Source organism: Grampus griseus, assembly GCF_964374135.1.
Source record: "Grampus griseus genome assembly, chromosome: 3".
Lineage (NCBI taxonomy): Eukaryota > Metazoa > Chordata > Mammalia > Artiodactyla > Delphinidae > Grampus > Grampus griseus.
Window position 1 is genome coordinate 132285911 of NC_139019.1, and position 144179 is coordinate 132430089.

General features: G+C 45.4%; 3 protein-coding genes across 8 annotated transcripts in view; 2 read left to right on the plus strand and 1 right to left on the minus strand.

Annotated features, from left to right (window-relative positions):
* Positions 1 to 5677: 5677 nt before the first annotated feature.
* CYFIP2 (cytoplasmic FMR1 interacting protein 2) lies at positions 5678 to 119884 on the plus strand (the record flags this gene model as incomplete). 5 transcript variants are annotated; one of them, XM_082651299.1, is made up of 31 exons in its annotated part: positions 5678 to 5794; positions 7563 to 7652; positions 13412 to 13489; positions 15240 to 15341; positions 17518 to 17699; positions 19543 to 19639; positions 20930 to 21058; positions 23590 to 23694; positions 25826 to 25917; positions 27747 to 27864; positions 30281 to 30400; positions 30926 to 31051; positions 39631 to 39797; positions 40557 to 40704; positions 42956 to 43030; positions 43939 to 44092; positions 45236 to 45392; positions 45913 to 46009; positions 49186 to 49262; positions 52012 to 52120; positions 59410 to 59529; positions 66146 to 66345; positions 67212 to 67299; positions 80345 to 80488; positions 82023 to 82113; positions 82942 to 83072; positions 106624 to 106696; positions 107152 to 107246; positions 112757 to 112995; positions 114548 to 114695; positions 116945 to 119884. In XM_082651299.1, the coding sequence occupies 31 exons, from the start codon at positions 5678 to 5680 to the stop codon at positions 117110 to 117112; spliced, it is 3837 nt and encodes a 1278-aa protein (XP_082507425.1). In that variant the 3' UTR covers positions 117113 to 119884. The 5 variants fall into 5 exon arrangements, with proteins under 5 accessions (XP_082507425.1, XP_082507426.1, XP_082507428.1 ...); XM_082651300.1 differs by lacking the exon at positions 42956 to 43030; XM_082651302.1 differs by lacking the exons at positions 15240 to 15341; positions 42956 to 43030.
* On the minus strand, positions 69559 to 70242 carry FNDC9 (fibronectin type III domain containing 9; the record flags this gene model as incomplete). Its single annotated transcript, XM_082650838.1, has 1 exon — positions 69559 to 70242. One exon carries the CDS (start codon positions 70240 to 70242, stop codon positions 69559 to 69561), a length of 684 nt encoding a protein of 227 aa, XP_082506964.1.
* A 19879-nt stretch (positions 119885 to 139763) lies between the features above and the next one.
* NIPAL4 (NIPA like domain containing 4) overlaps positions 139764 to 144179 on the plus strand; it is a gene marked incomplete at both ends in the record, with an annotated part of 12603 nt that continues 8187 nt past the window's right edge. Inside the window, 2 exons of one of the 2 annotated variants that reach the window (XM_082651353.1) lie at positions 139764 to 140016; positions 143158 to 143397. In XM_082651353.1, coding sequence (XP_082507479.1) covers positions 139764 to 140016; positions 143158 to 143397 — 493 coding nt within the window. The remainder of the gene's footprint in view (positions 140017 to 143157; positions 143398 to 144179) is intronic. The other variant, XM_082651354.1, reaches the window with a different exon arrangement.

Consider the following 144179-nt stretch of genomic DNA (forward strand, 5'->3'; position numbering starts at 1 on the left):
ATTTATTTGTTTTAGTTGCTTTCTAGCTGGAGAGATTTACAGACAAGGAGAATATTTCTTGGGCTCTCATGAAACCCAAAGGTGACAGTTACCTAATCTTTAGGCTTGACAGAGTCTTACTCCTCAGAGGAAGGAAAAGGCAGCCAAGTTGGAAAAAAAAAGAAAGTAAAGTGCTTGGTACCTTTCAAAAAGGTACAAAAGTGGTGCAGTCTAGAAGAAAGGGCTTAGAATTGGGAGTCGAGATATCCCATTTCTGCCCTAACTCAGTCACTAGTAGTGACCATGTGACCGTGAATGAACGTTTTCATTTCTTAGCAACAGTGTGTCCTCCCTAGAAAAGCAGCAAACATAACACCTGTCCCCTCGAACCTGCAAGGGTGTTATGATTGAGGAAATCAAAATGAAAGATCTGTAGAGTTAAGAATTAGTGTAATATTTCTGATGCCTTGCTTTTGTGTAGGAGAGTTGTTGCAATGTTTAATTCATCCATTCGCTCTCTTAAAAAGAGGCCATCCGACTAGCTAATATTTCCCGAGTGCTTGCTGTGTGCCTGCTGTTGGGCTGAGCATTTCACGTGCTGTAATGTTATATAATCCTCATAATAAATCACTGAGGGCAGGGACTATTATTAATCATCGCCCTTTTACAGATAAGGAAACGGAGGCTCAGAGAGGTTAAGGAACATACTTATGGTTATGCAGCTAGGAAGTAACAGATGGTGGATATGAACACAGAACTCGAGCTTACCCACCATACTTAGCCTAGTTTTCCATGTCATTAAACCTTCTGACTTTTTTCGTTTTTCTTCCAGAAAGTCAGTCAGAAAATAACAATGCAGATCTTTTGCTTAGAGAATAGCAACCTGCATTCCCAAAGCCAGGCTCTCTTAGTGCCCATCCTGCGTCTGTGAGGCCCCTTGCTTCTTGTTCAGGATCTGTCAGTCATCTCAGTGGGGGCGTGGAGGGGTGGAGGGGTGGAGGGGTGGAGGGGTGGAGGGGGTCGGGCACGGGGCCTACAGGACCTTCTCAGAAGCAGATTGCCCGATAGCCCGGTGTTATTACTACTCGGTGAAACCAGGCCCCTGAGTTTCCGTTTGTTATGAAGATGCTGAATTTAAATCTGCCTTGAATGCCCCACATTGCAGGTTGCAGCTGTGTCTGGTAAATTGTGCTCCCAGAACAGTGTTAGTTTTTTTAATATTTTATTAATTTCTCTTGCAAAGTGACAAAATGACCACGTGGTGGTAGACTCAATATTAAGAATTCTCCTCCTTTGGAAGATTGCATAACAGGCAGGACATTTGCGCTGGAAAAGAAGTACTTCTTTTCATGTATACCTCAGATAAAATTTCCGGAATGTTTTTTCTTTCTGACTGATGTGGAGTTGGCAGTGACTTCTAGCACTTGGGCTAAAAATGTCTGATTTCCTTCTCCCTTAGGCAGTGAATGATCTACAAAGAAACAGAGAAATCCATTAGAGAAGCTGTATTTGTAATGGAAATAAAGACTTCTAATTTATTGGCTCTGTAGGTCGTTCGCTTATTGATTCTGATCAAGGGAAGGACGGGAGTATTATTGTGTTAAAGGGGAAAATCTTAAGGGTTATTCTGGTAAATGAGTATTTTAGAATCTGAGAAGCTTAGAAGAAACCCAGGTTATAGGAGGAAGGAGAAGGTAAAGATCATAAGTAGGAGTCAGGGAAGATGAAGGAAGGGAAGACAGATTAGAACTGGGATTGTATACATTGAGCTGGGAGTTTTTATGGAACATTTCTGACATATTTAAAATTGGAGGGACTTCCCTGGAGGTTCAGTGGTTAAGACTCCGAGCTTCCATTGCAGGGGGCCCAGGTTCAAGCCCTGGTCAGGGAACTAAGATCCCACATGCTGCGTGGCATGGCCAAAGATAAAAGTAACATAAAATTGGATAAAAAATTATCATAAATCTCTGTGTGTAAGCATCACACAGGATTGATTTTTTTTTTTTTTTTTTTTTGCGGTACGCGGGCCTCTCACTGTTGTGGCCTCTCCCGTTGCGGATCACAGGCTCCGGACGCGCAGGCTCAGCGGCCATGGCTCACGGGCCCAGCCGCTCCGCGGCACGTGGGATCCTCCTGGACCGGGGCACGAACCCGTGTCCCCTGCATCAGCAGGCGGACTCTCAACCACTGCGCCACCAGGGAAGCCCAACAGTTATTAACTTTGGCTGATTTTGTCTCATTTATTTCTCACTCTTCCCCCATCTAATATGATTTGGAAGCAAACCCCTGTATCCTTTTATCCATATTTTAGTAGGTATTTGTCGAAGATAAGGACTATTTTAAAATATAACATCAATATTGTTGTCACATCTAAAAAATAGTAACAGTTTCCTTAATATTGTCAAATATTGAGTCAGTAACTAGCCAGAGAAATTTTCCTGTTTTCTCATATATGTTACAATTTCATCTTTATGGTGGTTTGTTTGAAATAAGATCCAAATGAAGTAAAACCATGTGATAGTCTAAGTCTCTTATCATCTATAACTTCCCCCTCCATCTCTTTTTTTTTTCCCTTGCACTTTATTTGTTAAAGATACTCAGCCATTTGTCCAGCAGACTTTCCCATAGATTGTATTTTACTGAGTACCTCACCGTGGTATGTTTTAACATGTTCTGTCCTCTATATTTCCTGTCAGATTGTATCAAAGGCTTGATTAGATTAAGATATTTTGTTTTGAGTTCAGCACTCTTTGTAAGGTGATGGTGTGTTTTTCCATCAGGAGGCACATAATATCTGGTTGTCCCTCATGTAGTGATGTTAGCAGCAGTTGGTGATCAGTGCCTACATCCATTTGTTCACTAGGGGTTGGAAGCTAGGGATATTTTAATTCTGTGAATATTTCTGGGGGAAAAAAAGAAATACCTTTATAAAGAGAAGCATCTCTCTCTCCTGCAATTCATTTATCCAGTTGTACAGTTGGTATAGGAAAGACTGGTTCAATGTTTGCTTCTTTCCTTTTATTTATTGATTTTCAACGTAAAAGTTGGTTCACAGGCATCCTCCAGCAGTAACAAAGGCATAAAACCAAGTTTTTGTTAAGTGTCTTTACGATCTCATGGATTCACATATATTTGATATTGTTTCAAGTCCCTTGAGTTGTGCTAACTGGTGCTCAGATCACCCCATCTTTGGCCAATGGAGGCTGCTTCAATTTGGCCCTTGGGTCCCTTTGACACAGCCCTGGTAGTCATAGATAAAGAGTCGCTTCTAGGCCTTTTTTTTTTTTAATTTTATTTATTTATTTTTAACATCTTTATTGGAGTATAATTGCTTTACAATGGTGTGTTAGTTTCTGCTCTAACACACATACACATACACACGTTCCCATATCTCTTCCCTCTTGCGTCTCAGATATACACATACACACGTTCCCATATCTCTTCCCTCTTGCGTCTCCCTCCCTCCTCCAGGCCTTTCAAACCTAGGTTCCAAGCCCAGCTCCAGCACTTGCCAGCCCTTGACCTTGTAAAGTGACCTAAATTCTGAGCTTCTGTTTGCTCATCTGTAAAATGGGAATAATCATAGTACTTACCTTTATAAGGTTGATGCAAGATTAAAATAGCTGAGTGCTTGGCAGAGTGACACAGAGTAATGGCTTTAAAATGTTAGGTTTATTATTATTTGAATTAACGAAGAGAATTATTAGGGCTTTGGAGCTTACAGATCATTATGCCCTGGACAGTCATTAACCCTTCCTGCAAAATGGACTTAACATTAATGTACTAAAGAAGACAATCTTTTCTGTGGATTGGCAAATGGTTTTGCTGTAGAACTGAATGCCACACTTAGAATTCAGGGCAGAGAAGAGAGCAGAGGAAGCAGCATAGGTGTGGAGAGGGCCTGAAACCACCTCCGTGAGGCCAGGCACCTGCAGAGGGCAGAGGAGGCAGTCACCTCTGAGCCCCCGCCCCGCCCCCCCCCCCCCCCCCCCCCCGTGCCCTCATTGGATGTGGCCTTCACTGTTGCCATAGCGTGTGACAGGGAGGTGAGTTGAGAACTCAGTGAAGTGTGAAGCGGTAGTCAGCAGCTCAGCCCCATCTGCCCTCCCAGCCGGGCCTAAAGGAGACACAGGGGCAGCCTGCGTGGGGTGCACTCTGCAACTGTGTCAGCCCTTCACAGCCTGGGCCCAGCTCTGCCGTCGCTGGTCCTTTTCTGCCCTGGCCTCTGACACACTTCCTAATGAGCGAGGCAAATTCTCTGACACTCTGAGACTCCAGCCCTGAAGCAGGTCTCAGGCTTCCCTGGGGTTAGGGACGGGGAGGGAGGGAGGGCGCTCTCCGGAGCACAGGCAGCCTTCTCCGTGTTTCCTCATTCGAATATGCTGAAGGGTTAGAAGTTGCTGCACTCCTTATTATTATGTTAGTAACCTTTTTTTAAAACTCAGTTTTCAGATTTTTGTTCACCTGGTCTACTGTTTGTTTTGTTTTGCTGTTTTTTGCTTCATTTATTTCTGTTTCTGTAATTAGTAATCCCTGCATTCTCATTTTTGGGGGTTGATTTTTATCCTTTTTTAGGTTTTTGAGTGGAAAATTCAGTTCATTTAATTCTGCTTTCTTACTTCCTATGAAATGCATTCAGTTCTAAATATTTTACAATTTCTATTTGAATTCCTCTTCAGCTATGAATAACCTAGCAGTATGTTTTTTACAAATTTTCATAGATACGGAGTTTTTTCTTTGCTATAATTTACATTATTGATTTCTAAGTTTATTGCACTGTAGTCAGTGAATGTGACTTCTAGAAGGTCATATTTAGGGGAACTTGTGAGAACTTGTTTTATGCTCTAAATCATGATTTTTAATTAATGTTTCACGTATGCCTTAAAAAATGAGTATTCTGTTTGCTGAGTGCTGAGTTCTTAAAATAGCAGTTAGCTCCTGTTAGGTAGGTGCTGTTTAGAACCTCTTCAGCTTCACTGCCTGGCAAAGTTCTCATCACACCCGCTGTAGTCTGCCAGGGCCTGAGACACAAAAATGTCCATTTTGGGCTGATTTGTTTGGTGTGGCTCACAAAACATACCATATGTCCAGGCCAAGGAAGACAGTGACTCTAATGTTTTTGCAAATAAGGTTAAATTTGCTGGAGTCTGAATTCTTTGACTCCCAGCTTAATTTCACACTCTGGTTTCAAGCTGATAATCTTTGGCTCTCTCAATCATGGATGTTTGTGTTATGCAATAATTTAAGAGTGGAACTGATAAATATCTTCTTGAATAACAAAAACTGGAGGCTGACTTTGGCCCGTGTTCTAGCGTCAAGCATAATTTGAGGTCCTTTGCTCCTGGTCACTGTGGTTGTATGAGTGTCAACATAACTTCTCTGAGCCTTGTTTTTCCATCAGTTATGTGGATATGAGACCACCTGCCATCAGAAGGTTGTGGTGAGGCTCAGTCAAGGCAATAGACATAAAAAAGTACTTCGTAAACTGTACAGAGATCCTCAGATGTCAGGCACGGGTTGAGGGCACCATGGGAAGAAGTAGCAAGTGGAAGCAGTCTCGGTGTGTGTTTCTTAACTCCCTGGGTTCTCTGGAAGGAGCCTGGACAGGGTGAGCTTGGGAGAAGTGTTTGAAGGCCCCTGAAACTCTCCGTTTCCTTCTCTTCCATCCCCCCCAGTGCGGACAACAGAAACTGCCGCCATGACCACCCACGTCACCCTGGAAGATGCCCTGTCCAACGTGGACCTGCTGGAAGAGCTGCCCCTCCCTGACCAGCAGCCATGCATCGAACCCCCGCCTTCCTCCATCATGTACCAGGTTAAGTCCTCCCAGAGCACCAGGGCCAGATGGTGGGGGGTGGGATCAGGAATTCTGGGGATCCCCTGAGAGGGTTTGCCCTGAAGGCAGAGGGAAGTGGGATGCCTGCATCTAGAAGGTGAAAGGCCGTCAGCTGATGGAGTCCCTGCTGCGCTGGTGGAGCTGAGTGTAAGCAATAGATAAGCTAGTAAATGTACACCAGGGCTGTTTCTCTTCCCTCGGGGAAGGCTTGTTGATCCGTTCTGACCCCAAATACCTTCCCGGCTGTTCTTGCTGCAGCACCAACCAAGGTTTTGGCAGCTCTGACCTCATGAATTAAATATCGCAATTTAGAAACCCCTAGAGCCTGCCTGGGTAATTACTTTTCCTTCATGTATGTGACAAGAGGTCTTCAACTCCCCACAGCTGATAATGACTCTGGGAAGCCAGTCACAGTTGTTTTTTTTTGCCTGAGAGGCAAGCTTGTGACAAACCGTGATCGGATTGCTCAAAACCGAGATCCCACCTGGGCGTGGTGGGAAGGGCATCCGTGCAGCTGTAGTCATCCCTGCAAATAGACCCTGTCTGGGTGTGCTGGGCAAGTATACCATGTTATGAAAGAATTAGTTAATTGGAAATTTTTAGCTTTTTAGCTGTATTTGACCTTTTGAAAGTTCTTGGACTGCTAAATGAGACCGAATATAAGCGCATAGTCTATTTTAAATTTCATTCAATGGCTAGATTTATTACGCACATGCCTGAAGGTTCAACTCATCCACTTGGTTTATTCACATTTTCTAACCCAGATTAAATTTTAATTATGTAAATATCTTTTTTATTATTAGCAATGCAGCAAAGTATTTATAACAAATAAAAATTTCCCTGTAACTGTGTCTATATATATACACATATATATACCCACACACCTTTTTACCACGTATATATATAATTTTTTTTTTTTTTAACCAAAAGAGAATGATACTGTATTATGTTGCTCTATGATTTGGCTTTTTTAACTTAAAATTTATTATGGGTATTTTTCCTGACAGTACTGCTCTGCTACCACACTGTATTTAACCACCACATAGTACTTATAAGATGAGCCCATTGTATGGATATACTATTATTTATTTAGCTTTTTGCTGTTAATGGATATTTGGATGGCTTCCAGTATTTTTATTAAAAGAAAATACTGCGGTTATTATTCTTGTACAGATGCATCTGCACCCTCAGGCAAGTATTTTTGCAACTGCTGGATCAAAGCAGTGTACCTCTTCACCTTTTGTTTTAATATCTTCATCTTTCAAAAAATTTTTTTTACACAATTTTTAAAGTTATTACAAAATATTGGCTACATTCCCAGTGTTGTACAGTACAACCTTGAGCCTACTTTACATCCACTAGTTTGTACCTCCCTTTGCCCACCACTGGTAACCGCTAGTTTTTCCTCTATATCTGTGAGTCTGCTTCTTTCTGAAAAAAAAAAAAAAAAAAAACACGTCTTCACTTTTAAGAGCTATTTAGGCTTGTCTGGTTTAAGCCTTTACTTCCGAGGCTCCCTGGGTAAACCTGATGACCCATGGGAAGCAGATGCAGGCCCTGGCTGTAGCCAGCTCCTGCCCAGTGGGATTCAGGGTGGGATTTCTTGGCGGAAGATGAGAGGGTGATGTGGGGATAGATTTCCACAGGGAACTCGGGCATTTGTTGGCAGCAGTTTACTCCCTGGACACCCAGCCACCTTGAACCTGTTTTCCAACCACCAAGTATTCCTGTTCTCTAATTCCTGCAGGCTAACTTTGACACAAACTTCGAGGACAGGAATGCGTTTGTCACAGGCATTGCAAGGTACATTGAGCAGGCTACAGTCCACTCCAGCATGGTAAGTCTCTGTGACCTTCAGGGACAGACGTGCCCCCTGCTGGTGGGGGCGGGGCTGTGGGCAGCTTCTCTGGCCAGGGGCATGTGCTCAGCTGTTCCAAGAACACTCTGCCTCAGATCCATCTCCTCAAGCCCATCCTCATGCCCCACCCATCCCCTCCCAGCGCCTGGAGGCACACTGTTCCTATCTTCCAGCCTTGCAGATCCTGCTCACCTTTGGGGCGGAACTCTATTCCCACTGTTCACTTCCCTGAGCTTCTCTAGCTTTGGGGGTTAACAGTTGATTAGATCCTGCCTTTTTTTATGCTTTATAGATAGATTACTGGCTGTGTGGAATTTTGGCCCTTGACCAAAGCACAAAGTTTCTCAAAAAAGGTTTGGAGTAACACATTACTGGTGGCCTAAATCATTCACAAAGGGGGACCCGTTGTTTGATGGGTCTTGGTCTGACCCATCTGTGAGGGTACGCTTCCTTCTTGGGCTTTCATTGATTTCATCCTCATGCATCGCTGACATTTAAAGAATTCCAAATTTCTCATTCACTGGTTCTGCCTGTGGCTCAGTGGACCTTTCTCACTATATCAGCGATAGCCTGAAGCCTGTCTCACCACACCCTGCCCATTCATTCAATAAATGTTGTGTACCTGGTACCTGGAGAGACCCTGCTAAATGCTGGAGAGGGGGATATGCAAGGACAGATAGGGCTGGTCTTGGTTCTCAATGAGTCAAGTAGAAATAGACAGGCTTACCATTTATTGAACATTTTATGTGCAGATATTTTAAATGCATTGTCTTAATTAATCCTCACCTCAACCCTTTGAAGAAGGTTCTATTACAATACTCATTTTATGGGTGGGGAAAACTGAGGTCCAGAAAAGTTAAGTAACTTACTCAGGGTCCTGCCACTGACAGATGGCAGAGCTAAACCTAAATCTGTTTGACTACAAAACCTGTGCTCTAGATGGCTCTTTGCAAACAAATAAAAATATACAAAGTTAAAGGTAAAAGGCATGGTGAAAGTTCAAAGTCTTTAAGGGGCCCTGAGAGGCTCAGAGAAAACTTGATGAAGGAAGTGGGTTTTGAGTAGAGGCTTGTATACTGTACATACACACACACATTATAACCACATATTATATATATATATATATACACACACACACATACATATATAATATATGGTTATTATATATACATAATATATATGTTATATATATATATATATATATATATATATATACCATATATAAATGGTACTTTAAACTATATAAGGTTTTCTTATACGTGGTATCATTGGAACCTTATAATAGCCCTGTGACTTGGAAAGAGATCATTATTCCCATTTTAGGGATGAGAAAACTGAGACCTAGAGAAGTTAATAAGCAGGTTGCTCATGATCCCACAATTAGTAAATCACAGGGTTGAACCTAGAATCCAGGACTTAAGATTCCCAGCCCTGATCTCTTTCCACTGACCTCTGCTGTCTCACACAATTAGAATTTTATCTGTCAGGGATGAGATGGAGAGCATCTGGCTGGTGGAAGCAGCATGAGGAAAGGCACAGAGGCAAAAGGCACAGAGACTGCCTGGGTTTGGACTGTGAAGTACATATAGGGAAATTCTTGGTGGTATTTATCAAAAATTAGATAAGCGTCAGTGCATAGAGGCTGTCTTCGTTTGATAGAGCTGCCATAACAAAATACCACAGACTGGGTGGCTTACATAACAAATTTATTTTCTCCCAGTTCTGGAGACAGGAGTCCAGTATCAAGGTGTCAGCAGGGTTGCTTTCTCCTCAGGCCACTCCATGGCTTACAGACGGCCGCCTTCTGGCGATGTCCTCACACGGTCTTTTGTCTGTGCAGGCACATGTTAGGTGTCTCTCTGTGTGTCCAAATTCTGTCAGATTGGATGAGGGTCCTTAATGGCCTCATGTTAACTTAATCATCTCTTTAAAGGCCCTGTCTCCAAATATAGTCACATTCTGAGGTCCTGAGGTTAGGACTTCAACATATGAATTTCGCGGGGGGGACACAAGTCAGCCCATAATAGAGGGCTTTAATTCATTTAATCAAAAATCAGTAGCAATGGGAATTTTTCATTGATGGGAGAAATGTGAACAGAAATACACTTGAGGAATAAGTTTCATTTATCAGTTTTGTGCAGAACAAGTGGTAAGGAGGCATGAGTGAGGCGATAGTTAAAGTTATCTACACTGGAGGCGTCAAGGGCCGGATGAGGGCAATGGTGTGAGGGATGGCTAAGGGGACATGGATACGAGAGGCGCTGGAGGTTGACTCCACCTGGCTTCACAGTGTGCTGGGTGCTGGGGCCCATGGGAGTGACAACGATGCTGACTGAGGTTTCCTGGAAATACCAGGTCAGGGACACCAATAGGGAAGTCAGAGGAAGGGCCGGTTTGCAGGCAGATTATATTCGTTTTCTATGGCTGCTGGAACAGAAGATTATCACAGATTCGGTGACCTAAAACAACACAAAGTTATTTGCTTACCGTTGTTTTGGTCAGAAGCCTGGCATGGGATCTTACAGGGTTAAAATCAAGGTGTGGGCAGGGCTGCATTCGTTTCTGAAGGCTCTAGAGCAGAATCTGTTGCCTTGTTTTTCCAGCTTCTAGAGGCTGCCCCCATTCCTTGACTCAGCCCCCTTGCATCCAGCAGTCACACCACTCCAATCTCTGCTTCCATCCTCACGACTCCTGGTCTGACTCTCTCACCTCCCTCTCACTTATTAGGACCCTTGCCATTACACTGGGTCCACCAGATACCCCAGGATGACCTCCCCATCTCAAGGCTGCTAACTTAATAACATCTGCAAAGTCCCTTTTGCTGTGTAAGGTATTGTTTTCACAGGTTCTGGGGATTAGGATGCAGACATCTTTCTGCAGCCACTATTCTACCAACACAGGGATAGTGTTGATATGGTTTTAGGCAGGGTCTCAGATAGGGTGTACCGATGATGTTCGTGGATAATGCCAAAACTTCACTTCCTCAACAATTTCCTCCTTGTACCTTGCTAAATCTTTCTGTAGAGTAGCTTTATCAGCAGCAAGAGGCTTCATTAGATGTTCATCTTCTTGTATTTCTCCTGCCCACTTTGGGGCAAGGTGAATTTCTCAAAAGGCAGGATAGCCAGAGAAAAGAGGAGTAATTGACCACCGTGTAATTGACCACCTATGAGGAACAGTCAAGGGTTCTTTGCTGGGGGGTGAGATGGGGGCTGAGTGTCCAAATAAGTGCTGAGAGGTACAGTCTGTCACTATCTGAAATTTGATCTGAACTCACATTGGGTTTAAATCCTGAACTTACAGAATCTTATCAAGGTAAAGGACCTGGGAGATCCTTAGTCCTGCAGCTGTCAACCTAGGCTGCACGTTGGAATCACCTGGAGAGCATTAAAAAACACTTATGCCTGGGCCCCTCCCCCAGAGATAACGATTTCGTTCCAGTGGAGCCCAGCCTGGGCATCAGGCGTTTTCAAAGTTGCCCAGGTGACTAACGTGCAGCCAGGACTCAGAACCAGTGATTTAAGCCAACTCTTTGCCTCTAAATGAGAAAACCATGACATTGTGCAGATAAAAGTTGGGTCCAAGCAGAGCCAGGACCAGACCTCAAGTTTCCTGAAGCTCCATCCAACACACCATCCTGACCTCTACATTTCAGGCATGATTATACAACAAATCTGACTGATGGTCAGCTGAACTGTCCACAAGGCAGAGTCCACATCATTCTTGTTCACTGGCCTGTTTTCAGCACGTAGCACCAAGCCAGGGACCCGTGAGCGCTCAGTGAAAGGTTCACTGGATGAGTGAATGGGAATATACCTGCCAGTGGGCAGTTTAGTGCTGATAAGTAGACACCCGTTCCCTATGCATTACTGTCACTTCCCTTTTCTGACACGTGTTCTGAAGCAACGGCAGCAGGAGACCCACAGGCTTGATTCTTGGTTCTCTGTGGTCTCAAGCACAACATGTTACTGATTTAAAGAGTTCTGTAAATTAAGAATTGAATGTGTGACTCGTCAGTGACGTTTGCTGTTGAAAACAAAACTTTAAAAAGTAATAAGCTCCAAATTAAATCTGATCTTGTGCTAGGAAGATATTATGAAATAGATATGATGTGTGGGATAAAAGATAAATCAGTAAAGGTTCATTTTTGTATCTATACAAACATTCACAAAAGAGATGGTCTAGTAATACTCTTTTTATTGTATTTTTTGAGACGTCCTTCATATAACAAAATTCACCACTTAAAGTGTACAATTCAGTGTTTTAATAGCAGATTCACAGTGTTATACAATTATCACTACTATCTAATTTCCATCACCACAAAAAGAAACCCCCAAACCTTTAGCAGTCCCTCCCAGTTCTGCTCTCCCCCAACCGCTAATCTACTTTCTGTTTCTATGGATTTGTCTACTCTGAACAGTTCATCTAAATGGATCATATAATAGGTGGCCTTTTGTGTCTGGCTTCTTTCACTTAGCATAATGTTTTCAAAGTTCGTCCATGTTGTAGCATGGATCAGTACTTCATTCCTTTTTACAGAAGGGTGCTATTCTATTGCATGGCTATACCACATTTTATTTATCCATTCACCCGTTGGGTTGTTTCTGTTTTTTTGACTATTAGAATAATGTTGCTGTGAACAAGTGTGGAAGTTTCTGTGAGCACATATGCTTTCATTTCTCTTGGATACATACCTCAGAGCAGAATTGCTGGGTTATATGGTAACTGTGTGTTTAACTTTTTGAGGAGCTGCCAGACTATCTTTTCCCTAGTAATACTCTTAACTCCCTTTACAGATTACCTAGTGTGTATGTATGTTTGTATTGTATTTAATTCTCATAAAATTCTCTGAGGTTGTTATTTACAACATTATTATTGAACAGATGACTAAATGGAGAATTTTAGGTTAAGTGACTTCCTGAAGGCCAAAGGGCTAAGTGATGAAGCTGGGATTTCAGCCCAGATATTTGGACACTGAGATTAGGGCTCTTTCCAGTGAAGCACTTACTAGGTGAGGTGAGTCATCAGATTTGTTTTTCGTGCTGTTGTTAGTTTTGCCATCTGCTCTGTATTATTTTTAAAAATCTTAATCTTAACCGTCTTCCTGCTTATGAAATAGTAAAGTGGGCTCTTATAAAAGAGCAGACATTGTAGTACCGTGTGATGTGAAAAGCGAAAGCCCCTGTTTATCCATCCCCACAGAGAGCTTACTATTCATAGTTGTGGTATGTATTCCACCAAAATATTTTTCCATACACAATAATATACTTTCATAATTATTACTCTGTGTTTTTTAACCTATCTGCTGTACAAACTGTTTTGCTTATTTTCTTGCTAACTGTTTATCTGGGACAGCTTTTGCTGTTGGAGCTAGTGGATCTGCCCCTCCTTTCTGAGGTAGCCATCTGTCTTTGAAAAATGTGTCCTGCTTGTAGAGCCCTTGAGTGTCTGATGGGGATAAGTTAGGCCATTGCTTCTCAAACTTATTGTGCACCTGGGAGTGTGAGTCCCCTGGGAATTTTATTGAAATGCAGATTCAGATTCCATAGGCCCAGGGAGGGGCCTGAGACTCTGCATTTCTAATAAGCCCCACCCCCCACCCCCACCCCACCGGGTGATGCTGACACTGCTGGTCCATAGACCACACTGTGAGTTGCGACGACTGGGAGTGGGGGGCTGTTGAAAAGTCTTGTGGCGCCGGAGCAGTTTCTCCCTGCTGAGCATGTTGTGCTTTTCAGAATGAAATGCTGGAGGAAGGGCACGAGTACGCGGTCATGCTATACACCTGGCGCAGCTGTTCCCGGGCCATCCCCCAGGTGAGACAGTCCTGCCCCTTCAGGGGGTGCCTCCATCCTGCACCCCACCCCCGTCCAGATTACTGACCTTCTCCAGGGCCTCTTACCCAAGGGGGTGCGCTGAAAACATTCAGAGAGCATCCTGTAAAACTGACACCAGCTTTTAAAAATTGCTCAGTATTATTTTCTTTTGAAAGCAGTATATGCTAACTGTACAACACCCAAACCACCGCAGAAAGGTAGAAAGTAAAAAGCAAGACATCCTCACCCCTCGCTCTACCACCCAAACCCCCCACCTCCCACCAAAGCATAATCACTGTGGACGCTTTGCTGCATATTCATCTGGCTCTCTTTCCTCAAACATCATGAATATTTCTGTGATTATTATTTTGTAAATTATTGTCATTTACAAAAGTGTGTAGTTTCCTATTTATACGGTTCTGCCGCTTGAATTTTTTACACTGTATTCTTTTTTTTTTTTTTTGCGGTACGCGGGCCTCTCACTGTTGTGGCGTCTCCCGTTGCGGAGCACAGGCTCCGGACGCACAGGCTCAGCGGCCATGGCTCACAGGCCCAGCCGCTCCGCAGCACGTGGGATCTTCCCAGACCGGGGCACGAACCCGCGTCCCCTGCATCGGCAGGTGGACTCTCAACCACTGCGCCACCAGGGAAGCCCTACACAGTATTGTTTATCACTGACATTTTTCATGTTGACACACACAGATATTATTTTTACCATTATCATAGTTATCATATTATTCTTAGGTCCCACTGTAACCAAATCAACAGGCCACAGGTGTGTAAACAGAAACCATTCCTCTACCTTGCTCCCAATCCTAACCCCAAGAGCTCACTACTTATTAACAGCTTGGTTTTCGCACCCTTTCAGATTCTCTATACCTGTATTATATATGGATACACAAACACACACACTGTTTTGTGTTTTGTTGAATAAAAACGGGATTAAATTACCCTTCCTGTCCTGCAGCTGTTTCCAGCCATCAGTTTATGGTAGCAATCTTTCCACCTCAGGTCAGAGATGTATCTCATTGCCCCTAACAGTTACATAATGATAGTGTATGAATGCATCATACTTTATCCATTTAATCATCGACTTCTGGATGTTTAGCTAGGTGCTTCCATTTTAAGAATTTCTATACAACAGTGTGAAGAATGTCCTTGTGGTTACTACCCTTTGCTCACTCTCCAGTTTCAGTGACCTGTTAGCAGCCTTGGGTGTGCAGGCTGTGAACACATCTGCCACGGGATTCTGATGTGCTGAAAACCACCAGGCAGAGAAAACGGGCTTCTTAGTGGGCCCAAGTATGGCCAGGGGACTTTGTCCCAAGTGCATCGAGAGCCATGGACAGAACGTTTTTCTCTGCTTAGGATCAGGCAGCGGCCCCCACATAGGAGTAGGGGGTACTGGGGTAGGAGTGGGGCAAAGGCGGCAGGAGGGAGACTTGTGCAGCTCAACGTAGTCGTGTGTACAGCTCATGGGCGGGGCACAGAACAGACTGAAGGGGAGGAGCGTTCTGTTCTGGGGACCAGCTGGTTTCTTTCTTGCAGCCAGTGTCTGGGGAGCAGTTCTGCCCCCATCAGAATGTCAGACAGGGCTACCCCAGCCTCCTCTCACTAGGTAACCATACCACTGATCATCCTAAATGAGGTGCATTCAACAGAGAAAACGGGCCCTGTTAATAAGACAGCAGGTGTGAACCAGGACCACCTGGGCAAACCAGGGTGTGCGAAACCCCCTGTCTCCCCACAGGTGAAATGCAACGAGCAGCCCAACCGAGTGGAGATCTATGAGAAGACAGTGGAGGTCCTGGAGCCGGAGGTCACTAAGCTCATGAAGTTCATGTACTTTCAGGTGAGGGGTCAGGGTGGGTCTGGACCAGGACACCTGAGTAGGTCCCCACGCTTCTAGACACTGGTACTGGATTTCTGTGCCATGTTATTTATTCATTCGGCAAACACTTTGTAGTGCCCCTGACCCACCCTGGGGTGAGCAAGACAGACAAGCCTCTCCCTCCATATAATTCACATTCTAGTGGGCAGACGAATGTGTTCTGGGTGGGAGGAGAGGCTGACAATTAACAATACACAACAAAACAAGTGCTGTGAATGAAATACAATTAAAGAACCTCTGGCATGGAGGGTATCTTCGACATGGATGCAGCTTTAGGGACGGCCTCCACGGAGGTGGTGTTTGAACTGAGATCTGTATGATGTGAAAGAGGCTGGCAGTTGATGATCCAGGGGCAGAGGGTTTCAGGCAGAAGGAACTGCAAAGGCAAAGGCCCTGAAGCCTCAAGGAGCGTGACATGTTTAAGAAGTGGAACGAAGCCAGGGAGGCTGCATAGTGAGCAGGGTAGGCAGGGACCTACTCATACAGGGCACTGCAGGCCAGGGGAAGAACACCTGGATTTTCTTCAAGCACCACGGGAAGCAGCTGGAGATTTCCGGTGACATGATCTGATCGAGGTGTTCTGGCTGCTCTGTGGTTGATGGATGGGAAGTGGGGGGCAGCACAGGTGTCAGGGGCAGGAGGGCAGAAGGGTGGCAGCAGGGAGACCCGTTGGGAAGCCAAGAAGAATGAGCATTTAAGGGAGGAAAAGAGAAAAGACAGCCAAAGCCTCCTCTGAATGAAAGGTAAGAGGGCAAGCTGGTTATTATGCTTATTTGGAAGCCATTCAGGAATGCAGGCTGATGGCTTTAAGACCACCCTCTGCCCGGGTGGGGGTCCTGCCACACACTCTGTGCCCTCCACGTGTATTTATGAGCCTCGTAAGTAGGCCTGCAAGCACTGGCCCAGGGTCTGCCCTGTGCCCAGCTCTGTGCTGGCCTTCTGGGGGAGGGAGATGGGAGCATCTGGGGAAGGTGCAGAGAGAGCCTCGCAGGCAGAGAAGCCCAGGGTTCTGTCTCATTCTGACTGTGTTCTGTTAGTTATTTCAGACCTCTGACAACTTCAGTTTTCTTACCTTGGAAAGAATGCCTATTTCACAGGTTTTCTCTAGGGATAAATAAGGTCTGCTTGTAAAGTGCCCTGTTTGTAGAGCCCTCATTACAGAGCAGGTTTAACAAAGGGCAGCTGCTGTTATTAGCATCATGCACCTGCTCTCGAGGAACCTAAAATCTCTTCGGGAAGGCAGGTTCAAGAGAGAACAGCTACCCCAAAACTAAGTATGTGCTAAACTGAGGGCCTCCTGACAGGAGGTATTTAGAGAAGGGAGGAGCTGAGACAATCTAGAACTGTGCTGTCCAGTAGCCCCATATGGCTATCTACATGAATTAAAGTTAAATAAAATTTAAAATGCAGATCCTCCATTGCACTCGCCTTTTCAAGTATTCAGTATCCGCATATGATGAGTGGCTGTTGTATTGGACAGAGCAGGTATGGAACATTTCCGTCATCCCAGAAAGCTGTGTTAGACTCTGGAAGGAGAAAGCGTGGCTTGATCTGGTCTTTGAAGGCCTCCCTATCTCCTTTCCTTGCTTTATTTTTCCCCATAGCACCTATCACATTCTAATAGAGAGAATTTGTTTATTTTGTTTTCTGTCAGCCATCACTAGAATATAAGCTCCTTCTGGTAGAGACTTTTTCTTCCGTTTTGTTCCCTGCTTTACACCAGGGCCAAGAATGGTGCCTGGCACGTGGAAGATGCTCAGTAAACACCCGTTGATTGGATGAATGGACCTCTTTCTCTGAGCATCCTTCTCACTCTCCATCTCTGCCCCCTTATTGTCTGGTGCCTGCACTGTCCTAGGTCTTGGGATACACACATGAACAAGACAGTGTTTTCCTAGCAAGGGCGTGGTGAATGAATTCATTGGTTTGACTCACTTGGGGGCAGGTTCTGGGCTTCCCTCTAGAAATCAGCTTAGCATTTCAGCACACCTCTGAGAAAGACCTCTGGGCAGATTTGCCTTTCTCTAAATGTCCAGGCTCTGACTAGGGCCCCAGGGGAGGCTCGACCTCACCAGAGAGTGCAGTGAGGCACCCCACCAGGCCGCCGCATCCTGACCCGCTGCCCCTCTGCGTGCAGCGCAAGGCCATCGAACGCTTCTGCAGTGAGGTGAAACGGCTGTGCCACGCTGAGCGGAGGAAAGACTTTGTCTCTGAGGCCTACCTCCTGACCCTGGGCAAGTTCATCAACATGTTCGCAGTCTTGGACGAGCTGAAGAATATGAAGTGCAGCGTCAAGAACGATCACTCTGCCTACAAGAGGTCAGGGCCCCTCCCCCTCCCCCATCTTCCTGGGCCGCTGGCCAGTGGCCAGTGGGAGGAAGAGGACAGAGCCCTCCTAAGAGTCTCCTTCTCGGAACTAAGCTAGCCAGTCCACAGACACAGTGGGGTTGGGGGCCTGCCTCTGTTTCTGCAGTTTAAGGAATAAGGTGCAGAGCTGAGTTTTGGAGAGCTGGGTCTTGGCAGGATTTTCTGTCTCAAGGTGGAATCAAATCCTCATTTGCCCCACCTGTGGAGCAGCAGCATTTTCTGTGTCCCATGCAGTCTGAGCTTATATTGTGATTAATATAATCATCAAATGGTCACAGGAGTCATTCTCTGCAAGGATCAGAAAGCTAGTTCAAACTGCTTATGTAGAAGAAGAAACTGCGTTGGCTCCCAGCACAGAAAAGTCCTGGTCAGCTTGATCCAGGTACTCAGGTGATATTGTTGGTCTGGTTCCCTCTACCTCTCAGCTCAGCTTTCCTCAGTATCAGCTTCATTCTCAGGCAGGCTCATGCCCTGTGTGGCCTCCAGCAGCTGTAAGCGTCCCGCCAGCCAATGTAGCGACCCCAGCTCCTAAGGACGGAAAGAATGCTCCTCCTTGCAAATACTTTTGCAGAAGCCCCAAGGAGGATTGTCATTGCTCCAGCTTGGGTCATGTGCTGATCCCTCCATCAGACGCTGTACTATGTATGTGTATGTTGGGGCGGTGCTGATGGGAGGGGTGCTCGTCCTTGGGGTCAGTTGGAGGTCAGTGTCAGCTCACAAGAAAAAAGGACTGAGGGAGGCGGAGGGGTCCGTCCTCTCCAGAAATTTGGATACAGCCACCCAAAAGTGGGGGAGGGCAGGCGAAAGCAGCCAATGTACTTTGTGTTGGTTGAGGCTCAGATATGCTCCAACGTGTCTGTACACATCTCTTGGGAAGGATTTTCTGTGTCACTGCTGAGGAGGGCCCCCCTCCGGAGCCACATCCTCCCAGGGCTCCATGGCAACTGGAGAAAACAGACAACATACCTCACCGTTTCATCCTCCTGAGTGAATTGAAACCTGGGAGTACCCAGAAGACAGAGCCCCATTCAGAAATGGCAATTTTACAAAGATTCCATAGGCAGCTAGCTCATGGTACAGTATCTTCCCCACAAATTCTCCCCAGATATGGCCAACTACTTCCATCATGGTCACAGCCGACATGCTCTGTGGACCGGCTAGGGTCACGAGCAAGACAGGTGTCTTGTCTGTGTTCCATGGTCCATCGTGACACTGGCTGCATCACCTCCACCTCCAGGTCAGGCTAGAGAAGTCCCAGTGCTGTGGTTTTCTCCCTTTAAGTCCCGCTGTGTTCCCCACACCCATCATCCCTTCACCTGTAATCCCGTCAGGTTAAATAGACTTTGGTTTTCCATACAATGTTTAGAAACATTGAGGTTTTCCTACAAATAACATAATACGCAATGAAAACAAAACATCCTGCTGCCTGCGATTCTTCTCCATGACTTACCGTGCAGTTTCACTGGAGGTCACTGTGAGGCACAGGGATGCCCGTTTCGCTCTGTCCTACCACAAGCTGGTTGACGGGATGCTAGCTGCCCTTAAACTTTCCTGGTCTTTGAGCTCCAGTGCATTCTTGCCTCCTAGTTTCAGATACCCTTATTACAAGGGTGCAGACACCTCCTAATGAAATGACTCCAGAACACGCTCTCCTTTGATGTTAGAGTCACTTGTGATGTTCAGAGCCCCTTAACCTCAGGGACAGTGTATCCGGGTTGGCTGAGAAATGGGGCCCATGAGGCCCGGCTGAGGCCGGCTGTGCTTGAGCGTCCCTCTCTGCAACACCCCGTCCCAGGGCGGCGCAGTTCCTGAGGAAGATGGCGGACCCCCAGTCTATCCAGGAGTCACAGAACCTGTCCATGTTCCTGGCCAACCACAACAGGATCACCCAGGTGATGGCAAACCCATGTTAGTCCTGGCCTGGCATCCCGTGACGCAGGCCAGGGCCTGGAGGTTGGGGCGGGGGGCCCACGAGCAGAGGAGCTCTGTCCAGGTCATCCGTCCCCTTTGCCCTACTCAGGCTTTAAGCTGCAGACTTAAGTCTCCCCTCCCAACCACAGATGGCCCTTTTCACCCTCTCCGGAGTTTGTTCTCTGAAAACCTTCTAGCCAGTGTTCTGCCTCTGCATCGGTGTAGATTGAGAGCTTGGGTTCTGGAGTTAGACCGCCTTGTTTTCTCATCCTAGACGCTCCACTGACCCACTGTGAGGCCTCGGGCAAGGTCTAAGCCTCAGTTTCCTCGACTGTAAAATGGGGCTGTTGTTTTGCCACTCATAGGACAGTGGTGAGAAATAAATGAGATACTATGTAAAAAGCCCTTAACGTGTAGAGCCTGATAGACAGCAAGGACATAAAAAGGCGTAGTCATAGTTGCTGCCGCCGCTTTGCCAGGGTATTCCCACGCAGCTGTGGCTCTCACGCTCTGCCTGACTTAAAATAACCTGTCTTGTGCATCTGTCAATTCAACCTAAACAGGCACCAGCAGGAATGTCAGCAGGACCCAGGCCTGAACTTGAGAGGGGCCTTCAATCTTCAAAGGGTTTCCGGGCTAAAATCTTTCTCAGGGCTTCACTGGGCCTTCCCTGCTCTGTGTTACCTGCAGAAGGCTCCTCAGTGTTGAGGCTTCAGGTTTTTTCCCGGGGACCCAGCCCCACGCCTGAGCCCCATGCACACCCTGCCGTGGGCCAGTGTGTCCCTTTGGAGACAAGGGGCCTGGGGTGGAGACCTCAGGCCTTCTTGTACAGGAAATGTCTTTGTACTGCTGTGTCCTGCCAGGAGGGAGACACCTGCTGGCCCAGCTCTCCTCCACTGGGCTTGGTCTTCCCACCATCATCTGAGAAGACGTCTTGGGCTCAGTCCACACTGTCAAAACTAAGCTGAGATTACCACGGGCCTAGCTGAACTGCTTTCAGCTCAGCCCAATAAAGCACTTTCTAACCATCAGAACTGCCGGGAAATACAATGGAAGGCCCCAAGGGGAGCAGGTCCCTGCCATGGGGGATGTGCAGGAACTCTGACCAACCACTGTGGGCACGTTGAGGAGAGGCTGCAGGCTCCCCTCCACCTGGGGCAGTCAGTGAGGCCGGGCACTGTCCCAGGGCCCAGCGGTGGCCCATCCTGGGTGGTGTGTGTGTGAGGATGCAGGACAGTGGCTAACCGGGTGGGGGGGGCACTGCTGTTTAGTGTCTCCACCAGCAACTGGAAGTGATCCCAGGCTATGAGGAGCTGCTGGCCGACATTGTCAACATCTGTGTGGATTACTACGAGAACAAGATGTATCTGACCCCCAGTGAGAAGCACATGCTCCTCAAGGTACAGCTCCCTTGGTCACACACCCCAGGGCCTGGGCTTGCCCTGTCACCTCCTTCTTATTTAAAATCATTTGTTTTTAATATTTCTTTCTTCTTACTTAAGCACTGATACAGATCTTACTGCATATAGTGTTTTGTAACCTGTTATTTGCCTTGAATATGTCATATACACCTTTCCAGACATCATTAAGGCTCTTTCTACAATGTGATTTTTTTTCTTTTCTTTTCTTTTCTTTTTTCTTTCGGTACGCGGGCCTCTCACTGCTGTGGCCTCTCCCGTTGCGGAGCACAGGCTCCGGACGTGCAGACTCAGCGGCCATGGCTCATGGGCCCAGCTGCTCCGCGGCATGTGGGATCTTCCCGGACCTGGGCACGAACCTGTGTCCCCTGCATCGGCAGGCGGACTCTCAACCACTGTGCCACCAGGGAAGCCAGTACAATGTGATTTTTTAATGGCTGCCAAGTATTCCATTGTATGGGGACATTGTTATTTAACAGATCCCCTGTGGTTGGATATTTGTTTGCTAAACTGCATTGAAACTCTGTAGAACACCTTCGTGTCCATACTCTTGTTAAGCCAGACATCCTGGAGGAGAAAACTGCCAACTCAAGGGGAAGGCAGAATCTTCAAACTTTTGCTGTATTTTGCCAAATGGGTCACATTTGTTTCATCAGTTTACAAGTTTCATTTTTTAATTGCCAAGTAATTTTTATTATTGTAGAAAATCTGGACTATACAGAAAAGCATTAAAAAATTAAATCTCTTACAATCTTTCCATCCAGAGATAACACTTTTAGCATTTTGATGTATATCTTTTTCGTTTTTTCTGTGCTGATATATTTTCATATGTATGTAATTTACATATGCAATTTACATAAATTTTGTGCGCGTGTAATTTTTATCCCACGTCATTAAATGCATTTGGAAGATTATGCAGCCCTTAAATAATGTTATATGGATGAGCTTTAATTCCTTTAGCCATTATTCTATCGTTAGCTGCTTAGATTATTTCTAATTTCCCTCTGACAACAATAGCCCGGAAATGAATAATCTTCTCCATATTCATATGCATCACCCCTTTTGATTCGTTTTTCCCCAGAACCTCCCCTTTCAAAATTCCAACGCTGGTTTGACTTTTTTTTCCTCTCCCTGTCGCCTCCTGCTGTTTCAAGAATCCCAGCCCTGTTGGTGTTCCCTTCTTAACATTTCCATAACATCTCGAAGAAGCTTGCAGGACAGTGTGGCTTTGTGTCTTGTTCACTCTGGCTTGCTCTGCACAGTCAGAAATCCAGAGAAGTCACCCAGAGCTCAGCAGTCTCTCTCACCCCCAGTGCTATGCCTGGGCAATTACCATAGCTCTGCCCAGAACTGCTGCTTCCACTAAGTAGGTTGCTAAACCCCAGTCCACCAAGCATCCTTAGATGCTGCCATCAGATTCTCAGGCCCTTCTTTTCTCTTGCCTGCTTTTAATCCTCCCACGCCTCAGCTTCCCAACCTTCTTCCCTCTCAGTTCTCTGCCTCCTCAACCTGGACTCCTGCACTGCTCGTCTCTGCAGTTTGTTAGTGAACTCAGATGCCACCAGGGAGCGCCTTCTGCCTTAAATGGAAAAGTCTGGTGCACACCCTGCGGAACTGCAAAATGCAAACGCCCATCCTCTAGTCCACTCCCGTAGGTGTCAGACGTGACTTATCCCCAGTCACATAGCAACTGTGTGCTGAGGGAAGCTGCTTTCAACCTAGCTATTCAGGCCTCCTCAGGCTTGCTGTACATTTGACAAAAAGAGCAAAAGAAGCCAGGAAAGTATTATATGGACTGGAATATCAAGAATCAGCCTGTCGACCTGCTTATAGGGCATTGTCAGGCAAAAATGTGGTCTTTTTGTTAATGAAGTCACCAGTGAGATTCCTTGGGAATCTTTGTTGTAGTTTCCTTGGAGAAAGGGGTGAATAGTTTCACATCCATTTACCATCTAGTGAGTATTCGTCAAGTGCCTGCGATGTGCTGGGGCCCAGGGATGCAGCGACAGCACCACTCAGTCCTTTCTCTCAAGAAGGATCTAAGTGCCGACATGTTGTTGTCAGATCCCGGTTCAGATCCTGTCTCTGCAGCTTACTAGCTGTGTGACCTTGGCAAGCTGTCTAACCTCTCTGTGTCTCCAATTCCTCGTCCGTAGAATAAGGTTATTGTGTAGAACTTGACTCATAAGGTTGTTGTGAGAATGAAGGATGACGCCTGCTAAATCCCAAAGCACAGACTCTGGCCCATGGGGGAGGACTCAAGAAGTGGCCGCCATGGTAATATATGAAAGAGTCCTCTGCATTTCTTCACAGAAATCAAATTTCTGGTTGAAAGTAGACCTATGGGTCTCTTCCCCCCCCACCTTTTTTTTTTTTTGAAGACACATGGGTTTTTGTCACACAGTGTGTCACTACAGGGGATGTGAACACAGACACAGATCTGCTTTTTTTGGTTTTTTGAAACTTTTCCAGTGGATGTGACTGGCTTCTGGCTCTGCCTCTTCTCACTCTAGGTCATGGGTTTTGGTCTCTACCTGATGGATGGAAATGTCAGTAACATTTACAAACTGGATGCCAAGAAGAGGATCAACCTCAGCAAAATCGATAAGTTCTTTAAGGTCAGCACCTGGGGCTGGGGTTGGGCAGGGGGCCAAGGGGTGGTCTCTCTGGGGAAAGGAATGAAATGAACCAGCAAGTAGTGGGGCTTGTTGACTGAACTGTAGCTTTAAAGACCCCAAGAGGAGGAGAATAGAATGTTAGGGCCTCCAGCTGCCCTGGGTAGAGGAAGCTACACTATAGAAGGCATGTGCCTGAGTCTCAGGATTCAGCTGGGATTCGGCCGGGAGGCCTTGTGATTCTTTCCGCATACTGCTTTTTCCCTTTTCTGAAATCCCTTGCCATCTAAAGAAAGAGGTGCATCCCAGAAGACAGAGCCCGCTTTAATTTTCAGTATATATTAGAGCCCACAGAAGCAGGAGGAATAAAGACTGGATTTTACATTGATTCACATTCGCAAACGCACAGCCTCTCCTGGCCCACCAGAGGCCCCTCACTCTCCGTGCCTCTGGGCAGAATGCCTCATCAGCGTCCAGCCCACAGTCAGTCCATCCCAGTGCCTCAGAGATTTGATCTTCTGCCCCAAGTCTTTAACAATAAAACCTTGTGGTTTGCCTTTGAGGTTTTCGCAAAGGGGTTTTCTCCTTTGGAAGTGAATTCCATGATGTCGATGTATTCTAGCATCAGGCATTTCAGGCCTGGAGTGGAGCCTCTGAGGTCAGACACGGGAAAACCAGGCTTCAATTAAAAGTGGAATCCCTCAAAGGTGTGGCCAAGCCTGCGTCCCACCGACTCTTGGAGGTTAAGAGGGAAATAAGTCACCAGAAGGCATCCTGTGGCTGGGCTTGGCTTCTTTTTGAAGCTGAAACTTTGACTTTTCTCTGGAACTGCCCGTAGTGAAAACAGAGCTCATCTTGGGAGAACTGGCCAAATCTGCCTCTGCCTTAGATCCGCATGAATGAGATGGGGGTAGAGTGGAAGACCGCAATCTCGCCTCACAAAGACCTGGGTTTTAGTCTCGCTCTGCCATTTCATAGCTGGGTGACTTTGGGAAAGTCACAGAACTTCTCTGAAACTGAGTTCCCTGGCTCGAAAAACAGCAATGCTAAGGGTGTCTACTTTATGGGGTTCCCTTGAGGATTCAGTGGGATCACATAGGTCAGTCAAAGCCCTGGGTTATAATCCCAGCTCCTTAGCTTCTAGGAGTGATTGAAAACAGTCACTTCAGCTGGCAAAGCTTCAGTTTGTCCATCTGTTAAATGGGAATGATACTAGTACTGACCTCACCCAGTTATTCTGTGGATTGAAATACTGTTTTCTGATTTGCTTAATAGACTATTTTTTAGAGCAGTTTTAGGTTCACAGCAAAATTGAGCAGAATGAACAGGGATTTCCCATATACCCCCTGCCTCCACTCATACACAACCTCCCCCATTGTCCAAACTCCCCAGCAGAGGGGTACGTTTGTTATAGTCCATGAACCTACATTGTTGGCACATCATTATCACCCAAAGTCCGTGGTTTGCAGTAGGGGTAACTCTTGGCATTGTGCATTCTGTAAGTTTTGACAAATGTATAATGATCTATATCCACTATTATGGTATCATACAGAATAGTTTCACTGCCCTAGAAACCCTCTGGTTTTGAAGGGCTTGGCACAGTGCCTAGTGCCTAAGAAGCAGACAGAAAATACCAGCCTCCTCGCCATTACTCCTGGTCTTCGGATGGGAATCGTCTGCCCTTTGGTGTTAGGTGTTAAAGGTTTCAATCACTTCCCGTTGTGGAGTTTCTCAAGAAGGTCATGCCCAGCCAGTGGCATCTGGGCACCCACTCGCAGAGCTCAAAGCAGCGAGGATCCTCGAATCCAAGGAAAATTAGAGCAGAAAAGACCCTGCCCTGGGAGGCAGACCATCTGGTCCTCATTCTTCATCTGTTCTGCCTGCTGGGTAACCTTAGACAAGTCACTTTGCCTCTCTGGGCTCAGTTGCTGGAACATAGGGATGGTTGGAGGCACGGGAGGACCTCTACTCTGGCTGGGGCTCTTTGTGGTTCCAGGGTCACATAGTAGCATCTTTGGAAGCAGAAACTGGGGGTCATCCCAGAGGCACACACGGAGGCCTGTCTCCCCCGGCGGAAGGCAGCCACCTGGCCCCTCCCTCCGTGTCTCACGCACTGTATTTGCTTCCTTTGCAGCAGCTGCAGGTGGTGCCCCTTTTCGGCGACATGCAGATAGAGCTGGCCAGATACATTAAGACCAGTGCTCACTATGAAGAGAACAAGTCCAAGTGAGTGCCTGCCGTAATGTCTCTCGGCTCCCCCGAGGATGCCCAGCCCGGGCAGGGGGCTGAGGGGCCACTTCAGCCCCTCCCCCCTCCCCAGAGCCCTGGGCAGGTGGATTCTGTCCAATCACTGGCGCCTGGCAGAGGGGAGCAGTGGATGGTGCTCTGAGCCCTTTTGCACCTGCCCTTTGCTGCCAGGGTTCAAAAGTGCTCAGAGCACAGCCCCGCCCTTTCTCTGTTCCCGTGGTGGCCCACACCGCCTGCAGGGGAAGGGCAGGAGTCCTCCTTCCCCTGCGAAGGGGGAGGAGTGACCAGCCCTCAGTGGTCAGGCAGAGCGAGATGGCCTTGTTCTTCATCACACTGGTTCTCTCTTCAGGTTTTGTGTCCATGCAGTAAGTATGCCGTGGAGGGTATTGTTCCAACGGTTCCAACTGTGAAGCGGGTTGACGACCTCTCCTTATGTTGTTTTATAAACCACCACTCTAGGTGATCTGAGCTAAGATCTGGGGTGTCAGCGCCTCATGGAAGTTGGGGGACATTCGGCTACAGTCTTGGCCACCCCTTTGATCTCTGGCCTTGTTAAGGAGGTTTCTGCCTGCATTTCCATACAGAGTGGAGCCGACCATCCTTTAGTCAGGGGTGAGGGTATTAGGGCCTTAAAAGTATGTAAATAGAGTGTCCTTGAACTCCACCAGCTTTGAGCCACAGCAGGTGAGTCTTGCCAGGGAAAGCCGGTTTAAGTCTTTTCATAACCCGGTGGCTGCTGGTGTACGAGGAGGTCTTTCAGGAAAAGCATGGAGTCCCGAATGCTGAACTCATTTCTTCACTTTTCCCTGCGTGAATTCTCGGCCACCTGAGGTTGGTTGGGAGTGGTGATGTGACCAGGATGGTGGTCAGAGGTTCAAGTGATGGTGTCCCCATCCCTACACAAGGACCTCAAAAGGAAAGTCATGCCAAAGTACAGGCATGAGGAAGTCTGTCACCATTCTGAGTATTCTCTGGAGCGCCCTTTCAGAGCTCCTTTTGAAATAGTAAATTCTCTCTACAACGCATATCTGCTTTGTTTGGTGTCCATGCTAATCTGTCCACTGGGTCACCTGGCACCGGATGGTAGAGGACAGTGAACGGGGTTGTCTTTTTTTCTCTTGGGGAAGGAGAGTGAAGATTCTTATTCATTCATTTCCTCCCCAATTTAGGATGTTCTCCCAAAGATCTCTTTCAAAAAAGTTGAGGAAAGAGTTGAGGAGAAAGAAGAGAGGAAGGGGGAGAAGATGAGAAAGAGAGACTTTCAGAATGGCTGTGGTTTTCCTCTCCATAGAGAGCTTCCGTGTTTCCTCTCCATAGAGAGCTCGCTGTTGAAAAAGAGGCACAATCCCTTTAGTTTTCCCCAGTCCCGCCCATAGGCCCCCTCCAAAGACAGCTTCAACCACAGGACGTAGTGCTGCCGGGGTCAGTAGATAGGTTTGGGAGGTTGCCCACCTTGCTTTTTCTTTGCTTGGATTCCAGTCCTTTGCAGCCCTAGAGAGGCTGCAAGTCCCTCCCCGCTCACGTGACTGGTAAGTACTGTGGACACCCGTTATCTGGAAAAGCATGCGATTGGGTCTTAGAGGAGGCCAGCCCCAAGCAGGAGGAGAAAAGGCTGTTCCGTTCAGCCTGCAGTCCCCACAGCGGGATTTAGCAGGCACTCTTGCTGGTAGCTGGGACACCTCTTGGTCCACCCAGGGGAGCCGGCCACGTTGGCCAAGCACCAGGAGCAACTAGTGAATGGAAGGAGCCTGCCCCACCCAGGTGCCTAAGGCCAGGACCCACTCTGACCCCCCTGATTTTCTGCCCAGGTGGACGTGCACCCAGAGCAGCATCAGCCCGCAGTACAATATCTGCGAGCAGATGGTTCAGATCCGGGATGACCACATCCGCTTTATCTCCGAACTCGCTCGCTACAGCAACAGTGAGGTGAGTTCGCTCTGGCTGCTGGGATGGAGGCCCGTGTGGGCCCAGGGTGGGGAGGGGTGAGGACCGGCCAGAAAAGAGGTGAGATCATGGAGAGTGGAGGAGTAAGGGAATACACACTGGTGGCATGGATTTTAGAGCCAGATGGAACTGGGTGTGATTCTGGTTCTGCTGCTGACCTTCACAAGTTATTCAACGTCCCTGAGCCTCAGTTTCCTCATCTGCAAAATGGAGCTAATAGTATCTGGAAAGGTTCATTGAGAGGATTAAACAATATGATGCATGGAAAATGCATTGTGCCTAGCAACTAGTAACAGCCCAGTAATCGTTAGTCTGTGTATGATCTAAACCATCTCCACCCTGGATGGCAAGAGAAACAAAGTTCTGAACAATCATGGTGATAACACCATCTAAATATTTTTAAACTACAATTATAAATAATCATTGTAATAGGCCAGAAAATACAGTTAGCAGCAAAATAAGGTCATAAAAATCTCCTGTGATGATCCCACTAATTACATTTTTACTGGCACTGGATTTTTCTTTTCTTCCTTTTTTTTTTTGGTAGGGAAGCATGATCGGTGCACAAACCTCAGGAAAAATACAGATAGGCAGAAGGAGGGAAAATCAGTCATGTAAAATCCTTCCACCCAGAACCAACTATGATTAACATTTGGATGTATATATCCTTCTGGATCTCTTTCTGTATAAACGCTTCTAATGAATATATATGTTGGTTTAATAAATATAGGTCTCCAGATTTGAATTCCCTTAGTACCTGGAGCTCCTGGAAGACTCTGCACTACCACGCATGTGCCCACTGGCTCCACCATGTGGCCGATGGCCATAGTTACGCTTTCCAAAACCCAAACTAGGGAAATGTCTTTGATCCAAGGGCATCATATTTGAAATGAGAACAGCCAGATAAATGCAGGTGGTGTGGTCATTAGATGAGTGGCCCACATTCTCAAGAGGGCTTCTGGTGGACATGGACCAGGGTCAAGCCCAAACCTTTGACTTCCTTAACTGTATGTGACAATGAACTGAACATAAGCTAGGGGAATAATTTAAGTGCTGGGGACCCCTTCATTCCTTGTCCAGTTTTGGTATGATCTAAGAATGAGTCTGGCTCAAAGCTATTTTTAGAATTATACAGCTTATACATGTGTATGTACAGACCATTCTCAGTATTCACAGCAGTTATATTCTATAAAGTGGCCGTCAACACTAAATCAGCAAGTACTGAACCATCACTCTTTGAGAAAATACAGGGGTAGGTTCCTGTGAGCTTCCGATCACAGTGTCTCCATCAGCTGGTTTTTAATATATAACCTTATTTTACATGTGCTTCTGCTTAAAGACGCCTTATGTAATATATATTGTTGATTTGTTGGCGTTAAATCACAGCCAACAACACTATAATTCATGCCTGAGCAAAGCTTATCTAAAATACATATTTTCTCCATAATGCCCATCACAGCCTCCTTTCTCATAGGGGCATAGACAGAGCATCAGCCCTGTGCTTGGGGGCCATTTAAAATAATGAAATCACCATTAAAAAGTATAAGAATGAGGAAAATGGGGCACTAAATAGACCAGGAACGGGACACTTGTGTACAGTAGGAGCCGAAACGAGAGCAGAGAGTTGCCTTGTTCAGCCTCAGCTGGGAACATGACTCAAATTTTTTCCCACTCTGCACACGTCTGAATCTGACCATGAAAGCACTGCAAGGATTGATCTTGAGGTTACAGATAAATTTTAGTGAATAGGGAAATTCACAGATACAGAATCCACAAATAATGAGGACTGGCTCTATATGTATATCTATACACATACACATATATACACATATATCTATGCATACGCACAGTATACATACATACAGTATTTCACGGTGGAATATTACATGTTGAAATAGATGTTTATCTTCACCAGTGCTTTTCAGTCCGTGAGTCATTTCTAACTGAGTTGTGAAATCAATTTAGTTGCTTTCTAATTAGCATTTTGTTATGAAATGGAATAAAAAATCAGAGGAAATCTCAAGTATTGAGCATAAAGTTGTTTCGTGAAAACTGTTCATGCCTATATTGAATACCTCTAAGTAGGTACGTGTTCCTGAGTTAGTAGACAGTATGCACTTCCTACTGTATATCGCAGACCCAAAAGTCTGAAAGGTGCTGTGCTGCAGTCAACCAGGGTCGTTGTGAGTGGGCGCCTGGCGTCACACCACCTGAATTTGAACCCTCAATCATTTACAAGGCATGTGGCCTTTAGCAAGGCATTTGTCTGAGCCTCAGTTTATCTGTCAAGGGGTATAATAACAGCACCTCCCTTGCAGTGTTCTTGGGGGAATCAGTGAAATAAGGTAGAAAAGTGCCAGGTGCGTCGACAGTGAGGGTGACAGCTGATGTTCCCCAGGTGGTGACGGGCTCCGGGCTGGACAGCCAGAAGTCGGACGAGGAGTACCGCGAACTCTTTGACCTGGCCCTGCGGGGCCTGCAGCTCTTGTCCAAGTGGAGCGCCCACGTCATGGAGGTGGTAGGTGTCGCAGGGCAGAGGGTCTGCCCCTTCCCGGCCCCCTCCATCCTGAACTCTCTGTTCACTTGGAATCTGTCTGCGCCTGCCTCTCTCTGGCACTCTATTTTTTAAACAGCTTTATCAAGATATAATTCACACACCACACCATTCACCCATTTAAAATGTAAATTTGTTAATTTTTAGTATATTGCCAGTGCCGGGCAGCCGCAGTCAAATTTAGAACATTTTCATCACCTCAAGAAGAACCCGGTACAATCACCCCCTATTCCCTATCCCTGCAGCCCTAAGCAGTCTCCTTCTGTCTCTATGGAGTTCCCTATTTTGGCTGTTTCCTATGAGTAGAATCGTATCATATGTGGTTTTTGTGTCTGGCTTCTTTTACTTCACATGTTCAAGGTCCCTCCATTGTAGCACAGATCAGTACTGCATTGCCTTTTATGACTGATAGTCCGTTGTGTGGACTCACCCAATTTGGTTGATTCATTCACCTGCTGATGGACGCGTGGGTCTCTCCTCTCACCCCAGTACTCCTGGAAGCTCGTTCACCCCACGGACAAGTTCTGCAACAAAGACTGCCCGGGCACGGCCGAGGAGTATGAGCGAGCCACCCGCTACAACTACACCAGTGAGGAGAAGTTTGCCTTCGTCGAGGTGGGTGCTGACTCCCTGCTTCTCCTCACCCCCCCCCACCCCCGAGGCTGCTCCGTGTCAGCAGCCGTAGGGCTTCCTGGAGGGGTGCTGGGCCGGGCGGCAGCCATGGACCTCCTGTGCATGCACTTCCCTGCCCCCTCCTCCCACCCGAATTCATCTCTGCCCCAAGTTGTTCTTTCAGAAGCGGTGAGAAATGCATTCTGTTCTTAGAATCCCAAAGAAAGAGGCACTCCATTAGACCAAACAGCAGGGACAAAACACGTGGCCAAAAGAGATATAACAAATGCCCAGACTGAGGAGTGGTTGGAGAACTTCAGATCGAAACTAAGATGAGGTAGAATGCTGACCAGTCAGGATAGTAAAGATCTAGTAGATTGGTGATGTCTGTTGCTGGTTGAAGTGGGATGTAGACCTTCTCAGGCCAGTCCACATTTTACAGGCTTTCTATGAGGGCAAGCTGATCATCTGTATTCGGATTTTTAACGGGCATACCGTTTGGCACATATATATCTCAGGGAAATAAGCCAACGGTGCCGAGACATATATAACAGACATTTATTGCCGTATTGTTTATAATGCCAAAATATGTGAAACAACTGAAATGTCCTTCAGTACGGACCAGGTAAAATAAATAAAGGTACAGCTATATCATTGAATACTATGCAGCTACTAAAATGGATGTACTGACATGAAAAGATATACACCGTATATTGTTAAGTTAAAAAAGAAACAGGTTAAAGGGCAGCATGTAAAATGATGCCATTTCTACCAAAATTAATATACTTTTGCACATTTGCTCAAAATGGAAGGACATAAGTGTATATGTTTATATATACCAAACCATTAACAGTAGTAATTTCTAAAGGGAGGATTCTACTTCCTGCTTTATAACCTTCTGATTTGGTTTTTTTGTTTGTCTGATTACAAAAAGATATGTCTGTGAGGGTGACGGAGCTCATTCTTGCTGGGTTATGAGTGACAGCTTCCTCTTTCATGACTCTCTGAAACCTAGAAGTCAGAGACCTGGATGCTGCCCCCGGACCCTTCATCTCTCTGAGCCTCAGCCTCTTTATCTATAAGATGGAGCTGATTATCTTTACCCACTTCCATCCCAGCATTATTGTTGAAAATCAGTCATTACCAGAGATAATGATGTAGATGAGCAGTGAAGGCTATAAAGCGTCATACACATTAGGGGTTAGAGTTGCTCTTTAGCTGATCTCCAGGCTGTACTTTAAAGAACTGAGGCTCAGTGGGGTCATTTCAGGCAGGTACGTGTTCCTGAGTTAGTAGACAGTATACAATTCCTACTGTAAATCACAGACCCAAAAGTCTGAAAGGTGCTGTGCTGCAGTCAACCAGGGTCGTTGTGAGTGGGCCCCGGGCGTCACACCACCTGAATTTGAACCCTCGATCTATTACAAGGCATGTGGCCTTTAGGAAGGCACTTGTCTGAGCCTCAGTGTATCTGTCAAGGGGTATAATAACAGCACCTCCCTTGCAGTGTTCTTGGGGGAATCAGTGAAATAAGGTAGAAAAGTGCCAGGTGCGTCGACAGTGAGGGTGACAGCTGATGTTCCCCAGGTGGTGACGGGCTCCAGGCTGCACAGCCAGAAGTCGGATGAGGAGTACCGTGAGTTTAAAATGTAAATTCATTAAGTTTTAGTATATCGCCAGTGCTGGGCAGCTGCAGTCAAATTTAGAACATTTTCATCACCTCAAGAAGAACCCGGTACAGTCACCCCCTATTCCCTATCCCTGCAGCCCTAAGCAGTCTCCTCTGTCTCTATGGAGTTCCCTATTTTGGCTGTTTCCTATAAGGAGAATCGTATCATATGTGGTTTTTGTGTCTGGCTTCTTTTACTTCATGTTTTCAAGGTCCCTCCATTGTAGCACAAATCAGTACTGCATTCCCTTTTTTTTTTTTTTTTTTTTGCGGTACGCGGGCCTCTCACTGCTGTGGCCTTTCCCGTTGCGGAGCACAGGCTCTGGACACGCAGGCTTAGTGGCCATGGCTCACGGGCCCAGCCACTCTGTGGCATGTGGGATCTTCCCGGACCGGGGCACGAACCCGCATCCCCTGCATCGGCAGGCGGACTCGCAACCACTGCGTTACCAGGGAAGCCTGCATTCCCTTTTATGACTGAGTGATAGTCCGTTGCATGGACTCACCCCATTTGGTTGATGTGTTCACCCGCTGATGGTCATGTGGGTCTCTCCTCTCTCCCCAGACAGATTGTAATCACACTTGGCATTGAGCTGAGTGGTCCTGACCTCCTAGCACTTCCATTGCAAATAGTCAGCCTGGAAGACAGTTGCCCAGTCATCACTGGGCGAGAAAGTCCTCCTCAAGCCTATTTATATAAAATGAGACTTTCAGTCAAAGAGGACATACAACTTTGTAAAACTGTTTATACCTTTCTTTCTTTAATAAAAGCAATACGTAGGCACCATAGGTAGTTTAGGAAATGCTCCTCTCAACCCCACTCCTACACTCACCTTCCCACAGTCTCAGAAAATCATCCAACTACAACCACCAGTGGCATTTTCTGTATTTCCTTCTAGTCCTTACTTTACATTGAGAGGTTTTATAATTTTTATTTTGTTAGTAAACCATGTAAAAATAAATTTAAGAAAAGTAATTCTGGGGGGTGCAGTGGTGGTGGTGGGATGAATTGGGAGATTGGGATTGACATATATACACTAATATGTATAAAATAGATAAGTAATAAGAACCTGCTGTATAAAAATAATTAATTAAATTAAATTTTAAAGAAAGAAAGAAAAGTAATTTTACGTGGCATTAAACAACACTAAAACAAGGCAAAAATATTACAGTAACCTGCACCACCTCACTCCTCCCTGAGTCCCAAAATAGGAAACATCTTTTCACCTTGTCAAGCTATTTCTTCTGGTATTTATCTCTGTACTTCCACTAACAGCCTGATGGGCCTGTTCCCTGGTTTTTCAATTTATGGCATTTTCTATTGATTTCGTACTTTGGGAGAAAACAGTTTAGTTCTTTCATCTCTACCTCCCATTTCCACCCCCAATACACCCAATTCCTTTCTCCTATCTTCCCAAAGTGGCAATTTAACACTTTTTGGTTAAATTAACAGTTGCTCTGTATTACTATAACTGAGTAACTGTTCATTGCTGAGTCATGTGGTCTAATATGAATACATCTCTTTTCTGGCACAGCTTTTGCCTTTTTGTTTGATAAGTTTTCTATGATCCAATAAAAAAGGAGCCCTCAAACATACCAGTGTAAAACTTCCTACGAAAGAGCTAATCACAATCATTATTTTATGAATTTTATTACTCTTTTTTTTCCTTGGAGCCATTCCCGCTGAAGCCCCTTTTCCTTCTCTCCAATCTGAACTGATTTGTCTCTAGATCTGTTGTTCAGTTACTGATCTGAGATATCTCATCATCATTACCCTGGGATTCCCTTTGTCCCTCTCCTGTATTGGACCCCAGGGCTGACTCTCTCTTTATATTGGTGGAGTATATCCTCCAAAGCTTTCTAAGAAAGGGATTATGGAGGAAAATATTTCTGAGATCTTGAATATCTGAAAATGTTTTACTTCTAAATTCACTCATAGTGAGTGGCTAGAGAGTTTTAAATTGTAAATAATTTTTTCCCAAAATTTTGAAGGTATTATTCCATTGTTCTCTAGCTTTTAGTGTTGCTGCTGAAAAGTTGGATTCTAGTCTAATCCCTGTTTCCTTGTTATTTTTTCCTCTGTATAATTTTTTAATAATCGCATTATTGAGATATAATTTATATATAAACAAATTCACCCTTTAAAGTGTACACTTATTTTTAGTATATTCAGAGCTGTGAAACCATTACCACTGCCTAATTTTATAACATTTTTGTTATCCCCCCAAAAAAACCCATACCCATTAGTGGTCATTTGCCATTCATCTCTTTCCCCACCAGCCTCTGGCAACCACTAATCTACTTTCTGTCTGCATAGTTTTGCCTCTTCTGGAGATTATATTTAAATGGAGCCATATAATATGTGATCCTTTGTGACTGGCTTCTTTCACTTAGCATGATGTTTTCAGGGTTCATCCATGTTCTAGTATATATCAGTACTTCATTCCTTTATGATTGAATAATATTCCATTGTATGAATATATCATATTTGTTTATATATTCACAAATTTGGGTTGTTTCAACTTTTTGGCTATCATGAATATGCTGATATGTACATTCGTGTACAAGTATTTGTGTGGAAATGTGTTTCATTCTCTTGTGTATATACCTAGAAGCAGAATTACTGGGTCACGTGGTAACTCTACGTTTAAAAATTTGAGGAACTGTGAAAATTGTTTTCCAAAGCAGCTGCACCATTTTACATTTTCACCAGCAGTGTGCGAGAGTTGCAATTTCTTCATATCCTTGTCATCACTTATGGTCTTTTTTATTTTAGCCATCCTAGTTGTGAAGTAGTTTCTCATGGTGGTTTTGACTTGCATATCCCTAATAACTAATGATATTGAGCACCTTTTCATGTGCTTATTGGCTGTCTGCATAGCTTCTTTGGAGAAATGTCTGTTCAGATTCTTTGCCCATTTTATTTTAGGTTATTTGTCTTTTTATTTTTGAAGTATAAGAGTTTTTATATATTCTGTATCAGAAAAAGCTAACTAATTTGCCATGGTTACCAGGAAAATAGGGACTGTTTTCTAAAATGCAGCCACATTTATGAGCCAAAATGAAAAAGAGGAAAAAATTTTATTATGCATCTTGTTTCCCAGAGCTGGTATATTTAAAAATATATCAATATTCAAACACCAAAAGAAAGAGTTTTTATATATTCTGGATACAAGTCCCTTATCAGACATATAATTTGAAAAAATTTTCCTCCATTCCATGGATTGTCTTTTTACTTTCTATATGGTATCCTTTGAAGCACAAAAGTTTTCAATTTTGATGAAGTTCCTTTTATTTTTCCTTTTGTCACTTGTGCTTTTGGTGTCATATCTAAGAAACCATTGCCTAATCCAAGTTCTCAAAGATTTACTCCTATGTTTTCTTCGGAGATTTTTATAGTTTCAATTCTTACATTTAGTTCTTTGGTCATTTTTAGTTAATTTTTGTATATGGTGTGAGTAGGGGTCCAACTTCATTCTTTTGCGTGCAGATGTCCAGTTGTCCCAGCACCAGTTGTTGGAAAGCGTATTCTTTCTCCATTGAATTGTCTTGGTACTCTTGTCAAAAATCAATTGACTGTAAATGTAAGGGTTTATTTCTGGGCTTTCAGATCTCTTTCATTGATCTATATGTCTTTCTATATGCCAATACCATACCATTTTGATTACTGTAACTTTGTAGTAAGTTTTGAAATTAGGAAATGTGAGTCTAACTTTATTCTTTCGTTTTCATCTGTAGAATCTTATAGTCTCATCTCTTTATCACAGTTTTTCTGAAGTTTCACTGTAAGGCATCATGATAAGGGCCTTTTGCATTCATTGTTTGGGACACTAAATAGGCCATTGCAGTGTGGAAATACAAGTTCCGTAGGTCTGGGAAATTTTCTTGAATTTTAATTTTGATAATTTCCTCCTCTCTGTTTTCTCTGTTCTGTCTTTCTGGGTTTTCTATCTGTCAGATGTTGGATGCCCAGGAGTTAGTGTCTAATTTTCCTATCTTTTCTGTCTTATTGCATATCACTTATTTTTGTTCTGCTTTATGGGATATTTCCTTAATTTCAGTTTTCAACTCTGTTAGTATTTTTTATTTTGTCTATAATATTTTAAATGTCCAAAAGCTCCATCTTGTTCTCTGAATGTTTCTTCTTTTTTAATCGCGCCCAACCCTTGTGTCGTGAATGTGCTATCTCCACGAGAATATTATTGTTTTTTTCAATGAGCTTTACTAAGGTATAATTTACATTTGGTAAACTGCATCCATTTAAAGTGTATAATTCACAAAGTTTTGACAGTTGTATATATACCTGTGAAACCAAAAACACAAGATGCAGAACATTTTCATCTCCCTTTAAGACTTCGTATGCCATTTGCAATCCATCCTTCCCTCCATCCTTGGCCCTAAACAATCACACCTTTTGTCACCATAGATTTGTTTTCATTTTCTACAATTTTATTTAAGTGGAATCATATAGTATGTATTTTGTGCGTGTGGCTTTTTCACTCAGCATAATAATTTTGAGATTCATCCACATTGTTTCTTGTATCAATAGTTTGTTTCGTTTCATTGCTGAGTATTTTTCCATTGCGTGGCTATTCTACAATTTGTGTATCTATTTAATTGTTGATAAACATTGGGCCATTTCCAGCTTTTGGCCAATGTAAGCAAAGTTGCTTTAAATATTTGAGTATAAGTGTTTGTGTAGACATAGGTTTTTATTTCTCTTGGAATGGTCATATTGGAGGTGTATGTTTAACTTTTTAAGAAACTGCCAAACAGTTTTCCAAAGTGGGTGTACCGTTTTATATTCCCACCAGTTATATATGAGGGTTCTGTTGCACACACCCTCACAGTGCTGGTGCTGTCAGTCTTATTAATCTTAGCCATTCTAATGGATATTTAGTACATCTCACTGAGGTTTCAATTTGCATTTCCCTGAAGATTAATGATATTGAGCATCTTTTCATGTGCTTATTGGCTATTCATACATCTTCCTTTGTGAAGTGTTGTCTGTTGAAATCTTTTGCCCATTTTTTACAATTAGCTTTCCATCTTCTTACTATTAAATTGTGAGAATCTTTATATATTCTAGATACAAGTCCTTATTCACAAATACGTTGCAAATATTTTTTCTAATTGGTGACTTTGTCTTTTCATTTTTTTGGGGGGGGGGTGCCTTCCAAAGAGCACCTGTTTTTAATTTTGAGGAAGTTCAACTTATTTATTATTCTGTGGTTTGTAATTTTTTGTGTTCTAGCTAAGAAATCTCGGCCTAGCCCAAAGTTGCAAAGATTTTCCCTTAGGTCTAACAGATCTGCATACTCTTCTGTGTTTGGAGTTATTCTGAAAAGTCTTCATTATTTTGTCCTTCCTTTGTCCCTTATTTCCTAGTTTCTTTGCCAGCCAGGAGCCCAGATTCTTTTATGAATTAACATTCCTTTAGAGCTTCTGTCTCATTTCTGCACTATAAAGGTTCTCTTCAGCAAAACCATTAGACTGTTGGTTCTAGTGAAAATTCTTACCTTCTGAACTATTCTCACTATTTCTCCTGCCTCGAATGTTCTATTTCTTCATTTACAGTTTGGAGGAACATAAAGCCTTAGCATCTAAGCTCATTCATTCATTTACTCATTGCTTTTCAAGAAAAATCTCTTGAGGGCCCACCAGGGCCCCGGGCCCCAGGGATGGAGCCTACACAGCATGCCAGGCCTCACCCCTGCAGTGCTTACAGTCTGGTGCAGAGGGAGGAAATCGACCATGTCATGAGGGGTGTGACAAGTGTGGCAGTTGTCAGGAGGCTGATTTGACAAGGCTTTTCCCTCTGAATTCCTTTTTTTTTTTTTAACATCTTTATTGGAGTATAATTGCTTTACGATGGTGAGTTAGTTTCTGCTTTATAACAAAGTGAATCAGCTATACATATACTTATATCCCCATATCTCCTCCCTCTTACATCTCCCTCCCACCCTCCCTATCCCACCCCTCTAGGTGGTCACAAAACACCGAGCTGATCTCCCTCCCCTCTGAATTCTGAGCTAATCTAGAAGTTAGCACTTGAGGCTGACGGGGGCCAAAGGATCAGGTTTGGTAAAGCTGGACCAGAGAATGTGACTTCACTCAAGGCCACACCAGGCTTCCTATTCCTCCCCCATCCCATGAAACTTCCCACTGGGAAACAGGCAAAGCAGCTGCATAAATATACACCTCCCATCCTTGGGATGGAGAGGGGTGATTACCGCAAGGACAAGACAGGCACCCAGAGGAGAGGACACACCCCACAGGCAGACAGATCCCAAGTGAGCGCCAAGGTCAAAGTGACGCTACACGCATCCTAGTTACCTGTTTCCCCACCTCTGCAGACAGATAAGTGAGTTAAGGGGCTAGGGAGGAGGTAAATAGAAGGGCAGAAGCCTTTCCCCACAAGACTTCTATAGGAATCCTATTTTATGGACTCAAGCAGCAACTGGCCAAATCACTTCAAAAGCAAAGATTGTAAAAATTCTATAGAAAGAAGTTCTATTTGATATTGTCTGTGGGTACATGGGATGTGGAGAGACCTCTCAAAGTCAGAGTGCTGCTCAAAACATGGTCCATGGACCAGCTGCCAGTCGTCACCAGTCAGCGGCAAGATGGGGGCCGGTGCCAGAATGAAAGTCAGCTGATGGTGAGGCACACGCGCAGCATGTGGCTGACGTCTCTGCTCTGTAGCAGCGCTTCCTTGATGAGGGAGGCGGAGTGCTGATTTCTCTTCTGGCACACGTTTCCACCCAGCCGTGAACTGACACTCTGAGTAGCACTCGCTGGCCTCGTGCTTCAGGATGTCTCCTCCAGCACCCCCCCGGAGATGTGGTGAGGGTACCGGACAGACGGGTATGCCAAGGCACAGTGAGCCTGACCTCGATCTGTGCCTGGCCAGGTGATCGCCATGATCAAAGGCCTGCAGGTGCTCATGGGCAGGATGGAGAGCGTCTTCAACCAGGCCATCAGGAACACCATCTACGCAGCCCTGCAGGACTTTGCCCAGGTGACCCTGCGTGAACCCCTCAGGCAGGCAGTGCGGAAGAAGAAGAATGTCCTCATCAGGTGGGTCTTCAGATGGCCTTTTTCAGGGGGCCACATCCAAAATCGGGGGTGCTGGGTGCAGGCCACAGAGGACGTTCCCAGATCAGTCAGCTTCCAGGGAAGTGTCTGAACACAAACGGACCTTCCAGTGAGTTCCAGCAAGTCCTATGAGGCCCTTTCAGGAGATTGGACGTTTGGGATGAATTAAGCCTCCATCTCTGGGTTTGGAGCCCATATCCACCACTGTCTAGCTGTGTGAACTTAGTCATGTTACTTACCTTCTCTACACCTCAGTTTCCCTCATTTGTAAACTGTGGATGATGATGGTACCTACTCCCTAGGCTGTTGGGATGATGAAATGAGATAATCCGTGTATAGACCTAAGCACACAGCAGCATGGAGTAAGTGTGCCACAGATATAAGCTATTATTCAAGTTTTAAATATACAGAGATTTAAATGGACTAATGAAACTGTCCTGGAAGCAAAAAGAAAACTAGCCATCCTTCACTCAGGTTCTCTACCACTGTGTGGCCTCAGAGCTGAGTTCTCAGACAGCCAGCGGGCCTCAGAATCACCGGGGCACTTGTAAAATGCAGACGTCTGGGCTGCACCTCCAATCTGTTAAGCCAGCATCCCTGGGGATGGGGCCCTGGAGTGAGCATGTTTCACAAGCGTGCCAGGAGTTCTAAGGCACGTGGTCCTGGAACACCATGGCCTCTAGAAACAGGCTTGCAGTGCCTCTTCCCAGCTGGTCTGAATCCAGGTTCTTCCTTCCCCAGTGTCCTACAGGCAATTCGGAAAACCATCTGTGACTGGGAGGGCGGCCGAGAGCCCCCCAATGACCCGTGCTTGAGAGGGGAGAAGGACCCCAAAGGTGGATTTGACATCAAGGTGCCCCGCCGTGCCGTGGGGCCCTCCAGCACACAGGTAAGCGGCTCCAGGCACAGGCCAGCTCTGCTGACTCAGAGGCCAGCCAGGCTATGGTAGGTCATCCTGGCTGGACCATGGGGCAGTGGGGCTGGGGGTCCTCAGGCAGGAGGGGCAGGGTCAAGCGGCTGCTCTAGTCTTATTCTGCCATCTTGTTTTGATATAAGAGGAAGGACCACTGACTTAAGATTCAGGAGACCTGGATTCTAGTCCTAGATACCTGTGTGACCTCGGGCACGTTACACAGATCTCTTTGTGCCTCAGTTGTCTAATCTGGCAAAGGGGGGTAATACCAGGACCGGCTGTCCTAGCCCTGTGAAGTGCAGGTTCCAAAGTATAGGAGAAGTTTGAAGTGAAATCTGTATGCATCTATCCTGTCCCTGTTTAATGAACGCTGACCCCCGCTTCCCCTGTAGTGATGTCCTAGCTTGGGAATTCCTAAGTTCTGCCTCTGACTTGCTGCGGGATCTTGGGCAAGTGCCTTGACCTCTCTGAGCTCTGGTTATCTTCTCCGTTAAATGAAAACTTTGGATGAGATCACGTTACTGACAAAACACCGCTTTTGTTATTCCCCGTACCCCCCCGCCACCAACATCACAAGTATCCAAAGCCCTCAACCACTTAGAGAAAGTCTAATAATCAGAGATATTCAGAGTTGCCAACCGGAGCTTTTTCAACAACGAGAGGTTGTCTGTGGCTTATCCAAAGTAGTCGGTAGAATTACAGAAAAAAAAAGTAAAGAACCTAGTCATCTTAGTTAAATCCTTGCCCCCTACTTAAGGGTAAATAGTTTCTGGTAGGCTTTTTGAGCTATTGAGAAAAAGCATATGGACCCATTATAGCTTTTAAAGGTCTTACAGGCCCCCAAAGCCCCAGGCTGGGAACTCCTGCTTCACATGACCTTTAAACCTCTCTCATCTCTGAAATCCTGATTCCTTGAATCATCTGAGATGAGCCATCTGAGGCCCACCCCTGACGCTTCTCACTGTATGTGTGTCTGTGTCTGGGCACGGGGTGGGGGCAAGGAGGCAGCACCCAGGACAGCTGGGTTCTCAGCACTGGCATCGTAGCTTCCCGTGGCCCGCAGCTCACAGACCCCTTTGCACTTTTCTTGCCTGCTCAAGAGACATGGAACTTCTCAAGGAAGCTTCTACAGACGGTTCTGTGTCATGCCAAAGGCTAGAGACCTTTCCAGTCCAGAATGGCTTGGAGGGGCTGAGCAGGCTTCTGGGTGTTGCTTCCAGGCGAGGCAAAAGAGAAACTGGAAAGGAGGAGGTTGCAAAAGGGGGCCAACAGGCAGAGAATGAGAGAGAGGTGGGGGGCAGGGAGGGAGAACGGAGCATTTATAAAGATAATATGAGAAGGAGTGTCACCAACAGTTAGGCCCCCCGACACCCCCAAGTCATGTTAGGGTGGCACAGACACACTTCATAGACTCCTAGACAGTCAGCTTGGAAGAGCCCTTAGAGACAAACTAGTCGCAAACTAGTTCCTCCCCCTATTTTGCAGATGGGGAAACTGAGGTCCAGAGAGGGGAAGTGACTTGTCCAAGTCACAAGGTGAGTTTAGATGGAGGTGGGACGAGAACCAGGTCTCCTGACTCCCACCCTGGGGCTCTGTTAGGGCCTTGGGAGCACAGTAGACGTGACATCTGGCAGAGCTGGGAGGTTACTGTTCTGGTGAATTAAATGCTTTGTTTAGTAAAAGTAGGTGGGGAAAACGTTTCCCCTCTTAGGGATGAAATGGTTTTTCAAATCGTTAGAATTTGGTACCAATCAGTCGACACCCGCACAGACTGGATTGAAGACTCCTCTCTTGGAGGCCTCCAAAGGCCGTCATTAGAGCAGTGCCTCTCGAGTCTTAGGGATGGTCAGCCGTGCCCACCGACAGGGTTGCAGAGGGTGGGCTGCCTGATAAACCAGCAGCCCCGTAGTTCCTTCACCACAAAGGAAAGTGCTGTGCCAGGGATGGCGTGCCACTCCTTTCTGTGGCCGTGCTGCCCAGCCCAGGCCAGGCGCGTGGTGGGTGTGGTCCTAGAGAAGATCAGAGGCGGCCAGCATGGACGTGGTGGCAGAGGGAGGTTGGAGCATCTCAGAGGTGGTCGGCAGATGGCCTCTAGCAGTCGTGGCGGCTTTCCCACCGTATACAATACCTCTTGCTTTTCTCTCTCTCTCTCTCTCTTCTCTCTCTCCCTCTTCCCTGTCTCTCCTGCCCTCCCATTCCCTCCTCCTCTCTCCTATCTATGTCTTAGGCCTGCCAGTGGTCCCCGCGGGCTTTGTTTCACCCCACTGGTGGCACACAGGGCCGAAGAGGCTGCCGATCCCTGGTATAACACCGCCTGGCTGGGTTGGTTGGGTACCCTTCTCCAGGAGGCAGCAGGAATGGACTAGCCTGGCTGTTCACGGCCCCTTCCAGCCCTAAGATTCAAAGACACATGATGTGGAAAGATGTAGATTAGCACTTGCGCCCTTTGCACTTAAGGCTCTCTGTAAGCAGGAGTTAATTGTCTAGTAGGCCTCCTGTGTAAGTACCGATCTTCACCTGCTATCCACCCAGCATTTCGGCAAGCTGTACCATGCAGCTGATACCTGCAGAGGCGCTGTCCCTCGGTCTTGAGGGTCGGAAACCTGAGGTGGTGGGGGGCTTGCTCTGATCCTACCCCATTTCACAGTTCCTTGGAATGTCAGAGCTGAAAGGGACTGGTTGGAGAAAGCATCTGGTGCAACCTCCTCACGTTAGCAGATAAGAAAACTGAGGCCCAGAGTGGGACTTTGTTGCCCAAGGTCACACAGAAAGTCAGGGGCGTACCTAGCCTTGAACCCCATTCTTTTGACTCTGAGTTCAGTGCTCTACCCCTGGTGCCACCGTGGCTGTCCAGTAAAGCAGGGAGCGACTCCAGGGTGACATGGAATGAGGTTCTCCTCTGATGCCCACGGCCTGGGCCAAGCAGAGCAGGCAGGACCCTGGGCCTTGAAAGACCTGGTATTACCAGGTCCTCCCACCCGGGAGGCCGCCGGCCCCAGGCAGAACATCCTGACAGGCTGGCCAGTCTCCCTCTTGAAGGTTACACATTCCAAATTTACTTCTCCAACCCTAAACTGGTGCTTCCTTAAGACAGTGCTTTTTAAGGGCAGATATCTTCAGAAAAAAAGAATAGAAACACAGCACAAAGCAACCTTTTCCCCTGGATGGAAGGCCAGCCCCTGACCTTCCCATCTTCCTTTCTTTTTCAAGCTGTACATGGTGCGGACCATGCTTGAATCGCTCATCGCAGACAAAAGTGGCTCCAAGAAGACCCTGCGGAGCAGCCTGGATGGACCCATCGTCCTCGCCATAGAGGACTTCCACAAGCAGTCCTTCTTCTTCACCCACCTGCTCAACATCAGTGGTGAGCCACCCTGTCGGGGGCAGGGGGAGGGCTCCTAGGGACTAGAGCGTCTAAGGCTGTCGGGCCAGAAGTTGCAAAGAGACGTGATCATCTACCCAAAGGGGCACATTTTGCCACCAAAGAAAAAAGGCACACTTTCCAGTAGACTCTGGGAAAGGCCAGGCTCAGTCCAGCTATTCTGACTCAGCTAAATCTGGTAGATATTCGTAGCTAATTTGTTATGAAGTTCCCAGTAAAGCGGGATCACAAACAGGTGACACCCTCAGACACACACAGGGACCAGGTCAGCCTTTTGTTTTTAAGCAGCAGCGCTGAGCTGATTAGTGCCCGTTGCTCCTAGCAAAGGAGGCTCCCGGACTGCACCTGGATCCCAAGTCCCCTGCTCCACCTCTCCTGTTGGTGGGATGCATGTGCACGTGGGACAGGGGTGGGGAGTGGAGGGAGAGCAGCATCCCAGGGTCCTGGGAGGGGCGATGTGTCTGTTGGTATTGAAAAGAGTGATCTTAAACAGCCCAAACTTCTCCATAGGGAGCAGCCTAGGAAGGGTCTTCAAGACCTCTGTAAGGGACCCATAATTATCACAAGCAAGGGTCATGGCTGCAGTCCAGTTAAAAGCGGGCACTCGTGGATCTGTCTTGACACTTACAGCAAGCACACTTTGACACTTAGCTAGCATGTTTTCAGGATGGCTTTGTAAGGACACGATGGAAATTGTAGGGGCATCTAAAGCTCTAAAACATCACTGCCCCCCGACACACAAACACACACACACACACACACACACACACTGCTGGGTGAACAAACATTGTCTTCTTTTTTTTTTTTTTTTTTTTGGCCACACTGCACAGCTTGCGGGATCTTAGTTCTCTGACCAGGGATTGAACCCACGCCCTTGGCAATGAAAGCATGGGATCCTAACCACTGGACCACCAGGGAATTCCCCAAACACTGTCTTCTAAATAGACGTTAGGCTGGCCTTCAGGTACAGGAGAGCAGGGTCTACTGATCGAGTCATTTTCGTCAGTACCTGCTCTGTACCTAGCACAATGAAAGAAGAATAAAAGTTTAAAAAAACCCAGTAAGAGCTAAGATCTTCAGGTGCTTCTGATGTGTAACCCAAGGCTCTCTCCCTTATGCTTCCAGAAGCCCTGCAGCAGTGTTGCGACCTCTCCCAGCTCTGGTTCCGAGAATTCTTCCTGGAGTTAACCATGGGCCGGCGAATCCAGTTCCCTATTGAGATGTCCATGCCCTGGATTCTAACAGACCATATCCTGGAAACCAAAGAACCTTCCATGATGGAGTAAGAGGCAGGGTTGGGCCAGCAAGGAGGTTCCCGAGGTGCAGGTAGAAGGCAGTTCGCCAGCCAGCGAGCCCTGTTCTTTCCAGAACTTTTCAGATGAGGCAGTGTGCCCCACCCAGGATCAAATCACCACCAGATGTGACTCAGCCTTGCAGAAAGGTTCAGAAATCTACCAGCCCAGCTGCCCTTCCCAGGCTCATAACAGCCACGCTGGGAAAATTATCATCTCTGGGGATAGGGAAGCTAATGGCCTTAACGGCCACCAGATTTCTTTTAGTCCCAGACTGATTTTTTTCAGGCCTTGCATTTATTAACATCATGGACTTTGCTTTCTGTGGGCAGACAGTAAAGTAAGTCATTCCTAAGTGGAGGCTGGAAACATCCTAGACCCTGAAAGGGTCTCTTTTTCCTAACTCTGAATTTGTTCACCCAGCTGTTCATATTTCCTAAGCAAGTTTAAATCTGCCTGCCTTAAGAGAGATCATTAGTGAGCTACTGGCCGTTGTTTTTCCCTCTTCAGATACGTCCTCTACCCTTTGGATCTGTACAACGACAGCGCCTACTATGCTCTGACTAAGTTTAAAAAGCAGTTCCTGTACGATGAGATCGAAGCTGAGGCAAGTGATTGTTTCTCCTTTTGTTCTTCTAATCGTGTTCCAAGAGTCTGGACTCTTCAGGTCTCTAGCTGGGCACAAAGTGGGGTGTCTTAGTCCATTTGGGCTGCTGTAATGAGATACCACAGACTGCGGGGCCTATAAACAACAGGAATGTATTTCTCACAGTTCTGGAGGCTAGAAGTCTGAGGTCAGGGTGCCAACCTGGTCAGGGGAGGGCCCTCTTCTGGGTCCCAGACTTCTTGCCATGTCCTTATATGGTGGACGGGGCCAGGGAGCTCTTTGGGTCTCTTTTATAAGAGCACTGATCCCATTCACGAAGGCTCCATCCTCGTGACCTCATCACCTCCCAAAGGCCCCACCTCCTAATTCCATCACCTTTGGGGGTTAGGATTTCAACACATGAATTTTGGGGGGCCACAAACATTCAGACCATAGCATGGGAGATCAGTGACTTGCTTTGGACACTGACCTTTATAAACATCAGTATCATCAAAAGGGACCTAGAACAGATGTTAGTCTTTCTTTTTCAGATGTTCAGGGATGGCAAACTTTAGAACTGCATGGGTAAAATTAATTTCTAATGGGTCTTTTACAGTTGGATTAATTGGCTAATAATAATAACAGTAATGCTACCTATCAATTATTATATGTTTACCATTTGCCAGGTATAGTACTAAGCACTTTATGGACATTTTAAATAGTCTTTACAGTAATTTAAGAAGTGTATGCTACTGTCTATTTTACAGATAATAAATCTTAGAGTGTTCAAGTATCATTACCTCCACATCACACAGCTTATAGAGTCTCATTCTAGTACTGGTAGGATGGAAATAGCCATCCTGTCACCTATGAAGCTCTTGAATGGTCGCTCAAGGGCTTTATTTCTGAAATCGTCAGGAAAGGCTGGGATATGCTGCAGTTACAGACAATCACACGTTCTTAGTAGCTTGGGGCCAAAAGTTCATTTCTCCATTGCATGTTGGCTGGAGGCTCTGTTGTATGTAGTCTTTAATCTGGGACCCATCTGTGATATTCACTAGTTGCCATGGCAGGGGGATGTGTCAGGGTGAATCATACTCTGATACTTAAAGCTTCCACCTGGAAGTGACACATGTCATTGGTCAAAGCAAGTCTCATGGCAGTGCCTCCTTTCAAAGAGGAGCGAGGAAGTACAGTCCTACCACGGGCCAGCAAGGACCAGAAATGGGATCAGCAGGGCTAAGGACTATGAAATATCTCAATTGTGTCATCTGGAAATTGGAATGAGAGTCTCTGCTCCACCTAAGTACATGGGATTATATAAATGTAGAATGAGGCCAATTGTCACACAAATACAAGGCATTCTTATTTATAAAGGAAAGATGTAAGTGTCTTAGGACAAGCATTACCACCAAATTAGTTTGAAAGTTTATGTATTTCAAAGAAAATCTAGTACAGATGCTGCTTTCTTTCTAAATCTTCCAGTTGCTATGGGAGTTGAAAACCTTGATGGACCCCAATGCAAATCTATCCTGTTTGTCTCCTGAGCAGTACACAAACTTGGAAAGAAAGATTCCAGTAGACAAGTTAATTGGTTGCATCGCAGCTTGGACAGGTCCATTTTCCAATAAGATTTTAGATAGTCATGTTCTCCAACAGGTTGAAAACAAAAAATCTAGAGTGTCATATGTCCAAGTGACATTTTAAAAATAAATGTAGGGGCTTCCCTGGTGGCACAGTGGTTGAGAGTCCGCCTGCCGTTGCAGGGGACACAGGTTCGTGCCCCGGTCTGGGAAGATCCCACATGCCGCGGAACGGCTGGGCCCGTGAGCCATGGCCTCTGAGCCTGCGCGTCCGCAGCCTGTGCTCCGCAACGGGAGAGGCCACAACAGTGAGAGGCCCGCGTACCACCAAAAAAAAAAAAAAAAAAGTAAAGAAAGCACACACATAAGCCCTGGATAACACTGGAGGCCATGGAGCAGAAGTATAGATTGAGACTCCGAGCTCATGGCCTGCCCCCCTTTCTCTTTCCATCTTCAGACTCTGTTCTGAACCAGGAAGGGCCTATGTGTGGATACCCAAGCTTTATCTTCCTCCTGTGCCCCAAAACGATGGCCCCTTGGCCAACCCCAGGCCCTAGGGGTACACACACCTGCAGTGCAGTGCACCCTCAGGGAGGAACCCAGGGAAAAGAGCACACAGGGCCTGGAAGGGACTTGGGCTATTTGGGCAAGAATATTCAAAGCTGGTTATAGAAGGGGGGCATGAGTTGGGCACCCCACCCTGGATCCTACGGGTCCTTTGCCTGAAGGAGGCCCCCTTAGGGATCCTTGAAGCTCAGACTCCAGGGCAGAGGCCTTGGTTACGTGTGTGTGAGGACAACACTGTGTTTTTATGTTCAGAATAACATTTAGTGTGTTAAATAAAAGATATGAAAGCTCTTTGAATAAAGAGTTAACCTTATGGAACTGGGAGTTTGGTGCAAAAAGGATTGAAGATTAATCACCTAAATACAGTCTATTTCCTTTGAAGTTATACTGTTACCCTGCTACTATCAGAGCCCATCTCTTTATCACCCCACGTTTGCCCGTTCCCTGCTCTTGCTGTCATTGGAGGATTTGCTTTCGATCCTCTATGTCTGCTGTGAACTTTCCTCTCACCTCAGCATCACATTCTTACACTGACATGTTGAAACACTGAAAAGGCAAGACGGTCTCTTATTCATTAAAAACCAAAGATTTTTAAGCAAACTGGTTTTAAAAAGGTTTTTAAATTTTTAATGACCATCAACTTCTTCATTTGCAAAGCAAGGTAAAGTAAAATAAAAGGAAAAGACAAGAAATTCTATTGGGAGAGATGAGGGGACTGATATATGTAATTACAGGATGTGAAGCCCTATCTGTGGCGTTCCCCCTGGGCAGGCACCTTGTAACAGCCAGGAGGGGACCAGTGGGGACAGTGGTTCCTCAACAGCTTTTTGAATTTTGCTTTCTTTGTGCCTGGTTGAGGACCTTGAGAGCAAGAGACCAGACTTCCCAAACTTAGTTGGCCACAGAATCTTCTTTTTTTTTCCTGCAAAGCATCTTGCTTCACCTCACACTTCAGGCAGTCCTGCACCACTGCCCCCTTCAGTTGCTGAAATTTCTCTAATAAAGCCGGACAGACACCATTGACATTTCCTGCTTCTTCTTCACCAGGTGAACCTGTGTTTTGATCAGTTTGTCTACAAGCTGGCGGACCAGATCTTTGCTTACTACAAAGCAATGGCTGGCAGGTATGAGAGCCCCAGGGCTATGTGCAGCAAAGCTTCCTAAGCTTGCCACCTGGAAGGCAAGGTTCTCTGTTGCAAAACCTCCCTTCTCCTTTAGGACCTAAGGAAATCTGAGTGATTCCGTGGGCCTGGATTTGGTGCTAGAATGTAGGAGAAAGGAAAATAGGCAGATGTGGTGCTAGATCTCATGGAGCTTACAGTCTAGTGAGGAAAACAGACATTAATAAAAACTACCGAATGCACAGTGTCAAGGGAGGTTCCTACGAAGGACAAGCTAATGGGAATATATGACAGTTAAACCTGAACTAGTCTTTGGGATGGGTAACTGGAAGGGCTGTCCCAAGAAAGTAACGTTTGAGTTCACATCTGAAGTTGATAGGACTTGATTAAATAAAACTGGGTGAAGAGTAGGGCTAGAAATTGCAGGCAAAACAAACTACTTGTGCAGAGTCCCTGTGGCTGAAGCATAAGATGAAGAGCATGCCTACTCCTACTTCGTAGGGCTGTTGAGAGGATTAATGTGAATTAGGACACGTAAATGTCTCATTCACGGACCACGGCGTGGGCAGGCTGCATGGTAAAGCTGGGCAGGTAGGCAGGGCCCAGGTCTTGCAGCCTTGTAGGCATGTGTCCTAGGAGTGGAACCACGGGATAGTTTCCACAGTATGACAGTGACCCAGTTTGATTTTTATTTTTAGAAGTTTGATCTTTTAAAAACATTAAACTGTAGAGAACGGGTTGGAGGTGAGCAAGAATGGGAGTATGAAGGCCAGACAGAAGGCCAAGGAAGAGGAGAGGTCTGGGCATGCCAAGTTTTACAGGCTTATTGGTATTGTCAGTATGGGTTGATTTAGACCACTGAGAATTCCTGGGTTCGAGGAACCCATAATAGTACTGGTCAAAAAAACCCTGCCTACATAGATAGATAGATAGATAGATAGATAGATAGATAGATAGATAGATAGATAGACAGACAGACAGAGATATTTCCCTTTTTATTGGAAATCCAAATGTACCAACCAGTAGTTTCAAGGATTGTTACTTTTTTTCCCTACAATAAACATTTGCTTTGTTTTGCTTTCAACAACTTGAGTTGTTCTGATGGAGTTCAGACAGGAGGTGGTATACAGATGCACAAGTGTCTGTTAACACAGAATGTGCATTAAATGAAGTGAATGGGGCTTAAGGATGTAAACTATAGAAAGCATATGCATAGGGTTTCAGGGAAAGCACAGAGAACACAGCCTTTCACAAAGGAGTCACTTCACAAGTGTCTGGATTGAATTGCATGGGGTTCTAACAGTGAGCTGGGCTTCCAGCTTCTCTAAGATAATTTTCAAATATGCTGGTCCATTGTCTGTGGAAACAAACTCAGACTTGTCAAACCCTGGGTCCTCTATATATTTAATTTACAAAATATCCTTATCTGAAATAGGAATCTTAATCTATCCCTCCTTATAAGATCAGTGGTTTGTCAAAGATACGGGAAGTTGGGGGAGATTGCGAGAAGTTGGGAGAGTCAGAGAGCACAGGAGGGACAGAGTGATCTAGATTATTGCTGTCCATCAGAAATCTAATGCAATCACAAATGTTGGGTTACAGATGTAATTGTAAATGTTTTAGTAGCCATATTTTAAAAATTAATTTAATACTATATTTTATATAATCCATTATATCTAAAATATTATAATTTCAACATGTAACCAATAAAAAGTTATTAAGGAAATAGTTTTCAATGTTTTTTTCCTAAGTCTTCAACATCTAGTGTGTATTTTATACTAATAGCACATCTCAGCTTGGACCCGCCACGTTTCAGGTGCTTAGTAGGCTCACCTGGTGGGTGGCTGATGTATTGGACAGTGTAGATTTAGATGATGTCGCTTTCCTGCTTAAAAACTTTCCGTGGCTTCAGTTACATCTAGAAAACATCTGACCTCCTTACTGTGGCTTATATCGTCCCACATGGTCTGGCCCCTAGACTAACTTTATAAATTCATTTTTGCACCATACTCTCCAGCACACCTGCCCCTTATCTACACTGACCATTTTTCCTTTTTCTCAACGTACCAAGCTAATCATGCCTGAAAGATTCTTCCCCCAGATCTTTCCATTTTTAGCATTTAGGTCTCTGCCCAACAGAACCTCTTTAGAGAGGCTTTCCCTGACCTCCTAACACCAAATGATCCTGTTTTATTATTTTCAGAGCACTTATTACTCTGCAATCCATGGCTCAGTGTAAAAGATCATGATAGAATATCTAATTCATAGGATTGTTGTGAGATTCAAAATGACTCTCTGCATGTACGTGTATGCCTGGTGAATAGTAAATACCATGCAGGTATTTACTATTATCTGAAATTATTTTATTCCTCTGCCTATTTATTTAGTATCAGTCTCTTTACTAGAACGTAAGCTCCATAAGGACAAGAACTTTGTATCCTCGGTACCTAGAATGTTTCCTGGGATATACTAAGCAGGGACTCAATTGCTTTTATGGTGAATGAATAAAAGCGAGAAAGCGTCTCAACTTCTGTGTTGCCTGTCTTTAACGCAGAAATTCTATTTCACATATTGAGCTTTTTGGGCTGAAAAAAATTAGAAGAACTTTGCTCTAGATCAGAAAAAAAATATTTAAAAAATATGAGATAGCACTTCATGAGTAGATTCTGTCGTTTGAAATACACGTGGCTGGGTGATTGATCACCATTCACCGTCATGTTTACTGGCCTTATTTCACTTTTATCCCTTCCAGTGTCCTGTTGGATAAACGTTTTAGGGCTGAATGTAAGAATTATGGAGTCATCATTCCATACCCACCATCCAACCGCTACGAAACGCTGCTGAAGCAGAGACACGTCCAGGTATGGTGACAGAGGTGGAATGGGCAGGAGAGAGGAACTGTGACCGTTAGCCTAGAGATTGGAAGTCTGGACTGCTTACCATCTTCCCTGGGTATTGCCCCACGTGGGCTGCTGACCATGGATATAACACCTCCTCAGAATCTTATAGTCAAGAGGCATTGGGCTTCCTTTGGTTCAAGTTCTAGGCTTCTCAGCCCAGCTGCCATTCACCTCTGATGAGTAGCGTCCACCTTTGTCCTCCCATCATAAGCTGCAGCCCACCTCCTTCAGTCGGGACTAATGTTCAGAAATGGGTAAATCTACCCCTGAACAGGGCCCATTATGGTTTGTTTTTATGGAGTTAGTCTCTGTTAACATTTGACCCCAGATGTAGAGGAAATTCTGCCAGGAACTAGAAACATATCCCTGCTTAAAGATGTTCACGTGAGCCTGGCAGACAAAAATAAGAGATGCTCCAGCAGACCTTGCATCCTACTCCTAAGCCCTGCTGTCAGCCACACAGTGTTGAAATGGCCTTCATGCTGTGACCTCTGTGTGCTTATCCTGTGGTTCACGTGTTTGTGGAGAAGACTTGGGTGAAGGGAAGCAGGGCTGAGACTGAGAAGATGCCCTGGATAAAGAGGAGAGGATTTACCCTGGAAGCCCTGGATATTCCCATTGCTCTGAGAAATCTAAGAGAAATGGAGAATCGTAAGAGGAAAAAAACATTTTCACCTCTGCCAACAGTAAGGGCTCAAAGAGAGTTTTTCCTTCAGCCTCTCAGAAGATTACAGCTATCAGTTACCAGTGCAGCTAGAATTAGTCACAGGACATGAATCTTGAGGGCTCTGTGTGTGCTATAAGGAGCCTTAGTCAGTTGGTGGAAAATCTCTCTCAAAAGGGAAGCAGAAAAAAATAAAATAGTTGAGAATAATCCTTGGGCACCTAGCAAAGTGCAGTGCATACAACAGGTACTCAATAAATGTTTATCTATGTAGCATCTGCAGTAATGCCCACGTGTACCCCAGTGGAAATTATCCTAAGCTATATTTTCCAGCCTGTAGTCAGCCTTTCTCCTCATGCTTTTAAATTCATCCCCATAAAGGTACATGGTAGGCCCTTGCTGGGGGGACTGCTACTCCCTGGTGACTCTGAACTGGGGCACAGGACGGATACAGGAAGAACTTCAAGGGTAGATTCAGGATGTCAGCAATGCATGGGGTACCAGAGTGTGTCCTGAGCCTCTTCCTACAGTCTGAATGCATCGTATTTTTCCTCAACTTTTTTTTTTAATATATCTTTATTGGAGTATAATTGCTTCACAATACCGTGTTAGTTCCTGTTGCACAACAAGGCGAATCAGCCATATGCATACACATGTCCCCATATCCCCTCCCTCCCACCCTCCCTATCCCACCCCTCTAGGTCATTGCAAAGCACCGAGCCAATCTCCGTGTGCTATGCTGCTGCTTCCCACCAGCCAACTGTATTACATTCAGTAGTGTATATATGTCCATGCTACTCTCACTTCACCCCAGCTTCACCCTCCCACCCCATGTCCTCAAGTCAATTTTCTGTGTCTACCTCTTTATTCCTGCCCCTGCAAGTAGGTTCATCAGTACCTTTTTTTTTTTTTTTTTTTTAGATTCCATATAAATGTGTTAGCATACAGTATTTGTTTTTCTCTTTCTGACTTACTTCACTCTGTATGACAGACTCTAGGTCCATCCACCTCACTACAAATAACTCAGTTTCGTTTCTTTTTATGGCTGAGTAATATTATATTGTATATATGTGCCACATCTTCTTTATCCATTCATCTGTCAATAAACATTTAGGTTGGTTCCATGTCCTGGCTATTGTAAATAGTGCTGCTATGAACATCGTGGTACATGTCTCTATTTAAATTATGGTTTTCCCGGGTATATGCCCAGTAGTGGGATTGCTGGGTCATATGGCAGTTCTATTTTTAGTTTTTTAAGGAACCACCATACTGTTTTCCATAGTGGTTGTATCAATATACATTCCCACCAACTGTGCAGGAGGGTTCCCTTTTCACCACACTCTTGCCAGCATTTATTGGTTCTGGATTTTTTAATAATGACCATTCTGACCTGCGTGAAGTGATACCTAATTGTAGTTTTGACTTGCATTTCTCTAATGATTAGTGATGTTGAGCATCCTTTCATGTGTTTGTTGGCAATCTGTATACCTTCTTTGGAGAAATGTCTATTTAGGTCTTCTGCCCATTTTTGGATTGGGTTGTTTGTTTTTTTGATATTGAGCTGCATGAGCTGCCTGTATATTTTAGAGATTAATCCTTTCTCAGTTGCTTCGTTTGCAAATATTTTCTCCCATTCTGAGGGTTGTCTTTTTGTCTTGTTTATGGTTTCCTTTGCTGTGCAAAAGCTTTTTAAGTTTCATTAGGTCCCATTTGTTTATTTTTGTTTTTATTTCCATTTCTCTAGGAGGTGGGTCAAAAAGGATCTTGCTGTGATGTATGTCATCTAGTGTTCTGCCTATGTTTTCCTCGGAGAGTTTTATAGTGTCTGGCCTTACACCAAGGCCTTTAATCAGTTTTGAGTTTATTTTTGTGTATGGTGTTAGGGTGTGTTCTAATTTCATTCTTTTACATGTAGCTGTCCAGTTTTCCAAGCACCACTTATTGAAGAGGCTGTCTTTTCTCCATTGTATATTCTCGCCTTCTGTATCAAAGATAACGTGACCATATGTGTGTGGGTTTATCTCTGGGCTTTCTATCCTGTTCCATTGATCTATACTTCTGTTTTTGTGCCAGTACCATACTGTCTTGATTACTGTAGCTTGGTAGTATAGTCTGAAGTCAGGGAGCCTGATTCCTCCAGCTCTGTTTTTCTTTCTCAAGATTGCTTTGGCTATTCAGGGTCTTTTGTGTTTCCACACAAACTGTGAAATTCTTTGTTCTAGTTCTGTGGAAAATGCCAGTGGTAGTTTGATAGGGATTGCATTGAATCTGTAGATTGCTTTGGGTATACAGTGATTTTCACAATGTTGATTCTTCCAATTGAAGAACATGGTATATCTTTCCATCTGTTTGTAGCATCTTTAATTTCTTTCATCAGTGTCTTATAGTTTTCTGCATACAGGTTTTTTGTCCCCTTAGGTACGTTTATTCCTAGGTATTTTGTTCTTTTGGTTGCAGTGGTAAATGGGAGTGTTTCCTTATTTTTCTTTCTGATTTTTCATCATCAGTGTATAGGAATGCAAGAGATTTCTGTTCATTAATTTTGTATCCTTCTGCTTTACCAAATTCATTGATTAGCTCTAGTAGTTTTCTGGTAGCACCTTTGGGATTCTCTAAGTATGGTATCATGTCATCTGCAAACAGTGACAGTTTTACTTCTTCTTTTCCGATTTGGATTCCTTTCATTTCTTTTTCTTCTCTGATTGCTAAAACTTCCAAAACTATGTTGAATAGTAGTGTTGAAAGTGGGCAACCTTGTCTTATTCCTGATCTTAGTGGAAATGGTTTCAGTTTTTCACCATTGAGAACGATGTTGGTTGTGGGTTTGTCATATATGGCCTTTATTGTGTTGAGGTAAGTTCCCTCTATGGCTACTTTCTGGAGGGTTTTTATCATAAATGGGTGTTGAATTTTGTTGAAAGCTTTTTCTGCATCTATTGAGATGATCATATGGTTTTTATCCTTCAGTTTGTTAATATGGTGTATCACATTGATTGATTTGCGTATATTGAAGAATCCTTGCGTTCCTGGGATAAACCCCACTTGATCATGGTGTATGATCCTTTTAATGTGCTTTGGATTTTGTTTGCTAGTATTTTGTCGAGGATCTTCGCATCTATGTTCATCAGTGATACTGGTCTGTAGTTTTTTTGTGACATCTTTGTCTGGTTTTGGTATCAGGGTGATGGTGGTCTCGTAGAATGAGTTTGGGAGTGTTCCTCCCTCTGCTATATTTTGGAAGAGTTTGAGAAGGATAGGTGTTAGCTCTTCTCTAAATGTTTGATAGAATTTGCCTGTGAATCCATCTGGTCCTGGGCTTTTGTTTTTGGAAGATTTTTAATCACAGTTTCAACTTCAGTGCTTGTGATTGGTCTGTTTATATTTTCTGTTTCTTCCTGATTCATTCTCAGGAGGTTGTGCTTTTCTAAGAATTTGTCCGTTTCTTCCAGGTTGTCCATTTTATTGGCATAGTTGCTTGTGGTAATCCCTCAGGATCCTTTGTATTTCTGCAGTGTCAGTTGTTACTTCTCCTTTTTCATTTCTGATTCTATTGATCTGAATCTTCTCCCTTTTTTTCTTGATGAGTCTGGCTATTGGTTTATCAATTTTGTTTATCTTCTCAAAGAACCAGCTTTTAATTTTATTGATCTTAGCTATTGTTTCCTTCATTTCTTTTTCATTTATTTCTAATCTGATCTTTATGATCTCTTTCCTTCTGCTAACTGGGGGTTTTTTGTTCTTCTTTCTCTAATTGCTTTAGTTGTAAGGTTAGGTTGTTTATTTGAGATGTTTCCTGTTTCTTGAGGTAGGATTGTATTACTATAAACTTCCCTCTTAGAACTGATTTTGCTGCATCCCATAGGTTTTGGGTCGTCGTGTTTAGATTGTCATTTCTTTCTAGGTATTTTTTGATTTCCTCTTTAATTTATTCAGTGATCTCTTGGTTATTTAGTAGTGTATTGTTTAGCCTCCATGTGTTTGTATTTTTCCACAGATTTTTTTCCTGTAATTGATATTTAGTCTCATAGCATTGTGGCCGGAAGAGATACTTGATACGATTTCAATTTTCTTAAATTTACCAAGGCTTGATTTGTGACCCAAGATATGATCTAACCGGGAGAATGTTCCATGAGCACATGAGAAGAAAGTGTATTCTGTTGTTTTTGGATGGAATGTCCTATAAATATCAATTAAGTCCATCTTGTTTAATGTATCATTTAAAGCTTGTGTTTCCTTATTTATTTTCATTTTGGATGATCTGTCCATGGGTGAAAGTGGGGTGTTAAAGTCCCCTACTATGAATGTGTTACTGTCGATTTCCCCTTTTATGGCTGTTAGCATTTGCCTTATGTATTGAGGTGCTCCTATGTTGGGTGCATAAATATTTACAGTTGTTATACCTTCTTCTTGGATTGATCCCTTGATCATTATGTAGTGTCCTTCTTTGTCTCTTGTAATAGTCTTTATTTTGAAGTCTGTTTTGTCAGATATGAGAATTGCTACTCCAGGTTTCTTTTGATTTCCATTTGCATGGAATATCTGTTTCCATCCCCTCACTTTCAGTCTGTATGTGTTTCTAGGTCTGAAGTGGTTCTCTTGTAGACAGCATATATATGGGTCTTGTTTTTGTATCCATTCAGCCAGTCTATGTCTTTTGGTTGGAGCATTTAATCCATTTACATTTTAGGATATTATCGATATGTATGCTCCTGTTACCATTTTCTTAACTGTTTTGGGTTTTTTATTGTAGGTGTTTTCCTTCTCTTGTGTTTTCTGCCTAGAGAAGTTCCTTTAGCGTTTGTTGTAAAGCTGGTTTGGTGGCCTAGCACCACTTATTGAAGAGGCTGTCTTTTCTCCATTGTATGTTCTTGCCTCCTTTGTTGTAAATTAGGTGCCCCTATGTGCATGGGTTTATCTCTGGGCATTTTATCTTGTAGCATTGATCCAATTTTCTGTTTTTGTACCAGTACCATACTGTCTTGATTACTGTAGCTTTGTGGTACTGTTGGAAGTTGGGAGCCTGATTCCTCCAACTCCGTTTTTCTTTCTCAAGATTTCTTTGGCTATTTGGGGTCTTTTGTGTTTCCATTTCAATTGTAAATTTTTTTGTTCTAATTCTGTGAAGAATGCCATTGGTAGTTTGATAGGGATTGCATTGAATCTGTAGATTGCTTTGGGTAGTCTAATCATTTTCACCATATTGATTCTTCCAATCCAAGAACATGGTATATTTCTCCATCTGTTTATGTCATCTTTGATTTGTTTCATCACTGTTTTATAGTTTTCTGAGTACATGTCTTTCGCCTCCTGAGGCAGGTTTATTCCTAGGTATTTTACTCTTTTTGTTGTAGTGGTAAATGGGAATGTTTCCTTAATTTCTCTTTCTGATTTTTCATTGTTGGTCTATAGGAATGCCAGAGATTTCTGTGCATACACTTTGTATCCTGCAACCTTACCAGATTCGTTGATTAGCACTAGTAGTTTTCTGGTGGCATCTTTAGGATTTTCTGTGTATAGTATCATGTCATCGGAAAACAGTGACAGTTTTACTTCTTCTTTTCCAATTTGGATTCCTTTTATTTCTTTTTCTTCTCTGACTGCTCAAAACTATATTGAATAAGGGTGGTGAGAGTGGATATCCTTGTCTTGTTCCTGATCTTAGTGGAAATGCTTTCAGTTTTTCACCATTGAGTATGATGCTTGCTGTGGGTTTGTCATATATGGCCTTTATTATGTTGAGGTACGTTCCCTCTATGCCCATTTTCTGGAGAGTTTTTATCATAAATGGGTGTTGAATTTTGTCAAGCTTTTTCTGCATCTATTGAGGTGATCATATGTTTTTTATTCCTTAATTTGTTAATGAGGTGTATCACATTGATTTGCGTATATTGAAGAATCCTTGCATCCCTGGGATAAATCCCAGTTGATCATGGTGTATGAGCCTTTTAATGTGCTGTTGGATTCTGTTTGCTGGTATTTTGTTCAGGATTTTGACATCTGTGTTTATCAAAGAATAACACAGTAAACACACAGATATACTTTGTAGCCAGATTCATGATTATTCATGTTTTAACCACATTTGATTCACTTTCTTTTTCTCATATATGTGTTTTTTCTCTCTCATAAATATAGTAAGTGTGGTTTAAATATATGTTTATAGTATGTATAATTTAAAAAACATATTTATATATAAATATTAGATTGACCAAAATGTTTGTAACATCCTATGGAAAAATACCAAATGAACTTTTTGGCCAACCTACTATAATAAAATATATATTTTAATATACATACTTTTTTCTTAGCCAGTTGAGAGTAAGTTGGAGACATATGACACTTTACCGCTGATACCTCAGCGTGTATCTCCTAAGAACAAGGACATTCTTTCATCATCCAAATAGAATTATCATACTCAGGAAGTTTAATAATACTGTTTTCTTCATAGAGTCCCTATTTGTCCTGGCCATGTTGTTTTTAGTTTTAGTACAATTTCCTATCAATGCATTGCATTTAGTTGTCATGTGCCTGTGCAAACAAACCATAAGTAACCTTTTTTTCTCCCTCTGTCTCTCTGTCTTCTATGCAGCTGTTGGGTAGATCAATTGACTTGAACAGACTCATTACCCAGCGCATCTCTGCCGCCATGTATAAATCCTTGGACCAGGCCATCAGCCGCTTTGAGAGTGAGGACCTGACCTCCATCGTGGTAAGAGATGGGGGCCCTTGTGAGTTCTGCTCTGGGACTCCTCAGACTAGCAGCCTCATTGGGGGTTGTTGTTAGCCTGGTACTGAGCTAGTTACAGAGAAGCAATGGGTCTCTTTCTCATCTGAATGAGACGGAAAAAAAAAAAAGATTTAAAAAGAATAAGAATAATCTTACCTTCGTGGTTGCCTAGAGAATGGGAGTGGAGGGGGCGTCTTGAGATCTCTAGAAATGGCCAGCCCTGGGGCACAGCTGCTTGTCCTTTAGGATCCTGCAGCTCTGTAAAGTAGCTGGGTGGTCCTAACAAACCAGGGAAGGTTACACAGCAGCGTCAGCTTCGTGGGTGTGCAGTAGTATAGAGCCCAGAGGCTCTTCACTGGTTTAATGCTCTGCTGTCACCATCTTGGAATTCTTAATCATTTTCTAGCAAGGGTCCCCACATTTTCATTTTGTGCTGGGACGTGCAAATTATATAGTTGTTCTTGATGCACAAGCATGGGACAGGCCTGCTACCTTCTTTTATTAATCAGCAATTTGAACTACTCTCTGCCAGTTCTTTCCAAGAATTAGAATAACTGGATTGATCAGTCTTTCGGTGAGTCAAAGGAAGCTTTTAACGCTTCAAAAGCAGATGAGTAGAAGGAATGAGAGAAGTAGAAAATCACCATTAGAACACCACAGTAGTAATGGTTGCAGGCAGGATCCAGTAACAGATGCTAAAATTAGCGGGCAGAACTTTGCGAAGAGTATTTTATGATTCTTCTTATTATGAGGTTTCTAGAATAGTGAGGTTTATAGAGACAGAAAGTACAGTGGTGTTTGCCAGGAATAGGGAGTTAGTGCTTAATGGGTACAGAGGTTCAGTTGGGGAGATTAAGAAGTGCTGGAGGTGGATGGTAGTGATGGTGGCACAACAATATGAATGTATCTAACCCTAATTTAAAAAGGGTTAAAATGGTAAATTTTATGTTATCTGTATTTCACCAAAGTTTTAAAATTACTCAGATTACTCAAAAATTTTAAAAATACTTAGAGAAGAAAAAGCATTCTTACATAGTCTCGAATTATCTCCTTCAAGATATTTATTAATTGCAAAGGGAAGAATACTAATTTTACAATGGGGAAATCTAGCAGACACCATCTTTTTTTTTCTTTTTTTGCAGAATACTTGTTATTATATTTATGTTTTCTCTTTTTTTTTAACATCTTTATTGGAGTATAATTGCTTTACAATGTTGTGTTAGTTTCTGCTGTATAACAAAGTGAATCAGCTATAGGTATACATATATCCCCATATCCCCTCCCTCTTGCGTCTCCCTCCCACCCTCCCTATCCCACCCCTCTAGGTGGTCACAAAGCACCGAGCTGATCTCCCTATGCTATGCGGCTGCTTCCCACTAGCTATCTATTTTACATTTGGTAGCGTATATATGTCCATGCCACTCTCTCACTTCGTCCCAGCTTACCCCTCCCCCTCCCCGTGTCCTTAAGTCCACTCTCTACGTCTGTGTCTTTATTCCTGTTCTGCCCCTAGGTTCTTCAGAACTTTTTTTCTTTTTTTTTTTTTAGATTCCATATATGTGTGTTAGCCTACGGTATTTGTTTTTCTCTTTCCGACTTACTTCACTCTCTATGACAGACTCTAGGTCCATCCACCTCACTACAAATAACTCAATTTCATTTCTTTTTATGGCTGAGTAATATTCCATTGTATATATATGCCACCTCTTCTTTATCCATTCATAGCAGACACCATCTTAACCAAGCATGAAAGGTTAATATCACCAGAAATAAGGTATATTCATGTATCCCCTGATATGTATGCATAATGCAAAATGCATAATCTCAATCTAATCATGAGAATATATCAGATAAACCCAAATCACATGGCATTCAAAAATGAACAATGCAGGCTTCCCTGGTGGCGCAGTGGTTGAGAGTCCGCCTGCCGATGCAGGGGACACGGGTTTGTGCCCCGGTCCGGGAAGGTCCCACATGCCGCAGAGCGGCTGGGCCTGTGAGCCAGGGCCGCTGAGCCTGCGCGTCCGGAGCCTGTGCTCCGCAACGGGAGAGGCCACAACAGTGAGAGGCCCGCGTACCGCATAAAAGAAAAAAAAAAGAATGAACAATGCTTTTCAAAAGCATCCAGATCATAAAAGACAAAGAGATACTGAAATCTGTTAGAGATTGGAAAAGGCTAAGGAGACATGACAACTCAGTGCAATGTGGGATTCTGGATTGAACCGTAAAATGGAAAAAGAAAAATGGTGAAATTTGAATAAGGTCTGTCATTTAGTTCATAGAATTGTACCAATGTTAGTTTCTTACTTTAGGTAACTTATGTAAGAGGTTAACATTGGAGAAACTGGGTCAGGGATATGCAGGAAGTCTGCAGTTTTCACAGCTTTTCTGTAAGTCAGAAATTATTTCAAAATAAAAAGGGTTTTTTTTTTTTTTTTTTAATGGACAAAGTGGTTTTTTAAAAAGGAACTGGGACTTCCCTGGTGGTGCAGTGGTTAAGAATCCACCTGCCAATGCAGGGGACATGGGTTCGATCCCTGTTCCAGGAAGATCCCACATGCCACGGAGCAACTAAGCCTGTGCGCCGCAACTACTGAAGCCCTCATGCCTAGTAACAAGAGAAGCCACCGCAACAAGAGAAGCCACCGCAATGGGAAGCCTGTGCACCACAGCAAAATGTAGCCCCCCTACTCACCCCAACTAGAAAATGCCCGTGCAGCAACAAAGACCCAATGCCGCCAAAAACAAAGTTTAAAATAAATTAAATAAAAGAAGAAAGAAAGAAAGAAAAAGGGACTAAGAACTAGGACTCTAGCATCAGAAAGACCTTGGGGTCCCAGTCCTGGCCCCACCACTTAACTAGCTGGGTGATCTTGGGTGAGTTGCTTATCTTACACTGCAAGCCTGTAGTACAATGGAGGAAATATTAGAATCCACCTCATAGACTTGTCGAAAGGGTGAAATGAGATACTGCCAGGAAAGAGCTTTGCATAGTTCCTTGCCCTTAATGAAAATAGCTTATGAAAAAAGAGAGGAACATAGAAATTTTGAGCTACAAATGAGGTGCTCTCAGGGTAGATTCTCAGAAGCATTTCCAAGAGAACTTGACCCAACTGCCCACCAAAGTACTGGGTCACTGACTTTGAGAGACTATGATATAGCACAAGTTCTTCTGGGAGATCTACTTTAAGAAATATTTTTCTTTGCCACATGTTAGCAGTGGTTATCTCCAAGAGGTGGGATTTTTGTTTTTATCTTCTTTGTTTATCGGTATCTTCTAGTTTTCCAGTAATGAATGAGCATATCTTATGGAAAAACTGGTTTTGGGTTGTGTGTGGGTATCTATGGCCTCTTCCCAGCCCTTAAAAGGCACTGAATGTTCTTTTAGCTGTGAACAAAATCAGAACAAACAGTGAAAGCCTGTGTTTGTCAAGTGAGGGCAGCATCCCCCAGGAGAGTGGCCACTTCCCCTGAAGCCCATGAAGAGGAGAGCCCAAGGATGCTCTCTCCTGTAGGGTCAGGAGGCTCCCACTGCCTTGGCTGAGAAGCCTTCTGCCTCTTCTGAGAAACAAAGCAAGGGATATGCTCCCCTCAGCCCTTCCCTCCACCTTAGAAGCTCCGTCCTGAGATAGGGGAGGGGGTGGCTTGATGCACAGTTGGGAGGGTTGCAGAGATTTCATCGGTCGGTGGCCCTAATCATACGCAGCTGAGCAAGTAGATTCTCGGAGGGATCTGATGCCAAAGTTGAGAGCTGGCAGCCTGCAGGCTGTGTTTTGTTTAGGCTGTGAAGCATATTTGAAATTTGGAGGCAACACTTAACACTTGGAAGAATTCGAATAAAACTGCAGAAGCTCTGGCAACCTCAGACCAGCCTTCCCAGATAGCAGCAATTGCCTAGAAATGACTAGACTTTCCCATCGGCTGGGCTGGGCTCTGCTGGGTTTGCCGCAGGCCCTGTGGCACGATTCATTCATGGGATGACCTACCAGGCCTTGCTGTGCCTGAGTTTGAGACCCCTATTCTCCTGGCCCGCCTGGACCACAGAGCTGGTTTAACGGCCAAGTGCGGCTGACACTCAAGTTTTCCGGTTCCCGTGGAAAAGCCCTTTCCACTACTTCACAGAAGTTGCCCGTTTGGGTGTTTTGTTTCCCCAGTGCTGCTTCTCTGTGTTGCCCCCCAGTAAACCGACTTTAGTATAGAGAGCTGACATCCTCTCAGAAGGCACCTGGACCACCCCTGTGGCCTTCTAAACCTCTGTGCCTTGATGCACTGAGCCCTGCATCCCTCAGGCAAGTGCCCTCTTCTGATTGAAAGGCTGGAAGTACACGGCTGATGCAAAACACAGTTTGCATTACATAATAAAAACTCCTGGGGCATGGCGGAAGACGTGGACCTACATTTCCAGCACCCCCATATCAGCGGAGTTGAGCACTCTCTCCTTCAGTCTCTGATGCACATCCGTGAGACCGTTAAAATCACAGAACATTGGAACAGAAATTGTTCAATCCCAGTTTCTCATCTGTAGCTCTCTTCATGGTAACAGGGCACCTCCATGTGCTAAGGGACTCAGTGATCTTTGAAATAAAATCATGCACATTCATTGCCTTTATTTATTTACTTACTTACTTACTTTTACTTACTTACTTACCCACCCTAAGTGAATAGGAACAAAAATACCATCCAGCTAGCTAGGCCCCAAGAGATGGAAGCAGACAGCTGATTCTGTATTTCCACCCTTCATTTACTTCAAGGTGCACAGTGACTGGAAACTTATTCTTCCAGCTACCATTCCAGAATTGCAATCCAGATTTTGGCCTTCTTTCAAGAGATGGCAAGATCTGCCGTCACTAAACCCCATTCTGACGTAGTAACCAATAATCAGATGGCGTGAAGTAGCCGCTCCACCTTTATCTGGCAGCGGCTCTCCAATTTGCCACGGACAGCTCAGCCCGGGGCTCCCTCCTCCCCCTGCTTGTCTCACTTACCTGCAGCCAGTTAAGGTTGCTTTGATACAGTATTTTGCCCCCGATTTACAGCCACAGAATCTGAGTTTCAGAGAGACGAAGCTCCAAGATTGGAAGAGTGGTGTGGGCCTACCACACTCTGGACCCCAACCAGAGTCAGAGGGTTCTTGTGGCTGAGGAGAATAAAATTTAATCTCTGGTGTGAGGCCACGTCCTATGACTGTAGACACCTGGGCTCCAAGGCCCAGCTCTTACAGCTGGCCCTCTGACATCCCACCTCCTGGCCACACTCTGGGGAACTGCCTTTGCCGACGTTCTTTTAGCTTTTATGTTGTAAAGCCATCTTTACTTTTCAAAGGGCTTTCTCAGTCATTGCTTCTTTATTCCAGACAGCTGTGTCACAGGGGCCAAACACACGTGACTTGGTCTTAAGGCCTGGGATCACATCCTAAGCCCTGTTCTGTTTTCACTCTATGACCCTGAGCGAGTTACTTCACCCTCTGAGCCTCGGTTTTCCCCCCTATGAAACAGGGGCAGTCATACCCATCTCAAAAGATGGCTTAACCACTACAGTATAGGAGTGTCCTAGAGCATCACAGAGATGCTTTCTGCACAGGACTGTGCTTTGATTCTCTCTGATAGCAATACAGCAAGGAACTAAAGCCAGCCCAAAGGATTTTATCCTTTTTACTTCCTAGCAAGTGCAGTGACCTGCTCTGTCCAGATATTATCCACTCTGCTCCTGTTCTCTGCCTGAAGGTTGGATTTCAAATGACCAGGGCCCACAGCTCATGCACGTCCTTCGTCCATAGCTTGCAGCCAAACCTTTGCCAACATGTGTAACCAAACCCTGTGTGACTGAGGGGCACAGGAGGAGTCCAGATGAGGGAATGTTCTGCCCCCAGCTGTTTTTAAAATTTCTATAACATACAACTGTTAAGAATGTGAACTTTGGAGCCCAGCTTCCTGGATTTGAAGCCAAGTTACTGCACTTCTTAAAGCCTAGTTTCTATATGTATACAGTAAGAACAGCCATCATGCTGACCTTATAGGGGGTTTTGAGCATGAAGTGAGTTAACACATGTAAAGTGCTTAGAATACTGCTTGGCATGTATCAGCCTGAACCATAAAAAATTACTAACATTGAATGATGTTTGACCTAAAAAACAGTAGTTTCACATGGTCCAACCTAATTGTAAGTACTTAGTAGGTGGTAACTCTTTTGAATGCTTTCCGCAGCGTGGAGATAGCCTCTGGTGATGGATAGATGTCCACAACTTTCTTTTACTTTACTTGCAACTCAGAGGGACAAGCTTTTTCCTTACTAACCTAGAAACTGGAGAGCAAGTAGTCATGCTTTTCTACCCAGGGGGCTGCAGGCAAGGGATTTGCACATGGTCTGTGGTCCCCTTCTGTGGGCAGGCACGCAGCCTCCCTGGGCATGGTCTGGTACTTCCTTCACTCAGAAGAAGGGAACGTCGCATACTACTGTAAGCAGTCCTAGTCCCATGCTGGCCGTTATAAAGTTGTCTGAGGGGCCCTCACCTGCATGAAAGGCATCTGTCAGATAATGGTGTCTGCGTGCAAGGCGCGTGTGTGAGTCCTCAGCAGCCGCGGGCTCTCTCTCTGGGCAGGAGCTGGAGTGGCTGCTGGAGATCAATCGGCTCACCCACCGGCTGCTGTGTAAGCACATGACCCTGGACAGCTTCGATGCCATGTTCCGGGAGGCCAATCACAACGTGTCTGCCCCCTACGGCCGCATCACCCTGCACGTCTTCTGGGAGCTGAACTTCGACTTCCTCCCCAACTACTGCTACAATGGGTCCACCAACCGGTAAGGGAGTCTCTGTGCAAAGCAGAGTGGGGGTGGCAGTAGAAGCGGCCAGCTGTCTCCTCCAGACAAGCCCTGTCAGTGTCATCAGGGCCTGGCTCACGGCCAGCGTAGAATAAGTAGGTGCCAGAGTCACGGAAGGGTCTGGGAGGAATCCACACACTTAGCAAGATGGACTTCCGGTTCTCTAAAGATTTGGGACTTTCAATCCTCTTGTGCAGAGATCTGCACACTCCAGCCCACGAGGCACCTCTAGTTGCCAGCTCTTTTTGTTCAGCCTGTGAGCTAAGAATGGTATTGATATTTTGAGACGGCTAGGGAAAAAATCCAAAGAATTATAACTTGGTGACAAGTAGAAATTATTTGAAATTCACGAAGTTTTACTGGAACTCTGGCATCCGTGCTCACTCATTTACGGTTTATGAGCTTGTTTATGGGTGCTTCTATGCTACAGCAGAGTTGAGGAGTTGTGACAGAGACCATCTGGCTGGCAAAGCGGAACATATTCGCTATCTGGGCCTTTAAAGAAAGAGTTTGCAGCACTCTACTCTTGAGGAAACCAAACTGAGGGTGGAGGGTCCAAGCCCTGGAGAAGGCTGTTTCCAGGCCCACCCTGTTCTCGACTTTCTTGACCACTGTCTGAGCAGCTGCAAGCCCAGAGTTGAGCCTGTGAACCTGGATTACAGTGTTCCCATCTATGAAAAGGAGACAGGAGTTAAACAGGAGTCTGTCAGAAGTACCTGTATAGGCCACGGCCTAAGAAGCAGTGTGGGTGTGCCTGACCAGGGAGGGCTCCCGCTATATCAAGTCCCGTGAAGAATAATATTAGGACCCAGTTAACTCCTGCCCCATCTCTTTTCTTCTACTAGTTTTGTCCGAACTGCCATTCCTTTCACCCAAGAGCCGCAAAGAGATAAACCCGCCAACGTCCAGCCTTATTACCTCTATGGGTCCAAGGTGAGTGGTCTTGCCTGTGTCCTACTTCTGAGAGGACTAGTGAGCAAAAGCAGATAGAAGAGTGTTCCCCAAATCAGAAAAGCAAGAAGCATGGAGATACAGAGGCAGCAGTGAAATCCAGGCAGAAACAACTGCAAGTATATTCATCTTTATTTGTTCACAACTAGCAGGGGTGAGGGTGAGTGCAGACCTGGTGGGGCTGGATTCTGGGCAGGAACAGTCTGGGGAGGACTTTATGAGGCAAGCAGGGAAATAGGCCTGTGGGTCTCCTTGTCTCGGCATCCCATCGCCTCCTGTTCTCGGTTGATTCATTGTGGTATCATCCTGCAATTCTGGGATTTTGTGCTCCGTGAAGATGAGGGATTTGCAGATAGGAAGCAGTTGGGAAGGTGGAGCTTTGAAGGAAATCCCAGATGGCCGGAGTTAGCGCTGAGGGGTCTCCTCCTGTCTCTTTGCTGCTTTGTTCACAGTGCCAGTCCTGACACTAACAAAGCTTCCCAGGTGGTGCCTGTTCTGGACTTTCAGTCCTTTGCCATTCGTTAAACAGACGTTCCTTAAGCCCCCACTGTAGGCCAGATGCTGGGCAGGTTCTCCATGCTGGGGATTTAGCAGAGGTTGAAACAGACGCACCTCCCCCCTCCTCCAGCTCCATTTCCACACCCGGGGTGGGCACTGGGGGACACCCTTCACAAAGTCTTACCATCACCATGACATATGTAGGAGATCGTTTCTTACCCTGCGGGTTTGTTTGTGTGGGAGAACGCCACAGAAAGGGTGCAATAGCTCAACAACAACGGCAAAAAAGCCAAGATTTTTTTGTGTGTGATGCATGAAAAATGGCCACCTTTGACCCCATTTTCACAAAGTAAGCACAGAGGGACTTAGAAGAAGAAGTGACTGGATAAATATAGCATGGTTAGAAAAGGTGCTTCTCTAGGTCGGGAGCCCTAGATTGGGAAGTGTGAGGAACCAAGATGAGTGCCCTTCACTTGGGCCTGAATGTGGGGCTTAGAAAGTCTTAGGATGATGCTGAGAGAGTACAGGTGTCTTCTCCAGAGCAGCCAGTCTGGTCAAGGCAACTCTCTCAAATCAGGGAACCCTTACAGACAGCACTGTAGACAGTCACAGTCATGGCATGAATTAACAGTCACTCACAAAGTAACTCCCTTTGCAATACTCTTTCAAACCTTGCTGATTATACCAAGGAGCAAGTCTTATGTTGGTGCTAATATGTCTTTAATACCTTTCCAACGACTGCTAATCTCCCTTTTTTTTTTTTTTTTGCGGTACGCGGGCCTCTCACTGTTGTGGCCTCTCCCGTTGCGGAGCACGGGCTCCGGACGCGCAGGCTCAGCGGCCATGGCTCACGGGCCCAGCCGCTCCGCGGCACGTGGGATCCTCCCGGACCGGGGCATGAACCCATATCCCCTGCATCGGCAGGTGGACTCTCAACCACTGAGCCACCAGGGAAGCCCTAATCTCCCTTTTGATCAGAGATGAGAGAGCAGGCCCTGAGCTCAGAGTCCTTAGTAGGCAATAGTATCCAAGTCAAATTTAGTATCGTTTTGTTTTCATTCTATTTATTATGTATCTTCCCTTCTATATATAGCAGGAGGGTGCTGGTTTTTCATTTGGGGAGTAGCATAAGCCTATGTTTTAAAATAAGTTTAAAAAATGAGTCAATTTAAAGAAAAGGTATTGTTAATAATCGTAAAGATAGTCTGTGGTTTAAAAAAAGGTGAAGATGGGGTACAAAGTGGTGTGCGATTGGCTGAAAGTTGGAAAACACTCTAGAGCAAGGCTTCTCACATCTTTCAAAATAATCCCCCTCAACAGCAGAGGAGACTGGACGTTTGCCTCAGCTGACTGAAAGCATAACTCAAGAGCCCATCTTCAACTCAAAAATTTCCTGGAAGTTTTGTATTTTATTTAAGTCATGCAGATTTCACTTTCTATACCATAATATATTCATGGTTGTTTTAATATTGAAATAATGCTTTTAATTCCTAACTGAGACACCCTACCCTAAATGGACACTCCTAAGAGATGCCGTGTTCCTCCCTTTGCACACCAGGGGGTTATATGTTTTCCAGCTAGAGAAGCTTTGCCAAAGGGCATTCATCCAACCAGGTGGTCCATGTGTCAGAGCTCTGACATTTGAGGGGAGGTGAATGGGTAGTCTACAGATGCGTTTTTACCAGAGACCTGCTGCGTGGAGGGCTTTAAGCTACCTGATGTGGGCTGCCTCCCCTCCACCTCTCACTCCCCAAAATGAGGCAGTGCGGCAGGATGAACACCGCCCTCCCTCTTCAGGGCACCCACGTCGGGGGCATCCTGTTCGGCCGCTGCGGCTGCGGCTTCTGGTTCCGCGTCAGCTCCGGAGTTCTTGCGTGGCACTTCCACCAGGGGGAGCCCCTGCAGGTCTTCCTCCCCCTGACCCAGACCCGGGGCCTCCTCTGGCCATCTCACCAGGCCATTGGCTTCCTCCATGAGGCCGGCTCTGTAGGACCATCGAGGCTCATGGCAACGGATACACCAGAACTGGAGGCAGATGAAGGCTAAGACTGCTGTGAAGCAGGCCAGCAGAATGGCCATCAGCACCCAAAGGGAGATCTGGGGGTCCACCAGGGAACTTCCCGCAGCCAGTGGACTCTTATCCAGGGTGTGGAACATGGTGCAGTAGTGCCTGTAGGGGAAGAGGATCTTCTTGCAGCTGATGCACAGGAAGTAGAGAGTGGAAGGGGTGAGGTGTTCCAGCACCACGGAGCTGATTGTTCGAGGCACCTTCTCCTCGTGGTGGAAGCTGTAGCGAAGATAGCCAGAGAAGATGCTGTTCCAATTGGGCCTATACATAATATGGTAATAGTCCTCCAGGCAGGGCTCCGAGGACGACCAGGAAATGATGGCTCCCGTATAAGAAACGTTCCCAACCTCGATGTTCATCTCGATTCTGAAACCAGAATCAAAGTGAAGAGTGTCATCTCCTCATTTAAGTGTTTATTTATGATAGTCATAGCCACCATCCATTGAGCATTCGAGATGGGGACTAATATTGACCCCGATTTACAGACAAAGAGATGGAGGCCAGGAGGTGACAGTGCTCAGCTAGGCAGCGCCGAGAAACGGCAGAACCACAGTTCAAATCAGGGCTGCCTCGTGCCAAAGCTGGGGGCCGTCAGGCCCCAAAGAGATGCACGCACATCCCCCAGCCTCATCCTGCCGCGGCTCAGAGTCTTTAAATACAACACTGTTCCCAAACCTTAAAAAAAGAAGGGGAAAAAAGGCAGTGAAAGGACAAGTCAGCACAGCCTCAGAGTCCCCACGTGAGTCCCCACGGGTCTGTGACCTCCAGGTCAGGCAGCTGTTTCACCTAAAATTTCCCTCTGGAACTCCTGTTTCTGCCCCAAGTGCTGTGAGCTCATTCATCTAGAACATTCTGGCCACTGTGTTTTTAGCCTCCAAGTGCTGTTGCCCGTAGCCAGAGGAGATTTGCATCATCACTCAGCGGCAGCTGATTTCTCCCCAAAGCCTCTGCTCATGTTTTGTCCATGCGTTAGCTTTTTTCAAAGCCGAACTACCCAGAAAATTAGTTTCACAGGTCAAGATAATCAGCTCCGAATACCAGCATCACTGCTGCTGTTTGATACTGCTGGTCCTGTGACTGTTAATGATGGTAATAGCCAGCAATAGCGAGCAGTTGCTATGTCACAGGTCACTAGAAGCTCACCATATAAGAGTAAATATCCTTTGTTCATCACACCCTCTGAACTAGATTCCCATTCTACAGATGAGCAATCTGAGAGGAGCAATCAGCTAACAGGTACAAGACCCAAAGCCACGTAACCGCTGGATTTACAAAGACAAGGCTGCCGGGTTTAGTCGTAGAAGGTTATTGCAAAATGAGGTGCTGGTACCAAGACCGTGTTGCCGTTTTTCCTGACACGTGAAAGGAGCCCTCTTCAGATTGCCAGCCCCCTCACTTTGCTAAAAGTGCGCCATCTTCAAGCTTTTTCGTTTCTTTTTAATTCTATGTGTTTGAGAGATATTGTTCTCCTCTACTGAATTTCCCCTGAGCTAAAATTCAGAGACAGCCATAGTCAACCTGTGTATGTTCACGGATAGATCTCACCCAGCTCAGTTCTCTGCCCCTCCTCTCTCACACGAAATGCAGAAGGTTTCATTTCAGATTGCAATGACAGAGTAAAAAACAGTCGATCAGATTTTAACCTGAATTAGACATTAAGCCACATGGATTGAGATTACGAGCTGCTTTCTCTCCTCCCTGCTTCCCTCCAACCACCTGTGTTCGTGCCCGTGCTCCTAGAGGAAGTGAGCTGCAGGAAGATGCCCAGCAGTGAATGATTTTTCAGGCCTTGTTTTTCTTCTCTATGGATGACAATGAACTAAAATGCTCAGGAAGGGGAGTTCCTTTCCGTTTGGCTAGAAATTTTCTCCCAGAAAAATGGGGGATGAAAGGGACAAGGCAGGTGTGCTCAGATCCCTCCAGCGAGAGTCTTTGCAGAGACACTGAGTATCTGCGCTCCCTCCATGGGTCTCCTTCTCACACACACCCGTCCACCCCGCCACACCCCTATAAATAGGGACTACAATGAAAAGAGTTTAATTCATTACTTACGATACAGAGGCAATACCCCTCATAAACCCATCAGGAGTGATCAGGAATGCTGTTTCTTGTCATGAGTCTCTTCTGTTTGCCTCACATCTGTGCTGTCTGTCTTTGCAGACTGAGTTTTCTACAGCAGACATTTTGAAGAGCTTTCTGTCAAGATGCAGCATTCACAGCTTTTACGACTAAATGTCTCCCATTATTTATTTTTCTTCCACTGCTTCTGTTTTTAAATCCCCGCTATTTTTAGCTGTTCGTATTACCATTGCCTGGCCCTCCTCCAAGCAGTGTGAAAGGAAAAGCCATTTCCATTTCCAAGAAGAGCCATTTGTGTCCCTTACCTGATGCTCACAGTGGATCCGGTTAGAACGCAGCCCTCAGAGGCAGAGTGGACCAAAGCTGAAGGATGTTGCCTTCTCCCTCCTCTGCTCTGGGCTCTACTTGATGTCTCTCTCACCACTGTGTGAGTAATTCCACTGTCGCCCCCAACGCTCACATTATTCATTTCTTCAGATCAGTATCATTCACCATGGCAACCAGCAGGCATCTGTACGCACGATGTTTCAGGGACCAGTCTGGAAAGGCCTTTGCCCAGTGAGAGGAGCTCTCATTCCTTGGGCCAGAAAAAAGAGGCAAACAGTCCCCTGCACACTGATCCTCAGAGTGGTACTAATTCTTCAAAGTCTCCTAAATTGTGTCTCTAATAAGCTAGTTATCATTTTTTTCCCCATCTAGACCTTCTTTGGACAATGGTTGCAAATGCAAAGCTGCCGTTCTTGTTTTCCCACAAGTAAAACAGTAATTACATCCTCATCCCCTCCCATCCCACTGCCACTGCACCTCCTTACCCACCTCTACACCCTCTTCTTTCTTTATTCTTGCCTCCTGTGGCATTACCTAGTTGAATGCCACTGGTCAAGACACTTCTATTCTCTGGGCCTCAGTTCCATCATCTGTAAAGCTGATCGCTTGGGCTAGATCAGGATGTCAGGTAGAAAACATGAGTGCTACCCCCCTGGCCAGGCCTGAACCCATGTGAGGCTTGCTGAACCGCCAGGACACTCGTACTGAGTTGGTCTGAGCATTCCCCACCCCTACCCCTCACCAAATTCAGGTCCACCCAGAACCTCAGAATGTGACCTTAGTTGGAGGTAGGGAGTTTGTGAATTTAATTAGGTAAGGATCTGGAAATGTTATCATCCTGGATTTAGGGGGAGCCCTAAATCCAATGACTGGTGTCTTTATAAGAGAAAGGAGAGGGAGGTTCATACACAGAGAGATGCAAAGGGTAGAAGCCATGTGAAGACAGAAGCAGAGATTGGAGTGATGCTGCCATAAGCCAAGGACTGCCAGGGACCTGCAGGAGCTGGAAGATGCAAGGAAGGATTCTCTCCTAGAGCCTTTGGAGGGAGCGTGGCCCTTCCAGCACCTTGATTTCAGGCCTCCAGAACTGTGAGAGGTTCGAATGTTTGAAGCCACCATGTTTGTGGTAATTTGTTACAGCAGCCCTAGCTCCGATGGATTTAGACCTGAATCATATAACACAAATTAGGCATTTTTAAAAGTCATCTTTTTTCTTCTTGGTTCTTGGCCAAAGTATCCAAGTGGACCCAGGAAGGTCTCCTTTTGATTCACATCAGTGATAATCAAAAAGTTATAAAGAGTTGCCCGGTGAGTCACAGACCCTCCCTGGGCCAAGGGTCTCTGTGAGGGCGTGGGGTCTCGGAATGCCCGGTGTCCCTCAATTAGACACTTGACCTGTGCTTCCCTCCCGTGGCATTCAGTTTTCCCAGAGGTCTGTCTAGAATCTGCTGTAATGCATGCTAATGGCGACTCCCTGCAGAGCATGAAAGCGTCCTCTCCACAGAAAGGCCAATGCAGTAGTTTGCAGATGCCTTTTGAAAAGGTTATTTTGAGGGGAATAAAAATACCAGCGCTAGGGGGCCTGTGGAGTGACGAGATGGAGTTCAAGCCTTTGCCACTGAAAACAAGAATTTATTTTTAATGCTCCTGGATGCCATTTTTCACCCTGAGCCTTTTATTTGAGAAGTTGAGACACTTGGAGGATGTAAGGCCTAGAAGTCCTCTTGGTTCGCAGATCCGGAGAGAAGGGATGTCTTTCCTCAGGCCGGGTGACTGATTAGTGGCAGAGCCAGGAGTGGAACCCGGGTCCTTGCCTCCAAGTCCAGGGCTTATCCTGCTCCTTTGGGCCATCACCGTTCCCCAGCAGCACCCAGAGAAGCCAGTGAGCCCTTGTGGATGAGACGGATCATCTGGGGACACTTGGCTCAGGAGCTCGCACCCCAGCCAGGCTCAGTGTCTTCACCTTCAGGCAGGACCCTTCTGCAGCCACCTGAGTGGCAGCCTCTTCAGCTGTCAGCCCAGGTAGTCCCTGGTTGGTTTACACCAGTAGTAAATCACTGCCAGAGGAAACCAGCCAAGAGCGGGATCCCTGCTCCCTCCCTGAAGGTGGCAGTGAAGGGACAGTGAGAGAGCATACCTTGGTCCCAAAGCTGATTGGCACCCAGGGGCTGAAGTCCCCAGGCTAGGTTCAAATCCTGACTCTGTGGACAAATTTTCTGACTTTCCTAGGCCTTGGTTAACTCTTGCATAAAAGGCAAATATCAATACTACCCACCTGATAATGTTGTAGCAGTGAGACGAACCCACCTCTGTAGTGCTGAGCTTAGGAATAGTAGCCATTATTATTAAGAAGAAAATGTCCGTGGGTCAGAGCCATTTCCTGAGTTGGTCATAGCTTCATCCAGAAGCTGTAATGGACAGGGTTTGCACTCTGCATGATGCTTCCTTCCTTTTCTCTCCCTTTAAAACAGCTTTATTTTTTTTTAATGTACACGCTTGTTGTGCATGAAGAGTATCAGAAAGTTCAAAGACAGCAGTCAAAATCCTATGACTCAGAAATAACGACTGAGAACATTTCAGTGCACGAGAAAATGTGTTTTCTCATTTTACCCAGGGGGAGCTCTTCGAGGTAGGCCGTCTTATCACCATTGTACAAAGGGAGAAACTGAGGCTCAGAGGGATTAAGTAACTCGACCAGTATCACAAAGCTAGGCTGTGGCAGAGCAGGGCCCTACGCTGAGGTCTGTCGGTCCAGAGCCCAACCTCCTGGCCAGCCTCTTCGATGCACTGCCGTGCTGCTGGGTCGACCTTCAGTCATAGGTGGTCAGCAGTAGCTCTTTGCCTTGTGGTTGACTTGTCAGAGAGCTAGAGGCAGGACTTCGCAATTTGGTGGGTTCCAGGGTGATAGGAACAGGCAAGGAATTGACCTCAGAGGAAACACCCAGCCACCCGAAGGTAGCCAGCAGAAGCAGTGAAAACATCAACTACCTTTGGAGAAATTCAGTCAGCAAGTGTTTCCTCTTCCAGAGTTTGGAGTCCAAGTACCCCTGCCTAAGAGCTCTGTCACTTAGGGTTAATATTAAATGTAAAAAGCCTTTAGCAACTGGTCTAGTAACTGAAATTAGTATATGAGTGGAAACTTTAAAAATATCTCTAAGTAATTAACTTGTAGAGAGTCTATCATAAAACAGCCTTGCAAGTGATATAGATTGTGGCACAAGTCATTCCTTAAATTTTACCAATAACTTCCCAGTAATGTTTTGGTCTTTAGAGATTGTGGGTTTGGTCTTTTGTTTAGTGTCATCATCGGTATCTAAACATTGCCCTAGTATGAGCCTTGATTCGACCTCAGGGGTATTCATCATACACACCAGCACTTCCCTGGTGTCCAGTGGTTAAGACTCTGCACTTCCAATGCAAGGGGCACGGGTTCAATCCCTGGTCAGGGAACTAAGATCCCACACATCTCATGGTGCAGCCAGGAAAAAAACCCAAAACACACACACACACACACACACACATACACACACACACACACACACACTGTTTTGCCTTTAAAAAAATGTGCATCAGTGTCACACATTAATAATATGCTCCAATTCCTGAATCAGGATGATTTCTTGAGATCTCATAAAGGTATCTATTTTGTGCAGGATCGATTTAACCAAGCTTGATTTTAAGTGAGACATCCTAAAGAGGGTACATAATTAGTTTCGAAAGGCAGACATTGATTGTAGCCTGAGTCAGCTAGCAGGATTGGTTCAGTATAAGAGATTTGTAGCAAGTGTCCAATGTCTGAAGTCATGTCACATTCCTGTTTTTCTTTGCCAAACCTCAGAAAATGCCCCGGCTCCCACATTCCCACATTTTCTCAATAGGGCCCAGCCTCCTATTGAGCCAGCAGGTCAGATGGGTGCCCTGCGTGGGTGTGTGTGCATGTACTTTCCAGCATGTGTATGTGTTTCCTCCTGCATGGGTGTGGTGTGTTTTTGGTGGGGGGAGTTGGGAATAAGGGGAGCTTGCTCACTTAGAAGGAGGATTTGAATTCTGCTCATTTCATGCTGGTCCTTGGGCCATCAACTGAGGCCTGAATGGTCCAGACCAGAATCCAAGACTGATGGAGGAATGTCAACAAGAGGCCTCCTGTGTGCATTGAGCGGGTCTGTAAGGGGGATTTTTTTTTAAGCCCTGTGTATGATACAACAATTCCACAATTCTTCTCTGCCTAGAACTGGGGAGAGCTGCTGAACAGTTTCCACCTACCCAAATATATTTTTATTTGTGCTTGCCAGGAAGTGCTAAGGGAGACTTATATTAGAAACTCCTTGGGTGGGAGTGGGGGGTTAAGAAGACCGCTAAGAAAGATGAGCGCCCGGGGAGCTTGCACTTCAGAGGGGAGTTAATAACACACTATTCCAACCCTCTGTTCCAGGCAGGTCTCCCTTCTAACACCCCTATGTCATGTGTCTCCGTCCTTACCCAGCACAGTCTGTTGTTGGACAGCTCCTATTTTTATAAAGTTCTAAATATTGAGCAAAATCTGCATTTTTGGGTATGTTCCGTCAGCTGGTCTCAGCTCTGCCCTCTGTCACATCACTGTGTAGGATACACCGTGTTGTATGAAATTGTACCCCACAGATGTACTGTCCACATTCAGGGGATCATGACTGTAGCCAAAGCTGCTGGGGGAAATTTGACCAGGAAGCTGTACTTTCGTAGTCTTTACTTACCAAATTACCAAAACGAAGGAATATGAAGGGCTGTTATTTCAGTGGGTGCTTCCAGCGTGCCAGGCACCATGCCAAGTGCTGTATGTATGTCATCTCATTTAAACCTGCAACAACCCCACAGGAGTTGTTATTATTATCTTTACTTAGGGAAGACCAAGGCTAAGAGAGTTTAAGTAATTTGCTCATCTAGCTAGTAAACTGATGGAACTGGAATTTGAAATCAGGTGTGCCCACCCCAGTAAATAACTCTGGACTCAGACAAAGCAAGAAAATAAGTCAGAGAGTCACACAGGGGGAAAAAAGTAGCTGATTGCTTTTCGTCCCCTCCAGGGATATCCATTTAAAGCTCCCTGCTGCTCAAAAGTTCCTTTCACAGGATATTTGAAAGAAGACTGAACATGCCCAGAGCTTTACTGGGTTCAGAGGAGAGGCTGCAGCACCTGGTGTGGGTGGGGAGTGAGGAGGCAGCTCTCTTGGGGGAACGAGTCCATGAGGGGCCCCTTGGGCTGTGAGCACAGCCCAGTCATCCTTCTTACATGCCTGCGCAGGCTTAAGCTGCAGCCCTCTTTGGGATGAAACTCAAATCATGTTTTTTTATCTTTGAAAGCAAATGTTGGGAAGTAAATTAGGCTATGATATAGCCCAGTGGGCTTTTTAATTTACTTTTGTTATTGATGTATAATCACAAGCAATAAAATGCACTGTCCTAGTTCAGGCTGTTATAACAAGAATACAGTAACTAGGTGGCTTAAACAGCAATGATCTCTCACAGTTCTAGAGGGTGGGAAGTCCAGGATCAAGGTGCCAGCAGATCCAGTGTCTGTTGAGAGCCTACTTCCTGGTTTGCAGACAGCCTTCTTCTCATCGTATCCCACGTGATGGAGAAAAGAGAGACGTAGAGGTCTCTCATGTGTCTTCCTACAAGGGCACTAATCCCATTGATGAGTACTCCACCCTCATGACTTAATTACCTCCCAAAGGTCCCACCTCCTAATACCATCACAATAGGGGGTTAAGATTTCAACATAAGAATTTGGGAGGGACACAACCATTCAGTCAATAACATGCACAGATCTTAAGTGTACATATACTTTCATGAATTTTGAAAAATGTATACATGTGTGTAGTCAAGAACCCAGTCAACATGTAGGGCATTTCCATCATCTATAAAGTTCTCTCATGCCCCTTTCTAGTCACTCTCCTTCCCCGACCAGAGGTAAGCCATGGTGTATCTGGTGTTTGTTTTATACCCGCCTCATCCTTGGAGAGGAAACAGGAGACTACAGAGTGGGCCTTTGATTACAGGGCCAGAACTAAGATGCATTCACTTGGGAGGGTGAGCACCTTGTACCACGTGTGCCCTAGCGCCACCTCACTCACCTCTCCCTGGTCCCAGCCCTGTTTGGCAGGGTGGCCTGTTACAGAGACAGTAAAATGGTTGGCTCCATACACAGAAAATTACATGGGCTGGCCCCATGGTTGACTAAATCAAACTCAACAATTCATATACTCCAGGATTTGCTGACCATCAACTCAGTGAACATCATGCTTGTAATCAGTTATATTTTCCCTCCTTACATAAACCACTGCTGCCCCATACCATTTAGAAATCTTTAGTAACTACCTGCAAGGGATCCCTCCCCCAGGCTCAGGCAAAGTTTTGCTGTGACAGCACACCAGTGTTGAGTGCAGAAGGCTGCTTTCTCACATTCCAGGCCTCCCCATATATAGGCATTAGCTTACCAAGAGAGCTGTTATTCAACCTGCTGGATGAGTGGGTGTTCTGATTCCTCACGAATTCTTGTTATTAGTGGGCACTCTAATTGTGTTCCTCGTGTATCCTCATTATTCAAGGGTACTATAATTGTGATGCTTGTTTCGTAAAGTTTAGAATAATTCGTGTAGAGTAAAACGTACTTAATGCAAAACCTAGACTGAACGTAATTAAATATTCCCTTGATGGCTCCAGAGTTGAGAATCTTGCAGAACTCCAAAAGCATCATTACAGTTCCTATTTAATTCATGTAGGATTTCTAATTAGCCAGCTTATAGAGAATTTCAGCTAATAGAATATCAGATGTGGTCTTTCCATATTTGCATGTTCTGGGTACAAGATTTTTACAATTCCCGATAGGAAAACTATACTCAGAACTAAGGTTAGAAGTGAAGTTTTTTTCTTAAAAAAAAAAAGGTTATGGTTTACGTAATAATTCAGCTTCCAAAGTTCACCATTGTAGGTAGAGGATAAGAACATGACCTTTGGAATCACAGCCACCTGGGTTCAGATCAGGGCTCCGTTACCTATGAACTGTGTGACCTTGCACAAGCTACGTACCACCCTGAGCCTCAGTTCCCTCATCTGTGAATTAGGGCCAAGAATTGTGTGGATCACGGATCACATACATTGGTTGTGTGGATTAAATGAAAATGCACTTGGAGGGCATCACGAAGCCTGGCGTGAGGTGCTCCGTAAGTGGCAGCGTTTCAAAACAAAGTCAGTGATAACCTTAGTGCATCACCAGCTGGGTGAGACCAATTCAGAGCCCTTTATTTTGGCCCTGTATTCTCAGACAGAAAGACCTTAAAGAGATTCCACTCATTCAGCGATGGTGTCTCATGGGGTCCAGAGGACAATGAAGGTGGCCCCCAACCAGCACCCAATCAGAGCAACTCTGCTTCTGTCTGTTTCACGTACTTGTTTCCGTGGCATCTTTTTTGTTTTAATTGCTAATCGAAAAGCTACAGAACCACTGTTGTAATCCAACCCCCTTATTTCGCAGATGAAGAAACTGAGGCTCAAAAAGCCAACGTGATTTTCCCATGCACTCAGCAGGGGTCTCCTGCCTCCTAGGCCTCTTGGTCCCCAAGATGCCTCCCTGTGATAGGTGGAGGCGCCTCAGAGTAGAAAGAAGGCAAAGTTGAAGCAGCTGTTGAGTTCTCACATGGTCTTTCCAGCCAGTTCCTAGTACTGAAAATGCCCCTAGAGAAAGGAAGTCATTTGTTTCACCCTCATCCCATAGCTCAATTGTGAAAGTCCTGGTTTGTGTGTGGATGGTTGTGGGTAGCATGAGTCCTATTAAAAAGATATTTACCTGGAGGCCTTTTCTCCTCTTCTGTTAGGGAACTGCTGCCCCATCTGATGACCTTCGCTGGATCCTGTGGTCACTGACCACCATTCTCTATGAGCAGCTTGCAAAATGTATTCATAGGGGTCCCCAGTGAGAGAACAAGGATATCAAGTTTCTATCCTTGCTATGATTGAAACACCTCCTGCTAGGACTCACAGTTCTCTGCCACTGACTTGGCCACATCCTCTGTTTTCCAGCCTCTCAACATTGCCTACAGCCACATCTACAGCTCCTATAGGAACTTCGTGGGACCCCCTCATTTCAAGACCATCTGCAGACTCCTGGGTTACCAGGGCATCGCTGTGGTCATGGAGGAACTGCTGAAGATCGTCAAGAGCTTGGTAAGGAAGGGGGCCTGGGACGGGCCATTAGGGTTGAGAGGAATGAGGCTTGCTTTCACTTTTTACCTGGCCTGGAAAATCAAGTCACAGGCTCTTCAGCTCTGTCTAGAGGAATCACCCAGGGAATCCTTTGCCCTTATCCCCTGATTCCTCTTACCTATCACTCTGTAACATTTCAGTGCATCTTCTGACCTGTGGCTTTGCCTCTCCTTTTCTGACGCTGAGCTCACTCCCAGTACTTACTAACTGAACTCAGCAATCTTGATTTTGACTTGAAGGCCTACTAATGACTGCTCATACCCATCTCCTGTGCTGCATTATCTAATTTGAGCTTGACAAATCCATGACACATGTGCTGCCATTTTCCCTCCCATGCCCATGGCAGACATCTCTAATAAAGCACCACGCTTCTCCCCCTTGGAATTTCTTGATGACTGGTGCTACCAATACTCCGCTGGCCTCGAGGGAATTCCATAGACCTTTGCCACCATTCTATGTCCACCCCAAGTATGGCCATCTGAACTTTCATGTAATTCCCCAGGACACTGCTGCAGCAAGGCTGAAACATTTCAACAAATTTTCTTAAAATTTTGAGATGACAAAAGAGAAACAGATTAATGCATATCCATGTCAGGAATAGCAAACAGGATTCACCTCTTAACTCCAGTCCTCTGGTAGCAGCTGTGTATAACCAGGAGTTGTTCCAGGTTGTGAAGCTAAATTTAAGAAGGAAGATATGGTAATTGATTAACGATGTCTGCCTGGGACACAGGAGGGATGAATGTGCCATGAATTTTCCATGCTTAAATTAGATATTGTCTCAGTCTTCATAGCTCCCTGGCCCCATTTCATTTTAGATCTTAGTTTGGATCTCATGTAAGTACTCCAACCCCAGAAGGGACCCCATGCCTAGAAATTGCCCTCCTTGAAGTCTATAAGCCCAAGGTAACACTGAGAGCATTCCCTTTTCTGTCTTACAAAGGCCCATGTTTCCTTACAAAGGGCAAGGAGGCTGCCCCCCACCTTTGGGAGAGAGCCTGCCTCTCCTCTCAGGGAGCAGTGCCCTGCTGTCTTAGGCAGCTCGGGCTGCTGTGACAAATATACCATTTGGCTTCATCCACAAATGTTTATTGTCCACAGTTCTGGAGGCTGGAAGTCCAAGATCACAGTGGCAACATGTGAGGACCGTCCTCCTACTTCACAGCCAGCTGCCTTCTCCTGTGTCCTCACATGGCAGAGGGAGAGAGATGTCTCTCTCTCCCCTCTCTTCTTATAAGGGCATTAATCCCATCATGGGGACTCCACCCTCATGACCTAATTACTTCCCAAAGGCCCCATCTCCAAATACCATCACACTGGGGATTAGGGTTTCAACATATGAATTTGGGGGGAATACAAATATTCAGTCCATAGCACTTACCCACGGGTCTCAACAGAACCTCCATATGCCCCAGTAGCCCAGCGTTCAGCCCCAAGATACACGTATGCAGCAGCGGTGGATTATTTCACTCATCTTGTCCTCTTCTTTTGTCAGCTCCAAGGGACCATTCTCCAATATGTGAAAACACTGATCGAGGTCATGCCCAAGATATGCCGCCTGCCCCGGCATGAGTACGGCTCCCCAGGTTGGTGACCAGGGGAACCAGGGGCCGGGTGCGGTGATAGGAAAATAGTCCAGACCCATCCCACTGTGGAAGGAGAGTCTGGCCATCTACCTTGAAGTATTTGCTTCTCTAACATGGCAGCAAGCTGTCAGAGCACTGGGTTTGCACCCTGCCTCTGCCACTGAATCACCTTGGACCATTTTTAATCCCCCTGAGTAACAGTATCATCTTCCATCAGTGAAAGTAAATGATGCCCACTGGGCCTGCTTCACAGCACTGCCCGGAAGCTGGAAGAGGTCCACAAATGAGAGAACAGTTAAATCATGAATAGCGAGGTATAGCTGTAAAGGCCTTCCTTAGCTCAGCACGTCTACATTCCTTCCTCCATATGTGTCTATTTGAAAGAGGCCGGTGCCCCAGGTGTGGCATAAAGTGACATTTCTAAGGTAAGTCAGGAAATAGGAGTTTTTGCCACTCCACCTCTGCGCAGAGAAATAAGTCTTTCCTTTCCTAATAGTGAAAGCACGTGGACTGAATTTAGGGCCTGAGGGGTGGGGAAAGGTGGAGACTATGAGTTTGGCCCCAGGGGTTTTTTCTGAATACCAAGATGTCCGGCCCTGGGTCAGTGTGAATCAGAGTAGGAAAGGGCTGGGGCCGAAAGCTCTAGTTTTCGTTCCTAGCTGCGCCACTTAGCTGTGTGAGTGTGGACGCGCCACTTACCCTCTCTGAGCCGCATTTGAAAATGGGGTAACTGTGCCTAGTCCGTGGTATTGTTATGAGTATTACGTGAGATCCTGCAGATAGTGATTAGCACGAACCTCCAGCTGACCGTCCCCCTGCATCTCCCAGGGATCCTGGAGTTCTTCCACCACCAGCTGAAGGACATCATCGAGTACGCAGAGCTCAAAACCGACGTGTTCCAGAGTCTGAGGGAGGTGGGAAACGCCATCCTGTTCTGCCTGCTTATCGAGCAAGCTCTGGTGAGTCCTGAACCCCGAGGGACTGGCATGTCTTAAGGATGGAAGGGACCCCCCCCCCCGCCGCCGCCTCAACAGATGCCCGAGGCCCCTCTAGCCACCCCGCCCAGGAGCCCTGCAGCTTAGTTCTGTGCTCTTCCAGGGCGGGCACACGCTCCTCTCCATTCCATTCAGACCACTCCGACCATTCGGACACTGAGGGGAAGCAGGCCCTGGAGTCAGACAGGCCTGGGTTCCATCCCAGACCCCCTCCGCTAGCGGCAGGGCCTCAGCAGTCCTTCGGAGCCTGGGTTTTCCATTCACTCCCTAGACACATGGTTAACTCCTGGCTGCCACAGTCTGGGCACTGCACTGGGGGATGCAGCGGTAGCTGGCCCCACCTCGTGTCCTGGATGGTGGAGGGCAGACCTGCACTGAACAAGTGTTTACACAGAAACAATGTGTTTACTGTCACAGCAAGTGCTGCGAGGGATGAGTGCCAGGTCCGGTCCGCTGGGAACCTAAAACCTGGTGTGGTCTTGAGGGTGAGGGAGGACTTCTCTGAGGAGATGACCTGGAAAATGACCAGGAATTGGCCTGGTGGAGAACTAGAGACAGCTGTTTCAGGCTAAGGGAAGGGCATGTAGTGTTGTCTCCTTTTGTTGTGGTGGAAGACAGTGATTCTACCCTGCAGCGCAGTTTAAAGGCTGAAAGGAGATAAGGCATATAAAGTGAGTACAGTAAGAAGCAAATAATTGGTCGGAGTTAGCGTAATGGGCAAAAAGCACGAGTCCCTGTGCTTCCACCTCTCGGGACCACACGGAACCAGCGCACTCTCTTCCACGAGCCAGCCCTCATGGCTTATTCACAGAGGCTGCGTTCTCCACACACTCCCAGCGCTCTCCACTTGGCTCTGGTCCCGTGAGGCGTCCACAGGTGGGCCCAGCCCTCCAGGCGCGGGGTGACTGGTACAGCCGGCGCGGTGGAAGGTAATGCAGAGGGGTGTTGCTTGATCCTCAGGACGCAGCAGGAGCATCTTTCAGCATCCATTCCTGCCTTCCTCTGTCCGCACACACATTCAGCAAAAGGGTATTGAGAGCCTGCTCGTTGCCAGGTGCAGTGCTAAGTGGTGCGTAAATGGCCATGAATGAGAGAGACAAATTATTACCATTTTTATTCTGGAGAGGGAGGCGACTGAAGCAGTAAACAACCAGAGATGTGAATGCAGATGGTACGTGCTGTGAAAGAATAAACAGAGAAACAGGACAGAGAGTCACAGGTGCCAGGAAGGCTGTGTTGTTTTTGGAGAGGATGGAGCTTGAGGTCTTTCAGAAATGGAGAGAACCCTGGAGTGAGCTGGAGTGAAGAGGTAATGGCGCCCAGGTGGGGGCTGAGGTGAGAGAGGTGGATGGCCTCAGTCCTGGGCCGCGTGGGCCCCGCGGGAAACCTTAGGATGCTGTGAGATGGAGAGTGGGGGGGTCTGATTTACTTTCTTAAAGGCCCTTTGGCTGTTGGGAGAAGAAGCAGCTGGAAGGTGAGTGAAGGGCAAGGCTATTTGTAGCTGTTCTGTCCAGGGGTCGTCTTGGAGGCAGGAGGCACAGGGAGAAAGGGCAGGAGAAGGAAGGAATTCGGAAGGAGGTGGAACAAAGGTAGAGAGAGGTGGGAAGGAAGCAGTAAGAGCAAGATCTTAGAATAAGAGTCCAAGAGGATTCCTGCCTCGAACCGAGTGAGCTCTGCAGCCAGGGATATGGACCAACTGCTCTCTCAGACCCTTCCCACCTGACAGTCTCTGAAACACAGCCTGATTTGCTTTTCTTCTGTGGGGAGTAATAGCCTCTCTGTGCCCCTTTAGATGGACTCTCAAGACAGCTAAGTGTTCCTCTTCCCGCTAACTGGTTTTTAACATGGTTCAGTGGGCCTGGTTGCTATGGTATGTAGCCAGTCAGAAGTCACAAGGATAAGATACATAGGCGAGGGCTTCCCTGGTGGCACAGTGGTTGAGAGTCCGCCTGCCGATGCAGGGGACACGGGTTCGTGCCCCGGTCCGGGAAGATCCCACATGCCGTGGAGTGGCTGGGCCCGTGAGCCATGGCCGCTGAGCCTGTGCGTCCGGAGCCTGTGCTCCACAACGGGAGAGGCCACAACAGTGAGAGGCCCGCGTACCGCAAAAAAAAAAAAAAAAAAAAGGATACATAGGCGAAAACGCTCAAGGCCACAGGAAGAGGAGCACCAAGAGACGTGGAGGTGGGGGAGGGCGGGTCCCTGAGGCCTCACTTCCTAGTGTCTCTCGTCAGAGCCGCCTTTCATGCGGAGCATCAGTTAGCTTCCCCTGTATAGACCCCAAGAGGCAGACTATGGATGAGGCTATAAGGAAAGGAAAATTCTGTCTCAGGGATCCCTGCCTAGGTGGTCAGTTGCATATACCGCGGAGGACACTCACATCAAAGACCTTCAGAGCTGAGAGAGACTCCAACAGTATATGTGTCCCAACCCCCTCTATGCATAAGTGAGGAAGTGGAGAACCAGAGAGGGCGCAACTTGCCTGAGGTCACACAGCACATCAGCAGCAGAGGTGAAAGAACAAAAGCGAAGGTTTCTGGTACTGATCCCAGTCCTTGGGGGGATGGGGGTGGGGAGGGGACAAAGAGAGAATCAGGGCTCCCCAAAGCTGTGCGCTCTGCTTTCTACTTAGACATCTGGGGAAATCCCCAAGCTAAGACAGTGCTTTCCAAGATTAGAATGAGGCAGGAGCTTTTTAATTTATGAAGCTGGAATTAAATATTCAAATGACATATTGATTGTTCTCATTAAATAGGAGGACTAATAAAAAACGATAGGAAGAGGGGAGGGAGGGAGGAAGGAGATACTCTTAATATATGTCTGTAGAGGAAGGGCGATTTAAACTGGAACATCTGTGCTCTGGAGGACTATGTAACAGTCAATGAAAGTGGCTTTGCACATACAACATAGAAAATGGTGAAAGACATAATACTGAGTGGAAAAAAAGTGAGTTCCAACACAAGGCGCACATTATGATGCCATAAAGTAAAATAAACAAAATAAAGCTCACAAAATAACCCTGCATTGGAAAAAAAATCTAGGAAAATCATCCCAAATAATTCAGTCATTTTTCTCTAGGTATCAGGGAGGGAGCTAGGATTAGAGGTCAACAGGAACTTTTGCCTTATCTGGAATGTCGAATTTTTTACAAGGGAAATAAATTCATGATTGATTATCATTGAACTAAAAATTAATTTAAAAAATATGAGTAGTATATCATAGTTTCAGAAAAACTGGAAGGACTCTGAAAAGTACAAAGTAAGAAGCCTTTTGCCCACTCGTGTTGTCTTTTTCTAATGTTTGCAGGGTTCTGTCCTGTTGTGGGTTCCATATCAGTATATATGCTACAAATACCTTCTCTTACTCTGTGGCTTGCCTTTTTTTAACAGATTATTAATATATCATTGATTTGTGGATGGAGAGAATATAAATTGAAAAGATTGATTGGACAAAGATATATTTTCTTCTTTAAGTTCGGTGTTTATAAAAAATTCAGGGTGCAATAGCAGTACAGAAAAACATGTATATCCCTATGGGATGGGTTGTTTGTTTGCTTGGTGTTTTTAATGATGGTCTAACAAGCGTACAGTAATACAGTTGACCCTTGAACAACATGGGGGTTAGAGGTACCTACCCTCTGCATAGCTGAAAATCTGTGTGTAACTTTACAGTCGGCCCTCCATATCTGCCGTTCCATATCCATGGTTCCAATCTGCAGATTCAACCAGCCACGGGTCTTGTAGTACCGCAGCATTTACTACTGAAAAATATCCATGAATAAGTGGACCCACACAGTTCAAACCCATGTGTTCAAGGGTCAACTGCGTATGGAGTATTCCCACTACATAGACTAGTTGAATCATCCATCTTACTGTGGATGTATGTCTGGATTGTTTACAGCTTGATACCATTATGAATAAAGATACTATGAATGTTCTTACACATTTCTTTTGGTGGATGTATGCTCTCATTTTTATTGGGTCAATACCTAGTAGTGGAATGGTTGGATCAATGTGTAGACATATGTTTAGCTTCAGTGGATACCACCAAACAGCTATACGAGGCGGTTGTACCAGTACATACTCCCGTTCAGCAATGCATGAGAGTGTTTTTTCTTCACACGCTCATGACCGGTTGGATTTGTGTGTCTTTTCAGTCATAGCCGTTCTGGTGGATATGTTGCGATATCTCACTCTGGTTTTGATTTCCCTGATGGCTAATAATGCTGAGCCTCTTTCCATGTGGCATTCCCCTTTGGACAGCCTCTCTTGTGAAATGTTGTTCAGTATTTTTGCCTATTTGTTACTGAGTTATCTTTTCCTTATTGATTGGTAGACATGATTTATATATTATAGATACATGTATTACAAATATATTTCTGTGGCATGTCTTCTGATGAGCAGAAGTTCTTCAGGTTTATTGTATTTACCTTTTCTTTTTCCTGTATGATTGATGCTCTTGTGACTTGTTCAAACAAGTGTCCCCTACTCTTAAGTCATGAAGATGTGTTATCTTCTCAGAGTTTTAGAGTTCAGCCTTTCCAGGCATAACAGACCTTTAAGTCTATTATTCACCTGGAATTGATGTTTGTGTTGAGTGAGAGGTAGAAATTCAGTTTCATTACTTTCCAAGTTGTCTCCACACGTCTGATTGAAAAGCCCTCTTTCTCCCCACTGTGCACAGTGGTAGTGCTGTGTCTGTCATTTATCAAGTGTCCACAAAGGGCTGGTCATGGCAGGCTTTTAATAGATACTTGTTGAATCGAATCTGAAATGGACCATATTTGTTAGGTATCTATTTATAAGGCTGTTGTGTTTTTAAAGGAAATTCTGTTCCTAATGACTAGAATTTCCTCTAGTATCTTTTACCCTGAGAAATCATAAGGGAACTATTCCACAATCACCAGGTTTTTGTTCAAATTTTGTGTGGTTTTCGAGCCGTCAGCCCATTGTTTGTTATGCCAACTCACACCAGGAGAGGGCCCTGTTCTTTCATGGGAGCGAGGGAGGGCCTGAGTCCCTGTGGAGACAGCCCTTCAGTCTGCAGAGCCTCCCACGCAGGGCTTGAGAGTGTTCCCTGCCTTTGGGCCTGTTGTTTATTTATTTTCTCCTCCGTACAGCAGAGTGAGCCATGGTTATAGTGGTCGGTCATGAGAGAATTACTTATCTTTACAGGACGTGAGGACAGTTCAGGCCCAAACTCACAGAACTGAATGCTGGTCAGATTTGGGAGAGCTATCGGAGGCCATCCAGGGCAGGTGTCTCTACATCACCACCACTGACATTTGGGGCCAGATGCTCCGTAGTGGGGGGGGGGGGGCGGGGGGGGCATGTCGTGTGCGTGGCAAGGTGCTGAGCAGCATCTCTGGGCTCTGCCCCATAGATACCAGTAGTACCTCCCCAGTTATGATAGCCAAAAATGTCTCCAGATATTGCCTAATAAAAACCTCCCCCGTTGAGTACCACTGATCTGGTGCAATCCCAGTTCCACATTTAGCAGATAGGAAACTGAGTCCCGCCGAGGGAGATAACCTTCTCAGAGCTACAGCTACTCAGCTAGTACAGGAGTTGAGACAAGAGCCCAAGATCCTCACGGTTCACGTACTCAGGGCCAGAGAGCTGCTCTCCTGAGCTTTGCAGATTGCTCTGTTGGCTTTTGTTTCTATTTTTGTTTTAGTTCCAGCTCCATGTCTGACCCCTCTATCTCCTGCTTCCACTTTATAGTCCCTTTTCTTTCATTTTGCTTTTCTTATTGCATCACTGGAATAAATTCTTCGCTAGAAGACAGAGAGGTGCAGAAAGAAGAAAACAAAAAGCACAGTGCCGCACCAAGATAACCACTGTTCACATTCCAGTGTGTTTACGTTCCAACATATTAATTTTCCACGTATACATACATATGTGTGTGTGTGTGTTTTACTTTGTTTAGTTGGAAAAGTAACATTCACCAAGCTGAGAAGAATGATTACCTCTGTGGGGTCTGAGGGAGACAGGGACAGACAGGGGTTAGGAATCTTCTACTTTTACTCTGCACTCTCAATTATTGTTTGAATTTAGTGCAGTAAGCCTTTATTGCTTTTTTTTTTTTTCCCTTAAGAGGAAATACTCCCACGCTGAACAAATGTTCACGCTCCCTGATGCATGGGAAGTTAAAGCAAAAGCCCACCCTCTACCACCCACCTCAGACTGTCACTCCATATTCCACCTATACTTGATCCAGGGTTATTTTGCTCCTCACCCTGAGAAAAGATGCCCCCAGTTACGCAGAACATGAATTCTGTCCCCATACCCAGGCACCATCAAGTGGCTCCCCTCCGCCTGACTGTATGAGTGGTTCCTCCAGCCCAAACCCAGAACACAGTGTTTTTCTCAACTGGAGACGAGCCAGGATTTGTGGGAAGGAGGCATCTTGACTCCCAGTAATACCTTTCCTTTCCGTGGCTTTACAGTTTTTAAATATATTTACATCCTTTCAGACCTGTCATAATCTGGGAAACACACCTGTTAGGTTCATCAGATTCCTGGCAAAAATGGTCTGTCAGTAAGAGTCTTTGGTTCTTCAGACATGACTGAGACCCCCCAACAGGCCAGGCAGTGTGTGGGACTCCGGGGCTCACCGATCACTGGACACCATCACTTCCCGGACGGCACTGTTCACCGTCTACACCCTCTGCCTTTCAATATGGAGGGCTAGCCCTCTGGGGGGTGGGCAGGATGATCTCAGGGCCTTTAACCATTGACTTACTAAAAAAACAGGAAATAAATTCAGCCCTCCTGTTTATTAACACAGCGCTCAACAGTGACAGCTGTCTAGAGTTGATCAAATAAATACGTGCTAGTTGAGGTGTTTGCTCAAATTTTACTTATGAAAGTGTGTGGTCAAAAAAGTTTGGAGAGTGACCAGCCTATTTCAGAACAACTGAGTGAAAAGTGGCATCAAACAAGCACTGATCTGTGGAACACAGAGGAGGGGTGAGGGTGATAGGAAAGATTTCCCAGGTGAGGGTCCCTTTTGCATCCTCAGCCCCAAATACAGAGCTCATGAATTATAGTCTCAATGAATGGGGGCAGGAACATGTCATCTCTGTCCTAGATGATGAGTAGAGACATGCCTGTTGGTCCTCTAAAATCTTCAAGATACCGCCATTCAATGGGCAACAGAGGCGGTCAGTCACCTTTGTCCAAAGCCACCTCTGTCCTTGGAATATGCTATGCTGATGTCATTAACCTTGCCGGTAGTTGCCACAAAATCAGGGCCTTGGTTACTCACTTCTGTATTGATGACTTTTCTATGATGAGACCCCAGTGGACAGAATGCCTAGAAGCTGAGAGTTCGGGGGTCGTTTGGTACAGTTTGCTCTACTAAGTGTTACAGATTTTCAAACACCCAGGAGGTAGTGTAATGGTCTCGTTAAAATCACTCAAACTCCTAAAATATCCTGATGTCTGAGCCCCATCCTACTCCAAGGAAAACAAAATTTTCGCCAGTGGGGCCCTGGCTGAAATGCCTAAAAGCTCCACACTTGACTGTAATGTGCAGCCAGGGTGGAGAACCCCTGTTCTAGAAGGCGTCTTCTTAACTAGTATTGCCAAAGCTTCGTCGTTGACGTGTTGTCGTCACAGTTCTTGCCATATCTGCAGACCACTGGTCCTATTTGTATTTAAAGTAACTTTTTACCTTAAACTTATTTTAAGAGGAAACTTCATATCACTTCCATTTAAAACACAATATTCTCTTGCTGTCATTAGAAAGCAACCAGAATAATAAATTCCATGAAAACAAAACACGATGATATAATTCCAGTTGCTGTGTGCCTAGGCCCTGAGCTTGAGGCCTGCACTCTCTCTCTGTCTATTAAAAACAGAGATCAGCAAATGTTACAGAAGTAGTAAGACATGCTGGTTCCAAGTGGAGACTTTCTCATTAAACTTGTGAGAAAGATTAATAGGAAACTGAAAAGGAAAAAACGTTCTCGCTGTGACTCACTATTCTGAAATTCCATTGCATTGTACCCGCATTTCCCACCCTTTGGAAAATGCCCACCTTGGTTGACATAGACATGCATTTGAGGGAAGCAAAAGCTACTTTCGAGGTCAGTTTCTTGGCTGTAGATCTTTCCTAGTTGACCAGACATGATTCTGATCCAGAATAATAATTATTTCCCCTTGACAATTCGGGGGGTGGAGGTGAGACATAGTAAGTAATATATAGCGTTATTCAAGTGAGGCACAGATCGGTGGGGAAAGAAAACACACACACACACACACACACACACACACACACACACACACACACACACACACACACACACACACACACACACACACACACACACACACACACACACACACACGAAATTAAAGTACTGATTTATTGAGCCAGGGCTACAGAGAGCTCCTGGAAGTGAGGGGCCCACGGAGCAGGACCACATGCAGCATGCCTCGGGTGAACTTTCCACTGCACCTGGAGTCCCCACTGAGGGGCTGGAAGCTGCAGCTCGTACCCTCTGTGCAAAGGAGGGTCGTGGTGGATGTGGGAAGCCTCATTTCATGGCTGTTCCACACGCCCTGTATCCTTGGGGCTTAACATCAGTACGCGGGAAACACTGACACTGACATCTATGTGCGTCCATATAAGGGAATGTTTAGACCGCTGGGCTCTCTGGTCAGGCCCTGTCCCCCGCCACCCCCTTCCTGCGGGAAAGCCAGGGTGGGGATTCCTGTGGGGTGCCCCACCTCTAGTTTTCCAGCTCATTTCTCCACGCTCACTCGACAAAGACAAGAAAAAAAAAAGAAGTGTTAGTGTTATTGTCTTTGTTGCCTCAAGACTCAGAATGTTATTTAAGAAAATACTGTTTTTGAGAATGGTTTGATGATTCCCCTTAGGAAATCAGCTAAAACTGGTATGTAGTCATTCACCCAGAAACAGAGCCTAAAGGTAGGGTCTAATGCTGTTCTACAGGAATCTGACACGCGTAGGATCACACCGACCCTGTTTTTTTAAATATGTATCCTGAATCTATCTGTTAACCAAGAGAAGTCAAATGCCCAGTTAGCCCCCTAGAGTGAGTGAGTTGGGAACATGAAGTTTTGTGGTATTTCATGGAAATCCCTAATAGTTCATCAGTTTTAAATTAAGTAAGATAGAAAAGGAAAATGTTAAGACTGAAAGCAATACAAACATAAAATCCTCATCCCTTGAATTTTTACGTGGGTTCCTTACAATACAGTATTTTTGCATCCTGACTTCAAAAATCTCTTCATTTTTACCTGCTCTGTTGACAGAGAGCAATTTTAGCTCTTACTAATCCTCTAACAACTAGTACTCTCAGAATTGTAATATGTTAGGGATTGTCCTAAGCCATAGTAATAGTAAATGGCACTTGGTAAGTGTAGCAATTGTCACTCATTAGCTTCTCCCAGGGAGGACCCTGTACTGAAGCAGGAACACACACAGTGGTTCCCAAAGGAGGGAATCACTGGAATACTTTTTTGGTAGAGAAATTGCTTCGTCTTCACACTTTAGAAAACTCATCGTGGTTGGATCCTAGATCCCCCAAAAAAGGCTATAAAAGAAACAGCTTAAGAGCAACCAGGAAATGTTAGTATGTTATATGATATCAAGAACTTTTTAATATAGGTGATCATAATATTGAGGTTACGTAGGAGGATGTCCTTGTTTTCAGGAATTGCATGCTGAAGTGTTTAAGGCTGAGTGATACAATGGCTTCAGCTTACTTTCAGATGATTCAGTAAATCAGAGAGTCAAAGCAGATATGGCAAAATGTTCATTGGGACTCTACATCAAGAGTATTGTTCTTTCAAATATTTTGTACGTCTAACATTTTTCATAACACAAACTTGAGGGGTGTGTGAAGGAAACTGAATCATGGAATCTGGAAAGTTAAGATGAAAAGGGGTCACATGATGTATAAAGAGGAAGAAAAGTTATGAGGGCTTTTGTTTGTTTTCAGCTACTTGCGCTAGTTGGTGGGATTTACTCTTGGTAACATATGCCCCAGAGCTACTTCTGACCTCATTTTTTTTTTTTTTTTTTTTTTTTGCGGTACGCGGGCCTCTCACTGTTGTGGCCTCTCCCGTTGCGGAGCACAGGCTCCAGACACGCAGGCTCAGCGGCCATGGCTCACGGGCCCAGCCGCTCCGCGGCATGTGGGATCTTCCCGGACTGGGGCACGAACCCGTGTCCCCTGCATCAGCAGGTGGACTCTCAACCAGTGCACCACCAGGGAAGCCCTGACCTCATTTTTGTAATTTATAGAGGCATCTGCTAGTGCTGAACTCAGCCACGACTCTCATGCTGCCCATCTGTTTTATTTGTGAGCAGGAAATAGCAGTTCAAGATCACAGAAAGCCAAAGCTGGGGAAGCTGGCCAGCCCAAATTAGAAGGAGGCCACTCGGGTTTCTGAGCACTGCTGGGAGAGCACGCAGGACACCACTGTCGGCTGCCCTCCTCCCAGGGGCCCGTGGTAGGGAGACTTTCCCTCTGCTTCTAGGTCTTTGAGAGAAAAGAAAACAGTAATGCCTTCTCCCTGTGCTCAACTTAAGAGACATGTTTCCATCGAGCTTCTCTGAGGGTCACTGCCTTTCCATTCTTGCTCTGGGTGGAATTTACTAGTAGGTAAAGCATTAGGGGATAAAAGACAGCTGATTTGCCCATGTAGCAGCAAAAAAGATCTTCGTACCATTGTGAATCAGATCATGCAACTCTCCAGCTTAAAACTGACAGGTGGCCTCTCACTGTACTTAAAAATCTTTTCTTTTAATTTATTTCATTCAAGTATAGTTGATGTATAATCTTTTGTTAATTTCTGCTGTCATTGTACTTAAAATTCTAACTCCCAGCTTTGGCCTGTGAGGCCCAGATTATTCCGCTGTACCTTCTCCTCCGACTTCATCTTCTATTAGCACTCTCTCCCTCGCTGCACGCTCCAACCACATCAAGCACACGGCCGACTTTGAAGGTCAGGCTAGAGATCAGGAATCCACGGTACCCTGAAGATCTGCACCAGGACCAAGGCTGAATCTTACTATCCTTGGCTTCTACCCTAGTGCTTGCTCACATTTACCCCCTTGGCATTATAATTCAAGGGGCACCAAGAGCACCCCCAAAACAAAAGCATCTCTTCTGCTTTCTATCACACTACATGAAATTCTCCTATTAGAGACTTAATTTGTCGATTTGAAATATTATCTGATCTTTAGAAGCCCCGCTAAAATACAAAGTCTGCTGAGACTGTTTGGGAGAAAGATAATGCTGTGCAAGCCAGTTCATTGGTGGGTATTCATTTATCAAATAATTGTGTTTTAAATTTTTATTTATTTTATTTATTTATATTTGGCTGCATTGGGTCTTCATTGCTGCGTGCGGGCTTTCTCTAGTTGTGGCAAGTGGGAAGCTACTCTCCGTTGTGGTGCACAGTCTTCTCATTGCAGTGGCTTCTCATTGCGGAGCACGGGCTCTAGGCGCGCGGGCTTCAGTAGTTATGGCTCACGGGCTCAGTAGTTGTGGCTCACGGACTCTAGAGCGCAGGCTCAGTAGTTGTGGTGCAAGGGCTTAGTTGCTCCGCGGCACGTGGGATCCTCCCGGACCAGGGCTGGAACCCATGTCCCCTGCACTAGCAGGCGGATTCTTAACCACTGCGCCACCAGGGAAGTCCGTCAAATAGTTTTGAGGAGTAGGAAGATCACTCAGGAAAAGGTGTGGGGGAACTAAAAGACCTCCAGGCAAAAACAAAAACAAACCAAAGGAAAACACTGAAGTAGAAACTCTGTACTGTGCTTGGTGAGATATTGATAGTATACACTAAGTGATAGAAATAGATTACAGAAGAAGAATATTTTATATTCCATTCTTATTTAAAATATATGCTTAAATGTTTTATGCATGGAAAAACCTGGTAGGATAAACCCCAAAAGGTTATCAGTGATGACCCCTGGATGATGGGGTTATACATTTTTCCTTTTATAAACAAAAATGTATCTGCATCTTCTATTTTTTCAAAAATAGCCAGAAAGAAAGGGGCTAGAGTGACAGTTTTAAAAATATAGCTAACACATTGCACAGTGACTGTACTTAACAGCACTGTATTATATACTTGAAAGATGCTAAGAGAGTAAATCTTAAATGTTCTCACCGCAACAATAAGAACAAAGATGGCAGCTGTGTGAGGTGAAGAATGTATCAACTAACCTATCGCGGCAGTCATTTAGCAGTATGTACGGGCATCAATCATCACGTCATACACCTTAAACTTAGGCAATATTATATGTCAATGATCTCAGTATATCTGGGAAAAAAAGCTGTGTCCACTAAATTAATAGTTTTTCAAAGGATAGTCTTTTCCTAGAGGGTGAATTAAGTATGGGGTGCATTTCCAGAAGAAAATGACAAATGTCAAGTCAAATAACACATGTAAAGTGATTAAAATGTTGTTGTTGTTGATGGACCTTAGAAGTCAGGGATAACAAATTTGTAGCTTGAGTGCCATTGCCCCTATTATACCCAAAGCAGATATTAATAATCCATCCTGCTGAGCCCAAGTATGATGTCAGAATCCTCTCCAGAAGCAGCCACTGCCTCTTGGTCATGGTTGGTACGTGAGATGACCCCGGGGCCATCATTAGCACATATGTTGCCTTCAGGCAAATCATCCTTTCTCAAGATCTTCTACCTCCTTCTTTTGATTATTTTCATAATATATTGATGTTTTTATGGAACAAAATACATCTGCTGGAAAATCATTATAAACAATCGATCTCTGATGTCTACGATATGTTTGGCACCCCCTAGGATGGGATACCCTTGAACAATACACTATCTGCATAAACCATTCACAGCAGCCTTGGGTGATACTTTTTTGTCATCTCTGCTAGAGATTCCCCCCCCAAAAAAAATAAATCCTTATCTCCCCCCAAAAAATAAACAAATCCTTATCTCCCAAAAAAAAAAGAGTGGTCTGAGACCCCTGGAGACTGCTTCATTGTCCTGACGTTCTAGCACTGGAGTTTGTCCTACTTTGGTATCTGGGAGGCAACTAAAGTACCCACTTCCTCTTGGTCAGATGTACAGTCCATATAGCAAGGCAATATGGCAAGACATAGGACGCTAACGAGGTATTATTAACCAGTCAGCTGTTTCCGTTTCAGGGCAGTAAGATGGAAGGAAGACTGGGGGTCTTTGTTCCAATTAAAACTCAGACTTAATTCCATGTTTTTCCCAGTCCATGAATTTGCTAATTTCACATTCCAGTGATTTGCAATGAACATAGTTCCCTGGGGCCTTTGCTGTTGCATTGGCCGTATGGCAGGCCCAGCCTCTCCCTCCCAACACCCAGCATTTGAGGTGTGCAGTCCAGTGGTTCTGAAGAGGTGTTCTGGGTGGCACAGTCCGCTGGGCTTCATGACGAGTAAGGGGAACTCAGATGATGAGGACATCTTCCACCCAGCAGGTTCTAACTGGTCACTTAGAGTTTTTAAATCAGCATACCCAACTTGAGACTTGGTACAGGCACAGGGAAGTCCTCGTGCTTTTGTCCCTCTCAAGAAAGACCTATGTCCATTCAGCAGAGCAGGATGAAAGAACAGGGTAAGGTTGGTTTTAGAAAAGATGATTGTCCTATAGCCCCAGTGCAGGTCAGCCAGACCTAGATCAGCAAGAGAATTCTGAGAGGTCTCAGCTACAGCTTATCACACGTTTCTTTATTAGATAAGTATTACCGTATACCCTGCCTATATCCAAAAGAATATGCAGTGCCTCATACTTAAAGAAATTGTTTTGCTGAGTCTAGGGACGATGACACAGAATAAGACCAAAAAGGCATCAAGAGGCAGAGAGGAAGGCCAGGGTGTGTTACATCAGGCTCCCTCAGCCCAATTTCAGGTCGATTCCCAGGTACTCTCCTGGAAAGGGTATATCTTTGGACTCAGAAATCCTGGATTCAGGTCTTACCTCCGTGCTTGACAGCTGTGAGCCTCTGGGGAAATGATTGAATCCCTGAGCCTTAGTTTCTACAGCCCCAAAATGCTGGGGCTAGGTCCCTACTTCCCAGAGCCTTTGTGTGAAATGAGGTTACCAGAGACCCCTCCCTCCTCTTCCCACAGCCCAGCAAGGATGCTTTGACTCGCCTTCCCTGGAAGTCGCCTAAAGCTGAGGGGTCTGACTGCCTGCAGCTCCGTCAGCCCACCCCTCTGTTACTCGCCCGCTGAGCAAATGATTTCCTGCTCTCTACACACCAGCCATCTCATCTCCGATCTTATCTTCCCTCTGTCTGTGATTGCACATTTCCTGCCCATCCTCCCAGGCCCATCTCAGGGCCATCAGTACCTCATTCCCCCCAGTTCTCATGTTCAGCACACACTTTATCGAATGCCTGTTCTCTGCAAGACACCTGGTGTTATTTCTCCCTCCTACAAGTCTCTAGAGCCCTTGGTTGCAGACTTCTTTTGCACCTAGTGATTCCGTTTATTTCCCAGTCACAGGTATCTTTAACCCTCTTCCCCTACTATATTATAAACTTCATTAAAATCTAGTTTTTCCAGTCTTATCTGTCATCATGTTTCCTGCAGCATCCAGGCCCCACTCCAGTCAGAAAACAGTAAGCACTCAGTGGATGTTTGGTGAGCTGAGGGAAGGAAGGAAGAGGGAGCATCAAGTGCATAGGGGTAGCATTCTGCCTCACACCTGGCTGGAAAGGTGGCCTGCCACCCCTGTTCAGGTGTGTATGGGTAGACATGGACGTGCCCAGAATTTATCAGTCTCCCCTTCATCTCAGGTACCACTTTGCACCTTGTCTTTTTTTGGTCTCATAGAGTCAGAGGAATTGAAATATCTGGAAAGGTCTGGTCACCTGGAGAAGCACCTACTCACATCTACCCTTGCACTTGTGTATTCCTTTTTCCTGGAGTCAGTTTCCATCCTCGTGCTGACGATTCCCAAGTTCAGATCCACTCTGTGGACCCTGGGGGGCCCTAGGCCTTATGTCTCGTTGCCTTTTAGACATCTTCTCTTGAATGTCCACAGAAATTCACCTTGCCAGGATCTGATCTCAGCTTCCTCCTGCCTGCAAACTCACTGTGTCTTCTGACCCTGTGAACAGCTCAGCATGGGTGTCCTTTCCCTCCCTCTGCTGTCGTATCCAGTCTGTAGTTGGGTCTTTGATATCTGCTCCCAGCTCTCTGTCTCCTTTGCCACTGCTTCAGGCCCTGCGAACTCTCGCTTGGCCTATTCCAACACCCCTTTTGCCCTCCCCCAGTGCTTTCTCTCTTGTAGCCAAAAGGTGAAACTGCAGGTGTGATCATGCCACTTCCCTGATTAAAACCATCAGGATAGCGTCCAAACACCTGCGCAAGGCTTACAAGATCCTGCTATTGCCTCCTGTTCACGCCTCCTTCCTCACCTCATGCCACCTTCCCTCAGCACTGAAAGCTTCAGTCTTATTCAGCTGTCACCCACTCACCCACTGTGGTCCCTCCTGCTTTCACAGGTGCTGTTCACCCTCACCTGTCCAACACTTAGCCCTTGTTCAGGTCTCAGCTTAGCATTTCCTTCTCCAGAAAGTCTTCCCTATCATTCTCCCCAGAAGTCTGGATTGATTACCCCTATTATATATTTCTGTAGTACCCCAATTGTAACACTTAACTAGAACTACCCATTTTGCCTGTTTTCCTCCTCATCTTGGTAAGGACCATGCATTAGGTCTGCCTCACTTACTGCTGTATCTCCAGCACCTTGCAGAGAGACTTGGTATAACAGATGCGTACTGTTTGCTGAATGAATAAATGAATGGCTTAATTTCTGCTCCGGCTATATCCTAGTCAGAATGAAAGTGTTGAGAATTTGGGACGTCCTTGTTTGGTCTCTACATAGTATTATACCCACGTTCTCTATATTCCTCTTATTGGCCTTTCATAGCAGGTAAAATGCAGGTCCTGAGTATGGCTAGTCCCTCCAAAAAGACTCTTGATCAGTGTTTGCATGGGATGAAGCACCCTGGGCTGGGGCTGGATTAGAGAGCTCAACCGGCTTGGTGAGGGACCTGAATGAATAAGGGCTCTGATCAGTTTTTTAAAAGAAAACTACTGTAGACTGAAGGGTCTTGGAAGAGTCCTAGAAGGTGAATCTCGAATGGGGCTTTGCAGGATGGACAAGAATGATGTGGTTTGGGAGGGTTGAGGAAGAAGGAATTTATAGGGATAGGTTGACCACATGAGCGGTCTGGTTATTTACCTTGCAATCACACCAGTAGAACTTCAAAAATTAGTTGCTTGTGAAGAAATTGTCTACACAAATTCAGGATAGAAATTACCTCTGGAGTTTGGGGAGCAGAGGTTTCAGTAATTGCCTGTTTTTCAGCTAGAAGATGGCACAAGACTCTTTTCTTTCTTCTTCAAACTGCATATGTATGTCACAATTTTTCAGTTTAAAGAATGTTAGTTGATAGGACCAAAAGCCTAGTAAATAAAGCAACAAATGATGTGATCCTATCAGACAGGAGTGAGGCTAAAACGTTTCACATGTAGTGAGATTTTAAAGTAATTTCCTCCTGTCTCTATTTTTAATAAGTGAATGTGTTTTTCATAAAGTGTATATATAATGGGGGCGGGGGGTATATTTCAAGCTTCCCAAGGCTTTGGCTGCATAGGTGACTATGGGAAGGCAGTGGGTGTGGAAGTGAGGTGGCCCTGGGTCTCGGTGTCAGCCCTGCTGCTTCCTTATCACTGTGTGGACCTGGTTGGGACACTCCATCTCTCCAAGAGTCTCAGCGTCCTCACAGGTAGGATGGGAATTGTAAGACCTATGTCACAGGGTGCTCAGAGCTGTGAAGCAGGCAACGGGTACAAAGCACCTGGCACAGAGTCTAGGGGAGGGACCCTTACTGACCATTTAATCCAGCCTCTTCATTTTGTTTCATTTAAACTGTTCTTAATTGCACACGATAAATCAAATAGTACAGATGAGCTTATGGTGAAAAAGATCATTCTTGCCTCCGCCGGGCGTCTCCCCGCCTGCATCTCAATCCCCAGGGCAACCTGCTTTAATCCTTTCTGTTTCTAGTTCTTTTAGTTGTTATCTCCATAACGCTTCGTAATATGAGGCTAACCTCTATTTCTTCATGAGCAACTTTAAACAATACTTATTTTCTCCCTAGTTGGAAAGATAAGACTTTTAGCTCATTTACATCTGTTCCCTCTCTTCCTCTCAGTATTTGATTATGTTACGTTCTATTACTTCTGTTGTTTTCCCTTGTAATCAGAGATAATCTACTTACACCTCTGTTGCTTCTTTCAGTAACATTATTTAGTATTTTGACTCGAAATTAACAGTCCTAGTTTCCACTCCTAGACTTTTACCTCCGACCTCCTGTCAGCTACCCTTTTACCTTTATACTGGCACAGCTGTATTTTTTGTAACATTTGTATTTTGTTCTGCATCTGTGATTTGTTCCTTAAGTGTAGCCTAAAAAAAAAAGAGAAAAAAGACAACAGTATTTTTCATGTTATTAATCCTATGCAAATATTGTTCCTTGCTGGGCCAAGTGTCATGACCAAGGATTTTGTTTCCTTCCCTCTGATTCCAGCATCAAGACCCCAAAAGCTCCTTACTTTAAAGTTAAGAAGAATTACTTTCAGATTTTTTTCCCAGATTAATTTTTTGAAGTAATATATATTTAATGTAGAAAATGTAGTAAATACATACAAGTAGGAAAAAACAGGAAGGAAGAGGGAGAGGAATAGAAAATGAAAAGACACCTGAAAATCCAGCTTTATGGAGCATTTACTAGAAATACTTCACATAGTGTTCATACAGGGTAATCAGTACATTGAAGAGAAAATACTTCCTTTATTGATAAGGGGAAACATCTATGCCTACATAAGAAAACCGAAAATAGGAAGGATTCTGTCCTAAGTCAAAATTCCCTTATGTGCCACAGACTTTCAACTTTTATTCCACATACTTATTGAGCATTTGCTATCTGCCAGGCACTGTGCTTACTCTTGTGAGTAAAATATGGTCAAAAATAATCATTGTCCCTGCCTTCCTGAAGGTTACATTCCAGTAGGGAGAGGTAGATATTAATCAAATAGTCACATGTGGGCATGTATAATACAAATTGAGTTCAAATGCTGAAAGGAAAAGAGCTTGGTTCTTTGAGGACATATAACAAAGGAACCGCATGGACAGGGAGGTATTGCAGTGGTCCAGGAAGTTTCCCTGGAAGGAATGATGCTTGAATTGAGATCTGAAAGAAGAGTGGGAGGACTTCGGTGGTGCAGTGGTTAAGAATCCGCCTGCTAATGCAGGGGACATGGGTTCAAGCCCTGGTCCAGGAAGATCCCACATGCCATGGAGCAACTAAGCCCGTGCGCCACAACTACTGAAGCCCGCGTGCCACAATTACTGAAGCCTGTGCGCCTAAAGCCCGTGCTCCGCAACAAGAGAAGCCACTGCAATGAGAAGACCGCACACCACAATAAAGAGTAGCCCCCGCTCTCCGCAACTAGAGAAAAGCCCGCGTGCAGCAACGAAGACTCAATGCAGCCAAAAATAAATAAATTAATTTTAAAAAAAAAGTGGGAATTTACTAAGCAAAGGAGGCGGGGTGGGAGAGATAGGTTAGGGAGCATTCCAGAGAGAAGGCAGAAATTCAGTGATGAATATGCAGACGGTGAATTCAAGTAACAGAAAGCTGTTGTGGCTGGAGCAGAAAGAGCTGGCAGGGAGTGGGGAAGAAACCCACTCTAGGTGGCCTTCACAGTCTAGGGGCTGGGTGGGTTCCTAGCAGAGTGGAAGGCCAGATGCCATCCTTTAGGATAGAGGTTGGATGAGAAGGTGGTGTGCATTAGCCTGCGTGCCCACAGAGAAGTCTGTTCAGATCCCTGACACAGGCTTTTTGTGTGCTCTGAACTGCACATTTTTATCAGCCGCCATGGCCTCAGCTCATGAATGCCAAACAAGCACCTTCCACAAAAGGCGTTGCAGGGTATATAGACACCTCATCATGCAAATGGCCACATAGCTCATCCTTGGGGACCTTCCAGGCAAATGCTTTCCCACCTCTATGAGGAAACCACATCCTTCTCTTTCTTAACCTTCAGTAACAAATGGCATTACAAGGTAGAGAATACACAGGAAGCATGCCAACAGGAAGCACCCCCAAAGAACCTCTGGTCCTGCAGGTTGCAAACTCGAGTGGGAGGCGCAGGGTGCAGAGGGGGGCTAAATGGAACACTCCTGTCTCCCCCAAGGAAATCTGAAGTGGAAGCTCATCGTGTAAAATGAATAAAGCAACAACATTGGTCTTGTTGTAGGGGGCCCAGAACCTTCTTCCCCTTTCTCCATCCCCTAAGGTGGCTTCTAAGGTCAGTTTTATTAACAAAATAGAAAGTTGATATTCATGCAAGGGGGCAACTTTCCTAGTAAGAAGACATTTCTAGGTGCAACTGAAAATTTTGGAAGAAAAGTAAACAAGAAAGATAAGAAAACTTGGCAGTAGGGCTATGTGTACCAATCCTCTTCTTGGAATACTTGTGTAGTTCCTCACTGCACTTAAATTCCAGACTTCATACCATACTATGAGACCTCGCATGATCTGGTCCCTCCCTTCTGTTAGGAACTAAGACTGTACTATGACTACCTGCGTCACTATACTCCAGCTTACTCTCTGCCTCAGCACCATTGCACTCACCTCCTATCTGCATGGCTGGCTCCTTCTTTATTCTGTTCTCTACTTAAATAGCTACCCCCTCAAAAAGGTTTCTCCTAACCACGCTCTCTGAAGTAGTCCCTTCCCCACTCCCAGTTACTCTAGCCTGGTACCCTATTGTGTCTTACCGCTATCTGAAATTTTCTGGTGTGTTTTACTTGTTTTTATCTCTCTCAACTACAATGTAATTTACATGAGTACAGCGATCTCGTTCAACATCATATCTGCAAAGCCTAGAACAATGCCTGGTACTCAATAAATGTTGGATGAATGGATGTAATAGTATTCTCATATATGGAGGATAGTCATGTGGATAAAAAAATTCATTTATTCATCTAAGAAACGTGAAATAACAAATATTCATTCATTAATAAATAATTATTGAGAGACTATCATGTCCTAGGCACTGGGGATAAAAGGTAAAAATAGAGGCGGCATCCCTACCCTTAAGGAGCTCATAGTGTTGTGGTCAACGTGGAGAAATGTGGAGAGAATCCAAGACATGAGGACTTACTGGTCATGGGACGTGAGGAAGAGAGACGAAAAATGAACCCCGGGTTTTAGACTTGGGCAGGTGAGGAGATTATTGTGCCATTCTGGGAGCAAAGGAACCTCAGATAAGAAGGGGAGAAGAAGGTCAGCTTTAGAAATGTGGAGCTGTGGAATATCCAGTGGAAATATGCAGTAAGGAGGTAGATATCCAAGTCTTGAGCTTGAAAGAGAAGCCTGGCTGGAAATACAGAGCTGGTGAATCAAAGGCAGTGCTTGTAGACATGGGAGTAGGTGAGACAAAGTAGGTAAAATGAAGTGAGGAGAAAAAAAGAAAGAGGGACCTTGGAGAAAACCAACATTTAAAGGGTGGTTAGAAGCCAAACCTGCAAAAGAATCTAAAAAGGAGAAATCAAAATAATGGAAACCACAGAACTCATTGTCATAGTAACTGAGGGAAGACAGCGCCTAATACATTAGAGATGCCATAGTACGAGGACTGAAAGGTATCCATTGAACTTGGTGACAGAGCAGCCTTCAGTAATCTTTGTCATAACCATTGCCATGGCGTGTTATAGCTGGGCGTGATATTTTTGTTTGCTGTGAAGGGAAGTGAAGACTGGGAAACGGAGAGAGAGGTAGAAAGCTCCTGTAAGGTGCTCGGCCCTGAAAGGAGGAGAAAGATGGAAGGGTAGCTGAAGAATCTGGCTAGAAAAACACATTCAGTAATACTCTAAAGAGCTGAACAAGGATCTTGAATGGAAACTACTGGGAGGCTGCCTTGGTTTAAAACTTTCTAACCATTAGAATTGTTCAAAAATGGGTTGGGCTGCCTCCAGAAGTACTGAGCTCTTGATTACTAGAGGTATCGAAGTATAGCCTAAATGTTATGGTATATTAACAAAGAGTAAGGTGTTCAATCAGTAGTCTAGGCTTCCACCATAAGAAACTGGAGAAAGAAAAGCAAATTAAACCCAAAGCAATCAGAAGAATGGACATAATAAAGATAAGAACAGAAATCAGCAACATTGAAAGCAGAAACACTATAGGGAAATATAAATGAAACTAAAAGCTGATTCTTTGGGGAAAAAAATCGATAAAATTCATAAACCTCTAGCCAGACCAAGAAAAAAAAAGAGAAGACACAAATTACCAGTATCAGGTATGAAACAGGGATATCACTATAGATCTCACAGACATCACAAGGATAATAAAGGCACACTACAAGCAACCCTAAGCCCATAAATTAAACTTAGATGAAAGGAATCAAGTCTTTGAGTCACAGAAAACCCCAAAACTCACTTAAAAAAAAAATCGATAACTTGAACAGTACTATATGTGCTAAAGAAATTGTATACCTAGTTAAAAAAAAAAAAAAAAAAAAAGACTTCCAACAAAGAAGACTCCAGATACAGCTGGTTTCACTTGTGAATTCTACCAAAAATTTAAGGAAGAAATAATAACAATTCCAGAATATAGAAATTCCAGAAAATAGAATACCAAAAATTTAAGGAAGAAATAATAACAATTCCAGAAAATAGAAAAAATAGAACTCTTTCCAACTTATGAGTTCGGCATTACCCCCTAATACGAACACCGACGACACTTGAAAACTCCAAATCAGTGTCTCTAATGGATATAGAGTAAAAATCCCCCAAAAAATATTAGCAAATAAAATCCACCAATACATAAGGAGGATAATGCATCACAACCAAGTGAAGTTTACCCCAAGAATGCAACGCTGGTTCATCATTCAAAAATCAATCCATATAGGGACTTCCCTGGTGGTGCAGTGATTAAGAATCCACCTGCCAGTGCAGGGGACACAGGTTCGAGCCCTGGTCCGGGAAGATCCCACATGCCGCGGAGCAACTAAGGCTGTGTGCCACACTACTGAGCCAGCGCACCACAACTACTGAAGCCCGCGTGCCTAGAGCCTGTGTTGCACAACAAGAGAAGCCACGGCAATGAGAATCCTGCACACCACAACGAAGAGTAGCCCCTGCTCGCCGCAACTAGAGCAAGCCCACGTGCAGCAATGAAGACCCAACGCAGCCAAAAATAAATTTAAAAAATTAAAAAAAAAATCAATCCATGTAATTCACCGTGTTAATGAATGAAGAGTAGCCTGAATAATCAATAGGCAAGTTTTCAGATTATATGATGAATCAGAGGATCTAAGCTTAGACATAGCAGTAAAGACCAAGTTACTTAATTTACTGGTTTGGGGAGGAACAGATTAATTAAGAAAGTGAGGAAATTTCCCCTCTGGCTAAGAAACTGAGAATGACAGTCAGATCAAGCAGGTCTCTCTGGAGAGTTCAGTTGTCCTCCTTCTGTCATCCTCACTTCAAAGACTGAGGGAGTTTAGGGGTTTCTTTCTTGAGCAGCTGGCCTGCTAGATTTCCAGGATGGCCATGTTCTACCCATGCCTGGTTAAGGCAGCTAAGGGCCCTCACAATCCTGATTTTCTCAAGATTCTTTAGAAGCCAAGAATATCAGAGTTGAATGAAGGCTGGATCTTACCTAATCCAGATCCCCACACAGTTTAAAGAAGAGAAACCAAGACCCGTGGAGGGTGGCTCGTGTAGGTCCCCTTCCCCGTCACTGAAATCCAGTGATCATGAGCTGGTCCTGGTACAGTAAGCCCATTTGACCATATCTTCCAGGCCTGTCCTCCCCCAAACTTTCTCCTCCAGGCTTTGTAGTACACGTTTGCTTTTAGCCTTTACTTTTATGCATAAAGAGTCCCCATCAAAGCCTGTCTGGGTCCTAGTCCCTCTTCCCTCACCAGTTGGAGTCTGGGGTGGAGAAAAGCAACCAGACCCAGGCCTTCACACAGAGGCATCCTGTATTACTGGATTGGAGGATTGGTCTAGCTACCTGCTTTGAGCCCATAGGCCTCACAGCCAGCCAGATGAACATAGTCTGGGTCCATCATCTCTATTTGATCCCACTGCCACTTTGAATTCTTTCAACAAATTCCTTATAAGATTGTAATGAAAATGTACTGCACACTCATTATGTCCAGGGTCTGTGCTATGAGGCTATACGTTCTCTCACTTCATCCTCACAGTAACCCATTAAAATAGGTACTGTTCTCATCCTCATTTTGCAGATAAATGAATAGGCTCAGAGAGGTTAAGCAACGTGCTTAAGATCCCACAGCTAGTTAAGTAGAAGTGTTAGGATTTGAACCCAGGTCTGGCTGACTCCAGTGTTCAAGCTTTTAGTAATGAAAATTCTTTCTGGTTTAAAATAAAACTGGTTTTCTCTTTCTTTCCCTCCTTCTCTGTTTTCAGTCTCAGGAGGAAGTCTGTGATTTGCTCCATGCTGCACCCTTCCAAAACATCTTGCCTAGAGTCTACATCAAAGGTAAGAAACCACTGACAGCAGCTGAATGGCCAGTCTGAATTTGCACCTCATGCTCACTTAATCCCAATAAACTCAGATGTGCAGTCAGAAATGGAGAAGGTGAGAGCTTTGGACAGCTATTGGGCAGTCACAGAATTGGAAATAATGCTCCAGGCCTTGGTCCTTCTAGAACATCCCTAGTAAGTTGCTGTCTAGCTTGGTTGGTCTAAATCCTTCAAGTGATGGGGAACTCACCACCCCATGAGGTAGATGATTCCACTGTTGGGCACAGATAATAGAACATTTTCCTTGTAGTGAGTCCTGATCACACTTGCCAGAACCAGGGAAAACAGTTCTACACGCTCCATCCAAGTGCTGGAATACAAATACGTCACCAGGTCCTCTGAGAGCTCTTCCTTCCCCATTTCCCCCGGTGTGCCCTGGATCTCATTTTCTGCCTACTGTTCCTTTTGCAGAGGGGGAGCGTTTGGAGGTCCGGATGAAACGCCTGGAAGCCAAGTACGCGCCACTTCACCTGGTCCCTCTGATAGAGCGGCTGGGGACCCCTCAGGTACGATCCTCCTGTCATGGACTCGGAGAACCAAAAGGAACTTTAGAGGGAGAGAGAGCATTTGGTCCAACCTCCTCATTGTACAGATGGGGAAACTGAGGCCCAGAGAGAGAAACAGAAAGTCTAACAGCACACAGCCTGTTAGTGGCAAGGGCAGGTCTCGAATGAGTTTTGCTGACTCTCAGGCCTGCACCCAGTATCATCTATCCTGCCAAGAAAGAAGGAAGTCAGACAAGTATCTGTCACTCCCCGTTAGGTATTAAGAATTCTGCTGAGTTATCTCTCAGAATTAGAACCGTACGCCCTGTGAACCGGCAGTTCATCTCTGGGTATCTTTGCTAAAAAAAAACTCTTACAGGAACACAAGATGTTTACCACGGCATTGTTTGTTAAAGCAAAAAACTGGAAACAACCTAAATGTCAATCAGTAGAGTGTTGACTAAATAAAATGTGGTAAAATCATTCAAATGATGAATACCTGCTACATAATAATGAAAAGAAAAAAATCAGATCTAGATGCATCAGTGTGGACAGACCATAAACACATGGTTAGGTGAATAAAGCAAGTTGCACTACAGGTCATGGAGTGTGATGCTATTTGTATTTTTTTAAACACATATCAAAAAACCATATTAAGTAAAACTTTTCCTAGGGAATGAAAAACACCCAGTTCATAATGGTGGCAACCTCTGAAGAAAGATGAAAGGGACAGAGATGGGTGGGGAGATCAAAGAAGGCAGCTTTATCTGTAATGTTCTAATATTTTTGAAGGTGAATGAGCTCAGGTGTTAAATCTGTAATTAAAACTCATTTTTACAAACCTGAACATGGAGATGAGTTAAACAGGACCCCTGCCTTTGGAGAACTCACAAACCGTGCAGGCAGTCAGGAAAGAAGACACTTTGGAGGGGGAAAGGGATGAAACAAACAGCATGTGCTGTCTCCTTTCAAGTTGATTCAAGTTGAATCAAGCATTTGGTGGTGGGGCAGGGCACGGATCAGGGTAGGAATTCAGGAAGAAGAGAAGACAGGGCACTGCAGCGAGACAAGCCAGTATGGCTTGTTCTGTTCCACAAAACCCAAAACCGACTGTTGAAAAGGTTTAGGATTCAGATCCGCTCTTGGACTAGCATCCCTAAGGTCCTCTCTCCTATCATCACAAAAGCTCATGAATCAGAAGAATTCTCATCCTCCGCAGAGGGCGGAAGGCGGCCTCTTCTCTCGCAAAACGTGGCAAGTGTTGGAACCCATGACAGGGCCCCATCTGCCCAGGTGTCACACTGATGAGCAGCCCCAGCCACACCCCCTGCAGGCCACCCACCTCCTACTGAAAACAGTGACTAAACATTTAGTGACATTTGGGTTCTTTCGTCACCACAGAGAGAATGTAGATACTGTGAAATATGCACATTTTCTTTTTTGGCCTTCCGGGGCTGAACACAGGAGATCCTCTAAAGATTGCCTTCTAGGGAGAAATCCCCCAAGCCAGCGACATATAAATGTGTCTCCTCCACTGTTGGTGTCATCCTACAAGAATCTGGCCTCTCACACCCAGGCTTCGGCATGTGTTTCCACTTAGAAGTCTGTGAATTCCTTCCCTGTTCTGATGAACACTGTTTCCTTGGGACTGATAGAAATCTCAATTTGTCAAATGCTGATGTTTAACAAACAAAAGCCTAGACATTCTGCTGGAGAGGAAATGCCAGTTTTATAAGTCTCCCAGCCCTTAAGAAATAGTCCAAAACTTAGTCCTCCTGTAGACCAGAGAAACATTTTTAAAATATTAACGTCCAAGCTTGCTGGGGTTCAGGGAACTCACATAACTTCTAGGTCGGTGACAGGGAAATTCTGCTACATGTTTAATGTTGGGAGAGTTTAACTGTATTGCATTGCTTGTATTTGTTTCTAGGAAAAATTGAGGTGACCTGGTTTGTTGCCCAGTGCTATCATGAATTAATGTTCTGTCAGGGAGTTGAAGGACTCCTCTTTCCAGCTTTACCCCTGAATTGTTGTATAATCTAGTGCTAGACATTTAATATCTTGGTCTTTGTTTTCCCATCTATAAAATGGGCGAATAGCTGTTTTGTCTTTTTAGCTGAGCTGCCTTTCACAATCACTGTGATAAACAAATAAGTAAAAAGCTTCTAAAAAACAGAAAGGAAAGAGCGAGCATGGAGATATTTTTCTCCAAACTAACCTAAATGTAATCAAAGTACTCCATGCAGAAATATGTTTCCACATGATTTCACAGATGCTTTTTCTATACCCTTGTTAACTCAGAAAAGAATGGCAGAAAGAGAGAGAAAAAAATTCCCCACTGAGTGGAACAGAAATGGCTAAAATTTATGTTAAACATACACACATAGTGTGTGTGTATATATATATATATATATATATATATATATATGTATGAATGAAACACAAAGTCACAGATTGAGGGTATCTGCAACAAACAATCTTTAGTGCACTTTTTCAGATTAGAAGGACACTCATATCAAAAGAAAAAAGAGGGCTTCCCTGGTGGCGCGGTGGTTAAGAATACGCCTGCTAGTGCAGGGGACACGGGTTTGAGCCCTGGTCCAGGAAGATACCATATGCCATGGAGCAACTAAGCCCACGTGCCGCAACTACTGACCCAGCGCTCTAGAGCCCGCAAGCCACAACTACTGAGTCCGCGTGCCACAGCTACTGAAGCCTGAGTGCCTAGAGCCCGTGCTCTGCAACAAGAGAAGCCACCACAATGAGAAGCCCACGCACCGCAACGAAGAGTAGCCCCCGCTCACCGCAACTAGAGAAAGCCCACGTGCAGCAACGAAGACCCAATGCAGCCAAAAATAAATAAATAAATAATTAAAAGCAAAAAGAAAGAAAAAGGGCATGAAAGAAAACTCACAGCCTAAGAAATATAAATGCCAACAAACAGGAGAAAAAGTGTTCCGCTTTACCAGTGATCAATGAAACGTGAAAGAGAAGGATATAGCTCTTCATTTCGCAAGTTGGCTAAGAACTTTTCTTCATGATAATGAAGTAACTGCTAAAGGCACAAGGAACAGACTTGACACAGACAGGTGTACAGTGGTTCAGCTTTTCTTGGGACTAATTTGTCACTATGTAACAAAAGCCTTTTAAAACTGCTTATACTCTTTGACTGAACAGTTCTAGGATTTTATCCTAAGAAGATAACCAGAGAGAAGCTCAAAAAGTGTAATATATAAGGATAATTACTTAGGAGTTGTCTATAATGATGAAAACTTGCGAGCAATTTAAAATAACCAACAGGAATAGAGAACTAAATAAATGACGTATGTCAATGGCCATTTTATGTAGCCATTAAAAAACCATATTACTGAATATACTAAAGGAAATTTTTTTTTAGTACCAATATCTTAAGAGAAAAAAACAATGTAGATAGTGTGACCCAAACTGTGTTAAAATAGATACATATACACGCTCACATACATAAACACAAATAAATCATACATAAGTATTTTAAGAAAGCTCATCTGTGGGTGATGGGATTTATGGGAGATTTTTATTTTCTTATAACATTTTTACAATTTTTTTTCCAGATTTTACTCTTGTAGCTCATAGGAAAACCCATAAAGGTAAACAGTTTTTCAGGAAAGGGGCAAAGCCCCTAACCATTTCAGTCAAGGCCCTTTGGTTGGCTCTGGTTGACGGGGGGTCATTAGAGTTCAAAATCTGTCTGCAGGTTTATAAACCCTGTTGCTAATTCTTTAGGTCCTCCCACAGTTGTCAGGCCCTGAGGACTGATACAGACTAACTAAATGCACAGGTTAACTAGTAAGCCAGAACTCTCTGTATTAATTTCTGAAGGAGAATAATCATGACTCGAGAACAGACGTGGGTTCTTTATTTACTGAGCATCTTCGCTGTACCAGGCACTCTCTTTCTAAAGTGGAGAGCCCTGTCAGGGTCCAGATACTACCACAGGGAGTTGCCTGGTGAGAACAGAGTCAAGCACTGGGGTCAGGGTTTTTGAAAATAAGTATTTCTAGCTAACTGTGGCAGCTTCTCTGCGCTGGAGCGATCTTTCTCTGCCACCAGAATCAAGATGAGTCACCGTGAATCAGGGTTCCCTCTTGTGTTCGAAACACAGGTCGTAAGCTCTTCTTCCCCAATTCACGTTTTTCGTCCTAGACTTCTTTCAGTTTATAGCTGTCATGACAGCTACACTCCTGACCCACATTCCTAAAGGGCTCCAGCGCTGGTGTTTCCTGATTTACTTCCCTTCATGGATTAATTTAATTGAGGCCGCCCTCTTTCTAGGGGCTGTAGGGTGTGGGGAGCGTGCAGGGAGCAGGCAGGCAGACTCCACCCAGCCACACTGTACACTGAGCTCTCGGGCGGGCCCGCCCTCTGGGGAACTGATCCCAGGAGTGCCCTGTGAACCTCTCTGTCTCTGAAGCCGGCCCTCTTAAGCTTTGTCCCTAGATTTGGAGATTGTACTTGGACCTTAGATGTTAATATCTGTTATCCTTGCACATGGCTTTGAGACCTCTACCCCTAGATATTTTCTGCTCCTGCAGACGGTAATGTGTTTTGAAGTACTAGTCTAGCTGGCTGATTATTAGAGATGTACTAACCAGATGCCATATGAGAAGCCAGTTTAAATTATTAAGGAAGATTGTTAACAGTGGTCAGAGAACTTGTAATGGGAGGAATAACCTGTAAAATCAGCGACAAATTTTTAAGAGTAACATATGCTTATTGTAGCACATTCAACTGTACAGAAGTATTTATAGTAAAAAGTGAAAACCCCACCTGCTTCTCCAAACCCATCTGTTCCCACAACTGATGTTAATCCTTCTAGAATGTTTTACACTCTCACCCCCCCACACACATACATGCGTACAGTTTTGTGTGTCTGTCTGTGGGATTGTGTTACTGATGTCTTTTAATAGGATTGTAGTACACGTCCTCTTCTGCAACTTGCTCTATTCACTTAACAATTTAATCCACAGCTCTAGACTACTAGGATTCAAATCCCAACTTTTCCACTCACTGACTGCCTCTCTGAACCTCAGTTTCTTCTTCAATAAAATGGGGATAATAATGGCATCTTCTTCATGGGGTTTATGTAAGGAGTAAATAAGGTAAGTACTTAACGAATGCATAGAACAGGGCCTGGTGTATTACACACACAGTGAGTGTGTGCTAGTAGTCGTAACAGTACAGTAGTAGCAATAGTACTAGTAGTAGCATCATCTCAGTCTTTTCAAAGGCTACCTAGCATTTCATTATATAGGTGGATTGAAATTTTTTTATACTATTCCTCTAGCAATGGCTCCTCGATTTTACTTACCCCAAGACTTCCCCCTGCGATTGAACTCAGGTTTATAAAGTTAGTGCCCTGCTCTGGGCAAGACCTCAGTTCTGGTGAATGAATTACAGATGCAGCCAGCTCTGGGGTTTGGGAATATCGGGTGAGAGGTAGAAAATGGGGTCTGAGGTGTGACTGGCAGGTGTATGTACTCTCCCGTTCCCAGCAAATCGCCATCGCTCGGGAGGGCGACCTCCTGACCAAGGAGCGGCTGTGCTGCGGCCTGTCCATGTTCGAGGTCATCCTGACCCGCATCCGGAGCTACCTGCAGGACCCCATCTGGCGGGGCCCCCCGCCCACCAACGGCGTCATGCACGTCGACGAGTGCGTGGAGTTCCACCGGCTGTGGAGTGCCATGCAGTTCGTCTACTGCATCCCCGTGGGGACCAACGAGTTCACAGCTGAGTGAGTAGCCCCAGGGAAGGTGGGGTCGCCCCTCCAACCTGCTCATCCCCCACCCGAAGAGCCATCGGGCAGCCAGAGGTCAGCCAGAAAGGAGGGCAGGGGCGAGGTTGTCCAACAACGGTTTGTTGAGCACATGCTGTATGTCGATCAGGGTTCTAGGTGCCGGACATGCATCTGTGCAGAGCAAAAGTAGACAGTTCCTGGTATGTGGGGTTGACAGGGCCAAGAGAAGACTAGAAAATAGATATAAGGTGCATCGAATGAGGTCCCTTGGCAGCGAGGGCAGGAAGGACAACAGATGCCCATGAAGAGAGACAAGTGGATTATAGGAATTTAATTCACAGACGACAGCTGAGCTGGAACACTGCTTAGGATTCAGCTCTTAGAGGGGAGAAGGGGACCCCACAGGGAAGGCTCCAAGTGGTTGAAGACAGACATGGAGTGTGTGCACATCGGGGCCTTGGACCTCTCAGGGCCTGTCTTCACGGGACTAGAAGCTGGGCCTATGGAAGGGGCGGCGGGGGGGGGGAGCTCTGGCGAGGGCTTGGTATTAAGATCTCACCGCCCACCCCAGCAGAGCTCCAGGGGTCGTAGAACAGAGACAGGCTCCCCTGGCAGAAGGTGGGCCCCACCTTGCTCATGAGGCCTCTGCTCCTAAAAAGCAGGGGTGCCTTTGAGAGGAACCCAGTCCTGTTCTCAGAGAAGACAGAAGCAGAGCCCCATTCTCCCGTCACTCACCCAGCTACACAGCAAGAGCAGAGTGGTGAAGAGGGCAGACAAGGCCTGCCCTCCAGGAGCCAGGAGCTCTGGAGGAAACACGCACAGGGGCCAGAGAGGCCTCCCCGAGAGAGTGGTGCTGGGAGTGGGACGGGAAGGCTGTTTCCAGAGCAGCTGCACTTTCCGCGACAGCGGTGGGGAAGCTGGGAAAACTTCCCAGTGGGCTGCGCTGCATTCAGGGGCGAGCGATCCAGCCAAGAGATGCCCCACGGCCTCCCAGATTGCCCAGGTGGCTGTTGAGAGTTGGGGGCGTGCAGGCTGGGCTTCACCAGACCCAAGAGGACTGGCAGCCCTGCACACCAGCAGCGTCTGTTCATGCCCCATCGTGTCCCTCCCCCACCCCCAGTCCCTGCCCTCTCCACCTACACTGGCCAGCTGGTCTCCTGGTTTGAAACCACCCTTCCCCTCCCAGGTGTTCTCTGGTTCCTTTCCAGAGCCAAGACAGAGCTTCATCAGAATTCTAACTGGCTACATAAATCTCAAAGACTGGTTGGATTTTTTTTCTTGCAAATTTGTCTTCTTCAAAGCTGATTTTTCTTACATTAGTGGGGTGACAGACTGACACCTCTTTATGGCTAGCAGGGCTTATAATATAACCACAGTCCCAGGAACAAATGAGTCTACACTCACAGCTTCCCTTGTACCCCTTCTACAGATTAAGAGAATTGGCCCAGAGGTGAGCCAGCTCACTAGCTGTACTGCTGGTCCAAGATGAGAGTCCCTTCCCCCTCTGCCTCCTGCTTCTCACTCCAGCTGCTTCCTCTCCCACTCCCAGGCAGTGTTTCGGAGATGGCCTGAACTGGGCTGGCTGCTCCATCATCGTCCTGCTGGGCCAGCAGCGTCGCTTCGACCTGTTCGACTTCTGCTACCACCTGCTGAAAGTACAGAGGCAGGACGGGAAGGATGAAATCATTAAGAATGTGGTAAGCAGCTCGTGGCTGGGTCCTGGGAGTGGGGGCCAGGCCTGACCAGCAGGTCTTTCATCGGCAGAGGAGGGGGAGCTGCTTATGGAGGCCAGCTCCCCACACCGCAGCAGGTAGGTACGGAGACATTCAGCAGCTGGTGACCTTCTCGTAAGAAGCCGTGAGTCACTGGCTCGTAACCCACTGGGATGAATCACGTCACCCCGCAGGGCAGGGCCAGCCTGCAGACCTGAAACACACCTTCCCTGTGCCAGTCAGACTCTGCTAATGCTGCTTCGTCATCTGCACAAACTCTGACTGAACACGAAAGTTGTGCAGCCACGGGGATGGGATGAGCGCCGCTGTCGTGTGTCGGGTAGGCAAGGCTGCTGCGGGAGCATCAAGAAGGGCTGTCTAAAGCAGGCTGAGGGGCTGGGCAGGGGCCTCAGAAGGCTCCCCCTAGAGGCGATGCTTGGGCAAAGTCCAGAATGACCCGCTGCAAATAGCCAGGCAGAAAATGGGGTGCGGGATGGGGAGAATGTTCTAGGCAGAGGGAACAGCTAGAGCAAAGGCACAGAGGCATGAAGATGTATGGCTGGAACAGAGGGTGGGTCTGCAGGACCTGCTGAGAGGAGAAAGAGGCAGGAGCCACCTCAAAGGTTTTTTGTTTGCTTTGAGGTAGAACATACGTTACATAAAATTTGCTGTTTTAGCTATCTTTAACTGTTTACTGCATTAAATTCACTCACCTTGTTACTCCATCACCACCTCCATCTTCAGAACTTTTCATCTTCCCCAGCTGAAACTCTGTGCCTAGGAAACAGTAACTCGCCATTCTCCCTCCCCTCAGCCTCTGGTAACCACCCTTCCACTTTCTTTCTCTGTGAGTTTGACTGCTCTAGAGGTACTTCGTATAAGTGGAATTCTCACTCGGCATAATGTGTTTAAGGCTCACCCTGTTGTAGCATGTCAGTATTTCCTTCCTTTAAAGGCTGAATAATATTCCATTGTACGTATACACCGCATTTTGTTTATCCATTCGTCTGTCGATGGACGCTTGAGTTGCTCCCGCATTTTGGCTGTTGTGAATCGTGCTGCTGTGATCATGAGTGTACAAATAACTGTTCAAGACCCTGCTTTCATTGCTTTGGGGTATATACCTAAAATTGGAATTGCTGGATCATGTGGTAATTCTGATTTTAATGTTTTGAGGACCACCATACTGTTTTCCATAGTGACCACACCATTTTACATTCCCACCAGCAATGCACAGGAGTTCCAATTTCTCTGTATCTTCCCCAGCACTTGTTATTTTCTGTGTATCTTTGGAAATAGCCATTTTAATGTGTGTGAAGTGGTATCTCATTGTGGTTTTGATTCACATTTCCTTAGCAATTAGTGATATTAGCATCTTTTCATGTGCTTATTGGCTATGTGTTTATCTTCTTTGGAGGAATGTCTATTCAAGTGTTTTGCTCACTTTTTAGTTGGGTCATTTGGCTTGTTTTTTTTTGTTTGTTTGTTTTGCTGTTATTTAATTGCAGGTGTTCTTTCTATATTCTGGGTATTAATCCCTTATCAGATATATGATTTGAAAATGTTTTCTTTCATTCTTTGGGTCACCTTTTCACTCTGTTGATAGTGTCCTTTAATGCAAATAAGTTTTTAATTTTGATGTATTCCAATTTATTATTTATTACCTGTGCTTTGGTGTCATATCCAAGAAATCATTGCCAAACTCAATGTCGTAACGCTTTTCCTCTGTTTTCTTCTAAGAGTTTTAAAGTTTTCACTCTCATGTTTAGGTCTTTAATCCATTTTGAGCTAATGTTTTGTATATGGTGTAAAGTAAGAATCCAACTTCTTCTGTGTGTGGATATCCAGTTTTCCCAGCACCGTCTATTGAGAAGACCATTCTTTTTCCATTGAATGTTGTGGGCACCCTTGTCAGAAATCATTTGACCATATATGAAAGGGTTTATATCTGGGCTGTCTGTTTCATTGGTCCATTTGTCTGTCTTCATGCTAGAACCACATGTTTTGATTACTGCAGCTTTGTGGTAAGTTTTGAAACTCAAAGCGTTTTATGGTCAAGTTCACATTTCACTGTCAAGCTCTGGGCACCCATAGAAGGCCTTTAAGCAAGAGAGTGGCATGATCATTGAAGCATCAGGACCCTGGACCCCACCCTCAACTGAATTCTTCCCTTTCTCTTGATTTCTCTGTCCCCTCCTCCCATCCCTAACCTGCACGTCCCTGTCCTTCTACAGCCCCTGAAGAAGATGGCAGACAGGATCAGGAAGTACCAGATCTTGAACAATGAGGTTTTTGCCATCCTGAATAAGTACATGAAGTCCGTGGAGACGGACAGTTCCACTGTGGAGCATGTGCGCTGCTTCCAACCACCCATCCACCAGTCCCTGGCCACCACCTGCTAGGCGGAAGGTCCTGCAAACCCTCGACCTGGAGGAGAAGCAGGAGAGAGAAAGCCACAACCAGCCTGCAACAGGGTCTGACTGGACAGTGTGTGGGATGGACCTGGAAGGAAACAAGAACCTCCCCAAACACATCTGCACCTCCTGAGGGCTGGGCCTGTGCATGCTCTCCCACAACATCTCCATGGTGGTTTCTCCATAGTGTAAATGGAAAAAAAAAAAAGAAAAGAAAAGAAACAGGGCAGTGTATGCTTTTTTCTTTTTTACTTTTTTTTCCCTCAGCTGTGTTAAGAGCCCTAGTTTTACCCTTTCTCCATCTCGTGGTCCCCTACATCTGTGGTTGCTTCCCAAGACCTCCTCCTCAGATGGAGACCTCCAACCCAATGCCCACGTGCCACCCCAGGACTGAAGTCTTAGAGATGGAGAAAAGAGTGTGGTGATGCCCCAAGATGTCAGCCTGGCCATGCTTCCACTTCCTAGCATCTTCACCTCCTCTGGTTCCCTCCCTCCACTTCCCAAGATGGCATCTTCTTCTGCTCTGGACGCCAGGGATTCTACCACCAAGAATACTCCTGGACCAGGCGCTGAGAGCCATGGTGAATGGGAGACGAGGTTCCTGGTATTGGTACCATGGTAGATGGTGTTGTGGTGTTGCCTTTGACCTTCCATGGACTCCCAAAACCACATTCTGACTCCCCTCTCAGGGCACTCCTAGAGAGAATTCAGAAATGCATTCACAACTGGAATGGGTGAGTAGAATTGGGGTAAGAAGATGGTCAGAACTGCTATGTAGAAGCAGTATTTAAGAACACAGCCAGGGATTCCATAGTTCAAAACAGAAAGCTATTAGACCACCTCATCTGCTTGATGGTGAGAGGGTCCTTTATTCATTGAGCAAATGCTTAGTGAGCACCAAGTTGCACAGGGTAATGGACACTGGGGCTACAGCTTTGAACAGGCCAGGCATGCACTGCCCACAGCATTAGCCAGCGACCAAATTAGGGGCCACTTCTTGGCACAGAATCTCTCATCAAGGAAAACTGTCACAAGAAAGAAAATATTAAAGGGTTATTTTAATAGAAGCCAGAAACATCTTGGGGTCAAGGAGGTAAGGAATATAAATAATACTTGTCAACGAGCTTTTAATACCAAAATATACCCCAAAGAGGAATCCTGTTCTAGTGAATCAGGACTTTTGTTGTCCTAGAAGCTGAAAGATTCCGGAGACATTTTATCTTTGGCTGTCAACTTCCTTGATGTTCCTTAACTTAGATTTTGAGGTATGGGGTATATCTCAAAGGGACGTGTCTACTTCCTTTTCCCTGAACCAAAATTCCCTGCAGAATCTCCTACCAAGCATGGGGAGACTGTTTAGAAGGATGGAAGCCTTTGGGAAGTGAATTTCTCATTGCAGAGCACCTCATCATCAAAGGGAATCTGTGACCCTGAGCTTGTAAGAACATATAAAGTGAGACATTGGATATTTCTCCCCCGGCCCAGGAAGGAAAAGAAAGAGAGAAAATAGAACAGTAATGATCTCCTCCCTCAGGGCAGATGAATGGAAATGGTTGCCATTAACCAGATGGCCCACTTCAACCCCATGGCAAGAGCAAAGAAATGTCCATAGCAAGAGGTTTGTGTTACCCACTCATGCTCACCAGGGAGGAGAGGTGGGGCTCGCCAAAGTATGGTCCAAAGGCCACATACATCAGGACCTCCTGAGATTAGCACGTTTAATGCAGATTCCTGGGCCCCATCTCACACCCATTGATTCTACAGCTCTGGGAGCAGGGTCAAGAAATCTGCACTTGCCACAAGCTGGATTGTTCTGTTGCACATGAAAGTCTGAGGACCACTGCTGTAGAGGCCCCCTGCACTGCTACCCTTGGGCTTTGAGCTCCCTCTGAGCCATGAAAGAAAATATTTGTTGGGAAGGAAAGTGAGTCAGGGTGGAAGCTGTCAGATCCTCCTGTCTGGAGCTGCCACTTCCTATTCTGATTTCTCATTTTTTTCTTCTTGATGACCATAGATGTATCCCAAAGGCAAAAGTGAGGCATTACACGACATGGGAGAACCACCAGGTAAAACTCACCTTCAAAACCCACATAAAATTTCTAAGCTCCAGAGCCTTCCGAGTCTTCACTCCTGTCTGGGAACAGTAGCTGGCTCACTCTCTCAGATTAAGTCTGGCTATTAAGTCCTGGAGATCATTCTAAATCCTTGACCATTGCTTTGCGGAGATTTGGATCACCGGTTGGATGAGATTGCTATTTCAACAGTTCACCCCTCCCACCCTGCATCCATAGCCCTGAATTTGACCCTCTGGGTAGAATCCTATTATCCTCAAGAGATTTGATCCCAGTAAATTGAGGTCTTCACCTTTAGGAGAGACGGTTCATTTCCCTGGCTCACCAGCAGCATCGATTTACGAACACCGAAAGGGTTTAATAATTCTTTCCTTCCTGGTGTTACTGCCCACCCCCACTTTTGATTTTTTGTGTATCTAAGAACCAGGAAAAATAAAAACTTAGGTTTTAAAAGGTTAAAATAAATTCTGTTTCAGAAACTGTCAAATGTACCATATTTGTATTAAGAGTTGTTGGGGATTTTTGTACAATGAATTTACATTTATTTATGGTGACTTATATTTACGCTTGTGATCAAATAATGATGTTAAATTCTTAAATCATATTTGCTATGCAGCTGAAGATGATATTTTGCTTTGTATTTTGGGGTACCTGTGTTGAGTTGATAAACATTTCCATCTCCATTAAAACTGCTTCCAAACTAGCGAAATGAGCATCTTGTCTTGATTCTGGGTCATATTCTAGTCGTCGTTGATCTGTGGAAGGCCACATGAAAACTGATGACTAAGGATACAACCTGAAAGAGAATGGAGGAAGATAAAGATAAAGAAGACAAAGCACATTGCGCCCTAAACTAATGGCTTGTTTTCCTTTCTCACTGGAGGAATTAAATCTTTACAAATTGACTTGCACTGGGCAAGATATCGGAGATGGTGCCTGAGCCTAGGGGATTCATAGTCTGACAGTGTAACTCTACAAACTATATCCCTAGTTTTGTTTTTTGGGTTTTTTGTTGTTGTTGTTGTTATTTGTTTTCTATTTTTTTTAATTGAAGTGTAGTTGATTTACAATGTGTTAGTTTTAGGTGTACAGCAAAGTGATTCAGTTATACATATATATCCTTTTTCAGATTCTTTTCCATTATAGAGTGTTACAAGGTATTGAATATAGTTCCCTGTGCTATACAGGTGTTCGTTATTTTTCTGTTTTATATATGGTAGTGTGTATCTGTTAATCCCAAACTCCTAATTTATTCCTTCCTCCCTCCCCACATTGGTAATCATAAATTTGTTTTCTATGTCTATGAGTCTGTTTCTGTTTTGTAAATAAGTTCATTTGTATCTTTTTTTTAGATTTCACATATAAGTGAAATCATATGATATTTGTCTTTCTCTGTCTGACTTCACTTAGTATGAAAATATCTTGGTTCATCCATGTTGCTGCAAATTGCACTATTTTGTTCTTTTTACGGTTGAGTAATATTCCATTTTGTGTGTGGGGGCGGGGGGTGGTGAGCGTAAGGTTGGCCAAAAAGTTCATTCGGGTTTTTCCATCAGATCATGTGAAAAACCCAAACGAACTTTTTGGCCAACCCAATATATATACACACACACATATAATATCTTTTTTATCCATTCATCTGTTGATGGACATTTAGGTTGCTTCCATGTCTTGGCGATTATAAATAGTGCTGCTGTGAACATTGGGGTGCATGTGTCTTTTCGAATTAGAGTTTTTGTCTTTTCCGGATATATGCCCAGAAGTGGGATTGCTGGATCATATGGTAACTCTATTTTTAGTTTTTTAAGGAAACTCCATACTGTTTTCCTTATTGGCTGCACCAATTTACATTTCCACCAACAGCATAGGAGGGTTCCCTTCTCTCCACATCCTTGCCAACATGTTATTTGTGTTCTTTTTGATGATAACCATTCTGACAGGTGTGAGGTGATAGCTCATTGTGGCTTTGATTTGCATTTCCCTGATGATTAGCGATATTGAGCATCTCTTCATGTGCCTGTTGGCCATCGGCATGTCCTCTTTGGAAAAATGTCTGTTCAGTTCTTCTGCCCATTTTTTAATTGGGTTGTTTGTTTTTTTGATGTTGAGTTGTATGAGCTGTTTAGGTGTGTTGGATATTAACCCCTTATGAGTCGTATCATTTGCATATATCTTCTCCCATTCAGTACGTTGTCTTTTTGTTTTGTCGATGATTTCCTTTGCTGTGCAAAAACTTATAAGTTTAATTAGGTCCCATTTGTCTACTTTTGGTTTTGTTTCCTTTGCTTTAGGAGACGGAGCCAAAAAAAATATTGCTGCAGTTTATGTCAAAGAGTGTTCTGCCTGTGTTTTCCTCTAGCAGTTTATTGGTCTTACATTTAGGTCTTTAATCCATTTTGAGTTTATGTCTGTATATGGTGTTAGAGAATGTTCTAACTTCATCGTTTTACCTGGAGCTGTCCGGTTTTCCCAGCACCACTTACTGAAGAGACTGTCTTTTCTCCATTGTATATTCTTGCCTCCTTTGTCATAGATGAATTGACCATAAGTGCATGGGTTTATTTCTGGGCTTTCTGTCCTGTTCCATATATATCATTTATCAATATATCCCTAGTTTTAAGAGGAAGCATGGGAACTAATATTTAATGAGGCCTAATGTGTGTGGGCACCATGCTAAATCCCATTCATCCATCCATTCCTTTGAATCAACCACCATCACTTTTTGTGTTATATCCCACCTTTGACAAAGGGGCTATACAGTGTGTTTATTTTCACACAGTTACTAAGTGAAAGCTGGAATATGAACCCAGTTCCAAAGGATGGGCTTTTGCTGTTACACTATAGTAAATTGATCCGCCAGTCTGGACCCCAAAACTAGACTTAGGAATTTGATTACTGGACTTCTGGGGGGCTTTGGGTCAGTAAGATTGAGCTAAGCCTGGTATTAGGAGAGACCCAGCATAGTGGCAAGGAAGTTCCCAGGCTGAAGGCACCTGGAGACCTCTCACACTCATCGGAAAGGATGGCAGTAGAAGATCACTAGAAGGATATGTTTAAGACCAGCACCAGTGCTTGGAGCCTCCTGTGTTACACAGCGCCTGCTTTCCTGAAGACTGCCAACAGAGATGAGTTCTAGGGCATTAGTGGCCCCCACTGCTGCAGCCTGGGAAGCCCTCAAATCTCTTGGGGCCTCAGGTTCCTCATCTTCAAGGTGGACAAAATAATCCAAGGTCCCTTCAAGCTCTGGTTTCCCAATTCTAGGTCATTTCCTACTGGTGTACCTTGAGGAGGCTGACTACTTCACAAGCTCAAAATCTTTCTCAGCCATGTGTCACCACCTCAAAGGGTTCTCATCATTAGGGCTGGTATATTTGATCTAGTGCCATTGAGCACTGTGAGTCTGGAGAAATGCACAGTGAAAAGAAGATTCCACGTTCAAATAAATTGGGGAAATGCATTGTGCTCTCTCCCCTCTTGAAGGTCAGCAGTGCTGTGACGTCCTGCAGAGCTTAATCAGCCTGGATTAACACCACGTCTCCCAGATGGCTATGACCTGGGACACTCCTTTCTCTGCACCACTAATGATTCCCTCATGAAACATTCTTTGAAAACTCTTGGACTGAGGATGTGGAAATCCATGTTAAGATAGTTTTTTAAATTCCCACAGGAGAAGAACCACTTACACATGGGCAGTCCTGACCCTTGGGCACAATTAGGGAAAGCAGGGACTTGGCAAAGTACTGAAGGAATTCAGGTGGAAAGAGGAAGCATTTTCATGACAGGAGAGCATAGGGTAGTTGAGTGGATTCGCTTGCTAGGGTTGCCATAACGAAATACCACAGACCAGGTGGCTGAAACAACAGAAATTTATTTTCTTACCATTCTGGAGGCTAGAAGTCCAAGATCAAGGTGTCAGCAGGGTTAGTCTCTTCTAAGGTCTCTCTCCTTGGCTTACAGATGGCTGTCTTCTCCCTGTGTCTTTACATGGTCTTTCCTCTGTGTCTGTGTCATAATTTCCTAAGGACACCAGTTACATTGAATTGGGGCCCATTTATATGACCTCCTTTTACCTTAATTTCCTCATTAAAGACTCTATCTCCAAATAGAATCCCATTCTGAGGTACTGGGATTTAGGGCTTCAACATATGAGTTGAGTTGGGAGAGAAATTCAACCCATAACAATGGAGAAGAGAATAGATCTGGGAAAGGTGCTGTGTCTGGGGCCCTGGACTGTTTGAAGGCTGGGATGCCATTGCTTGAGAAACACTTCTTGAATGCTAACTATTTTCAAGCCTCCACATAGAGGCTTGTAGGAAGAGAAAAGACGGCTAGCCTACGATTTGTCTTTTTTTCTTTTAATAAATTTATGTATTTATTTATTTTTGGCTGCGTTGGGTCTTCGTTGCTGTGCACAGGCTTTCTTTTAGTTGCGGCGATCAGGGGCTACTCTTTGCTGTGGTGCACGGGCTTCGCTTTGCGGTGGCTTCTCTTGTTGCGGAGCACGGGCTCTCCGCGCATGGGCTTCAGTAGTTGTGGCTCGCGGGCTCAAGAGTGCAGGCTCAGTAGTTGTGGCGCACGGGCTTAGTTGCTCTGCGGCATGTGGGATCTACCCAGGCCAGGGCTCAAACCCGTGTCCCCTGTGTTGGCAGGCGGATGCTTAGCCACTGCGCCACCAGGGAAGTCCCCGAATTGGCATTTTTAGCTGAAAACCCATGAACGTTTTTTTGTGCCTCATCCAGCACATAGTTTGAATTTGTGACTAGGAAACTTGGTTACAACTGTGTCTCTAATGTCAGTTTTGGGGGGAACAAAAAAGGTCGTGTACAATATTTTATGGAGCTGTTCAGAGATAGAACATTTGATGAAACACATATCAGATTTTTCATTAAAACCGCTTTTACACACTCGATGAAATTGCTGACAAAATACTGTTAAAGTAATTAGATTTAGTTTAGACAAGGTAAAAAAAAATGCACTAAAAGAGTTCAGTAAGATCACGGAAGTCCTCAAAGAGTGAGCTGTGGTCTTGGGGGGAAATAAAATTAACTTTGAATTTACAGTCACTATACACTCACTGTGAACTATTGCTTACTATTATTAACATCACAAAAAATCAAGGGCATCTAAATTTGTCTAAGAGGGTCAAAACATATTTTTATAAATTTTAGAGAAACTGGCTTTCCCAAATGAAAATGCATGTGAAATATGCAACAGGAATGGCCTTCCAATGAAATATAAAGATACACAAACAATGAAAGAAAAATATTTTGCATGACTAGGAAGAAGATGATTCACATACAAATAATTCCAAACTAACCTGTTTACAAACTACTTTTTGGCCACTATAGGTCAAAGTATCGTCTTGATTGAGGGAGGTCGGAACAAACTGAGCCATGTACTGCTTTTAGGAAGGTTTTCTCATAATATTCCAGAATTGAAAGATTTGAAAGAACAATTCAGGAAATACTGTACCCTCTAGATACTGCTTTAAAAGGCAATGAAAACTGTAATGTAAGGGATTATTTATATAATAAATTTATTTGATAAAATACGAATGTTGTGTAATATTTTCTGTAATAATAATTACACATGACCCCAAGAGTAGTTGTATAAAATGCATAGTTCGTTTTCTGAATCTAAGTGTTGCTTTAAAAACCTTATTGATAATTTCAGGTGCTACCCCTTATCAGAACAGAATTTCTTCATATTGAAATCAATTTAAAAAGTTTGAGTTTTAATGACTCAAGGAAGGTTGTCTAATTTGACATTACTGACAATAGAATACAAATTATATAAAAATCTTGACGATAGAGAGTAGATTTTAAGTGTTCTTACCACACCCACCCCCCCAAAAAAGGTAACTATGTGAGGTAATGGATGTGTTAATTAACTTGACTGTGATGATCATTTCACAGTACACTCATATATCAAAACATTTTGTACACCTTGAATATGTAAAATTTTATTTTCAGTTGTACCTCAATAAAAGCAGGAGCAGAGGGAATCTTTTTTTTTTAATTGAAGTATAGTTGATTAACAATATTATATTAGTTTCAGGTTTACAGCATAGTGATTCAGTATTTTTACATTATACTCCATTAAAAGTTGTTACAAGTTAATGGCTGTAATTCCCTGTGCTATACAATATATCCTTGTTGCTTATCTATTTTATACATAGTACTTTATATGTCTTAATCCCATACCCTATTTTGCCCTTCCTTGCTTCCTTCTCCCCATTGGTAACTACCGTTTTTTGTTTTTTTTTTCCTGTATCTGTGAGTCTCTTTCTGTTTAGCTATATACATTTGTTTGTTTTCATTACTAGATTCCACATATAAGTGATATCATACAGTGCTGTCTTTCTCTGTCTGACTTACGTCACTAAGCATAATATTCTGTAGGTCTATCCATGTTGCTGGAAATGGCAGAATTTCATTCTTTTTTATGGCTGAGTAGTGGTCCATTGTATGTATGTACCACATCTTTATCCATTCATCTGTTGATGGACACTTGTGTTCCTTCCATATCTTGGCTATTGTAAATAGTGCTGCTGTGAACATTGGGGTGCATGTATCTTTTCGAATTAGTGTTTTCGTTTTTTTCTGGATATATACCCAGAAATGGAATTGCTGGTAGTTCTATTTTCAGTTTTTTGAGGAACCTGCATACTGTTTTCTGTAGTGGCTGCACCAATGTACATTCCCACCTACAATGTACAAGCGTTCCCTTTTCTCCACATCCTCACCAGCATTTGTTATTTGTAGACTTTTTGATGATAGCCATTCTGACAGGTGTGAGGTGATATCTCACTGTGGTTTTGATTTGCATTTCTCCAATAATTATTGATGTTGAGCATCTTTTAATGTGCCTGTTAGTCACCTGTTATGTCTTCTTTGGAAACATGTCTATTCAGGTCTTCTGCTCATTTTTTGATTGGGTTGTTTGTTTGTTTATATTGAGTTGTATGAGCTGTTTATATATTTTGGATATTAACCCCTTGTCGGTCATATTGTTTGCACGTATTTTCTCTGTTCCATAGGTTGTATTTTCGTTTTGTCGACAGTTTTATGTGCTATACAAAAGCTTTTAAGTTTAATTAGGCCCCATTTATTTATTTTTGGTTTTGTTTCTTTTGCCTTAGGAGGCTGATCCAAAAAGATAATGCTACAACTTATGTCAAAGAGTGTTCTGCCTATGTTCTCTTCTAGGAGGTTTTATGGTTTCAGGTCTTAAATATATATATTTAGGTCTTTAATCCATTTTGAGTTTATTTTTGTATATGGTGTGAGGAAATGTTCTAATCTCACTGTTTTACATGGAATTGTCCAGTTTTCCCAGCACCACTTATTGAAGAGACTGGCTTTTCTCCGTTGTGTATTCTTACCTCCTTTGTTTAGATTAATTGACCATAGGTGCATGGGTGTGGGAATCTTGATTATAAAACCATAATAATGTTAAAATGAAGGCAAGAAAAATAAATTTTATAGAATAAATACATACTAACGTATGAATTATATATCTCTTTATTTTAGCCAAGCAAATACCACTGCCCCAAGAGCAGAACACCCAGAAATACACAATGGTAATTAAATTCAGTCATCTTTGGAATTTTTTCCAACTTATAGTCCATATAAAACCCATGACTTTATATATACCTTATTTTGTGTTTTAAAAGTGTGTTTTGTCTTTAGGAAGACAGATTGTATTTCATAATAGTTTAATAGTGTGATTTAGAACTCTTACTTATTTAAAGACATCTGGTATGTGGTACTTTTGCCCCTGACCCTGCAGACGTTGGGAGGGGGCTGCTCAGATCCTGTCTTCAATTCCCCTAAAGTGAATAAACCAGAGGTGGGAAGGGACAAAGACACACTTCCCTCTGGGTGAGAGGAGAGTAACCAGCCCCCAAAGCCAGTCCCCACTTCCCCATCTGGTTTGATTTACTCTGATTTCCTCAGTCTGTGCTCCCCTCTCAGCCTGTTCCCCACGTTCCCAGATGCTGCTCGTCTGGGCAGCCCGGAGCTTCCGGCAGAATGGGGAAGGCAGAGGGTTTCCCTGGGAAAATATGCTGTGAGATGCTATCAGAGCTAAAAATATACGGTCCCTAAGCTCCACCCTCATTAGTTAGAATAAAACCCAGGGATTTCTGCCTTCTGGTGTTTCAGACCAACAGGAAAGGGGGAAATCAAAGAGCCCCTGGTTGGGGCATTTCTTAGACACTTCTGGCAAGGAGCCCAGCCCTGAGCTGCTGAAAGCTCGCTGGACTCATCGGGGCTGCAGTGGGGAAGGGACTGATCTCCTGGGTTCAGCCCATCCGCAGCTGCCATGTAGTCTCCTTTAATTTGCTCCCCCTGTCATCAATATTCCCATCCTATACTCAAAGATCCAGGCTCAGAAAGCAATACAGGTTAAACAGCCACACCAAGGGCTCTTTTCAGTTCATCCTGGGGTCCCAGGCCCCCTTGTCCCTTCCGAGATGCTCACACCTGCCCCTGTCTGCCAGGAATGCGCCCCTACCTCACCTCCACCTCCCCACCTTCACAGACTCAGGCCTTCCATCATCCTTCAAGCTTCACTTAAAACACCCTTCCTCCTGGAAACCTAGGTCCCAGTTGCTCTGTTCAAATACTCTCTGTGCATTCTCTACTTGACCTTCCTGCAGTTTATCAGAATTATAATTCAACGTTCATTGTGTGACTATTTCATGAATACAGTCCATGACTATAGAGATTGCATCTGTCTTGCTCACCCACCATAGAGCCTGTGCCTTACACAGCAGGTAACACACCGAAAGTGTTCCATCTGTGTCTGCTGATGGCATCAATCTCCCTGTCTCCTCGAAAAAGTTTGCCATGTAATTGGTGTCAAGTTAGCCTGCCTTAAAACAGCAGCTGTCATAAAAGAGAAGAGAATAAAGGACTAATTGTCAGGCGTTGACTGCGGCCATGATGGTTGTACTATATAGGGTGGTAGGGAGGCCTGGAGTTGGGATAGAGGCAGGAGGGACTGGGGCAAACTCCAGAATGGAGCAGAGTAAGGGATGGGCGTGAAGTCTGGGGGCAGGCATGGAGGCAGAGCCTGCTGGGAGTAGTTCATGGTGGTGTTCGTTTTCTCTCTCTTGGGATCCTCCTTAGCCAAGAAAGGGGGCAAAAAGGAGTAACTGATTAAAAGTTGGGTTCTTGAAAACCCAGCTCTGCCAGGAACTAGCAAATTCTTAATCTCTCTTCATGTCAGGTTCCTTATGGATAAGAGTAGTAGTAGGGATAATACCTATTTCTGCTGTTACTGCAATAATCAAATGACAGTATGCATGCGTTACCTTAGCACAGGGTTTTGGGGAATCAAGCACCTTCCTACTCTCGGTGCAAATGAAAGAGGGTATATAGCCCTGTGTTATTGCTGCTTTAAAAAACTACCATGAATTTAGTGGCTTACAGCAGCACAGATTTATTCTTACAGTTATGGACATCAGAACACCAAAGTCATCCGATTTAATCACTAGGCTAAAATCAAGGTGTCACAATTTCCTTGAGTCATTGTGAGGGCTGGAAATGTTCTATATTCTTATGAGGATGGCAGTTACAAGGGCGTATACATATGTAAAATTACATCGATCTTCACACATCATTTTAACATTTGTGCACTATTCTTTATGAAGTCTTGCCTCAGTAAAAATGTACATTTAAAAATTCAGGATTTTTTTTGTGTGGCCAAAAGCCAAGAATTGTTAACCTGAGTCCCCCTGAAATTCAGTGCACAGTGGTGTGTGTATGTAGGTGTGTGCATCTTTCTGTGTCAAGCGTTGCACAATTTGTGTTAGGTTCTTAAAGCAATGTGGGGCCCCTAAAAAGTTAAAAATTACCAGTGAAGCCTTTCCCTAAGATGGGGACCACTCGCTCATGACTCTGCTGGGGTTTGACTCAAGGTCAGACCACTCTGTACAGACCAGGCATTCTGGAAATGCAGGATGGAATTGGAGAGGCATAAATATATTTATTGGACCTATCACAAAACAAACAGTGACATTTTTCTTTGGGCAGCAAAAAGCAGATAATTATCTCCAGTAGATTTTTAGCTCCATTTTAAAAAGGCTGCAGCCAATCCAGAGTTGGACAGCTCCGTCCCCACTCCTTCCCCCCACTGCCTCGCATCCCCATCTCCATCAGGGCGGAGGTCCTCCAAGGTGGAATGGTGGCTTGGCCCCCTGCCCCACCTGACAAGCCATGAGGAAACCTTAACCCACTCTCTGGATTCCGTTGGAACCTCTCTTCCAGGCCCAGCTTGCAAACCAGAATTTCCAGTGTGACTGTGTTGGCAGTACGTTAATTAAGCAGCCCACAAGGACTGGGTGCTCCCCTCAGTGGATGTATCCAAAGGGGCAGGGCAAGGCATCTGGTCCTCTGTCTCTCTCCGTGGTAAGAGGCAAATGGGAGGGGTGTAGCTCAGAGAACGGAGGCCAGCAATGAGAGTAAAAGCCGCATGGGGTGGGAATGCAGAAACTGAATGTATTGAGTGCTTAGTGGATGAGTTCCAGGCTCTGTGCTATATAAAGACTTTACATAAAAGAATGGACTCTGATCCTGACAGCCTAGGGGTGAATCCCAACTCAGTCACTTTGTAGCTGTGTGGCCCCAGGGCCAGTCGCTTACTCAGTCTGTGTGCTTGGACCCTCCTCTGTAATATGGGTGTTACAGGAGTATCTACCCTAAACTTTTCCACATAGCTTCTAGGCTGGCTCCCGCCTGGCCCTCTGACTTTTTCCCGCTTTTTTTGATTGAGATACAATCCACTTACCATAGTTTATCTTTTCCAGTGTACAATTCAGTGGTTTTTCTTATGTTCACAAAGTTGTGCAACAATCGCCTATATCTAATTCCAAAACATTTACATCATCCCAAAAAAGAAACCCCATACACATTGGCAGTCACTCCCGACTCCCCCTCTGCCCCCAGCCCTGGAAGCCATTCATCTACTTTTCGTCTCTATGGATTGACCTTTTCTGGACCTTTCATATAAATGGAATCATGTAATATGTGGCCTTTAGTGTGTGACCTCTTGCATAATGTTTTCAGGATTCATGCATGTTGTACCAGGAGGTATCAGGCCCTCATTCCTTTTTATGGCCAAATAATATTCCACTGAATGGATGTACCACACCTTGTTTATCCATTTATCAGTTGATAAACATTTAGGGTCTTTCCACTTTGGGGCTATTGTGAATAATGCTGCTATGAACATTTGTGTACAAGTTTTTACGTGCACGTATGTTTTCACTTCTCTTGGGTATGTGCTAGGAGTGAATGATTTTATCCTGTATCACTCTCCTGCTCCTTGTCAAAAGGGCCTTCCTTCTATCCCTCAAACAAACCAAGCTTGCTTGTACCTCAGGGCCTTTGTATTAGCTATCCCCTCTGTCTGGAAGGCTCTCCCCCCAGATAGTCCCATGGTTCACTCCTTGTCAGTCACATCTCACTTTAAACATGACCACCTCAGTAAGCCCTTCCCAGACCATTTTATCAGTCATTCCCTGCTTCTTACCCTATTTCATTTTCTTTGTACCTATTATTACATTCTGATTTAATACTTTTAAATTTATTTGCATATTTGTAGGACATCTATCGTGTCTAGAAGGTAAGCTCCAGGAAGAGTAGGATCTTGTCCACCATGACACTAGCTATCCCCGGTTGCTTGAACAGTGCCTGACATGCAGTAAGCATCTATTAAACATTAGTGATCGGGCTTCCCTGGTGGCGTGGTGGTTGAGAATCTGCCTGCTAATGCAGGGGACACGGGTTCGAGCCCTGGTCTGGGAGGATCCCACATGCCACGGAGCAACTAGGCCCGTGAGCCACAACTACTGAGCCTGCGCATCTGGAGCCTGTGCTCCGCAACAAGAGAGGCCGCGATAGTGAGAGGCCCGCGCACCGCGATGAAGAGTGGCCCCCGCTTGCCCCAACTAGAGAAAGCCCTCGCACAGAAACGAAGACCCAACACAGCAAAAAATAATTAATTAATTAATTAATAAACTCCTACCCCCAACATCTTCTTTAAAAAAAAAAAACCATTAGTGATCATTATTTGGTACCTCAGAGCAAACTTAGGCAGTAGGTCCTACTATTATCCTCATGTTACAAATGAAGGAACTGAGACTCAGAGAAGTTAAGTGACTTGGCCAAACTCCTACAAGTAGGAAGTCCAGAGCCTGGGTCTGAGGCCAGGACTGTCTGGATCAAAGCTGGTGCCTCTTGTATGAAGCTTACTGCTTACTCCAGCTCCTGAGTCACAGACTGACGGTTCCAAGACTTTCTCTGAGCTTAGACAAGAGGGCAGGGAGGCAGACATGTGGACACTGTCTGGCCTGGCAGCATCAAGAGGCCTGGCCCCAGGGGCAGGTGGTAGGAACACCCCTCTCCTTTGGCTGGAGAAAGGGCTCCTCAGAGCCACCAACCAATCCCTGCCCCCCACCCCCTGCAGCAGGCTCTCTCAAGGAGCAGACCTCACCTGCAGTGCCATCGTCATTCGGGTGAACTTCGTTTTGCACAAACTCCAGCAGGGACAGTGGTAATTAACTGACTTCTTAATGCCAGGTGCTGTTCCATGTATTAACTCACTGACACCCCCAATTAGCCTGATGAGATATATGCCGTATTGTCCCCATATCATCAAGGCCCAAGGAGGTTCAGTAACCTGCTCGAGAGCACCTGGCTAGAGAATGGTAGAGCAGGATAGAAGCCCAGCCTGTCCAACTCCAGGTTCCTGCTTTTAACCACGACTCCGTCCTGCATCTCAGTGGTGAGTTTGAGAAGAAGGCTTCATTTACAAAAGAATCCACCACCAGGTAGCTGTGTGACCCTAGACAACCCATGCAAGCTCTCTGCCCCTTAGTTGTATTATCCGCATAAACAGACAAGAATCAGCTTCTTTCCCAAGTGTGTTCCTTAGAACCAGATGTTAATAGTATTATGTGGGTTCTGTGTGGGTGAGGGGTGGATTCCATGATCAGTGGAATTTGGAACACTCTGGGTTGAACCAAGTTAAGCAGAATACTTTATAGCAGGACTTCTCGGGGACTTTAATATGCTAATAAGTAATTTGCATCTCTAAGAGGCAGTTTGAGGATGTAGCATTTCCCAAACTTTTTTGAACACAGAACAATGTAGAGAAGTGTTTCATGGCATACAAGTTGGGAAGCACTCATTAGAGATGCTTATTTAAAGGAAAAGGCAGTTTTTCCTGAGATCAGAGAGAATTCTCTTCCCTTTCCTTACTTTCATTTTGTGGGAAGAGAGGAACGTGTAGACATTCGTGGAACCCCTTCCGGCCTGTAGGGGACCTTTGGGGCAATTCGTGTGGAGACAGGAAAGGAAACACATTTACTAAGCCAGTTCTGTGACTGTGACCTAGGTTGTCTTTCATGATTCTCAGAACAGCCCTTTGGGGCAGGTTTAATTTAAGAAGGTGGTATACTGCAGGTGAAAACGCTGTCTTTGGAGTCAAACAAAAATGGGTTTGGTTTGCATCTTAGCTCTGCCATTTGATAGCTGGAACTATGTGAACTTGTGCAAGCCCCCTAACTTCTCTGGGCCTCAGTTTCCATATGTACAAAATGGATAATGTGACACCTACTTCAAAAGGGTATTGTGAGGGTTTGCTGATATAATACCTAAGAAGCACTTGCATAGAGCAAGTATTCAGTAAGAGGTAACTTTATTACTATCATTATCTTGATCATTATCTCTATTTTACAGATAAGACAACTCAGGCCCAGGAAAGGTAATCACTTGCCTAAGGCCACACAGCTACTGTGTGTGGCTGAGGTGAGGCCCATACACCACCCCAAGCCTACTCTTCCTCTCCAAAGGAGGCTGAGCTAGTTCCAAGCTTGAAAGTGAAATGCCTCTCCCACCTCACACTGCTCATTGCATGCCACTTCGGAGTGTGTGGGCACTGCCCCTGAGACCCAGAGGGTCCACTTACATAGAAGTGTTCAGACCCACTTGGCAGCATCATGCCTGTGTTCCAGGGCTCTGACAGCTGGCCCTGGAGAACTGACAAGGTCCTGAGCCCACGGGCATCCCTCCCCAGCAGGGAGACAGCGTGGAGGCTGAGGCACAAGTTTCTAGGCTCTTTCCCTGAATCAATGAAAGAAGCTCCTTTTTAAAGAGGTTTATGTGTTGTCCTTTGATGTAACTTTGGAAAAAAGGTTTTGATGCCTACCCCCCCCCCACCATCAAATAGAAAAAAAATCATTAAAAATCCTTCATTTTCACAGCACATAGTGAGGAAACTGAGACCTATGTGAGAAAGACCTACCTCAGGTCCAGAGTGTTAGTGATAGAATGGGGCCCACAACTCACATGGCCTGACTCTCCTTTTTTTTTTTTTTTTTTTTTGGACTGCGCGTTGGGTCTTCATTGCTGTGTGCGGGCTTTCTCTAGTTGCGGAGAGCGGGGGCTCCTCTTCGTTGAGGTGCACGGGCTTCTCATTGCAGTGGCTTCTCTTGTTGTGGAGCACCGGCGTTAGGTGCGTGGGCTTCAGTAGTTGTGGCACGTGGGCTCAGTAGTTGTGGCTCATGGACTTAATTGCTCCACGGCATGTGGGATCTTCCTGGACCAGGGCTCGAACCCATGTCCCCTGCATTTGCAGGCTGATTCTTAACCACTGCACCACCAGGGAAGTCAGGCCTGACTCTTTTCAATACCAGCCTCTCAGACATCAGAGTCCAAGATGGGCTTATTTTTTAAAATCCAAAAGGGAAAACAGCCTAAATTTGTCCTCCATTTTTTAGTTGACTCTTCCCATCTTAGGATCAGTCTTCCCTCTGGCCGTGAAGCTCACTGTGCCCCCTCCCTGTTCCTACATACCAGATGCTGCAGATCCAAAGAGGTGTAGAGGACCAGCATCCCCACGGTCCCCCACCCTGCGGCTGCTGACCAGCGAGAGGCAGGAACGAGGATGAGACTGCATCAGTGCTTTGAGAACCCGCTCAAGTCCCAGCTTAGCCACTTCTTATCTGAGTGACCTTGAGCAAGTCACCAGACTTGTCAGAGTCACTGTCATCAGTTGTAAAACTAGGATAACTTCATGTACCTCATGAGATTGCTGTAAGGATTAGAGGTTCATACGCACAAAGAACCTGCAGCACAGAAGTTGTGCAGCAAGTTAGAGTTCATATCAGTATTATTATTTTAACTCCAGCTGGTTTTAGATAAGATGTGAAGTTCTTTTCCATACACAAAGTGCCTTACGCTCTCTGCACACCCACACCAAGGCCAAGCAGTGCTGCCCTTCCACATACATTCCTCATTGAGCTCTGCTCTCCGTTGTAATGTGAAACTCCTTCCACCTGTAGGCAGATATTCTGATGGAGGATCCCATAAACACGGTATGATCAGCTTGAGAAGAGCGGTCAAAAAATGGCCCCAGAATCAGGCTGCTGAATTTCATCATGGTCCCACTATTTAATTGCAGACTAGTTACTTAACCTTCCTGAGCCTCAGTTTTCTCATCTCTGAAATAGGAATCATAGCAGTACCTAACTCATAGGCTTACTGTGAGGAGTAAATGGGATAATGTGTGTAAAATTCTCAGTGCACTGGCTCAGCCTTAAAAAGTGACCGAAAAGTAATACCTCTTATTATTTGCCCTAAGGTCACCCCTTTCTGCCTAGAAAGAAAGCATAGTAGTAGATAAAAGTGCTGGATTGGGATTCCAGTGACTTTGAGTGAAGTACCGATTCTGCCACAAATTAGCAGAGTGATGTTGGGCATGAACTCACCCCTGTCTGTGCCTCAGTTTCCCCATCTGCCAACTAAGAGGGTTGGATTCCTTGAGCCCTTCCAGCTCTAACTCTGAAGGATGGCTGATGAGAAGATCGTATGGCCGCTCCATGTAGTTTCTGGATGGTCCCAGTCTTCCCAGCTACCCCATACAGAGGAGGATGAGGAGCAGGTCTGGGAAGAAGACCCTGGCCTCCTCAAACCAGTGCCTTGGTTAAGAGCACTACTCTGGGGATGCTCAAGCCCAGCTTGGAGTTCTGTCCCTACCACTGTGTGTGACCTTGGTAAAGTCACTTCACTTCTCTGAACCTCAGTTCCTTCATCTATAAAATGGGACTTAAAATGGTACTCAGAGTAAGGGATTGTAATGACCAGGTGAGCCAATGCCTGCAAAGTTCTTAGCATACAGAGGAAGGACTCAGTGTGCTGTTTTAATAATCATGATTGATGCCAGTTGCGTGTAGACCTCATCTCTGGGCACGGTGCTCTTCTTAGGGCCAGTCTGAGTGCACTTGTGTCCATTCCAAGCATTATTTCTTAACGCTCTTTATGAGCATAAGACAGTAAAGTTCTTTTTGAGGACAGCAGCCATCCTGGGGAACCACATGGAAGAGAAGAGTAGGCTGGCCTCTTCATACTGACCAGACCCCATGGTTGGCTTGAAGGAGGAGAGAGCCCTCTGTCCTTCCCCTCCCTGCCCAGAAGACCAGCTCTCTAGGACTGGAAAGGACCATAAGCTACGTCTTTTTCAGCCCTTTTACCTGGTGTAGGATGCCAGGAGAAGTGACCTACCCAAGTCTCATGGGATGTTTCTAGACTTGGGATTCTAAGCAGTTTGTGTGGTATTGAAGAGAGTGTCTGCATTTGATTCTTGGCTTCTCACGGAACAGGCTGTGTCCTCACTGGACTGGAAAAGGGGATAATAATAAACCTTTGCTTTCTAGGGTTGTTGCAAAGATTAAACAAGCATGCATATAATATATAGCAAGCCCTCTATAAATAGCATTCCTGTTACTCATGTCTCTACTCTATATTCCTCCCCCAGTGCTTTTCGGCCATACCACCCTGGAAACACCCAGTGCACTGATTTTGGGATTTCTTTTCAGCTGTGAAGGTGTGTGAGAGTAGTAGCATTGGTCTGGAGTACCAGTCTGGAAACCTGATTGGAACCCTGACTCTGCCTCTCTGTTGCTCTGTGACCCGCCACTGGTCATCTTCCCTCTCTGGCCCTCAGTCTCTTCCTCTATAAGAGCACTGTCCAATATAAATAGAATGTGAGCCACAGTCTATCTGTAGTTGTAAGTTGTTCAGCAGCCACTTTATAAAAAGTAAAAAGAAGTAGAGAAAATTAATTTTAATAATATATTTTACTTAACCCAGTGTATCCAAGAAATAATCACGTCAACATGTAATCAAAACTAGAAAATTATTTAATGAGATATTTTACGGCTTTTTTCTTATTAAGGTTTGAAATCTGGATGATTCTTGATCTGGGGTGATTCGGGCAATTGTCTGGGATGTTTTTGGTCATCACACCCAAGAGGGGTAGAGGATGGCAGGTAGAGGTATGTGTGTACTATCGGCGTCTAGAGGGCAGAGACCAGGGATGATGCTAAACATCCTGCAGTGCACAGGAAAGCCCCCCACAGAGGATTATCTGGCCCCAAACGTTAACAGTGCCTATTTTACACATACGGCACAGCTCAGATTCGCCACTTTCCACGTTCTCAGTAGCCACATGGAGCTGGTGGCTACCATATTGGACAGTGCAGCTCTAGAACATACAACATTTGGACATGCACTTAAAAGCCAAATTTTTAGGAATTTGGGTTTTGGTAAATTTGTTTTCCTGCTCATCCCTGAATAAGTGACCAAATGAGATGTGGCTGGTTCACCCGTCCCTGGCTGGCTAAGGACAGATCCCATCTGTCTCTGGCTAGTTAGACTCTTCCAAAGCTATCCGCCCTCCCCTGGGAGACTGAGCCCGGGGTGGACAGTGAACCCTGTTGTTCTTTTCTGGGGAGACAATGCTGCAGGCCCTGCTGCCTACCTGACAGGGCTTTTGTGGCTCAGGGAGAAAAGGGCTTTGTCAGGACAGCAGCCGAGGAGCCTGCAGTTCAATGGGGCCCTTTATGTCTGCACTCCCGGGATGCTGGGATGCTCGATGCCAGCCCTGGGGAGGCCCCGCCCCCTCCTAGAACAAATGGGGACCCTGAGGCCCAGAGAAGGTGTAGAAGGCCCTCCAGTAGATCCCAGTTCCCTCCACCTCAGCCCACTGCCCTGAAACATGAAATCCACCTAACTCTGAAAAGCCCTGTCTCAAGTCACAGGGTGAACTCAGTATTGTCCTTAACCGGGGCAAAGAGGCCCCTGCCCCCTACCCTGAACTTTAGCAGCTCCACAGATCACAAACACATACACAATTAATGTATTAAAGTCTCCCAAGATCCAGGCCCATCTCTGGCACAAGGCAACTATAACCGAACATCTTCTCTTGTGACTTAAAAAGCCCAGGCCAAAGCAAAGCGCTCCATCTCTCTCATCCTATGTCCTTGGAACAAAAGCGATGGAGTTTGAATGCAGTGAGAGTTTGAGGGTTGTACCTTGGCCAGCCTCAGAGGTGGACACTCTTTTATAGCACAAGTGGGATCTGAGCAGCAGAAATGCTTAGGTAAGAGAAAAGACAAACTAAATTCCTTGTCAAGTCGTCCCTCCCTGGTGGCATGGATACATTCACTTTTCTCTAATGAAGTATCATTTCCCAGTAGGGCCAGTCTCCAGTTTCTGGCTCCTTTGTGTCTTGAAAGAACTCATGCTGGTCTTGGAAGTATTCACCTCCATTTGAACTCTGGTGCCACATCCCTCCAAGGTTAGGGACAGGCCTGGGTGTTAGGGGTAAAGTACATGAACTTGGATCTGGTATGTGGGCAAGACCTGTGGCTTCCCTTTCCTTTCTAACCTCTGCCCTACCCACCCCGCCCTGGACCCCATGGTGGTTCACAGACACACACAGACACACAGACACACACACACACACACACACACACACACACAGACACACACACACACACACACACACACACACAAAGGAGCAGGAAGGGCTGTCTTATTTGACAGATAAGGAAACTGATCCTTCTGGAGAGAAGGTGACTTTAAAGTCATCCAGCAAGTTAAGGGAAGCCACATGCTGCGAGGACCCTCCCTTTGAGGCCCAGCTAGAAGGCCACCAGCAGAGGGTGGAGGGTGGTGGCTTGGGAGACAGGGTGAGGATATAGCAGCTCTGTTTACTCCTGGCGCCCTCAGTTATTGGCTATGGGACCTTGTGGGGATGGGGCGGGGGTAGTTTATCAGTATTTAAAATATGGCTTTTTCTATTCCTATACAAAATGTTATTAGGGGAAGCTGGTGACAGGTATATGGGAACTCTGTGAAATATTTTTGTAACTTCTGTAAATTCAAAATTACTTCGTAATCAAAAAAATTTTAATACCGTTTTCCCTCATCTGTACCATGGAGATTAGCACCTGCCTCACAGAAGGCTTAAATGAGATAATGCCTGTAAGCCTTTAGTACAGTATCTGTCCCCGAGTGAAGACTCAGTAAATAACCACTTTTAAAAGCTACTTGCTCCAGAAGGCCAGTGACCTCTCGGCACCCACCACTACTTTCTTGGCAGTCCTCACTCCTTGGGAGCAGAGTTATTTCAGCCTAAAATGCCAGGCTTGGTGTGGTTGCTGGGAGCATGCATTTCATCTTGGCTCTTCTGCTTCCTAGCTAGGACCCCGGGGCAAGTTACTAGATCACTCTGTGCCTCAGTTTCCTTTCTATAAATCATAAAGCTACAAGTAAGTTTGTCATGAGGTTTAAATGAACTGGGAGTTTTCAGCACTAACAGCTGTGCCTGGCCTATAGCAAGCAATACACAAGTGTTTTTAAGGTCCAGCTCAGTGTTTCTCGAACTCGTTTTACTAGCACCCACAGTAACAAATATACTTTCCATCACCACCATTTTTTTTTTTTTTTTTTTTGCGGTACGTGGGCCTCTCACTGTTGTAGCCTCTCCCATTGCGGAGCACAGGCTCCGGACGTGCAGGCTCAGCGGCCATGGCTCACGGGCCCAGCCGCTCCGCGGCACGTGGGATCCTCCCGGACCGGGGCACGAACCCGTGTCCCCTGCATCGGCAGGCGGACTCTCAACCACTGCGCCACCAGGGAAGCCCCACCACCATTTTTCTTTTTGATGGTGATTTGGAAAACACCAGTCTCTAGATAGTTGATCCCATTTTGTTTCCCCTATTAATAATATATAAGGTTCTTGGGGGACAGGGAATATGTTTGATTCATTTTGGTCTCCAGTTACTTCATTTCCTTCTTTCATTCAATTTACCAAGCTTGTATCACCCATTCATTCCACATATATGTATCGCCCTTTATTGAGCACCTACTATGTGCCTGTTGCATATTAGTGCCCCAGTGCAGATCAGACCTACGTTAAATGAATAAATAAGGCAGGGAGGTAGGAAGCCAGGAAGGTAGGCAGGAAGGGAAAAAAACCGAATATCCTGGATGCCCATGGCCCGAGAGAGCCCCAACTGGCAGCAGTTCCCCCTTTTAGTCCCCACGTTCCCACTTCTACCTCAGCCAGAAAATTGAACCCTCTCCAGCCACCCTGGAGCCCATCAGCTGTCTAGGTGCTGGTCCGGCGTCTCGAGGAGAGGCGGCGCCCGGGGACCCGCCCCCTCTGACGCCCGCTCCGGGATCCAGGCAGCCTCCGCGCACCCGGAGGGCATGCGCCCCTCCGCGGGCAACTCGAGCACAGGGCCCCAGGCCCACGGAGTTGCCCAAGAGGCCGGGCGGCTCCTCCCCGGGGACCCTCCCCCTCTGGGGCGCGTCATTCTCCCCACCCCCGGGTCCGACCCCGGCTGCTCCTCGCACGCCGGCCACGCGGGGGACAAATCTCAGCCACCTGCTCCGGAGCCGGGGAGCCGGGGCACCGTCCGCCCCATGGAGCTGCCGGCCAGCAACACCAGCTGCGAGAACGGTGCGTGAGGTCAGCGGGGACCCCATGCGCTCTGCGCTTCGCCTTCCCTCCCTGCTGCTCCTTTCCTCTGCGTCCTCTCCTGCCAGGGGGACCGAAACGGGGAGGGGGTCCGCATGCGTCGTCCCCCACCCAGTTCTCAGGCCCGTCTTGGGAGGGAGCAGGGTTCTGGCTGACTTTCCCCCTCTTTGGAGCTGGGTAGCTGAGGGGGGAATGGGAGAAAGGGGGACGTGCGTGGGAGGGAAGAGGCGGGATTTATCGATTGGAGCGGGTCTACCAAGAGGTGTGTGTGTGTGGGGGGGTGTCTTTTATGTATAGTTGCTTCAGATTTTAGTACCTGCCCAGGTCTGTCCCCCTGGGGCTCATCAAAGACAGGGTAGAGGGCGCAGAGACTCACCACCCCCAAACCCACATCCACCTTTTAGGAAAAGGAGGGAAAGAACAACCCAGGAAAGGATAAGGAAAGATTCTGGGCTTTATGCTCAAGTTCTTATTATGAACCTGGGTAGTGGACTAGGCTCTTTACCTGCATTATCCCAGTTAATCCTTAACACAACTCTAGAAGGCAGGTAGATATTATTACCTTCCTGTCACCATTCTGGAAGTAGGGAAAATGAGGCTCTGAAAAGTCTGATGAACTTGCTCAAGGTAGTACAGTGGGGAAATGGAATATAGAACCAGGGCTCTTGGATTCTAAAACCTGTACTGTGCTCATCTCCTTTCTTGGTATTTCTCCATTTTCCTACCTGGTCTTGGTATGCAGCCTGTGGGATATCCCTGTTTTTCTAACTTCTCCTCTCCAGTGAAGCTTTCAAAGCGGGCCTGTTGGGTGTTAGCTGGCCTTGGTTTTCTGAACAGTGATGCGGTCCATTTTCAGCCTCGTCTTCCCCTGGGGAAAAACATGTTCCCCAGTCTTAGCATATTCAGGAAGAGAAGCAGGAATCATCTGGCCCAACACCCATTTGCCAAGATGAGCACGCTTCTCAGAACTGGATTTCCTTTGGCCATCAGCCCTCTCTCCTTTTCTTTTTACCCCTGTGGGAGGACTTGACTCGATGGAGGGCACTGTGCCCCTTGGATGCCTCAAGCCTCCCCCAAAGAGCCAGGCCCACCCTTTGGCTCCACCTGCTGGAGGTGAACCTTCAGGAGGGCGGGGGAAGGGGGTGGAAATGGGCTTGGCCTTCCTCTTGGGAGTCGCCCTCCTTGGCCCACATCCTCCCAGGTTCTGGCTCTTTTCCTGAACTCAGGGAACTCCCAGGATTTGACTCTTGCCCTAACTGAGGAACAGGAGTGAGCAGTCAGAACAAGTTTGATTAGGGACCCAGATGGTTTCTTGTCTCATCTTCTCTGGATTGTGACACAGGTGTTGGAAAGAGAGGTCTCCCACTGCAGAAGACACATGGGCGTCCCCTGGTGGGTTCCAGACCCAGCTCTGCCACCAGGCTTTTATGAGACTCAAGCAAATCCTTCCCCATCTCAGGGCCTCAGTTTCCCCAGCTGAAAAGAAAGAGGGTTAGACAGGATGCCTTCTAAGGGCTCTTGCCGCTCTGCTGTTCCATGCTCCTGTGCCATGGAAGAAAGGTCAACAGTGCCCTTCCTTCGTTACGCCAAAATGCCACTCTGTGCTCTAGATATGCCAAAGCTAAAGCTGCCTGGCCTTTTGGACTTTGGGCCCTTCTAGTGCAGGCCTAGAGATCTAGCTTGGTTCAAGGAGAAGTGCCTGGCCCGGGCCTACATCCTTGGCACACGAGCCTGGGTCTTTGTGACCCACAGTTTGAAAAAGACCTTCTACTACCAAAGGTCACAAAGTCAGATGCTTATAGGGGCCAAGCACATAACAAAAATGACTGAAGGGAGCCGCGTGTGGACTCAGGGGAATCGCAAAGAGCACATCCTGTCTAGGGGTAAAACCACTGCTGAGCCACAGCTTACTGTTGCCTATGGGACCGTGTGCCCAGCAGAGTAAGCAAAGGCAGCCCTGAAGCTGGACTTTCATGGGAAATCTCCTGATTTTTAAATGTTATCAGGGAGCTCATGTTTTAAGGTAGCCTTCAAGAGGCTAAATGACACCCCATCCCCCTTGCCACCTGCTGTGTCTGTGTGTGTGTGTTGTGTGTGTGGGGGCGGGGGGCGCTGGTGACTGAGAGCATGAACTTCGGTATGATATGGGCTAGGCAAGCAATTCTGGCTTTACCACTTACCACCAGTGTAGCCTTAGGCAGGTTACCAAGCTTATCAGGGCCCCAGTTTCTTCAGCTAAAACCCTGGGCATGACCACTCTGCCGTTTCCATGATAAGGGATGCTCCTGAGAAGCCCCAGGGTGGTGGGCCCTGGGAGTACCAGAGGATTATTGCCGTGCTTTGTACTGTCTCCTTGAACTTGGGCAGCTTAGTTCTTCTGACTGAGGGTCTGCCCCGCATGCCCAAGTTTGTCCTGTTGTCCTTGGTATTTGTGCCAGAAGAGCCAGCAAGGGTGTGCTGGCTCAAGGGCGTGAGAACTGATTGACTCTCATGGACTCTAGGACTTGGAAGGAGAGCTAAAGACAGATCCTGCATGGGGTGGCAGGGACACTGATCTCTCTGAGGCCTGAAGGAGGCCTCAGCCCTGACCACAGCACCAGAGGTCTTCGAAGTAAGGCCTGGGGATGGTCGGTTCTGACAAGCAAGGATGCTCGTATTTCATCATCTTCAGGCCTAGGAGGGGCTGTGGACTCCAGCCTCACGCCCTCCTGTTACCTGTCAGGACTCTGCACTAGGGCTGCAGTTAGGGATACGTAAGTGAAGAGGCCTCTGGGAGGGGAGAATCCCTGTATGATCCTGAGCTGTTGGAGGCCCATGTGCCCAGAAGCTGGGAGGGGATTCCTGTGGAGGCCGGGAGGTTGGATTTGATGAGGCCTGAGAGCTGTGGGGCCCTATGTGGTGGTGGGGGGGGGGGGGCATCAGTCTGACTTAGTGGTGAGGTGCTGGAGTTCTGGAGTCAGACAGCCTGTGTTCTTAGGCAAGGCCTCCATTTCCACATATATGAAGTGGGAATCAAAGACAGCACTTATCTGACACATGGTTGGAAGCACTTGATGAGTTCACGAAGGTCCCTAGCCTGCATGCAAATGTCCCCAGCGTGACTCTCACCGTGGTCTTCCCTAGGTTCCCTGATCAGCCTGTACTGCTCCTCCCAACAAGTCCTGTGCCAGATCGTCGGCGACCTCAGCCCCCAGGTGCCCAGCAGTGTCATCTCCAGCAGCTGGCAGGAGGGGTTCAGGCAGAACTACAGCTTCTACGTCGGCCTGGGGCTGGCCATCCTGTCCAGCTTCCTCATCGGCAGCAGCGTCATCCTCAAGAAGAAGGGTCTCCAGCGACTGGTGGCCTCTGGTGCCACGCGGGCTGGTAGGCTCCTGGGGGGCGGGGCTGGATGGGGCGCTGGGTGGCGAGCCCTCGGCCAGCCCCGTGAACCTCCCTTCACGGGGTCCACTGTAGCGACTTGAGAACCTGTCCTAGATAGGCACAAAAGGCTCATTGTCAGTCCCGTTGGGAGGCCGATCCACCCACAACAGGAGACCTTCCTTTGTAATCCAGTAGTTCCTGAGAACTACATGATCAGTTAATTGGGGTGAAGACAGGGAAAAGTCTCAGGGCCAAGAATCAGAAACCCCGGGTCTAGTCCTGGTTTTATTTCTTACCAGTTGTGTCATCACAGGCAAGTCACAATCTCCCTACAAAATGGGAATATAATACCTTTGCCCAGAACAATGTCAGACACTGGTGCGTCCTCACGTACTATCAATCTGAGCTCCTTTATAGGCTACAAAAGAATTACTGAGTCTCTGTCCACAGGGATTTGCTTGTTTGAAAAATAAGACGTGTATCCATGAAACGATTGTTGAGAAAAGGACTCCTATGTTAAAAAATGTGTTCATTTAATCATCATTCATTGTGTACCAGCTGTGTGCCAGGTGCCGTGCTAGACCTGGGGACACAGTGCCCTTGTGGGGCATTGAGTTGAGTGGAAGAGACAGGCAAGTCGATAAACAGTTGTTCTGTAGCATGTTAAATGCTATCATGGGGAAAATGAAGAATGTTACGGCAATATTTTGGAGGGCCATGTAAAGCCAGGCTTGAGGGGTAGGGGAGGTTTTCTGTAAGAGTTGATTTAGAAGCTGAGACCTACA